A 144,179-nucleotide genomic window follows, 5' to 3' on the forward strand; every position below is an offset into this window, starting at 1 on the left:
CACGACCTTGGCATCACCTTAGGCGCCTTGCTTACGCTGGCAGGTGATTACCGTGGTTACGTTCTAAGGGCTTGTCTATAGTGTTAGCGAGTGTGGCTTCCCTAAACATTTCGCGGAATCCGTTGCGCAACAGTCGTCACGACCTTCGCATTGCTTATTGAGAAAAAAGCCGAAGGCACAATGCTTATGCGCGTCCCAGTAATCGCCTTAGGGGCCTTGCTTACACTGGCGGGTGATTACCGTCGTTACGTTCTAATGGCTTGTCTATAGTGTTAGCGAGTGTGGCTTCCCTACACATTTCGCGGAATCCGTTGCGCAACAGTCGTCACGACCTTCGCATTGCTTATTGAGAAAAAAGCCGAAGGCACAATGCTTATGCGCGTCCCAGTAATCGCCTTAGGGGCCTTGCTTACACTGGCGGGTGATTACCGTCGTTACGTTCTAAGGGCTTGTCTATAGTGTTAGCGAGTGTGGCTGCCCTAAACATTTCGTGGAATACGTTGCGCAACAGTCCTCACGACCTTCGCATTGCTTATTGAGAAAAATCCGAAGGCACGAAGCTTATGCGCGTCCCAGTAATCGCCTTAGGCGCCTTGCTTACGCTGGCAGGTGATTACCGTCGTTACGTTCTAAGGGCTTAACTATAGTGTTAGCGAGTGTGGCTGCACTAAACATTTCGTGGAATACGTTGCGCAACAGTCCTCACGATTTTCGCATTGCTTATTGAGAAAAAGCCGAAGGCACGAAGCTTATGCGCGTCCCAGTAATCGCCTTAGGCGCCTTGCTTACGCTGGCAGATGATTACCGTCGTTACGTTCTAAGGGCTTATCTATAGTGTTAGCGAGTGTGGCTGCACTAAACATTTCGTGGAATACGTTGCGCAACAGTCCTCACGATTTTTGCATTGCTTATTGAGAAAAAGCCGAAGGCACGAAGCTTATGCGCGTCCCAGTAATCGCCTTAGGCGCCTTGCTTACGCTGGCAGGTGATTACCGTCGTTACGTTCTAAGGGCTTGTCTATAGTGTTAGCGAGTGTGGCTGCACTAAACATTTCTTGGAATACGTTGCGCAACAATCCTCACGACCTTCGCATTGCTTATTGAGAAAAAAGACGAAGGCACGAAGCTTATGTGCGTCCCAGTAATCGCTTTAGGGGCCTTGCTTACGCTGGCGTGTGATTACCGTCGTTACGTTCTAATGGCTTGTCTATAGTGTTAGCGAGTGTGGCTGCCCTAAACATTTCGTGGAATCCGTTGCGCAACAGTCCTCACGACCTTCACAATGCTTATTGAGGAAAAAGCCGAAGGCACGAAGCTTATGCGCGTCCCAGTAATCGCCTTAGGGGCCTTGCTTACGCTGGCGGGTGGTTACCGTCGTTACGTGCTAAGGGCTTGTGTATAGTGTTAGCGAGTGTGGCTGCACTAAACATTTCGTGGAATATGTTGCGCAACAATCCTCACGACTTTCGCATCACCTTAGGCGCCTTGCTTACGCTGGCAGATGATTACCGTCGTTACGTTCTAAGGGCTTGTCTATAGTGGTAGCGAGTGTGGCTGCCCTAAACATTTCGTGGAATCCGTTGCGCAACAGTCGTCACTACCTTCGCATTGCTTACTGAGAAAAAAGCCGAAGGCACAATGCTTATGCGTATCCCAGTAATCGCCTTAGGGGCCTTGCTTACGCTGGCGGGTGATTACCGTCGTTACGTTCTAAGGGCTTGTCTATAGTGTTAGCGAGTGTAGCTGCCCTAAATATTTCGTGGAATACGTTGCGCAAGAGTTCTCACGACCTTCGCATGCTTATTGAGAAAAAACCGAAGACACGAAGCTTCTGTGTGTCGTAGTATTCGCCTTAGGGGCCTTTCTTACGCTGGCGGGTGATTACCGTCGTTACGTTCTAAGGGCTTGTCTATAGTGTTAGCGTGTGTGGCTGCCCTAAACATTTCGTGGAATCCGTTGCGCAACGGTCCTCACGACCTTCGCATTGCTTATTGAGAAAAAAGACGTAGGCACGAAGCTTATGTGCGTCCCAGTAATCGCTTTAGGCGCCTTGCTTACGCTGGCGGGTGATTACCGTCGTTACGTTCTAAGTGATTGTCTATAGTGTTAGCGAGTGTGGCTGCACTAAACATTTCATGGAATACGTTGCGCAACAATCCTCACGACCTTCGCATTGCTTATTGAGAAAAAAGACGAAGGCACGAAGCTTATGTGCGTCCCAGTAATCGCTTGAGGGGCCTTGCTTACGCTGGCGGGTGATTACCGTCGTTACGTTCTAAGGGCTTGTCTATAGTGTTAGCGTGTGTGGCTGCCCTAAACATTTCGTGGAATCCGTTGCGCAACAGTCCTCACGACCTTCGCATTGCTTATTGAGAAAAAACACGAAGGCACGAAGCTTATGTGCGTCCCAGTAATCGCTTTAGGGGCCTTGCTTACGCTGGCGGGTGATTACCGTCGTTACGTTCTAAGGGCTTGTCTATAGTGTTAGCGAGTGTGGCTGCCCTAAACATTTCGTGGAATACGTTGCGCAACAGTCCTCACGATTTTCGCATTGCTTATTGAGAAAAAGCCGAAGGCACGAAGCTTATGCGCGTCCCAGTAATCGCCTTAGGCGCCTTGCTTACGCTGGCAGATGATTACCGTCGTTACGTTCTAAGGGCTTGTCTATAGGGTTAGCGAGTGTGGCTGCACTAAACATTTCGTGGAATACGTTGCGCAACAGTCCTCACGATTTTCGCATTGCTTATTGAGAAAAAGCCGAAGGCACGAAGCTTATGCGCGTCCCAGTAATCGCCTTAGGCGCCTTGCTTACGCTGGCAGGTGATTACCGTCGTTACGTTCTAAGGGCTTGTCTATAGTGTTAGCGAGTGTGGCTGCACTAAACATTTCGTGGAATACGTTGCGCAACAATCCTCACGACCTTCGCATTGCTTATTGATTAAAAAGACGAAGGCACGAAGCTTATATGCGTCCCAGTAATCGCTTTAGGGGCCTTGCTTACGCTGGCGTGTGATTACCGTCGTTACGTTCTAATGGCTTGTCTATAGTGTTAGCGAGTGTGGCTGCCCTAAACATTTCGTGGAATCCGTTGCGCAACAGTCCTCACGACCTTCACAATGCTTATTGAGAAAAAAGCCCAAGGCACAATGCTTATGCGCGTCCCAGTAATCGCCTTAGGGGCCTTGCTTACGCTGGCTGGTAATTACCGTCGTTACGTTCTAAGGGCTTGTGTATAGTGTTAGCGAGTGTGGCTGCCCTAAACATTTCGTGGAATCCCGTTGCGTAACATAGCTCACGACCTTCGCATTGCTTATAGAGAAAAAACCGAAGGCACGAAGCTTATGTGTGTCCTAGTATTCGCCTTAGGGGCCTTGCTTACGCTGGCGGGTGATTACCGTCGTTACGTTCTAAGGGCTTGTCTATAGTGTTAGCGAGTGTGGCTGCTCTAAACATTTCGTGGAATCCGTTGCGCAACGGTCCTCACGACCTTCGCATTGCTTATTGAGAAAAATCCGAAGGCACGAAGCTTATGCGCGTCCCAGTAATCGCCTTAGGCGCCTTGCTTACGCTGGCAGGTGATTAGCGTCGTTACGTTCTAAGGGCTTGTCTATAGTGTTAGCGAGTGTGGCTGCACTAAACATTTCGTGGAATCCGTTGCGCAACGGTCCTCACGACCTTCGCATTGCTTATTGAGAAAAATCCGAAGGCACGAAGCTTATGCGCGTCCCAGTAATCGCCTTAGGCGCCTTGCTTACGCTGGCAGGTGATTACCGTCGTTACGTTCTAAGGGCTTGTCTATAGTGTTAGCGAGTGTGGCTGCACTGAACATTTTGTGGAATACGTTGCGCAACACTCCTCACGACCTTGGCATCACCTTAGGCGCCTTGCTTACGCTGGCAGGTGATTACCGTCGTTACGTTCTAAGGGCTTGTCTATAGTGTTAGCGAGTGTGGCTTCCCTAAACATTTCGCGGAATCCGTTGCGCAACAGTCGTCACGACCTTCGCATTGCTTATTGAGAAAAAAGCCGAAGGCACAATGCTTATGCGCGTCCCAGTAATCGCCTTATGGGCCTTGCTTACACTGGCGGGTGATTACCGTCGTTACGTTCTAAGGGCTTGTCTATAGTGTTAGCGAGTGTGGCTGCCCTAAATATTTCGTGGAATACGTTGCGCAACAGTCCTCACGACCTTCGCATTGCTTATTGAGAAAACTCCGAAGGCACGAAGCTTATGCGCGTCCCAGTAATCGCCTTAGGCGCCTTGCTTACGCTGGCAGGTGATTACCGTCGTTACGTTCTAAGGGCTTATCTATAGTGTGAGCGAGTGTGGCTGCACTGAAATGTAACATTTCGTGGAATACGTTGCGCAACAGTCCTCACGATTTTCGCATTGCTTATTGAGAAAAAGCCGAAGGCACGAAGCTTATGCGCGTCCCAGTAATCGCCTTAGGCGCCTTGCTTACGCTGGCAGGTGATTACCGTCGTTACGTTCTAAGGGCTTGTCTATAGTGTTAGCGAGTGTGGCTGCACTAAACATTTCGTGGAATACGTTGCGCAACAATCCTCACGACCTTCGCATTGCTTATTGAGAAAAAAGACGAAGGCACGAAGCTTATGTGCGTCCCAGTAATCGCTTTAGGGGCCTTGCTTACGCTGCCGGGTGATTACCGTCGTTACGTTCTAAAGGCTTGTCTAGAGTGTTAGCGAGTGTGGCTGTCCTAAACATTTCGTGGAATACGTTGCGCAACAGTCCTCACGATTTTCGCATTGCTTATTGAGAAAAAGCCGAAGGCACGAAGCTTATGCGCGTCCCAGTAATCGCCTTAGGCGCCTTGCTTACGCTGGCAGGTGATTACCATCGTTACGTTCTAAGGGCTTGTCTATAGTGTTAGCGAGTGTGGCTGCCCTAAACATTTCGTGGAATACGTTGCGGAACAGTCCTCACGATTTTCGCATTGCTTATTGAGAAAAAGCGGAAGGCACGAAGCTTATGCGCGTCCCAGTAATCGCCTTAGGCGCCTTGCTTAAGCTGGCAGGTGATTACCGTCGTTACGTTCTAAGGGCTTGTCTATAGTGTTAGCGAGTGTGGCTGCACTAAACATTTCGTGGAATACGTTGCGCAACAGTCCTCACGATTTTCGCATTGCTTATTGAGGAAAAGCCGAAGGCACGAAGATTATGCGCGTCCCAGTATTCGCCTTAGGCGCCTTGCTTACGCTGGCAGGTGATTACCGTCGTTACGTTCTAAGGGCTTGTCTATAGTGTTAGCGAGTGTGGCTGCACTAAACATTTCGTGGAATACGTTGCGCAACAGTCCTCACGATTTTCGCATTGCTTATTGAGAAAAAGCCGAAGGCACGAAGCTTATGCGCGTCCCAGTAATCGCCTTAGGCGCCTTGTTTACGCTGGCAGGTGATTACCGTCGTTAGGTTCTAAGGGCTTGTCTATAGTGTTAGCGAGTGTGGCTGCACTAAACATTTCGTGGAATACGTTGCGCAACAATCCTAACGACCTTCGCATTCCTTATTGAGAAAAAAGACGAAGGCACGAAGCTTATGTGCGTCCCAGTAATCGCCTTAGGGGCCTTGCTTACGCTGGCGGGTTATTACCGTCGTTACGTTAAAAGGGCTTGTCTATAGTGTTAGCGAGTGTGGCTGCACTAAACATTTCGTGGAATACGTTGCGCAGCAATCCTAACGACCTTCGCATTGCTTATTGAGAAAAAAAGACGAAGGCGCGAAGCTTATGTGCGTCCCAGAAATCGCCTTAGGGGCCTTGCTTACGCTGGCGGGTTATTACCGTCGTTACGTTTTAAGGGCTTATCTATAGTGTTAGCGAGTGTGGCTGCCCTTAACATTTCGTGGAATACGTTGCGCAACAGTTCTCACGACCTTCGCATTGCTTATTGAGAAAAAACCGAAGGCACGAAGCTTATGTGCGTCCCAGTAATCGCTTTAGGGGCCTTGCTTACGCTGGCGGGTGATTACCGTTGTTACGTTCTAAGGGCTTGTCTATGGTGTTAGCGAGTGTGGGTGCCCTAAACATTTCGTGGAATACGTTGCGCAACAGTTCTCACGACCTTCGCATTGCTTATTGAGAAAAAACCGAAGGCACGAAGCTTATGTGTGTCCTAGTATTCGCCTTAGGGGCCTTGCTTACGCTGGCGGGTGATTACCGTTGTTACGTTCTAAGGGCTTGTCTATAGTGTTAGCGAGTGTGGCTGCTCTAAACATTTCATGGAATCCGTTGCGCAACAGTCCTCACGACCTTCGCATTGCTTATTGAGAAAAAAGACGTAGGCACGAAGCTTATGTGCGTCCCAGTAATCGCCTTAGGTGGCTTGCTTTCGCTGGCGGGTGATTACCGTCGTTACGTTCTAAGGGCTTGTTATAGTGTTAGCGAGTGTTGCTGCACAAAACAATTCGTGGAATACGTTGCGCAACAATCATCACTACTTTCGCATTGCTTATTGAGAAAAAAGACGAAGGCACGAAACATGTGCGTCCCAGTAATCGCTTTAGGGGCCTTGCTTACACTGGCGGGTGATTACCGTCGTTACGTTTTAAGAGATTGTCTTTAGTGTTAGCGAGTGTGGCTGCACTAAACATTTCTTGGAATACGTTGCGCAACAATCCTCACGACCTTCGCATTGCTTATTGCGAAAAAATACGAGGGCACGAAGCTTATGTGCGTCACAGTAATCGCTTTAGGGGCCTTGCTTACGCTGGCGGGTGATTACCGTCGTTACGTTCTAAAGGATTTTCTCGAGTGTTAGCGAGTGTCTGCCCTGAACATTTCGTGGAATTTGTTGCGCAACAGTGCTCACGACCTTCGCATTGCTTATTGAGAAAAAAGCCGAAGGCACGATGCTTATGCGCGTCCCAGTAATCGCCTTAGGGGCCTTGCTTACGCTGCCGGGTGATTACCGTCGTTACGTTCTAAAGGCTTCTCTAGAGTGTTAGCGAGTGTGGCTGCCCTAAACATTTCGTGGAAGACGTTGCGCAACAGTTCTCACGACCTTCGCATTGCTTATTGAGAAAAAGCCGAAGGCACGAAGCTTATGCGCGTCCCAGTAATCGCCTTAGGCGCCTTGCTTACGCTGGCGGGTGGTTACCGTCGTTACGTGCTAAGGGCTTGTCTATAGTGTTAGCGAGTGTGGCTGCACTAAACATTTCGTGGAATACGTTGCGCAACAATCCTCACGACTTTCGCATCACCTTAGGCGCCTTGCTTACGCTGGCAGATGATTACCGTCGTTACGTTCTAAGGGCTTGTCTATAGTGGTAGCGAGTGTGGCTGCCCTAAACATTTCGTGGAATCCGTTGCGCAACAGTCCTCACGACCTTCGCATTGCTTATTGAGAAAAAACACGAAGGCACGAAGCTTACGTGCGTCCCAGTAATCGCTTTAGGGGCCTTGCTTACGCTGGCGGGTGATTACCGTCGTTACGTTCTAAGGGCTTGTCAATAGTGTTACCGAGTGTGGCTGCCCTAAACATTTCGTGGAATACGTTGCGCAACAGTCCTCACGATTTTCGCATTGCTTATTGAGAAAAAGCCGAAGGCACGAAGCTTATGCGCGTCCCAGTAATCGCCTTAGGGGCCTTGCTTACGCTGGCGGGTGATTACCGTCGTTACGTTCTAAGGGATTGTCTATAGTGTTAGCGAGTGTGGCTGCACTAAACATGTCGTGGAATACGTTGCGCAACAATCCTCACGACCTTCGCATTGCTTATTGCGAAAAAATACGACGGCACGAAGCTTATGTGCGTCCCAGTAATCGCTTTAGGGGCCTTGCTTACGCTGGCGGGTGATTACCGTCGTTACGTTCTAAGGGCTCGTGTATAGTGTTAGCGTGTGTGGCTGCCCTAAACATTTCGTGGAATCCCGTTGCGTAACAGGCCTCACGACCTTGGCATTGCTTATTGAGAAAAAGCCGAAGGCACGAAGCTTATGCGCGTCCCAGTAATCGCCTTAGGCGCCTTGCTTATGCTGGCAGGTGATTACCGTCGTTACGTTCTAAGGGCTTGTCTATAGTGTTAGCGAGTGTAACTGCCCTAAAAATTTCGTGGATTTTGTTGCGCAACAGTCCTCACGACCTTCGCATTGCTTATTGAGAAAAATCCGAAGGCACGAAGCTTATGCGCGTCCCAGTAATCGCCTTAGGCGCCTTGCTTATGCTGGCAGGTGATTACCGTCGTTAAGTTCTAAGGGCTTGTCTATAGTGTTAGCGAGTGTGGCTGCACTAAACATTTCGCGGAATACGTTGCGCAACAGTCCTCACGATTTTCGCATTGATTATTGAGAAAAAGCCGAAGGCACTAAGCTTATGCGCGTCCCAGTAATCGCCTTAGGCGCCTTGCTTACGCTGGCAGGTGATTAAGGTCGTTACGTTCTAAGGGCTTGTCTATAGTGTTAGCGAGTGTGGCTGCTCTAAACATTTCGTGGAATCCGTTGCGCAACAGTCCTCACGACCTTCGCATTGCTTATTCAGAAAAAAAGCCGAAGGCAGAAAGCTTATGCGCGTCCCAGGAATCGCCTTTGGGGGCTTGCTTTCGCTGGCGGGTGATTACCGTCGTTACGTTCTAAGGGCTTGTTATAGTGTTAGCGAGTGTGGCTGCACTAAACATTTCGTGGAATACGTTGCGCAACAATCCTCACTACTTTCGCATTGCTTATTGAGAAAAAAGACGAAGGCACGAAACTTATGTGCGTCCCAGTAATCGCTTTAGGGGCCTTGCTTGCGCTGGCGGGTGATTACCGTCGTTGCGTTCTAAGGGCTTGTCTATAGTGTTAGCGAGTGTCGCTGCTCTAAACATTTCGTGGAATCCGTTGCGCAACGGTCCTCACGACCTTCGCATTGCTTATTGAGAAAAAAGCCGAAGGCACGAAGCTTATGCGCGTCCCAGTAATTGCCTTAGGGGCCTTGCTTACGCTGGCGGGTGATTACCGTCGTTACGTTCTAAGGGATTGTCTATAGTGTTAGCGAGTGTGGCTGCACTAAACATTTCGTGGAATACGTTGCGCAACACTCCTCACGACCTTGGCATCACCTTAGGCGCCTTGCTTACGCTGGCAGGTGATTACCGTCGTTACGTTCTAAGGGCTTGTCTATAGTGTTAGCGAGTGTGGCTGCTCTAAACATTTCGTGGAATCCGTTGCGCAACAGTCCTCACGACCTTCGCATTGCTTATTCAGAAAAAAAGCCGAAGGCAGAAAGCTTATGCGCGTCCCAGGAATCGCCTTAGGGGGCTTGCTTTCGCTGGCGGGTGATTACCGTCGTTACGTTCTAAGGGCTTGTTATAGTGTTAGCGAGTGTGGCTGCACTAAACATTTCGTGGAATACGTTGCGCAACAATCCTCACGACCTTCGCATTGCTTATTGAGAAAAAAGACGAAGGCACGAAACTTATGTGCGTCCCAGTAATCGCTTTAGGGGCCTTACTTACGCTGGCGGGTGATTACCGTCGTTACGTTCTAATGGCTTATCTATAGTGTTAGCGAGTGTGGCTGCCCTAAACATTTCGTGGAATACGTTGCGCAACAGTCCTCACGATTTTCGCGCTGCTTATTGAGAAAAAGCCGAAGGCCCGAAGCTTATGCGCGTCCCAGTAATCGCCTTAGGCGCCTTGCTTACACTGGCGGATGATTACCGTCGTTACGTTCTAAGGGCTTGTCTATAGTGTTAGCGAGTGTGGCTGCACTAAAGATTTCGTGGAATACGTTGCGCAACAGTCCTCACGATTTTCCCATTGCTTATTGAGAAAAAGCCGAAGGCACGAAGCTTATGCGCGTCCCAGTAATCGCCTTAGGCGCCTTGCTTACGCTGGCAGGTGATTACCGTCGTTACGTTCTAAGGGCTTCTCTATAGTGTTAGCGAGTGTGGCTGCACTAAACATTTCGTGGAATACGTTGCGCAACAATCCTCACGACCTTCGCATTGCTTACTGAGGAAAAAGCCGAAGGCACGATGCTTATGCGCGTCCCAGTAATCGCCTTAGGGGCCATGCTTACGCTGGCGGGTGATTACGGTCGTTACGTTCTAAGGGCTTGTCTATAGTGTTAGCGAGTGTAGCTGCCCTAAATATTTCGTGGAATACGTTGCGCAACAGTTCTCACGACCTTCGCATTGCTTATAGAGAAAAAACCGAAGGCACGAAGCTTATGTGTGTCCTAGTATTCGCCTTAGGGGCCTTGCTTACGCTGGCGGGTGATTACCGTCGTTACGTTCTAAGGGCTTGTCTATAGTGTTAGCGAGTGTGGCTGCTCTAAACATTTCGTGGAATCCGTTGCGCAACGGTCCTAACGACCTTCGCATTGCTTATTGAGAAAAAAGCCGAAGGCACGAAGCTTATGCGCGTCCCAGTAATTGCCTTAGGGGCCTTGCTTACGCTGGCGGGTGATTACCGTCGTTACGTTCTAAGGGATTGTCTATAGTGTTAGCGAGTGTGGCTGCACTAAACATGTCGTGGAATACGTTGCGCAACAATCCTCACGACCTTCGCATTGCTTATTGCGAAAAAATACGACGGCACGAAGCTTATGTGCGTCCCAGTAATCGCTTTAGGGGCCTTGCTTACGCTGGCGGGTGATTACCGTCGTTACGTTCTAAGGTCTCGTCTATAGTGTTAGCGTGTGTGGCTGCCCTAAACATTTCGTGGAATCCGTTGCGCAACTGTCCTCACGACCTTCGCATTGCTTATTTAGAAAAAAGCCGAAGGCACGATGCTTATGCGTGTCCCAGTAATCGCCTTAGGGGCCTTGCTTACGCTGGCGGGTGATTACCGTCGTTGCCATCTAAAGGCTTGTCTAGAGTGTTATCGAGTGTGGCTGCCCTAAACATTTCGTGGAATCCCGTTGCGTAACAGACCTCACGACCTTGGCATTGCTTATTGAGGGAAAAGCCGAAGGCACGAAGCTTATGCGCGTCCCAGTAATCGCCTTAGGGGCCTTGCTTACGCTGGTGGGCGATTACCGTCGTTACGTTCTAAGGGCTTGTATATAGTGTTAGCGAGTGTGGCTGCCCTAAACATTTCGTGGAATACGTTGCGCAAGAGTTCTCACGACCTTCGCATTGCTTATTGAGAAAAAGCCGAAGGCACGAAGCTTATGCGCGTCCCAGTAATCGCCTTAGGCGCCTTGCTTATGCTGGCAGGTGATTACCGTCGTTACGTTCTAAGGGCTTGGCTATAGTGTTAGCGAGTGTGGCTGCCCTAAACATTTCGTGGATTTTGTTGCGCAACAGTCCTCACGACCTTCGCATTGCTTATTGAGAAAAATCCGAAGGCACGAAGCTTATGCGCGTCCCTGTAATCGCCTTAGGCGCCTTGCTTATGCTGGCAGGTGATTACCGTCGTTAAGTTCTAAGGGCTTGTCTATAGTGTTAGCGAGTGTGGCTGCACTAAACATTTCGCGGAATACGTTGCGCAACAGTCCTCACGATTTTCTCATTGCTTATTGAGAAAAAGCCGAAGGCACGAAGCTTATGCGCGTCCCAGTAATCGCCTTAGGCGCCTTCCTTATGCTGGCAGGTGATTACCGTCGTTACGTTCTAAGGGCTTGTCTATAGTGTTAGCGAGTGTGGCTGCACTAAACATTTCGCGGAATACGTTGCGCAACAATCCTCACGACCTTCGCATTGCTTATTGAGAAAAAAGACGAAGGCACGAAACTTATGTGCGTCCCAGTAATCGCTTTAGGGGCCTTACTTACGCTGGCGGGTGATTACCGTCGTTACGTTCTAATGGCTTGTCTATAGTGTTAGCGAGTGTGGCTGCCCTAAACATTTCGTGGAATACGTTGCGCAACAGTCCTCACGATTTTCGCATTGCTTATTGAGAAAAAGTCGAAGGCCCGAAGCTTATGCGCGTCCCAGTAATCGCCTTAGGCGCCTTGCTTACACTGGCAGATGATTACCGTCGTTACGTTCTAAGGGCTTGTCTATAGTGTTAGCGAGTGTGGCTGCACTAAACATTTCGTGGAATACGTTGCGCAACAGTCCTCACGATTTTCGCATTGCTTATTGAGAAAAAGCCGAAGGCACGAAGCTTATGCGCGTCCCAGTAATCGCCTTAGGCGCCTTGCTTACGCTGGCAGGTGATTACCGTCGTTACGTTCTAAGGGCTTGTCTATAGTGTTAGCGAGTGTGGCTGCACTAAACATTTCGTGGAATACGTTGCGCAACAATCCTCACGACCTTCGCATTGCTTATTGAAAAAAAGACGAAGGCACGAAGCTTATGTGCGTCCCAGTAATCGCTTTAGGGGCCTTGCTTACGCTGGCGCGTGATTACCGTCGTTACGTTCTAATGGCTTGTCTATAGTGTTAGCGAGTGTGGCTGCCCTAAACATTTCGTGGAATCCTTTGCGCAACAGTCCTCACGACCTTCACAATGCTTATTGAGAAAAAAGCCGAAGGCACAATGCTTATGCGCGTCCCAGTAATCGCCTTAGGGGCCTTGCTTACGCTGGCGGGTGATTACCGTCGTTACGTTCTAAGGGCTTGTCTATAGTGTTAGCGAGTGCGGCTGCCCTAAACATTTCGTGGAATCCCGTTGCGTAACAGACCTCACGACCTTGGCATTGCTTATTGAGGGAAAAGCCGAAGGCACGAAGCTTACGCGCGTCCCAGTAATCGCCTTAGGGGCCTTGCTTACGCTGGCAGGTGGTTACCGTCGTTACGTGCTAAGGGCTTGTCTATAGTGTTAGCGAGTGTGGCTGCCCTAAACATTTCGTGGAATCCGTTGCGCAACGGTCCTCACGACCTTCGCATTGGTTATTGAGAAAAAAGACGTAGGCACGAAGCTTATGTGCGTCCCAGTAATCGCTTTAGGGGCCTTGCTTACGCTGGCGGGTGATTACCGTCGTTACGTTCTAAGGGATTGTCTGTAGTGTTAGCGAGTGTGGCTGCACTAAACATTTCGTGGAATACGTTGCGCAACAGTCCTCACGACCTTCGCATTGCTTATTGAGAAAAATCCGAAGGCACGAAGCTTATATGCTTCCCAGTAATCGCCTTAGGCGCCTTGCTTACGCTGGCAGGTGATTACCGTAGTTACGTTCTAAGGGCTTGTCTATAGTGGTAGCGAGTGTGGCTGCCCTAAACATTTCGTGGAATCCGTTGCGCAACAGTCGTCACTACCTTCGCATTGCTTATTGAGAAAAAAGCCGAAGGCACAATGCTTATGCGCGTCCCAGTAATCGCCTTAGGGGCCTTGCTTACGCTGGCGGGTGATTACCGTCGTTACGTTCTAAGGGCTTGTCTATAGTGTTAGCGAGTGTAGCTGCCCTAAACATTTCGTGGAATACGTTGCGCAACAGTCCTCACGACCTTCGCAATGCTTATTGAGAAAAATCCGAAGGCACGAAGCTTATGCGCGTCCCAGTAATCGCCTTAGGCGCCTTGGTTACGCTGGCAGGTGATTACCGTCGTTACGTTCTAAGGGCTTGTCTATAGTGTTAGCGAGTGTGGCTGCACTAAACATTTCGTGGAATACGTTGCGCAACAGTCCTCACGATTTTCGCATTGCTTATTGAGAAAAAGCCGAAGGCACGAAGCTTATGCGCGTCCCAGTAATCGCCTTAGGCGCCTTGCTTACGCTGGCAGGTGATTACCGTCGTTACGTTTTAAGGGCTTGTCTATGTGTCAGCGAGTGTGGCTGCCCTAAACATTTCGTGGAATACGTTGCGCAACAGTCCTCACGATTTTCGCATTGCTTATTGAGAAAAAGCCGAAGGCACGAATCTTATGCGCGTCCCAGTAATCGCCTTAGGGGCCATGCTTACGCTGGCGGGTGATTACGGTCGTTACGTTCTAAGGGCTTGTCTATAGTGTTAGCGAGTGTAGCTGCCCTAAATATTTCGTGGAATACGTTGCGCAACAGTTCTCACGACCTTCGCATTGCTTATAGAGAAAAAACCGAAGGCACGAAGCTTATGTGTGTCCTAGTATTCGCCTTAGGGGCCTTGCTTACGCTGGCGGGTGATTACCGTCGTTACGTTCTAAGGGCTTGTCTATAGTGTTAGCGAGTGTGGATGCTCTAAACATTTCGTGGAATCCGTTGCGCAACGGTCCTAACGACCTTCGCATTGCTTATTGAGAAAAAAGCCGAAGGCACGAAGCTTATGCGCGTCCCAGTAATTGCCTTAGGGGCCTTGCTTACGCTGGCGGGTGATTACCGTCGTTACGTTCTAAGGGATTGTCTATAGTGTTAGCGAGTGTGGCTGCACTAAACATGTCGTGGAATACGTTGCGCAACAATCCTCACGACCTTCGCATTGCTTACTGCGAAAAAATACGACGGCACGAAGCTTATGTGCGTCCCAGTAATCGCTTTAGGGGCCTTGCTTACGCTGGCGGGTGATTACCGTCGTTACGTTCTAAGGTCTCGTCTATAGTGTTAGCGTGTGTGGCTGCCCTAAACATTTCGTGGAATCCGTTGCGCAACTGTCCTCACGACCTTCGCATTGCTTATTTAGAAAAAAGCCGAAGGCACGATGCTTATGCGTGTCCCAGTAATCGCCTTAGGGGCCTTGCTTACGCTGGCGGGTGATTACCGTCGTTACGTTCTAAGGGATTATCTATAGTGTTAGCGAGTGTGGCTGCACTAAACATTTCGTGGAATACGTTGCGCAACAATCCTCACGACCTTCGCATTGCTTATTGAGAAAAAAGACGAAGGCACGAAGCTTATGTGCGTCCCAGTAATCGCTTGAGGGGCCTTGCTTACGCTGGCGGGTGATTACCGTCGTTACGTTCTAAGGGCTTGTCTATAGTGTTAGCGTGTGTGGCTGCCCTAAACATTTCGTGGAATCCGTTGCGCAACAGTCCTCACGACCTTCGCATTGCTTATTGAGAAAAAAGCCGAAGGCACGATGCTTATGCGCGTCCCAGTAATCGCCTTAGGGGCCTTGCTTACGCTGGCGGGTGATTACCGTCGTTACGTTCTAAGGGCTTGTCTATAGTGTTAGCGAGTGCGGCTGCACTAAACATTTCGTGGAATACGTTGCGCAACAATCCTCACGACCTTCGCATTGCTTATTGAGAAAAAAGACGAAGGCACGAAGCTTATGTGCGTCCCAGTAATCGCTTTAGGGGCCTTGCTTACGCTGGCGCGTGATTACCGTCGTTACGTTCTAATGGCTTGTCTATAGTGTTAGCGAGTGTGGCTGCCCTAAACATTTCGTGGAATCCTTTGCGCAACAGTCCTCACGACCTTCACAATGCTTATTGAGAAAAAAGCCGAAGGCACAATGCTTATGCGCGTCCCAGTAACCGCCTTAGGGGCCTTGCTTACGCTGGCGGGTGATTACCGTCGTTACGTTCTAAGGGCTTGTCTATAGTGTTAGCGAGTGTGGCTGCACTAAACATTTCGTGCAATACGTTGCGCAACAATCCTCACGACCTTCGCATTGCTTATTGAGAAAAAAGACGAAGGCACGAAGCTTATGTGCGTCCCAGTAATCGCTTTAGGGGCCTTGCTTACGCTGGCGCGTGATTACCGTCGTTACGTTCTAATGGCTTGTTTATAGTGTTAGCGAGTGTGGCTGCCCTAAACATTTCGTGGAATCCTTTGCGCAACAGTCCTCACGACCTTCACAATGCTTATTGAGAAAAAAGCCGAAGGCACAATGCTTATGCGCGTCCCAGTAATCGCCTTAGGGGCCTTGCTTACGCTGGTGGGCGATTACCGTCGTTACGTTCTAAGGGCTTGTATATAGTGTTAGCGAGTGTGGCTGCCCTAAACATTTCGTGGAATACGTTGCGCAAGAGTTCTCACGACCTTCGCATTGCTTATTGAGAAAAAGCCGAAGGCACGAAGCTTATGCGCGTCCCAGTAATCGCCTTAGGCGCCTTGCTTATGCTGGCAGGTGATTACCGTCGTTACGTTCTAAGGGCTTGTCTATAGTGTTAGCGAGTGTGGCTGCCCTAAAAATTTCGTGGATTTTGTTGCGCAACAGTCCTCACGACCTTCGCATTGCTTATTGAGAAAAATCCGAAGGCACGAAGCTTATGCGCGTCCCAGTAATCGCCTTAGGCGCCTTGCTTATGCTGGCAGGTGATTACCGTCGTTAAGTTCTAAGGGCTTGTCTATAGTGTTAGCGAGTGTGGCTGCACTAAACATTTCGCGGAATACGTTGCGCAACAGTCCTCACGATTTTCTCATTGCTTATTGAGAAAAAGCCGAAGGCACGAAGCTTATGCGCGTCCCAGTAATCGCCTTAGGCGCCTTCCTTATGCTGGCAGGTGATTACCGTCGTTACGTTCTAAGGGCTTGTCTATAGTGTTAGCGAGTGTGGCTGCACTAAACATTTCGCGGAATACGTTGCGCAACAATCCTCACGACCTTCGCATTGCTTATTGAGAAAAAAGACGAAGGCACGAAACTTATGTGCGTCCCAGTAATCGCTTTAGGGGCCTTACTTACGCTGGCGGGTGATTACCGTCGTTACGTTCTAATGGCTTGTCTATAGTGTTAGCGAGTGTGGCTGCCCTAAACATTTCGTGGAATACGTTGCGCAACAGTCCTCACGATTTTCGCATTGCTTATTGAGAAAAAGTCGAAGGCCCGAAGCTTATGCGCGTCCCAGTAATCGCCTTAGGCGCCTTGCTTACACTGGCAGATGATTACCGTCGTTACGTTCTAAGGGCTTGTCTATAGTGTTAGCGAGTGTGGCTGCACTAAACATTTCGTGGAATACGTTGCGCAACAGTCCTCACGATTTTCGCATTGCTTATTGAGAAAAAGCCGAAGGCACGAAGCTTATGCGCGTCCCAGTAATCGCCTTAGGCGCCTTGCTTACGCTGGCAGGTGATTACCGTCGTTACGTTCTAAGGGCTTGTCTATAGTGTCAGCGAGTGTGGCTGCACTAAACATTTCGTGGAATACGTTGCGCAACAATCCTCACGACCTTCGCATTGCTTATTGAAAAAAAGACGAAGGCACGAAGCTTATGTGCGTCCCAGTAATCGCTTTAGGGGCCTTGCTTACGCTGGCGCGTGATTACCGTCGTTACGTTCTAATGGCTTGTCTATAGTGTTAGCGAGTGTGGCTGCCCTAAACATTTCGTGGAATCCTTTGCGCAACAGTCCTCACGACCTTCACAATGCTTATTGAGAAAAAAGCCGAAGGCACAATGCTTATGCGCGTCCCAGTAATCGCCTTAGGGGCCTTGCTTACGCTGGCGGGTGATTACCGTCGTTACGTTCTAAGGGCTTGTCTATAGTGTTAGCGAGTGCGGCTGCCCTAAACATTTCGTGGAATCCCGTTGCGTAACAGACCTCACGACCTTGGCATTGCTTATTGAGGGAAAAGCCGAAGGCACGAAGCTTACGCGCGTCCCAGTAATCGCCTTAGGGGCCTTGCTTACGCTGGCAGGTGGTTACCGTCGTTACGTGCTAAGGGCTTGTCTATAGTGTTAGCGAGTGTGGCTGCCCTAAACATTTCGTGGAATCCGTTGCGCAACGGTCCTCACGACCTTCGCATTGGTTATTGAGAAAAAAGACGTAGGCACGAAGCTTATGTGCGTCCCAGTCATCGCTTTAGGGGCCTTGCTTACGCTGGCGGGTGATTACCGTCGTTACGTTCTAAGGGATTGTCTGTAGTGTTAGCGAGTGTGGCTGCACTAAACATTTCGTGGAATACGTTGCGCAACAGTCCTCACGACCTTCGCATTGCTTATTGAGAAAAATCCGAAGGCACGAAGCTTATATGCTTCCCAGTAATCGCCTTAGGCGCCTTGCTTACGCTGGCAGGTGATTACCGTAGTTACGTTCTAAGGGCTTGTCTATAGTGGTAGCGAGTGTGGCTGCCCTAAACATTTCGTGGAATCCGTTGCGCAACAGTCGTCACTACCTTCGCATTGCTTATTGAGAAAAAAGCCGAAGGCACAATGCTTATGCGCGTCCCAGTAATCGCCTTAGGGGCCTTGCTTACGCTGGCGGGTGATTACCGTCGTTACGTTCTAAGGGCTTGTCTATAGTGTTAGCGAGTGTAGCTGCCCTAAACATTTCGTGGAATACGTTGCGCAACAGTCCTCACGACCTTCGCAATGCTTATTGAGAAAAATCCGAAGGCACGAAGCTTATGCGCGTCCCAGTAATCGCCTTAGGCGCCTTGGTTACGCTGGCAGGTGATTACCGTCGTTACGTTTTAAGGGCTTGTCTATAGTGTTAGCGAGTGTGGCTGCACTAAACATTTCGTGGAATACGTTGCGCAACAGTCCTCACGATTTTCGCATTGCTTATTGAGAAAAAGCCGAAGGCACGAAGCTTATGCGCGTCCCAGTAATCGCCTTAGGCGCCTTGCTTACGCTGGCAGGTGATTACCGTCGTTACGTTTTAAGGGCTTGTCTATAGTGTCAGCGAGTGTGGCTGCCCTAAACATTTCGTGGAATACGTTGCGCAACAGTCCTCACGATTTTCGCATTGCTTATTGAGAAAAAGCCGAAGGCACGAATCTTATGCGCGTCCCAGTAATCGCCTTAGGGGCCTTGCTTACGCTGGCGGGTGATTACCGTCGTTACGTTCTAAGGGCTTGTCTATAGTGTTAGCGAGTGTAGCTGCCCTAAATAGTTCGTGGAATACGTTGCGCAAGAGTTCTCACGACCTTCGCATTGCTTATTGAGAAAAAACCGAAGGCACGAAGCTTCTGTGTGTCGTAGTATTCGCCTTAGGGGCCTTTCTTACGCTGGCGGGTGATTACCGTCGTTACGTTCTAAGGGCTTGTCTATAGTGTTAGCGTGTGTGGCTGCCCTAAACATTTCGTGGAATCCGTTGCGCAACGGTCCTCACGACCTTCGCATTGCTTATTGAGAAAAAAGACGTAGGCACGAAGCTTATGTGCGTCCCAGTAATCGCTTTAGGGGCCTTGCTTACGCTGGCGGGTGATTACCGTCGTTACGTTCTAAGGGATTATCTATAGTGTTAGCGAGTGTGGCTGCACTAAACATTTCGTGGAATACGTTGCGCAACAATCCTCACGACCTTCGCATTGCTTATTGAGAAAAAAGACGAAGGCACGAAGCTTATGTGCGTCCCAGTAATCGCTTGAGGGGCCTTGCTTACGCTGGCGGGTGATTACCGTCGTTACGTTCTAAGGGCTTGTCTATAGTGTTAGCGTGTGTGGCTGCCCTAAACATTTCGTGGAATCCGTTGCGCAACAGTCCTCACGACCTTCGCATTGCTTATTGAGAAAAAAGCCGAAGGCACGATGCTTATGCGCGTCCCAGTAATCGCCTTAGGGGCCTTGCTTACGCTGGCGGGTGATTACCGTCGTTACGTTCTAAGGGCTTGTCTATAGTGTTAGCGAGTGCGGCTGCACTAAACATTTCGTGGAATACGTTGCGCAACAATCCTCACGACCTTCGCATTGCTTATTGAGAAAAAAAACGAAGGCACGAAGCTTATGTGCGTCCCAGTAATCGCTTTAGGGGCCTTGCTTACGCTGGCGCGTGATTACCGTCGTTACGTTCTAATGGCTTGTCTATAGTGTTAGCGAGTGTGGCTGCCCTAAACATTTCGTGGAATCCTTTGCGCAACAGTCCTCACGACCTTCACAATGCTTATTGAGAAAAAAGCCGAAGGCACAATGCTTATGCGCGTCCCAGTAACCGCCTTAGGGGCCTTGCTTACGCTGGCGGGTGATTACCGTCGTTACGTTCTAAGGGCTTGTCTATAGTGTTAGCGAGTGTGGCTGCACTAAACATTTCGTGCAATACGTTGCGCAACAATCCTCACGACCTTCGCATTGCTTATTGAGAAAAAAGACGAAGGCACGAAGCTTATGTGCGTCCCAGTAATCGCTTTAGGGGCCTTGCTTACGCTGGCGCGTGATTACCGTCGTTACGTTCTAATGGCTTGTCTATAGTGTTAGCGAGTGTGGCTGCCCTAAACATTTCGTGGAATCCTTTGCGCAACAGTCCTCACGACCTTCACAATGCTTATTGAGAAAAAAGCCGAAGGCACAATGCTTATGCGCGTCCCAGTAATCGCCTTAGGGGCCTTGCTTACGCTGGCGGGTGATTACCGTCGTTACGTTCTAAGGGCTTGTCTATAGTGTTAGCGAGTGTGGCTGCCCTAAACATTTCGTGGAATCCCGTTGCGTAACAGACCTCACGACCTTGGCATTGCTTAATGACGGAAAAGCCGAAGGCACGAAGCTTACGCGCGTCCCAGTAATCGCCTTAGGGGCCTTGCTTACGCTGGCGGGTGGTTACCGTCGTTACGTGCTAAGGGCTTGTCTATAGTGTTAGCGAGTGTGGCTGCCCTAAACATTTCGTGGAATCCGTTGCGCAACGGTCCTCACGACCTTCGCATTGCTTATTGAGAAAAAATACGTAGGCACAATGCTTATGCGCGTCCCAGTAATCGCCTTAGGGGCCTTGCTTACGCTGGCGGGTGATTACCATCGTTACGTTCTAAGGGCTTGTATACAGTGTTAGCGAGTGTAACTGCCCTAAATATTTCGTGGAATACGTTGCGCAAGAGTTCTCACGACCTTCGCATTGCTTATTGAGAAAAAACCGAAGGCACGAAGCTTCTGTGTGTCGTAGTATTCGCCTTAGGGGCCTTTCGTAGGCTGGCGGGTGATTACCGTCGTTACGTTCTAAGGGCTTGTCTATAGTGTTAGCGTGTGTGGCTGCCCTAAACATTTCGTGGAATCCGTTGCGCAACAGTCCTCACGACCTTCGCATTGCTTATTGAGAAAAAAGCCGAAGGCACGATGCTTATGCGCGTCCCAGTAATCGCCTTAGGGGCCTTGCTTACGCTGGCGGGTGATTACCGTCGTTACGTTCTAAGGGCTTGTCTATAGTGTTAGCGAGTGCGGCTGCACTAAACATTTCGTGGAATACGTTGCGCAACAATCCTCACGACCTTCGCATTGCTTATTGAGAAAAAAGACGAAGGCACGAAGCTTATGTGCGTCCCAGTAATCGCTTTAGGGGCCTTGCTTACGCTGGCGCGTGATTACCGTCGTTACGTTCTAATGGCTTGTCTATAGTGTTAGCGAGTGTGGCTGCCCTAAACATTTCGTGGAATCCTTTGCGCAACAGTCCTCACGACCTTCACAATGCTTATTGAGAAAAAAGCCGAAGGCACAATGCTTATGCGCGTCCCAGTAACCGCCTTAGGGGCCTTGCTTACGCTGGCGGGTGATTACCGTCGTTACGTTCTAAGGGCTTGTCTATAGTGTTAGCGAGTGTGGCTGCACTAAACATTTCGTGCAATACGTTGCGCAACAATCCTCACGACCTTCGCATTGCTTATTGAGAAAAAAGACGAAGGCACGAAGCTTATGTGCGTCCCAGTAATCGCTTTAGGGGCCTTGCTTACGCTGGCGCGTGATTACCGTCGTTACGTTCTAATGGCTTGTCTATAGTGTTAGCAAGTGTGGCTGCCCTAAACATTTCGTGGAATCCTTTGCGCAACAGTCCTCACGACCTTCACAATGCTTATTGAGAAAAAAGCCGAAGGCACAATGCTTATGCGCGTCCCAGTAATCGCCTTAGGGGCCTTGCTTACGCTGGCGGGTGATTACCGTCGTTACGTTCTAAGGGCTTGTCTATAGTGTTAGCGAGTGTGGCTGCCCTAAAAATTTCGTGGAATCCCGTTGCGTAACAGACCTCACGACCTTGGCATTGCTTAATGACGGAAAAGCCGAAGGCACGAAGCTTACGCGCGTCCCAGTAATCGCCTTAGGGGCCTTGCTTACACTGGCGGGTGGTTACCGTCGTTACGTGCTAAGGGCTTGTCTATAGTGTTAGCGAGTGTGGCTGCCCTAAACATTTCGTGGAATCCGTTGCGCAACGGTCCTCACGACCTTCGCATTGCTTATTGAGAAAAAAGACGTAGGCACAATGCTTATGCGCGTCCCAGTAATCGCCTTAGGGGCCTTGCTTACGCTGGCGGGTGATTACCGTCGTTACGTTCTAAGGGCTTGTCTACAGTGTTAGCGAGTGTAACTGCCCTAAATATTTCGTGGAATACGTTGCGCAAGAGTTCTCACGACCTTCGCATTGCTTATTGAGAAAAAACCGAAGGCACGAAGCTTCTGTGTGTCGTAGTATTCGCCTTAGGGGCCTTTCGTAGGCTGGCGGGTGATTACCGTCGTTACGTTCTAAGGGCTTGTCTATAGTGTTAGCGTGTGTGGCTGCCCTAAACATTTCGTGGAATCCGTTGCGCAACGGTCCTCACGACCTTCGCATTGCTTATTGAGAAAAAAGACGTAGGCACGAAGCTTATGTGCGTCCCAGTAATCGCTTTATTGGCCTTGCTTACGCTGGCGGGTGATTACCGTCGTTACGTTCTAAGGGATTGTCTATAGTGTTAGGGAGTGTGGCTGCACTAAACATTTCGTGGAATACGTTGCGCAACAGTCCTCACGACCTTCGCATTGCTTATTGAGAAAAATCCGAAGGCACGAAGCTTATATGCGTCCCAGTAATCGCCTTAGGCGCCTTGCTTACGCTGGCAGGTGATTACCGTCGTTACGTTCTAAGGGCTTGTCTATAGTGTTAGCGAGTGTGGCTGCCCTAAACATTTCGTGGAATACGTTGCGCAACAGTCCTCACGACCTTCGCATTGCTTATTGAGAAAAATCCGAAGGCACGAAGCTTATGCGCGTCCCAGTAATCGCCTAAGGCGCCTTGCTTACGCTGGCAGGTGATTACCGTCGTTACGTTCTAAGGGCTTGTCTGTAGTGTTAGCGAGTGTGGCTGCCCTAAACATTTCGTGGAATACGTTGCGCAACAGTCCTCACGACCTTCGCATTGCTTATTGAGAAAAAACACGAAGGCACGAAGCTTACGTGCGTCCCAGTAATCGCTTTAGGGGCCTTGCTTACGCTGGCGGGTGATTACGGTCGTTACGTTCTAAGGGCTTGTCAATAGTGTTAGCGAGTGTGGCTGCCCTAAACATTTCGTGGAATACGTTGCGCAACAGTCCTCACGATTTTCGCATTGCTTATTGAGAAAAAGCCGAAGGCACGAAGCTTATGCGCGTCCCAGTAATCGCCTTAGGGGCCTTGCTTACGCTGGCGGGTGATTACCGTCGTTACGTTCTAAGGGATTGTCTATAGTGTTAGCGAGTGTGGCTGCACTAAACATGTCGTGGAATACGTTGCGCAACAATCCTCACGACCTTCGCATTGCTTATTGCGAAAAAATACGACGGCACGAAGCTTATGTGCGTCCCAGTAATCGCTTTAGGGGCCTTGCTTACGCTGGCGGGTGATTACCGTCGTTACGTTCTAAGGGCTCGTCTATAGTGTTAGCGTGTGTGGCTGCCCTAAACATTTCGTGGAATCCCGTTGCGTAACAGACCTCACGACCTTGGCATTGCTTATTGAGGGAAAAGCCGAAGGCACGAAGCTTATGCGCGTCCCAGTAATCGCCTTAGGGGCCTTGCTTACGCTGGCGGGTGGTTACCGTCGTTACGTGCTAAGGGCTTGTCTATAGTGTTAGCGAGTGTGGCTGCACTAAACATTTCGTGGAATACGTTGCGCAACAATACTCACGACTTTCGCATCACCTTAGGCGCCTTGCTTACGCTGGCAGGTGATTACCGTCGTTACGTTCTAAGGGCTTGTCTATAGTGTTGGCGAGTGTGGCTGCCCTAAACATTTCGTGGAATCCGTTGCGCAACAGTCGTCACGACCTTCGCATTGCTTATTGAGAAAAAAGCCGAAGGCACAATGCTTATGCGCGTCCCAGTAATCGCCTTAGGGGCCTTGCTTACGCTGGTGGGCGATTACCGTCGGTACGTTCTAAGGGCTTGTATATAGTGTTAGCGAGTGTGGCTGCCCTAAACATTTCGTGGAATACGTTGCGCAAGAGTTCTCACGACCTTCGCATTGCTTATTGAGAAAAAGCCGAAGGCACGAAGCTTATGCGCGTCCCAGTAATCGCCTTAGGCGCCTTGCTTATGCTGGCAGGTGATTACCGTCGTTACGTTCTAAGGGCTTGTCTATAGTGTTAGCGAGTGTAACTGCCTTAAAAATTTCGTGGATTTTGTTGCGCAACAGTCCTCACGACCTTCGCATTGCTTATTGAGAAAAATCCGAAGGCACGAAGCTTATGCGCGTCCCAGTAATCGCCTTAGGCGCCTTGCTTATGCTGGCAGGTGATTACCGTCGTTAAGTTCTAAGGGCTTGTCTATAGTGTTAGCGAGTGTGGCTGCACTAAACATTTCGCGGAATACGTTGCGCAACAATCCTCACGATTTTCGCATTGCTTATTGAGAAAAAGCCGAAGGCACGAAGCTTATGCGCGTCCCAGTAATCGCCTTAGGCGCCTTGCTAACGCTGGCAGGTGATTACCGTCGTTACGTTCTAAGTGCTTGTCTATAGTGTTAGCGAGTGTGGCTGCCCTAAACATTTCGTGGAATACGTTGCGCAACAGTTCTCACGACCTTCGCATTGCTTATTGAGAAAAAACCGAAGGTACGAAGCTTATGTGTGTCACAGTATTCGCCTTAGGGGCCTTGCTTACGCTGGCGGGTGATTACCGTCGTTAGGTACTAAGGGCTTGTCTATAGTGTTAGCGAGTGTGGCTGCTCTAAACATTTCGTGGAATCCGTTGCGCAACAGTCCTCACGATCTTCGCATTGCTTATTCAGAAAAAAAGCCGAAGGCAGAAAGCTTATGCGCGTCCCAGGAATCGCCTTAGGGGGCTTGCTTTCGCTGGCGGGTGATTACCGTCGTTACGTTCTAAGGGCTTTTTATAGTGTTAGCGAGTGTGGCTGCACTAAACATTTCGTGGAATACGTTGCGCAACAATCCTCACTACTTTCGCATTGCTTATTGAGAAAAAAGACGAAGGCACGAAACTTATGTGCGTCCCAGTAATCGCTTTAGGGGCCTTGCTTACGCTGGCGGGTGATTACCGTCGTTACGTTCTAAGGGCTTGTCTATAGTGTTAGCGAGTGTGGCTGCTCTAAACATTTCGTGGAATCCGTTGCGCAACGGTCCTCACGACCTTCGCATTGCTTATTGAGAAAAAAGCCGAAGGCACGAAGCTTATGCGCGTCCCAGTAATTGCCTTAGGGGCCTTGCTTACGCTGGCGGGTGATTACCGTCGTTACGTTCTAAGGGATTGTCTATAGTGTTAGCGAGTGTGGCTGCACTAAACATTTCGTGGAATACGTTGCGCAACACTCCTCACGACCTTGGCATCACCTTAGGCGCCTTGCTTACGCTGGCAGGTGATTACCGTCGTTACGTTCTAAGGGCTTGTCTATAGTGTTAGCGAGTGTGGCTGCTCTAAACATTTCGTGGAATCCGTTGCGCAACAGTCCTCACGACCTTCGCATTGCTTATTCAGAAAAAAAGCCGAAGGCAGAAAGCTTATGCGCGTCCCAGGAATCGCCTTAGGGGGCTTGCTTTCGCTGGCGGGTGATTACCGTCGTTACGTTCTAAGGGCTTGTTATAGTGTTAGCGAGTGTGGCTGCACTAAAAATTTCGTGGAATACGTTGCGCAACAATCCTCACGACCTTCGCATTGCTTATTGAGAAAAAAGACGAAGGCACGAAGCTTATGTGCGTCCCAGTAATCGCTTGAGGGGCCTTGCTTACGCTGGCAGGTGATTACCGTCGTTACGTTCTAAGGGCTTGTCTATAGTGTTAGCGAGTGTGGCTGCCCTAAACATTTCGTGGAATACGTTGCGCAACAGTTCTCACGACCTTCGCATTGCTTATTGAGAAAAAACCGAAGGTACGAAGCTTATGTGTGTCCCAGTATTCGCCTTAGGGGCCTTGCTTACGCTGGCGGGTGATTACCGTCGTTAGGTACTAAGGGCTTGTCTATAGTGTTAGCGAGTGTGGCTGCACTAAACATTTCGTGGAATACGTTGCGCAACGGTCCTAACGACCTTCGCATTGCTTATTGAGAAAAAAGCCGAAGGCACGAAGCTTATGCGCGTCCCAGTAATTGCCTTAGGGGCCTTGCTTACGCTGGCGGGTGATTACCGTCGTTACGTTCTAAGGGATTGTCTATAGTGTTAGCGAGTGTGGCTGCACAAAACATGTCGTGGAATACGTTGCGCAACAATCCTCACGACCTTCGCATTGCTTATTGCGAAAAAATACGACGGCACGAAGCTTATGTGCGTCCCAGTAATCGCTTTAGGGGCCTTGCTTACGCTGGCGGGTGATTACCGTCTTTACGTTCTAAGGTCTCGTCTATAGTGTTAGCGTGTGTGGCTGCCCTAAACATTTCGTGGAATCCGTTGCGCAACAGTCCTCACGACCTTCGCATTGCTTATTTAGAAAAAAGCCGAAGGCACGATGCTTATGCGTGTCCCAGTAATCGCCTTAGGGGCCTTGCTTACGCTGGCGGGTGATTACCGTCGTTGCCATCTAAAGGCTTGTCTAGAGTGTTATCGAGTGTGGCTGCCCTAAACATTTCGTGGAATCCCGTTGCGTAACAGACCTCACGACCTTGGCATTGCTTATTGAGGGAAAAGCCGAAGGCACGAAGCTTATGCGCGTCCCAGTAATCGCCTTAGGGGCCTTGCTTACGCTGGCGGGTGGTTACCGTCGTTACGTGATAAGGGCTTGTCTATAGTGTTAGCGAGTGTGGCTGCACTAAATATTTCGTGGAATACGTTGCGCAACAATACTCACGACTTTCGCATCACCTTAGGCGCCTTGCTTACGCTGGCAGGTGATTACCGTCGTTACGTTCTAAGGGCTTGTCTATAGTGTTAGCGAGTGTGGCTGCCCTAAACATTTCGTGGAATCCGTTGCGCAACAGTCGTCACGACCTTCGCATTGCTTATTGAGAAAAAAGCCGAAGGCACAATGCTTATGCGCGTCCCAGTTACGTTCTAAGGGCTTTTTATAGTGTTAGCGAGTGTGGCTGCACTAAACATTTCGTGGAATACGTTGCGCAACGTATTCCACGAAATGTTTAGGGCAGCCACACTCGCTAGGGGCCTTGCTTACGCTGGTGGGCGATTACCGTCGTTACGTTCTAAGGGCTTGTATATAGTGTTAGCGAGTGTGGCTGCCCTAAACATTTCGTGGAATACGTTGCGCAAGAGTTCTCACGACCTTCGCATTGCTTATTGAGAAAAATCCGAAGGCACGAAGCTTATGCGCGTCCCAGTAATCGCCTTAGGCGCCTTGCTTATGCTGGCAGGTGATTACCGTCGTTACGTTCTAAGGGCTTGTCTATAGTGTTAGCGAGTGTGGCTGCCCTAAAAATTTCGTGGATTTTGTTGCGCAACAGTCCTCACGACCTTCGCATTGCTTATTGAGAAAAATCCGAAGGCACGAAGCTTATGCGCGTCCCAGTAATCGCCTTAGGCGCCTTGCTTATGCTGGCAGGTGATTACCGTCGTTAAGTTCTAAGGGCTTGTCTATAGTGTTAGCGAGTGTGGCTGCACTAAACATTTCGCGGAATACGTTGCGCAACAGTCCTCACGATTTTCTCATTGCTTATTGAGAAAAAGCCGAAGGCACGAAGCTTATGCGCGTCCCAGTAATCGCCATAGGCGCCTTCCTTATGCTGGCAGGTGATTACCGTCGTTACGTTCTAAGGGCTTGTCTATAGTGTTAGCGAGTGTGGCTGCACTAAACATTTCGTGGAATACGTTGCGCAACAGTCCTCACGATTTTTGCATTGCTTATTGAGAAAAAGCCGAAGGCACGAAGCTTATGCGCGTCCCAGTAATCGCCTTAGGCGCCTTGCTTACGCTGGCAGGTGATTACCGTCGTTACGTTCTAAGGGCTTGTCTATAGTGTTAGCGAGTGTGGCTGCACTAAACATTTCGTGGAATACGTTGCGCAACAGTCCTTACGATTTTCGCATTGCTTATTGAGAAAAAGCCGAAGGCACGAAGCTTATGCGCGTCCCAGTAATCGCCTTAGGCGCCTGGCTTACGCTGGCAGGTGATTACCGTCGTTACGTTCTAAGGGCTTGTCTATAGTGTTAGCGAGTGTGGCTGCCCTAAACATTTCGTGGAATACGTTGCACAACAGTTCTCACGACCTTCGCATTGCTTATTGAGAAAAAAGCCGAAGGCACGAAGCTTATGCGCGTCCCAGTAATTGCCTTAGGGGCCTTGCTTACGCTGGCGGGTGATTACCGTCGTTACGTTCTAATAGCTTGTCTATAGTGTTAGCGAGTGTGGCCGCCCTAAACATTTCGTGGAATACGTTGCGCAGCAGTCGTCACGACCTTCGCATTGCTTATTGAGAAAAAAGCCGAAGGCACAATGCTTATGCGCGTCCCAGTAATCGCCTTAGGGGCCTTGCTTACACTGGCAGGTGATTACCGTCGTTACGTTCTAAGGGCTTGTCTATAGTGTTAGCGAGTGTGGCTGCACTAAACATTTCGTGGAATACGTTGCGCAACAATCCTCACGACCTTCGCATTGCTTATTGAGAAAAAAGACGAAGGCACGAAACTTATGTGCGTCCCAGTAATCGCTTTAGGGGCCTTACTTACGCTGGTGGGTGATTACCGTCGTTACGTTCTAATGGCTTGTCTATAGTGTTAGCGAGTGTGGCTGCCCTAAACATTTCGTGGAATACGTTGCGCAACAGTCCTCACGATTTTCGCATTGCTTATTGAGAAAAAGTCGAAGGCCCGAAGCTTATGCGCGTCCCAGTAATCGCCTTAGGCGCCTTGCTTACACTGGCAGATGATTACAGTCGTTACGTTCTAAGGGCTTGTCTATAGTGTTAGCGAGTGTGGCTGCACTAAACATTTCGTGGAATACTTTGCGCAACAGTCCTCACGATTTTCGCATTGCTTATTGAGAAAAAGCCGAAGGCACGATGCTTATGCGCGTCCCAGTAATCGCCTTAGGCGCCTTGCTTACGCTGGCAGGTGATTACCGTCGTTACGTTCTAAGGGCTTGTCTATAGTGTTAGCGAGTGTGGCTGCACTAAACATTTCGTGGAATACGTTGCGCAACAATCCTCACGACCTTCGCATTGCTTATTGAAAAAAAGACGAAGGCACGAAGCTTATGTGCGTCCCAGTAATCGCTTTAGGGGCCTTGCTTACGCTGGCGCGTGATTACCGTCGTTACGTTCTAATGGCTTGTCTATAGTGTTAGCGAGTGTGGCTGCCCTAAACATTTCGTGGAATCCTTTGCGCAACAGTCCTCACGACCTTCACAATGCTTATTGAGAAAAAAGCCGAAGGCACAATGCTTATGCGCGTCCCAGTAATCGCCTTAGGGGCCTTGCTTACGCTGGCGGGTGATTACCGTCGTTACGTTCTAAGGGCTTGTCTATAGTGTTAGCGAGTGCGGCTGCCCTAAACATTTCGTGGAATCCCGTTGCGTAACAGACCTCACGACCTTGGCATTGCTTATTGAGGGAAAAGCCGAAGGCACGAAGCTTACGCGCGTCCCAGTAATCGCCTTAGGGGCCTTGCTTACGCTGGCGGGTGGTTACCGTCGTTACGTGCTAAGGGCTTGTCTATAGTGTTAGCGAGTGTGGCTGCCCTAAACATTTCGTGGAATCCGTTGCGCAACGGTCCTCACGACCTTCGCATTGGTTATTGAGAAAAAAGACGTAGGCACGAAGCTTATGTGCGTCCCAGTAATCGCTTTAGGGGCCTTGCTTACGCTGGCGGGTGATTACCGTCGTTAAGTTCTAAAGGATTGTCTATAGTGTTAGCGAGTGTGGCTGCACTAAACATTTCGTGGAATACGTTGCGCAACAGTCCTCACGACCTTCGCATTGCTTATTGAGAAAAATCCGAAGGCACGAAGCTTATATGCTTCCCAGTAATCGCCTTAGGCGCCTTGCTTACGCTGGCAGGTGATTACCGTAGTTACGTTCTAAGGGCTTGTCTATAGTGGTAGCGAGTGTGGCTGCCCTAAACATTTCGTGGAATCCGTTGCGCAACAGTCGTCACTACCTTCGCATTGCTTATTGAGAAAAAAGCCGAAGGCACAATGCTTATGCGCGTCCCAGTAATCGCCTTAGGGGCCTTGCTTACGCTGGCGGGTGATTACCGTCGTTACGTTCTAAGGGCTTGTTTATAGTGTTAGCGAGTGTAGCTGCCGTAAACATTTCGTGGAATACGTTGCGCAACAGTCCTCACGACGTTGGCATTGCTTATTGAGAAAAATCCGAAGGCACGAAGCTTATGCGCGTCCCAGTAATCGCCTTAGGCGCCTTGGTTACGCTGGCAGGTGATTACCGTCGTTACGTTCTAAGGGCTTGTCTATAGTGTTAGCGAGTGTGGCTGCACTAAACATTTCGTGGAATACGTTGCGCAACAGTCCTCACGATTTTCGCATTGCTTATTGAGAAAAAGCCGAAGGCACGAAGCTTATGCGCGTCGCAGTAATCGCCTTAGGCGCCTTGCTTACGCTGGCAGGTGATTACCGTCGTTACGTTTTAAGGGCTTGTCTATAGTGTCAGCGAGTGTGGCTGCCCTAAACATTTCGTGGAATACGTTGCGCAACAGTCCTCACGATTTTCGCATTGCTTATTGAGAAAAAGCCGAAGGCACGAAGCTTATGCGCGTCCCAGTAATAATCGCCTTAGGCGCCTTGCTTACGCTGGCAGGTGATTACCGTCGTTACGTTTTAAGGGCTTGTCTATAGTGTCAGCGAGTGTGGCTGCCCTAAACATTTCGTGGAATACGTTGCGCAACAGTCCTCACGATTTTCGCATTGCTTATTGAGAAAAAGCCGAAGGCACGAATCTTATGCGCGTCCCAGTAATCGCCTTAGGCGCCTTGCTTACGCTGGCAGGTGATTACCGTCGTTACGTTCTAAGGGCTTGTCTATAGTGTTAGCGAGTGTGGCTGCACTAAACATTTCGTGGAATACGTTGCGCAACAATCCTCACGACCTTCGCATTGCTTATTGAGAAAAAAGACGAAGGCACGAAGCTTATGTGCGTCCCAGTAATCGCTTTAGGGGCCTTACTTACGCTGGCGGGTGATTACCGTCGTTACGTTCTAATGGCTTGTCTATAGTGTTAGCGAGTGTGGCTGCCCTAAACATTTCGTGGAATACGTTGCGCAACAGTCCTTACGATTTTCGCATTGCTTATTGAGAAAAAGTCGAAGGCCCGAAGCTTATGCGCGTCCCTGTAATCGCCTTAGGCGCCTTGCTTACGCTGGCAGGTGATTACCGTCGTTACGTTCTAAGGGCTTGTCTATAGTGTTAGCGAGTGTGGCTGCACTAAACATTTCGTGGAATACGTTGCGCAACAGTCCTTACGATTTTCGCATTGCTTATTGAGAAAAAGCCGAAGGCACGAAGCTTATGCGTGTCCCAGTAATCGCCTTAGGCGCCTTGCTTACGCTGGCAGGTGATTACCGTCGTTACGTTCTAAGGGCTTGTCTATAGTGTTAGCGAGTGTGGCTGCCCTAAACATTTCGTGGAATACGTTGCGCAACAGTTCTCACGACCTTCGCATTGCTTATTGAGAAAAAAGCCGAAGGCACGAAGCTTATGCGCGTCCCAGTAATAATCGCCTTAGGGGCCTTGCTTACGCTGGCGGGTGATTACCGTCGTTACGTTCTAATAGCTTGTCTATAGTGTTAGCGAGTGTGGCCGCCCTAAACATTTCGTGGAATACGTTGCGCAACAGTCGTCACGACCTTCGCATTGCTTATTGAGAAAAAAGCCGAAGGCACAATGCTTATGCGCGTCCCAGTAATCGCCTTAGGGGCCTTGCTTACACTGGCAGGTGATTACCGTCGTTACGTTCTAAGGGCTTGTCTATAGTGTTAGCGAGTGTGGCTGCCCTAAACATTTCGTGGAATCCGTTGCGCAACGGTCCTCACGACCTTCGCATTGCTTATTGAGAAAAAAGACGTAGGCACGAAGCTTATGTGCGTCCCAGTAATCGCTTTAGGGGCCTTGCTTACGCTGGCGGGTGATTACCGTCGTTACGTTCTAAGGGATTTTCTATAGTTTTAGCGAGTGTGGCTGCACTAAACATTTCGTGGAATACGTTGCGCAATAGTCCTCACGACCTTCGCATTGCTTATTGAGAAAAATCCGAAGGCACGAAGCTTATATGCTTCCCAGTAATCGCCTTAGGCGCCTTGCTTACGCTGGCAGGTGATTACCGTCGTTACGTTCTAAGGGCTTGTCTATAGTGGTAGCGAGTGTGGCTGCCCTAAACATTTCGTGGAATCCGTTGCGCAACAGTCGTCACTACCTTCGCATTGCTTATTGAGAAAAAAGCCGAAGGCACAATGCTTATGCGCGTCCCAGTAATCGCCTTAGGGGCCTTGCTTACGCTGGCGGGTGGTTACCGTCGTTACGTGCTAAGGGCTTGTCTATAGTGTTAGCGAGTGTGGCTGCCCTAAACATTTCGTGGAATCCGTTGCGCAACGGTCCTCACGACCTTCGCATTGCTTATTGAGAAAAAAGACGTAGGCACGAAGCTTATGTGCGTCCCAGTAATCGCTTTAGGGGCCTTGCTTACGCTGGCGGGTGATTACCGTCGTTACGTTCTAAGGGATTGTCTATAGTTTTAGCGAGTGTGGCTGCACTAAACATTTCGTGGAATACGTTGCGCAATAGTCCTCACGACCTTCGCATTGCTTATTGAGAAAAATCCGAAGGCACGAAGCTTATATGCTTCCCAGTAATCGCCTTAGGCGCCTTGCTTACGCTGGCAGGTGATTACCGTCGTTACGTTCTAAGGGCTTGTCTATAGTGGTAGCGAGTGTGGCTGCCCTAAACATTTCGTGGAATCCGTTGCGCAACAGTCGTCACTACCTTCGCATTGCTTATTGAGAAAAAAGCCGAAGGCACAATGCTTATGCGCGTCCCAGTAATCGCCTTAGGGGCCTTGCTTACGCTGGCGGGTGATTACCGTCGTTACGTTCTAAGGGATTGTCTATAGTGTTAGCGAGTGTGGCTGCACTAAACATTTCGTGGAATACGTTGCGCAATAGTCCTCACGACCTTCGCATTGCTTATTGAGAAAAATCCGAAGGCACGAAGCTTATATGCTTCCCAGTAATCGCCTTAGGCGCCTTGCTTACGCTGGCAGGTGATTACCGTCGTTACGTTCTAAGGGCTTGTCTATAGTGGTAGCGAGTGTGGCTGCCCTAAACATTTCGTGGAATCCGTTGCGCAACAGTCGTCACTACCTTCGCATTGCTTATTGAGAAAAAAGCCGAAGGCACAATGCTTATGCGCGTCCCAGTAATCGCCTTAGGGGCCTTGCTTACGCTGGCGGGTGATTACCGTCGTTACGTTCTAAGGGATTGTCTATAGTGTTAGCGAGTGTGGCTGCACTAAACATTTCGTGGAATAGGTTGCGCAACAATCCTCACGGCCTTCGCATTGCTTATTGAGAAAAAACACGAAGGCACGAAGCTTATGTGCGTCCCAGTAATCGCTTTAGGGGCCTTGCTTACGCTGGCGCGTGATTACCGTCGTTGCGTTCTAATGGCTTGTCTATAGTGTTAGCGAGTGTGGCTGCCCTAAACATTTCGTGGAATCCTTTGCGCAACAGTCCTCACGACCTTCACAATGCTTATTGAGAAAAAAGCCGAAGGCACAATGCTTATGCGCGTCCCAGTAATCGCCTTAGGGGCCTTGCTTACGCTGGCGGGTGATTACCGTCGTTACGTTCTAAGGGCTTGTCTATAGTGTTAGCGAGTGCGGCTGCCCTAAACATTTCGTGGAATCCCGTTGCGTAACAGACCTCACGACCTTGGCATTGCTTATTGAGGGAAAAGCCGAAGGCACGAAGCTTACGCGCGTCCCAGTAATCGCCTTAGGGGCCTTGCTTACGCTGGCGGGTGGTTACCGTCGTTACGTGCTAAGGGCTTGTCTATAGTGTTAGCGAGTGTGGCTGCCCTAAACATTTCGTGGAATCCGTTGCGCAACGGTCCTCACGACCTTCGCATTGGTTATTGAGAAAAAACACGAAGGCACGAAGCTTATATGCTTCCCAGTAATCGCCTTAGGCGCCTTGCTTACGCTGGCAGGTGATTACCGTAGTTACGTTCTAAGGGCTTGTCTATAGTGGTAGCGAGTGTGGCTGCCCTAAACATTTCGTGGAATCCGTTGCGCAACAGTCGTCACTACCTTCGCATTGCTTATTGAGAAAAAAGCCGAAGGCAAAATGCTTATGCGCGTCCCAGTAATCGCCTTAGGGGCCTTGCTTACGCTGGCGGGTGATTACCGTCGTTACGTTCTAAGGGCTTGTTTATAGTGTTAGCGAGTGTAGCTGCCCTAAACATTTCGTGGAATACGTTGCGCAACAGTCCTCACGACGTTGGCATTGCTTATTGAGAAAAATCCGAAGGCACGAAGCTTATGCGCGTCCCAGTAATCGCCTTAGGCGCCTTGGTTACGCTGACAGGTGATTATCGTCGTTACGTTCTAAGGGCTTGTCTATAGTGTTAGCGAGTGTGGCTGCACTAAACATTTCGTGGAATACGTTGCGCAACAGTCCTCACGATTTTCGCATTGCTTATTGAGAAAAAGCCGAAGGCACGAAGCTTATGCGCGTCCCAGTAATCGCCTTAGGTGCCTTGCTTACGCTGGCAGGTGATTACCGTCGTTACGTTTTAAGGGCTTGTCTATAGTGTCAGCGAGTGTGGCTGCCCTAAACATTTCGTGGAATACGTTGCGCAACAGTCCTCACGATTTTCGCATTGCTTATTGAGAAAAAGCCGAAGGCACGAAGCTTATGCGCGTCCCAGTAATAATCGCCTTAGGCGCCTTGCTTACGCTGGCAGGTGATTACCGTCGTTACGTTTTAAGGGCTTGTCTATAGTGTCAGCGAGTGTGGCTGCCCTAAACATTTCGTGGAATACGTTGCGCAACAGTCCTCACGATTTTCGCATTGCTTATTGAGAAAAAGCCGAAGGCACGAATCTTATGCGCGTCCCAGTAATCGCCTTAGGCGCCTTGCTTACGCTGGCAGGTGATTACCGTCGTTACGTTCTAAGGGCTTGTCTATAGTGTTAGCGAGTGTGGCTGCACTAAACATTTCGTGGAATACGTTGCGCAACAATCCTCACGACCTTCGCATTGCTTATTGAGAAAAAAGACGAAGGCACGAAACTTATGTGCGTCCCAGTAATCGCTTTAGGGGCCTTACTTACGCTGGCGGGTGATTACCGTCGTTACGTTCTAATGGCTTGTCTATAGTGTTAGCGAGTGTGGCTGCCCTAAACATTTCGTGGAATACGTTGGGCAACAGTCCTCACGATTTCCGCATTGCTTATTGAGAAAAAGCCGAAGGCACGAAGCTTATGCGCGTCCCAGTAATCGCCTTAGGCGCCTTGCTTATGCTGGCAGATGATTACCGTCGCTACGTTCTAAGGGCTTGTCTATAGTGTTAGCGAGTGTGGCTGCCCTAAACATTTCGTGGAATCCGTTGCGCAACGGTCCTCACGACCTTCGCATTGCTTATTGAGAAAAAAGACGTAGGCACGAAGCTTATGTGCGTCCCAGTAATCGCTTTAGGGGCCTTGCTTACGCTGGCGGGTGATTACCGTCGTTACGTTCTAAGGGATTGTCTATAGTTTTAGCGAGTGTGGCTGCACTAAACATTTCGTGGAATACGTTGCGCAATAGTCCTCACGACCTTCGCATTGCTTATTGAGAAAAATCCGAAGGCACGAAGCTTATATGCTTCCCAGTAATCGCCTTAGGCGCCTTGCTTACGCTGGCAGGTGATTACCGTCGTTACGTTCTAAGGGCTTGTCTATAGTGGTAGCGAGTGTGGCTGCCCTAAACATTTCGTGGAATCCGTTGCGCAACAGTCGTCACTACCTTCGCATTGCTTATTGAGAAAAAAGCCGAAGGCACAATGCTTATGCGCGTCCCAGTAATCGCCTTAGGGGCCTTGCTTACGCTGGCGGGTGGTTACCGTCGTTACGTGCTAAGGGCTTGTCTATAGTGTTAGCGAGTGTGGCTGCCCTAAACATTTCGTGGAATCCGTTGCGCAACGGTCCTCACGACCTTCGCATTGCTTATTGAGAAAAAAGACGTAGGCACGAAGCTTATGTGCGTCCCAGTAATCGCTTTAGGTGCCTTGCTTACGCTGGCGGGTGATTACCGTCGTTACGTTCTAAGGGATTGTCTATAGTTTTAGCGGGTGTGGCTGCACTAAACATTTCGTGGAATACGTTGCGCAATAGTCCTCACGACCTTCGCATTGCTTATTGAGAAAAATCCGAAGGCACGAAGCTTATATGCTTCCCAGTAATCGCCTTAGGCGCCTTGCTTACGCTGGCAGGTGATTACCGTCGTTACGTTCTAAGGGCTTGTCTATAGTGGTAGCGAGTGTGGCTGCCCTATACATTTCGTGGAATCCGTTGCGCAACAGTCGTCACTACCTTCGCATTGCTTATTGAGAAAAAAGCCGAAGGCACAATGCTTATGCGCGTCCCAGTAATCGCCTTAGGGGCCTTGCTTACGCTGGCGGGTGATTACCGTCGTTACGTTCTAAGGGCTTGTCTACAGTGTTAGCGAGTGTAGCTGCCCTAAATATTTCGTGGAATACGTTGCGCAAGAGTTCTCACGACCTTCGCATTGCTTATTGAGAAAAAACCGAAGCCACGAAGCTTCTGTGTGTCGTAGTATTCGCCTTAGGGGCCTTTCGTAGGCTGGCGGGTGATTACCGTCGTTACGCTCTAAGGGCTTGTCTATAGTGTTAGCGTGTGTGGCTGCCCTAAACATTTCGTGGAATCCGTTGCGCAACAGTCGTCACTACCTTCGCATTGCTTATTGAGAAAAAAGCCGAAGGCACGATGCTTATGCGCGTCCCAGTAATCGCCTTAGGGGCCTTGCTTACGCTGGCGGGTGATTACCGTCGTTACGTTCTAAGGGCTTGTCTATAGTGTTAGCGAGTGTAGCTGCCCTAAATAGTTCGTGGAATACGTTGCGCAAGAGTTCTCACGACCTTCGCATTGCTTATTGAGAAAAACCGAAGGCACGAAGCTTCTGTGTGTCGTAGTATTCGCCTTAGGGGCCTTTCTTACGCTGGCGGGTGATTACCGTCGTTACGTTCTAAGGGCTTGTCTATAGTGTTAGCGTGTGTGGCTGCCCTAAACATTTCGTGGAATCCGTTGCGCAACGGTCCTCACGACCTTGGCATTGCTTAATGACGGAAAAGCCGAAGGCACGAAGCTTACGCGCGTCCCAGTAATCGCCTTAGGGGCCTTGCTTACGCTGGCGGGTGGTTACCGTCGTTACGTGCTAAGGGCTTGTCTATAGTGTTAGCGAGTGTGGCTGCCCTAAACATTTCGTGGAATCCGTTGCGCAACGGTCCTCACGACCTTCGCATTGCTTATTGAGAAAAAAGACGTAGGCACGAAGCTTATGTGCGTCCCAGTAATCGCTTTAGGGGCCTTGCTTACGCTGGCGGGTGATTACCGTCGTTACGTTCTAAGGGATTGTCTATAGTTTTAGCGAGTGTGGCTGCACTAAACATTTCGTGGAATACGTTGCGCAATAGTCCTCACGACCTTCGCATTGCTTATTGAGAAAAATCCGAAGGCACGAAGCTTATATGCTTCCCAGTAATCGCCTTAGGCGCCTTGCTTACGCTGGCAGGTGATTACCGTCGTTACGTTCTAAGGGCTTGTCTATAGTGGTAGCGAGTGTGGCTGCCCTAAACATTTCGTGGAATCCGTTGCGCAACAGTCGTCACTACCTTCGCATTGCTTATTGAGAAAAAAGCCGAAGGCACAATGCTTATGCGCGTCCCAGTAATCGCCTTAGCGGCCTTGCTTACGCTGGCGGGTGGTTACCGTCGTTACGTGCTAAGGGCTTGTCTATAGTGTTAGCGAGTGTGGCTGCCCTAAACATTTCGTGGAATCCGTTGCGCAACGGTCCTCACGACCTTCGCATTGCTTATTGAGAAAAAAGACGTAGGCACGAAGCTTATGTGCGTCCCAGTAATCGCTTTAGGTGCCTTGCTTACGCTGGCGGGTGATTACCGTCGTTACGTTCTAAGGGATTGTCTATAGTTTTAGCGAGTGTGGCTGCACTAAACATTTCGTGGAATACGTTGCGCAATAGTCCTCACGACCTTCGCATTGCTTATTGAGAAAAATCCGAAGGCACGAAGCTTATATGCTTCCCAGTAATCGCCTTAGGCGCCTTGCTTACGCTGGCAGGTGATTACCGTCGTTACGTTCTAAGGGCTTGTCTATAGTGGTAGCGAGTGTGGCTGCCCTATACATTTCGTGGAATCCGTTGCGCAACAGTCGTCACTACCTTCGCATTGCTTATTGAGAAAAAAGCCGAAGGCACAATGCTTATGCGCGTCCCAGTAATCGCCTTAGGGGCCTTGCTTACGCTGGCGGGTGATTACCGTCGTTACGTTCTAAGGGCTTGTCTACAGTGTTAGCGAGTGTAGCTGCCCTAAATATTTCGTGGAATACGTTGCGCAAGAGTTCTCACGACCTTCGCTTTGCTTATTGAGAAAAAACCGAAGCCACGAAGCTTCTGTGTGTCGTAGGTTTCGCCTTAGGGGCCTTTCGTAGGCTGGCGGGTGATTACCGTCGTTACGCTCTAAGGGCTTGTCTATAGTGTTAGCGTGTGTGGCTGCCCTAAACATTTCGTGGAATCCGTTGCGCAACGGTCCTCACGACCTTCGCATTGCTTATTGAGAAAAAAGACGTAGGCACGAAGCTTATGTGCGTCCCAGTAATCGCTTTAGGGGCCTTGCTTATGCTGGCGGGTGATTACCGTCGTTACGTTCTAAGGGATTGTCTATAGTGTCAGGGAGTGTGGCTGCACTAAACATTTCGTGGAATACGTTGCGCAACAGTCCTCACGACCTTCGCATTGCTTATTGAGAAAAATCCGAAGGCACGAAGCTTATATGCGTCCCAGTAATCGCCTTAGGCGCCTTGCTTACGCTGGCAGGTGATTACCGTCGTTACGTTCTAAGGGCTTGTCTATAGTGTTAGCGAGTGTGGCTGCCCTAAACATTTCGTGGAATCCCGTTGCGTAACAGACCTCACGACCTTGGCATTGCTTAATGACGGAAAAGCCGAAGGCACGAAGCTTACGCGCGTCCCAGTAATCGCCTTAGGGGCCTTGCTTACGCTGGCGGGTGGTTACCGTCGTTACGTGCTAAGGGCTTGTCTATAGTGTTAGCGAGTGTGGCTGCCCTAAACATTTCGTGGAATCCGTTGCGCAACGGTCCTCACGACCTTCGCATTGCTTATTGAGAAAAAAGACGTAGGCACGAAGCTTATGTGCGTCCCAGTAATCGCTTTAGGGGCCTTGCTTACGCTGGCGGGTGATTACCGTCGTTACGTTCTAAGGGATTGTCTATAGTTTTAGCGAGTGTGGCTGCACTAAACATTTCGTGGAATACGTTGCGCAATAGTCCTCACGACCTTCGCATTGCTTATTGAGAAAAATCCGAAGGCACGAAGCTTATATGCTTCCCAGTAATCGCCTTAGGCGCCTTGCTTACGCTGGCAGGTGATTACCGTCGTTACGTTCTAAGGGCTTGTCTATAGTGGTAGCGAGTGTGGCTGCCCTAAACATTTCGTGGAATCCGTTGCGCAACAGTCGTCACTACCTTCGCATTGCTTATTGAGAAAAAAGCCGAAGGCACAATGCTTATGCGCGTCCCAGTAATCGCCTTAGGGGCCTTGCTTACGCTGGCGGGTGGTTACCGTCGTTACGTGCTAAGGGCTTGTCTATAGTGTTAGCGAGTGTGGCTGCCCTAAACATTTCGTGGAATCCGTTGCGCAACGGTCCTCACGACCTTCGCATTGCTTATTGAGAAAAAAGACGTAGGCACGAAGCTTATGTGCGTCCCAGTAATCGCTTTAGGGGCCTTGCTTACGCTGGCGGGTGATTACCGTCGTTACGTTCTAAGGGATTGTCTATAGTTTTAGCGAATGTGGCTGCACTAAACATTTCGTGGAATACGTTGCGCAATAGTCCTCACGACCTTCGCATTGCTTATTGAGAAAAATCCGAAGGCACGAAGCTTATATGCTTCCCTGTAATCGCCTTAGGCGCCTTGCTTACGCTGGCAGGTGATTACCGTCGTTACGTTCTAAGGGCTTGTCTATAGTGGTAGCGAGTGTGGCTGCCCTAAACATTTCGTGGAATCCGTTGCGCAACAGTCGTCACTACCTTCGCATTGCTTATTGAGAAAAAAGCCGAAGGCACAATGCTTATGCGCGTCCCAGTAATCGCCTTAGGGGCCTTGCTTACGCTGGCGGGTGATTACCGTCGTTACGTTCTAAGGGCTTGTCTACAGTGTTAACGAGTGTAGCTGCCCTAAATATTTCGTGGAATACGTTGCGCAAGAGTTCTCACGACCTTCGCATTGCTTATTGAGAAAAAACCGAAGACACGAAGCTTCTGTGTGTCGTAGTATTCGCCTTAGGGGCCTTTCGTAGGCTGGCGGGTGATTACCGTCGTTACGTTCTAAGGGCTTGTCTATAGTGTTAGCGTGTGTGGCTGCCCTAAACATTTCGTGGAATCCGTTGCGCAACGGTCCTCACGACCTTCGCATTGCTTATTGAGAAAAAAGACGTAGGCACGAAGCTTATGTGCGTCCCAGTAATCGCTTTAGGGGCCTTGCTTACGCTGGCGGGTGATTACCGTCGTTACGTTCTAAGGGATTGTCTATAGTGTTAGGGAGTGTGGCTGCACTAAACATTTCGTGGAATACGTTGCGCAACAGTCCTCACGACCTTCGCATTGCTTATTGAGAAAAATCCGAAGGCACGAAGCTTATATGCATCCCAGTAATCGCCTTAGGCGCCTTGCTTACGCTGGCAGGTGATTACCGTCGTTACGTTCTAAGGGCTTGTCTATAGTGGTAGCGAGTGTGGCTGCCCTATACATTTCGTGGAATCCGTTGCGCAACAGTCGTCACTACCTTCGCATTGCTTATTGAGAAAAAAGCCGAAGGCACAATGCTTATGCGCGTCCCAGTAATCGCCTTAGGGGCCTTGCTTACGCTGGCGGGTGATTACCGTCGTTACGTTCTAAGGGCTTGTCTACAGTGTTAGCGAGTGTAGCTGCCCTAAATATTTCGTGGAATACGTTGCGCAAGAGTTCTCACGACCTTCGCTTTGCTTATTGAGAAAAAAGACGTAGGCACGAAGCTTATGTGCGTCCCAGTAATCGCTTTAGGGGCCTTGCTTACGCTGGCGGGTGATTACCGTCGTTACGTTCTAAGGGATTGTCTATAGTGTTAGGGAGTGTGGCTGCACTAAACATTTCGTGGAATACGTTGCGCAACAGTCCTCACGACCTTCGCATTGCTTATTGAGAAAAATCCGAAGGCACAATGCTTATGCGCGTCCCAGTAATCGCCTTAGGGGCCTTGCTTACGCTGGCGGGTGATTACCGTCGTTACGTTCTAAGGGCTTGTTTATAGTGTTAGCGAGTGTAGCTGCCGTAAACATTTCGTGGAATACGTTGCGCAACAGTCCTCACGACGTTGGCATTGCTTATTGAGAAAAATCCGAAGGCACGAAGCTTATGCGCGTCCCAGTAATCGCCTTAGGCGCCTTGGTTACGCTGGCAGGTGATTACCGTCGTTACGTTCTAAGGGCTTGTCTATAGTGTTAGCGAGTGTGGCTGCACTAAACATTTCGTGGAATACGTTGCGCAACAGTCCTCACGATTTTCGCATTGCTTATTGAGAAAAAGCCGAAGGCACGAAGCTTATGCGCGTCGCAATAATCGCCTTAGGCGCCTTGCTTACGCTGGCAGGTGATTACCGTCGTTACGTTTTAAGGGCTTGTCTATAGTGTCAGCGAGTGTGGCTGCCCTAAACATTTCGTGGAATACGTTGCGCAACAGTCCTCACGATTTTCGCATTGCTTATTGAGAAAAAGCCGAAGGCACGAAGCTTATGCGCGTCCCAGTAATAATCGCCTTAGGCGCCTTGCTTACGCTGGCAGGTGATTACCGTCGTTACGTTTTAAGGGCTTGTCTATAGTGTCAGCGAGTGTGGCTGCCCTAAACATTTCGTGGAATACGTTGCGCAACAGTCCTCACGATTTTCGCATTGCTTATTGAGAAAAAGCCGAAGGCACGAATCTTATGCGCGTCCCAGTAATCGCCTTAGGCGCCTTGCTTACGCTGGCAGGTGATTACCGTCGTTACGTTCTAAGGGCTTGTCTATAGTGTTAGCGAGTGTGGCTGCACTAAACATTTCGTGGAATACGTTGCGCAACAATCCTCACGACCTTCGCATTGCTTATTGAGAAAAAAGACGAAGGCACGAAGCTTATGTGCGTCCCAGTAATCGCTTTAGGGGCCTTACTTACGCTGGCGGGTGATTACCGTCGTTACGTTCTAATGGCTTGTCTATAGTGTTAGCGAGTGTGGCTGCCCTAAACATTTCGTGGAATACGTTGCGCAACAGTCCTTACGATTTTCGCATTGCTTATTGAGAAAAAGTCGAAGGCCCGAAGCTTATGCGCGTCCCAGTAATCGCCTTAGGCGCCTTGCTTACGCTGGCAGGTGATTACCGTCGTTACGTTCTAAGGGCTTGTCTATAGTGTTAGCGAGTGTGGCTGCACTAAACATTTCGTGGAATACGTTGCGCAACAGTCCTTACGATTTTCGCATTGCTTATTGAGAAAAAGCCGAAGGCACGAAGCTTATGCGTGTCCCAGTAATCGCCTTAGGCGCCTTGCTTACGCTGGCAGGTGATTACCGTCGTTACGTTCTAAGGGCTTGTCTATAGTGTTAGCGAGTGTGGCTGCCCTAAACATTTCGTGGAATACGTTGCGCAACAGTTCTCACGACCTTCGCATTGCTTATTGAGAAAAAAGCCGAAGGCACGAAGCTTATGCGCGTCCCAGTAATAATCGCCTTAGGGGCCTTGCTTACGCTGGCGGGTGATTACCGTCGTTACGTTCTAATAGCTTGTCTATAGTGTTAGCGAGTGTGGCCGCCCTAAACATTTCGTGGAATACGTTGCGCAACAGTCGTCACGACCTTCGCATTGCTTATTGAGAAAAAAGCCGAAGGCACAATGCTTATGCGCGTCCCAGTAATCGCCTTAGGGGCCTTGCTTACACTGGCAGGTGATTACCGTCGTTACGTTCTAAGGGCTTGTCTATAGTGTTAGCGAGTGTGGCTGCCCTAAACATTTCGTGGAATCCGTTGCGCAACGGTCCTCACGACCTTCGCATTGCTTATTGAGAAAAAAGACGTAGGCACGAAGCTTATGTGCGTCCCAGTAATCGCTTTAGGGGCCTTGCTTACGCTGGCGGGTGATTACCGTCGTTACGTTCTAAGGGATTTTCTATAGTTTTAGCGAGTGTGGCTGCACTAAACATTTCGTGGAATACGTTGCGCAATAGTCCTCACGACCTTCGCATTGCTTATTGAGAAAAATCCGAAGGCACGAAGCTTATATGCTTCCCAGTAATCGCCTTAGGCGCCTTGCTTACGCTGGCAGGTGATTACCGTCGTTACGTTCTAAGGGCTTGTCTATAGTGGTAGCGAGTGTGGCTGCCCTAAACATTTCGTGGAATCCGTTGCGCAACAGTCGTCACTACCTTCGCATTGCTTATTGAGAAAAAAGCCGAAGGCACAATGCTTATGCGCGTCCCAGTAATCGCCTTAGGGGCCTTGCTTACGCTGGCGGGTGGTTACCGTCGTTACGTGCTAAGGGCTTGTCTATAGTGTTAGCGAGTGTGGCTGCCCTAAACATTTCGTGGAATCCGTTGCGCAACGGTCCTCACGACCTTCGCATTGCTTATTGAGAAAAAAGACGTAGGCACGAAGCTTATGTGCGTCCCAGTAATCGCTTTAGGGGCCTTGCTTACGCTGGCGGGTGATTACCGTCGTTACGTTCTAAGGGATTGTCTATAGTTTTAGCGAGTGTGGCTGCACTAAACATTTCGTGGAATACGTTGCGCAATAGTCCTCACGACCTTCGCATTGCTTATTGAGAAAAATCCGAAGGCACGAAGCTTATATGCTTCCCAGTAATCGCCGTAGGCGCCTTGCTTACGCTGGCAGGTGATTACCGTCGTTACGTTCTAAGGGCTTGTCTATAGTGGTAGCGAGTGTGGCTGCCCTAAACATTTCGTGGAATCCGTTGCGCAACAGTCGTCACTACCTTCGCATTGCTTATTGAGAAAAAAGCCGAAGGCACAATGCTTATGCGCGTCCCAGTAATCGCCTTAGGGGCCTTGCTTACGCTGGCGGGTGATTACCGTCGTTACGTTCTAAGGGATTGTCTATAGTGTTAGCGAGTGTGGCTGCACTAAACATTTCGTGGAATACGTTGCGCAATAGTCCTCACGACCTTCGCATTGCTTATTGAGAAAAATCCGAAGGCACGAAGCTTATATGCTTCCCAGTAATCGCCTTAGGCGCCTTGCTTACGCTGGCAGGTGATTACCGTCGTTACGTTCTAAGGGCTTGTCTATAGTGGTAGCGAGTGTGGCTGCCCTAAACATTTCGTGGAATCCGTTGCGCAACAGTCGTCACTACCTTCGCATTGCTTATTGAGAAAAAAGCCGAAGGCACAATGCTTATGCGCGTCCCAGTAATCGCCTTAGGGGCCTTGCTTACGCTGGCGGGTGATTACCGTCGTTACGTTCTAAGGGATTGTCTATAGTGTTAGCGAGTGTGGCTGCACTAAACATTTCGTGGAATAGGTTGCGCAACAATCCTCACGGCCTTCGCATTGCTTATTGAGAAAAAACACGAAGGCACGAAGCTTATGTGCGTCCCAGTAATCGCTTTAGGGGCCTTGCTTACGCTGGCGCGTGATTACCGTCGTTGCGTTCTAATGGCTTGTCTATAGTGTTAGCGAGTGTGGCTGCCCTAAACATTTCGTGGAATCCTTTGCGCAACAGTCCTCACGACCTTCACAATGCTTATTGAGAAAAAAGCCGAAGGCACAATGCTTATGCGCGTCCCAGTAATCGCCTTAGGGGCCTTGCTTACGCTGGCGGGTGATTACCGTCGTTACGTTCTAAGGGCTTGTCTATAGTGTTAGCGAGTGCGGCTGCCCTAAACATTTCGTGGAATCCCGTTGCGTAACAGACCTCACGACCTTGGCATTGCTTATTGAGGGAAAAGCCGAAGGCACGAAGCTTACGCGCGTCCCAGTAATCGCCTTAGGGGCCTTGCTTACGCTGGCGGGTGGTTACCGTCGTTACGTGCTAAGGGCTTGTCTATAGTGTTAGCGAGTGTGGCTGCCCTAAACATTTCGTGGAATCCGTTGCGCAACGGTCCTCACGACCTTCGCATTGGTTATTGAGAAAAAAGACGTAGGCACGAAGCTTATGTGCGTCCCAGTAATCGCTTTAGGGGCCTTGCTTACGCTGGCGGGTGATTACCGTCGTTAAGTTCTAAGGGATTGTCTATAGTGTTAGCGAGTGTGGCTGCACTAAACATTTCGTGGAATACGTTGCGCAACAGTCCTCACGACCTTCGCATTGCTTATTGAGAAAAATCCGAAGGCACGAAGCTTATATGCTTCCCAGTAATCGCCTTAGGCGCCTTGCTTACGCTGGCAGGTGATTACCGTAGTTACGTTCTAAGGGCTTGTCTATAGTGGTAGCGAGTGTGGCTGCCCTAAACATTTCGTGGAATCCGTTGCGCAACAGTCGTCACTACCTTCGCATTGCTTATTGAGAAAAAAGCCGAAGGCAAAATGCTTATGCGCGTCCCAGTAATCGCCTTAGGGGCCTTGCTTACGCTGGCGGGTGATTACCGTCGTTACGTTCTAAGGGCTTGTTTATAGTGTTAGCGAGTGTAGCTGCCCTAAACATTTCGTGGAATACGTTGCGCAACAGTCCTCACGACGTTGGCATTGCTTATTGAGAAAAATCCGAAGGCACGAAGCTTATGCGCGTCCCAGTAATCGCCTTAGGCGCCTTGGTTACGCTGACAGGTGATTATCGTCGTTACGTTCTAAGGGCTTGTCTATAGTGTTAGCGAGTGTGGCTGCACTAAACATTTCGTGGAATACGTTGCGCAACAGTCCTCACGATTTTCGCATTGCTTATTGAGAAAAAGCCGAAGGCACGAAGCTTATGCGCGTCCCAGTAATCGCCTTAGGTGCCTTGCTTACGCTGGCAGGTGATTACCGTCGTTACGTTTTAAGGGCTTGTCTATAGTGTCAGCGAGTGTGGCTGCCCTAAACATTTCGTGGAATACGTTGCGCAACAGTCCTCACGATTTTCGCATTGCTTATTGAGAAAAAGCCGAAGGCACGAAGCTTATGCGCGTCCCAGTAATAATCGCCTTAGGCGCCTTGCTTACGCTGGCAGGTGATTACCGTCGTTACGTTTTAAGGGCTTGTCTATAGTGTCAGCGAGTGTGGCTGCCCTAAACATTTCGTGGAATACGTTGCGCAACAGTCCTCACGATTTTCGCATTGCTTATTGAGAAAAAGCCGAAGGCACGAATCTTATGCGCGTCCCAGTAATCGCCTTAGGCGCCTTGCTTACGCTGGCAGGTGATTACCGTCGTTACGTTCTAAGGGCTTGTCTATAGTGTTAGCGAGTGTGGCTGCACTAAACATTTCGTGGAATACGTTGCGCAACAATCCTCACGACCTTCGCATTGCTTATTGAGAAAAAATACGAAGGCACGAAACTTATGTGCGTCCCAGTAATCGCTTTAGGGGCCTTACTTACGCTGGCGGGTGATTACCGTCGTTACGTTCTAATGGCTTGTCTATAGTGTTAGCGAGTGTGGCTGCCCTAAACATTTCGTGGAATACGTTGCGCAACAGTCCTCACGATTTCCGCATTGCTTATTGAGAAAAAGCCGAAGGCACGAAGCTTATGCGCGTCCCAGTAATCGCCTTAGGCGCCTTGCTTATGCTGGCAGATGATTACCGTCGCTACGTTCTAAGGGCTTGTCTATAGTGTTAGCGAGTGTGGCTGCCCTAAACATTTCGTGGAATCCGTTGCGCAACGGTCCTCACGACCTTCGCATTGCTTATTGAGAAAAAAGACGTAGGCACGAAGCTTATGTGCGTCCCAGTAATCGCTTTAGGGGCCTTGCTTACGCTGGCGGGTGATTACCGTCGTTACGTTCTAAGGGATTGTCTATAGTTTTAGCGAGTGTGGCTGCACTAAACATTTCGTGGAATACGTTGCGCAATAGTCCTCACGACCTTCGCATTGCTTATTGAGAAAAATCCGAAGGCACGAAGCTTATATGCTTCCCAGTAATCGCCTTAGGCGCCTTGCTTACGCTGGCAGGTGATTACCGTCGTTACGTTCTAAGGGCTTGTCTATAGTGGTAGCGAGTGTGGCTGCCCTAAACATTTCGTGGAATCCGTTGCGCAACAGTCGTCACTACCTTCGCATTGCTTATTGAGAAAAAAGCCGAAGGCACAATGCTTATGCGCGTCCCAGTAATCGCCTTAGGGGCCTTGCTTACGCTGGCGGGTGGTTACCGTCGTTACGTGCTAAGGGCTTGTCTATAGTGTTAGCGAGTGTGGCTGCCCTAAACATTTCGTGGAATCCGTTGCGCAACGGTCCTCACGACCTTCGCATTGCTTATTGAGAAAAAAGACGTAGGCACGAAGCTTATGTGCGTCCCAGTAATCGCTTTAGGTGCCTTGCTTACGCTGGCGGGTGATTACCGTCGTTACGTTCTAAGGGATTGTCTATAGTTTTAGCGAGTGTGGCTGCACTAAACATTTCGTGGAATACGTTGCGCAATAGTCCTCACGACCTTCGCATTGCTTATTGAGAAAAATCCGAAGGCACGAAGCTTATATGCTTCCCAGTAATCGCCTTAGGCGCCTTGCTTACGCTGGCAGGTGATTACCGTCGTTACGTTCTAAGGGCTTGTCTATAGTGGTAGCGAGTGTGGCTGCCCTATACATTTCGTGGAATCCGTTGCGCAACAGTCGTCACTACCTTCGCATTGCTTATTGAGAAAAAAGCCGAAGGCACAATGCTTATGCGCGTCCCAGTAATCGCCTTAGGGGCCTTGCTTACGCTGGCGGGTGATTACCGTCGTTACGTTCTAAGGGCTTGTCTACAGTGTTAGCGAGTGTAGCTGCCCTAAATATTTCGTGGAATACGTTGCGCAAGAGTTCTCACGACCTTCGCATTGCTTATTGAGAAAAAACCGAAGCCACGAAGCTTCTGTGTGTCGTAGTATTCGCCTTAGGGGCCTTTCGTAGGCTGGCGGGTGATTACCGTCGTTACGCTCTAAGGGCTTGTCTATAGTGTTAGCGTGTGTGGCTGCCCTAAACATTTCGTGGAATCCGTTGCGCAACAGTCGTCACTACCTTCGCATTGCTTATTGAGAAAAAAGCCGAAGGCACGATGCTTATGCGCGTCCCAGTAATCGCCTTAGGGGCCTTGCTTACGCTGGCGGGTGATTACCGTCGTTACGTTCTAAGGGCTTGTCTATAGTGTTAGCGAGTGTAGCTGCCCTAAATAGTTCGTGGAATACGTTGCGCAAGAGTTCTCACGACCTTCGCATTGCTTATTGAGAAAAACCGAAGGCACGAAGCTTCTGTGTGTCGTAGTATTCGCCTTAGGGGCCTTTCTTACGCTGGCGGGTGATTACCGTCGTTACGTTCTAAGGGCTTGTCTATAGTGTTAGCGTGTGTGGCTGCCCTAAACATTTCGTGGAATCCGTTGCGCAACGGTCCTCACGACCTTGGCATTGCTTAATGACGGAAAAGCCGAAGGCACGAAGCTTACGCGCGTCCCAGTAATCGCCTTAGGGGCCTTGCTTACGCTGGCGGGTGGTTACCGTCGTTACGTGCTAAGGGCTTGTCTATAGTGTTAGCGAGTGTGGCTGCCCTAAACATTTCGTGGAATCCGTTGCGCAACGGTCCTCACGACCTTCGCATTGCTTATTGAGAAAAAAGACGTAGGCACGAAGCTTATGTGCGTCCCAGTAATCGCTTTAGGGGCCTTGCTTACGCTGGCGGGTGATTACCGTCGTTACGTTCTAAGGGATTGTCTATAGTTTTAGCGAGTGTGGCTGCACTAAACATTTCGTGGAATACGTTGCGCAATAGTCCTCACGACCTTCGCATTGCTTATTGAGAAAAATCCGAAGGCACGAAGCTTATATGCTTCCCAGTAATCGCCTTAGGCGCCTTGCTTACGCTGGCAGGTGATTACCGTCGTTACGTTCTAAGGGCTTGTCTATAGTGGTAGCGAGTGTGGCTGCCCTAAACATTTCGTGGAATCCGTTGCGCAACAGTCGTCACTACCTTCGCATTGCTTATTGAGAAAAAAGCCGAAGGCACAATGCTTATGCGCGTCCCAGTAATCGCCTTAGCGGCCTTGCTTACGCTGGCGGGTGGTTACCGTCGTTACGTGCTAAGGGCTTGTCTATAGTGTTAGCGAGTGTGGCTGCCCTAAACATTTCGTGGAATCCGTTGCGCAACGGTCCTCACGACCTTCGCATTGCTTATTGAGAAAAAAGACGTAGGCACGAAGCTTATGTGCGTCCCAGTAATCGCTTTAGGTGCCTTGCTTACGCTGGCGGGTGATTACCGTCGTTACGTTCTAAGGGATTGTCTATAGTTTTAGCGAGTGTGGCTGCACTAAACATTTCGTGGAATACGTTGCGCAATAGTCCTCACGACCTTCGCATTGCTTATTGAGAAAAATCCGAAGGCACGAAGCTTATATGCTTCCCAGTAATCGCCTTAGGCGCCTTGCTTACGCTGGCAGGTGATTACCGTCGTTACGTTCTAAGGGCTTGTCTATAGTGGTAGCGAGTGTGGCTGCCCTATACATTTCGTGGAATCCGTTGCGCAACAGTCGTCACTACCTTCGCATTGCTTATTGAGAAAAAAGCCGAAGGCACAATGCTTATGCGCGTCCCAGTAATCGCCTTAGGGGCCTTGCTTACGCTGGCGGGTGATTACCGTCGTTACGTTCTAAGGGCTTGTCTACAGTGTTAGCGAGTGTAGCTGCCCTAAATATTTCGTGGAATACGTTGCGCAAGAGTTCTCACGACCTTCGCTTTGCTTATTGAGAAAAAACCGAAGCCACGAAGCTTCTGTGTGTCGTAGGTTTCGCCTTAGGGGCCTTTCGTAGGCTGGCGGGTGATTACCGTCGTTACGCTCTAAGGGCTTGTCTATAGTGTTAGCGTGTGTGGCTGCCCTAAACATTTCGTGGAATCCGTTGCGCAACGGTCCTCACGACCTTCGCATTGCTTATTGAGAAAAAAGACGTAGGCACGAAGCTTATGCGCGTCCCAGTAATCGCTTTAGGGGCCTTGCTTATGCTGGCGGGTGATTACCGTCGTTACGTTCTAAGGGATTGTCTATAGTGTCAGGGAGTGTGGCTGCACTAAACATTTCGTGGAATACGTTGCGCAACAGTCCTCACGACCTTCGCATTGCTTATTGAGAAAAATCCGAAGGCACGAAGCTTATATGCGTCCCAGTAATCGCCTTAGGCGCCTTGCTTACGCTGGCAGGTGATTACCGTCGTTACGTTCTAAGGGCTTGTCTATAGTGTTAGCGAGTGTGGCTGCCCTAAACATTTCGTGGAATCCCGTTGCGTAACAGACCTCACGACCTTGGCATTGCTTAATGACGGAAAAGCCGAAGGCACGAAGCTTACGCGCGTCCCAGTAATCGCCTTAGGGGCCTTGCTTACGCTGGCGGGTGGTTACCGTCGTTACGTGCTAAGGGCTTGTCTATAGTGTTAGCGAGTGTGGCTGCCCTAAACATTTCGTGGAATCCGTTGCGCAACGGTCCTCACGACCTTCGCATTGCTTATTGAGAAAAAAGACGTAGGCACGAAGCTTATGTGCGTCCCAGTAATCGCTTTAGGGGCCTTGCTTACGCTGGCGGGTGATTACCGTCGTTACGTTCTAAGGGATTGTCTATAGTTTTAGCGAGTGTGGCTGCACTAAACATTTCGTGGAATACGTTGCGCAATAGTCCTCACGACCTTCGCATTGCTTATTGAGAAAAATCCGAAGGCACGAAGCTTATATGCTTCCCAGTAATCGCCTTAGGCGCCTTGCTTACGCTGGCAGGTGATTACCGTCGTTACGTTCTAAGGGCTTGTCTATAGTGGTAGCGAGTGTGGCTGCCCTAAACATTTCGTGGAATCCGTTGCGCAACAGTCGTCACTACCTTCGCATTGCTTATTGAGAAAAAAGCCGAAGGCACAATGCTTATGCGCGTCCCAGTAATCGCCTTAGGGGCCTTGCTTACGCTGGCGGGTGGTTACCGTCGTTACGTGCTAAGCGCTTGTCTATAGTGTTAGCGAGTGTGGCTGCCCTAAACATTTCGTGGAATCCGTTGCGCAACGGTCCTCACGACCTTCGCATTGCTTATTGAGAAAAAAGACGTAGGCACGAAGCTTATGTGCGTCCCAGTAATCGCTTTAGGGGCCTTGCTTACGCTGGCGGGTGATTACCGTCGTTACGTTCTAAGGGATTGTCTATAGTTTTAGCGAATGTGGCTGCACTAAACATTTCGTGGAATACGTTGCGCAATAGTCCTCACGACCTTCGCATTGCTTATTGAGAAAAATCCGAAGGCACGAAGCTTATATGCTTCCCAGTAATCGCCTTAGGCGCCTTGCTTACGCTGGCAGGTGATTACCGTCGTTACGTTCTAAGGGCTTGTCTATAGTGGTAGCGAGTGTGGCTGCCCTAAACATTTCGTGGAATCCGTTGCGCAACAGTCGCCACTACCTTCGCATTGCTTATTGAGAAAAAAGCCGAAGGCACAATGCTTATGCGCGTCCCAGTAATCGCCTTAGGGGCCTTGCTTACGCTGGCGGGTGATTACCGTCGTTACGTTCTAAGGGCTTGTCTACAGTGTTAACGAGTGTAGCTGCCCTAAATATTTCGTGGAATACGTTGCGCAAGAGTTCTCACGACCTTCGCATTGCTTATTGAGAAAAAACCGAAGACACGAAGCTTCTGTGTGTCGTAGTATTCGCCTTAGGGGCCTTTCGTAGGCTGGCGGGTGATTACCGTCGTTACGTTCTAAGGGCTTGTCTATAGTGTTAGCGTGTGTGGCTGCCCTAAACATTTCGTGGAATCCGTTGCGCAACGGTCCTCACGACCTTCGCATTGCTTATTGAGAAAAAAGACGTAGGCACGAAGCTTATGTGCGTCCCAGTAATCGCTTTAGGGGCCTTGCTTACGCTGGCGGGTGATTACAGTCGTTACGTTCTAAGGGATTGTCTATAGTGTTAGGGAGTGTGGCTGCACTAAACATTTCGTGGAATACGTTGCGCAACAGTCCTCACGACCTTCGCATTGCTTATTGAGAAAAATCCGAAGGCACGAAGCTTATATGCATCTCAGTAATCGCCTTAGGCGCCTTGCTTACGCTGGCAGGTGATTACCGTCGTTACGTTCTAAGGGCTTGTCTATAGTGGTAGCGAGTGTGGCTGCCCTATACATTTCGTGGAATCCGTTGCGCAACAGTCGTCACTACCTTCGCATTGCTTATTGAGAAAAAAGCCGAAGGCACAATGCTTATGCGCGTCCCAGTAATCGCCTTAGGGGCCTTGCTTACGCTGGCGGGTGATTACCGTCGTTACGTTCTAAGGGCTTGTCTACAGTGTTAGCGAGTGTAGCTGCCCTAAATATTTCGTGGAATACGTTGCGCAAGAGTTCTCACGACCTTCGCTTTGCTTATTGAGAAAAAAGACGTAGGCACGAAGCTTATGTGCGTCCCAGTAATCGCTTTAGGGGCCTTGCTTACGCTGGCGGGTGATTACCGTCGTTACGTTCTAAGGGATTGTCTATAGTGTTAGGGAGTGTGGCTGCACTAAACATTTCGTGGAATACGTTGCGCAACAGTCCTCACGACCTTCGCATTGCTTATTGAGAAAAATCCGAAGGCACGAAGCTTATATGCATCCCAGTAATCGCCTTAGGCGCCTTGCTTACGCTGGCAGGTGATTACCGTCGTTACGTTCTAAGGGCTTGTCTATAGTGTTAGCGAGTGTGGCTGCCCTAAACATTTCGTGGAATACGTTGCGCAACAGTCCTCACGACCTTCGCATTGCTTATTGAGAAAAATCCGAAGGCACGAAGCTTATGCGCGTCCCAGTAATCGCCTAAGGCGCCTTGCTTACGCTGGCAGGTGATTACCGTCGTTACGTTCTAAGGGCTTGTCTGTAGTGTTAGCGAGTGTGGCTGCCCTAAACATTTCGTGGAATACGTTGCGCAACAGTCCTCACGATTTTCGCATTGCTTATTGAGAAAAAGCCGAAGGCACGAAGCTTATGCGCGTCCCAGTAATCGCCTTAGGCGCCTTGCTTACGCTGGCAGATGATTACCGTCGCTACGTTCTAAGGGCTTGTCTGTAGTGTTAGCGAGTGTGGCTGCCCTAAACATTTCGTGGAATACGTTGCGCAACAGTCCTCACGATTTTCGCATTGCTTATTGAGAAAAAGCCGAAGGCACGAAGCTTATGCGCGTCCCAGTAATCGCCTTAGGCGCTTTGCTTACGCTGGCGTGTGATTACCGTCGTTACGTTCTAATGGCTTGTCTATAGTGTTAGCGAGTGTGGCTGCCCTAAACATTTCGTGGAAACCGTTGCGCAACAGTCCTCACGACCTTCACAATGCTTATTGAGAAAAAAGCCGAAGGCACAATGCTTATGCGCGTCCCAGTAATCGCCTTAGGGGCCTTGCTTACGCTGGCGGGTAATTACCGTCGTTACGTTCTAAGGGCTTGTCTATACTGGTAGCGAGTGTGGCTGCCCTAAACATTTCGTGGAATCCGTTGCGCAACAGTCCTCACGACCTTCGCATTGCTTATTGAGAAAAATCCGAAGGCACGAAGCTTATGCGCGTCCGAGTAATCGCCTAAGGTGCCTTGCTTATGCTGGCAGGTGATTACCGTCGTTACGTTCTAAGGGCTTGTCTGTAGTGTTAGCGAGTGTGGCTGCCCTAAACATTTCGTGGAATACGTTGCGCAACAGTCCTCACGATTTTCGCATTGCTTATTGAGAAAAAGCCGAAGGCACGAAGCTTATGCGCGTCCCAGTAATCGCCTTAGGCGCCTTGCTTACGCTGGCAGATGATTACCGTCGCTACGTTCTAAGGGCTTGTCTGTAGTGTTAGCGAGTGTGGCTGCCCTAAACATTTCGTGGAATACGTTGCGCAACAGTCCTCACGATTTTCGCATTGCTTATTGAGAAAAAGCCGAAGGCACGAAGCTTATGCGCGTCCCAGTAATCGCCTTAGGCGCTTTGCTTACGCTGGCGTGTGATTACCGTCGTTACGTTCTAATGGCTTGTCTATAGTGGTAGCGAGTGTGGCTGCCCTAAACATTTCGTGGAATCCGTTGCGCAACAGTCGTCACTACCTTCGCATTGCTTATTGAGAAAAAAGCCGAAGGCAAAATGCTTATGCGCGTCCCAGTAATCGCCTTAGGGGCCTTGCTTACGCTGGCGGGTGATTACCGTCGTTACGTTCTAAGGGCTTGTTTATAGTGTTAGCGAGTGTAGCTGCCCTAAACATTTCGTGGAATACGTTGCGCAACAGTCCTCACGACGTTGGCATTGCTTATTGAGAAAAATCCGAAGGCACGAAGCTTATGCGCGTCCCAGTAATCGCCTTAGGCGCCTTGGTTACGCTGACAGGTGATTATCGTCGTTACGTTCTAAGGGCTTGTCTATAGTGTTAGCGAGTGTGGCTGCACTAAACATTTCGTGGAATACGTTGCGCAACAGTCCTCACGATTTTCGCATTGCTTATTGAGAAAAAGCCGAAGGCACGAAGCTTATGCGCGTCCCAGTAATCGCCTTAGGTGCCTTGCTTACGCTGGCAGGTGATTACCGTCGTTACGTTTTAAGGGCTTGTCTATAGTGTCAGCGAGTGTGGCTGCCCTAAACATTTCGTGGAATACGTTGCGCAACAGTCCTCACGATTTTCGCATTGCTTATTGAGAAAAAGCCGAAGGCACGAAGCTTATGCGCGTCCCAGTAATAATCGCCTTAGGCGCCTTGCTTACGCTGGCAGGTGATTACCGTCGTTACGTTTTAAGGGCTTGTCTATAGTGTCAGCGAGTGTGGCTGCCCTAAACATTTCGTGGAATACGTTGCGCAACAGTCCTCACGATTTTCGCATTGCTTATTGAGAAAAAGCCGAAGGCACGAATCTTATGCGCGTCCCAGTAATCGCCTTAGGCGCCTTGCTTACGCTGGCAGGTGATTACCGTCGTTACGTTCTAAGGGCTTGTCTATAGTGTTAGCGAGTGTGGCTGCACTAAACATTTCGTGGAATACGTTGCGCAACAATCCTCACGACCTTCGCATTGCTTATTGAGAAAAAATACGAAGGCACGAAACTTATGTGCGTCCCAGTAATCGCTTTAGGGGCCTTACTTACGCTGGCGGGTGATTACCGTCGTTACGTTCTAATGGCTTGTCTATAGTGTTAGCGAGTGTGGCTGCCCTAAACATTTCGTGGAATACGTTGCGCAACAGTCCTCACGATTTCCGCATTGCTTATTGAGAAAAAGCCGAAGGCACGAAGCTTATGCGCGTCCCAGTAATCGCCTTAGGCGCCTTGCTTATGCTGGCAGATGATTACCGTCGCTACGTTCTAAGGGCTTGTCTATAGTGTTAGCGAGTGTGGCTGCCCTAAACATTTCGTGGAATCCGTTGCGCAACGGTCCTCACGACCTTCGCATTGCTTATTGAGAAAAAAGACGTAGGCACGAAGCTTATGTGCGTCCCAGTAATCGCTTTAGGGGCCTTGCTTACGCTGGCGGGTGATTACCGTCGTTACGTTCTAAGGGATTGTCTATAGTTTTAGCGAGTGTGGCTGCACTAAACATTTCGTGGAATACGTTGCGCAATAGTCCTCACGACCTTCGCATTGCTTATTGAGAAAAATCCGAAGGCACGAAGCTTATATGCTTCCCAGTAATCGCCTTAGGCGCCTTGCTTACGCTGGCAGGTGATTACCGTCGTTACGTTCTAAGGGCTTGTCTATAGTGGTAGCGAGTGTGGCTGCCCTAAACATTTCGTGGAATCCGTTGCGCAACAGTCGTCACTACCTTCGCATTGCTTATTGAGAAAAAAGCCGAAGGCACAATGCTTATGCGCGTCCCAGTAATCGCCTTAGGGGCCTTGCTTACGCTGGCGGGTGGTTACCGTCGTTACGTGCTAAGGGCTTGTCTATAGTGTTAGCGAGTGTGGCTGCCCTAAACATTTCGTGGAATCCGTTGCGCAACGGTCCTCACGACCTTCGCATTGCTTATTGAGAAAAAAGACGTAGGCACGAAGCTTATGTGCGTCCCAGTAATCGCTTTAGGTGCCTTGCTTACGCTGGCGGGTGATTACCGTCGTTACGTTCTAAGGGATTGTCTATAGTTTTAGCGAGTGTGGCTGCACTAAACATTTCGTGGAATACGTTGCGCAATAGTCCTCACGACCTTCGCATTGCTTATTGAGAAAAATCCGAAGGCACGAAGCTTATATGCTTCCCAGTAATCGCCTTAGGCGCCTTGCTTACGCTGGCAGGTGATTACCGTCGTTACGTTCTAAGGGCTTGTCTATAGTGGTAGCGAGTGTGGCTGCCCTATACATTTCGTGGAATCCGTTGCGCAACAGTCGTCACTACCTTCGCATTGCTTATTGAGAAAAAAGCCGAAGGCACAATGCTTATGCGCGTCCCAGTAATCGCCTTAGGGGCCTTGCTTACGCTGGCGGGTGATTACCGTCGTTACGTTCTAAGGGCTTGTCTACAGTGTTAGCGAGTGTAGCTGCCCTAAATATTTCGTGGAATACGTTGCGCAAGAGTTCTCACGACCTTCGCATTGCTTATTGAGAAAAAACCGAAGCCACGAAGCTTCTGTGTGTCGTAGTATTCGCCTTAGGGGCCTTTCGTAGGCTGGCGGGTGATTACCGTCGTTACGCTCTAAGGGCTTGTCTATAGTGTTAGCGTGTGTGGCTGCCCTAAACATTTCGTGGAATCCGTTGCGCAACAGTCGTCACTACCTTCGCATTGCTTATTGAGAAAAAAGCCGAAGGCACGATGCTTATGCGCGTCCCAGTAATCGCCTTAGGGGCCTTGCTTACGCTGGCGGGTGATTACCGTCGTTACGTTCTAAGGGCTTGTCTATAGTGTTAGCGAGTGTAGCTGCCCTAAATAGTTCGTGGAATACGTTGCGCAAGAGTTCTCACGACCTTCGCATTGCTTATTGAGAAAAACCGAAGGCACGAAGCTTCTGTGTGTCGTAGTATTCGCCTTAGGGGCCTTTCTTACGCTGGCGGGTGATTACCGTCGTTACGTTCTAAGGGCTTGTCTATAGTGTTAGCGTGTGTGGCTGCCCTAAACATTTCGTGGAATCCGTTGCGCAACGGTCCTCACGACCTTGGCATTGCTTAATGACGGAAAAGCCGAAGGCACGAAGCTTACGCGCGTCCCAGTAATCGCCTTAGGGGCCTTGCTTACGCTGGCGGGTGGTTACCGTCGTTACGTGCTAAGGGCTTGTCTATAGTGTTAGCGAGTGTGGCTGCCCTAAACATTTCGTGGAATCCGTTGCGCAACGGTCCTCACGACCTTCGCATTGCTTATTGAGAAAAAAGACGTAGGCACGAAGCTTATGTGCGTCCCAGTAATCGCTTTAGGGGCCTTGCTTACGCTGGCGGGTGATTACCGTCGTTACGTTCTAAGGGATTGTCTATAGTTTTAGCGAGTGTGGCTGCACTAAACATTTCGTGGAATACGTTGCGCAATAGTCCTCACGACCTTCGCATTGCTTATTGAGAAAAATCCGAAGGCACGAAGCTTATATGCTTCCCAGTAATCGCCTTAGGCGCCTTGCTTACGCTGGCAGGTGATTACCGTCGTTACGTTCTAAGGGCTTGTCTATAGTGGTAGCGAGTGTGGCTGCCCTAAACATTTCGTGGAATCCGTTGCGCAACAGTCGTCACTACCTTCGCATTGCTTATTGAGAAAAAAGCCGAAGGCACAATGCTTATGCGCGTCCCAGTAATCGCCTTAGCGGCCTTGCTTACGCTGGCGGGTGGTTACCGTCGTTACGTGCTAAGGGCTTGTCTATAGTGTTAGCGAGTGTGGCTGCCCTAAACATTTCGTGGAATCCGTTGCGCAACGGTCCTCACGACCTTCGCATTGCTTATTGAGAAAAAAGACGTAGGCACGAAGCTTATGTGCGTCCCAGTAATCGCTTTAGGTGCCTTGCTTACGCTGGCGGGTGATTACCGTCGTTACGTTCTAAGGGATTGTCTATAGTTTTAGCGAGTGTGGCTGCACTAAACATTTCGTGGAATACGTTGCGCAATAGTCCTCACGACCTTCGCATTGCTTATTGAGAAAAATCCGAAGGCACGAAGCTTATATGCTTCCCAGTAATCGCCTTAGGCGCCTTGCTTACGCTGGCAGGTGATTACCGTCGTTACGTTCTAAGGGCTTGTCTATAGTGGTAGCGAGTGTGGCTGCCCTATACATTTCGTGGAATCCGTTGCGCAACAGTCGTCACTACCTTCGCATTGCTTATTGAGAAAAAAGCCGAAGGCACAATGCTTATGCGCGTCCCAGTAATCGCCTTAGGGGCCTTGCTTACGCTGGCGGGTGATTACCGTCGTTACGTTCTAAGGGCTTGTCTACAGTGTTAGCGAGTGTAGCTGCCCTAAATATTTCGTGGAATACGTTGCGCAAGAGTTCTCACGACCTTCGCTTTGCTTATTGAGAAAAAACCGAAGCCACGAAGCTTCTGTGTGTCGTAGGTTTCGCCTTAGGGGCCTTTCGTAGGCTGGCGGGTGATTACCGTCGTTACGCTCTAAGGGCTTGTCTATAGTGTTAGCGTGTGTGGCTGCCCTAAACATTTCGTGGAATCCGTTGCGCAACGGTCCTCACGACCTTCGCATTGCTTATTGAGAAAAAAGACGTAGGCACGAAGCTTATGCGCGTCCCAGTAATCGCTTTAGGGGCCTTGCTTATGCTGGCGGGTGATTACCGTCGTTACGTTCTAAGGGATTGTCTATAGTGTCAGGGAGTGTGGCTGCACTAAACATTTCGTGGAATACGTTGCGCAACAGTCCTCACGACCTTCGCATTGCTTATTGAGAAAAATCCGAAGGCACGAAGCTTATATGCGTCCCAGTAATCGCCTTAGGCGCCTTGCTTACGCTGGCAGGTGATTACCGTCGTTACGTTCTAAGGGCTTGTCTATAGTGTTAGCGAGTGTGGCTGCCCTAAACATTTCGTGGAATCCCGTTGCGTAACAGACCTCACGACCTTGGCATTGCTTAATGACGGAAAAGCCGAAGGCACGAAGCTTACGCGCGTCCCAGTAATCGCCTTAGGGGCCTTGCTTACGCTGGCGGGTGGTTACCGTCGTTACGTGCTAAGGGCTTGTCTATAGTGTTAGCGAGTGTGGCTGCCCTAAACATTTCGTGGAATCCGTTGCGCAACGGTCCTCACGACCTTCGCATTGCTTATTGAGAAAAAAGACGTAGGCACGAAGCTTATGTGCGTCCCAGTAATCGCTTTAGGGGCCTTGCTTACGCTGGCGGGTGATTACCGTCGTTACGTTCTAAGGGATTGTCTATAGTTTTAGCGAGTGTGGCTGCACTAAACATTTCGTGGAATACGTTGCGCAATAGTCCTCACGACCTTCGCATTGCTTATTGAGAAAAATCCGAAGGCACGAAGCTTATATGCTTCCCAGTAATCGCCTTAGGCGCCTTGCTTACGCTGGCAGGTGATTACCGTCGTTACGTTCTAAGGGCTTGTCTATAGTGGTAGCGAGTGTGGCTGCCCTAAACATTTCGTGGAATCCGTTGCGCAACAGTCGTCACTACCTTCGCATTGCTTATTGAGAAAAAAGCCGAAGGCACAATGCTTATGCGCGTCCCAGTAATCGCCTTAGGGGCCTTGCTTACGCTGGCGGGTGGTTACCGTCGTTACGTGCTAAGCGCTTGTCTATAGTGTTAGCGAGTGTGGCTGCCCTAAACATTTCGTGGAATCCGTTGCGCAACGGTCCTCACGACCTTCGCATTGCTTATTGAGAAAAAAGACGTAGGCACGAAGCTTATGTGCGTCCCAGTAATCGCTTTAGGGGCCTTGCTTACGCTGGCGGGTGATTACCGTCGTTACGTTCTAAGGGATTGTCTATAGTTTTAGCGAATGTGGCTGCACTAAACATTTCGTGGAATACGTTGCGCAATAGTCCTCACGACCTTCGCATTGCTTATTGAGAAAAATCCGAAGGCACGAAGCTTATATGCTTCCCAGTAATCGCCTTAGGCGCCTTGCTTACGCTGGCAGGTGATTACCGTCGTTACGTTCTAAGGGCTTGTCTATAGTGGTAGCGAGTGTGGCTGCCCTAAACATTTCGTGGAATCCGTTGCGCAACAGTCGCCACTACCTTCGCATTGCTTATTGAGAAAAAAGCCGAAGGCACAATGCTTATGCGCGTCCCAGTAATCGCCTTAGGGGCCTTGCTTACGCTGGCGGGTGATTACCGTCGTTACGTTCTAAGGGCTTGTCTACAGTGTTAACGAGTGTAGCTGCCCTAAATATTTCGTGGAATACGTTGCGCAAGAGTTCTCACGACCTTCGCATTGCTTATTGAGAAAAAACCGAAGACACGAAGCTTCTGTGTGTCGTAGTATTCGCCTTAGGGGCCTTTCGTAGGCTGGCGGGTGATTACCGTCGTTACGTTCTAAGGGCTTGTCTATAGTGTTAGCGTGTGTGGCTGCCCTAAACATTTCGTGGAATCCGTTGCGCAACGGTCCTCACGACCTTCGCATTGCTTATTGAGAAAAAAGACGTAGGCACGAAGCTTATGTGCGTCCCAGTAATCGCTTTAGGGGCCTTGCTTACGCTGGCGGGTGATTACAGTCGTTACGTTCTAAGGGATTGTCTATAGTGTTAGGGAGTGTGGCTGCACTAAACATTTCGTGGAATACGTTGCGCAACAGTCCTCACGACCTTCGCATTGCTTATTGAGAAAAATCCGAAGGCACGAAGCTTATATGCATCTCAGTAATCGCCTTAGGCGCCTTGCTTACGCTGGCAGGTGATTACCGTCGTTACGTTCTAAGGGCTTGTCTATAGTGGTAGCGAGTGTGGCTGCCCTATACATTTCGTGGAATCCGTTGCGCAACAGTCGTCACTACCTTCGCATTGCTTATTGAGAAAAAAGCCGAAGGCACAATGCTTATGCGCGTCCCAGTAATCGCCTTAGGGGCCTTGCTTACGCTGGCGGGTGATTACCGTCGTTACGTTCTAAGGGCTTGTCTACAGTGTTAGCGAGTGTAGCTGCCCTAAATATTTCGTGGAATACGTTGCGCAAGAGTTCTCACGACCTTCGCTTTGCTTATTGAGAAAAAAGACGTAGGCACGAAGCTTATGTGCGTCCCAGTAATCGCTTTAGGGGCCTTGCTTACGCTGGCGGGTGATTACCGTCGTTACGTTCTAAGGGATTGTCTATAGTGTTAGGGAGTGTGGCTGCACTAAACATTTCGTGGAATACGTTGCGCAACAGTCCTCACGACCTTCGCATTGCTTATTGAGAAAAATCCGAAGGCACGAAGCTTATATGCATCCCAGTAATCGCCTTAGGCGCCTTGCTTACGCTGGCAGGTGATTACCGTCGTTACGTTCTAAGGGCTTGTCTATAGTGTTAGCGAGTGTGGCTGCCCTAAACATTTCGTGGAATACGTTGCGCAACAGTCCTCACGACCTTCGCATTGCTTATTGAGAAAAATCCGAAGGCACGAAGCTTATGCGCGTCCCAGTAATCGCCTAAGGCGCCTTGCTTACGCTGGCAGGTGATTACCGTCGTTACGTTCTAAGGGCTTGTCTGTAGTGTTAGCGAGTGTGGCTGCCCTAAACATTTCGTGGAATACGTTGCGCAACAGTCCTCACGATTTTCGCATTGCTTATTGAGAAAAAGCCGAAGGCACGAAGCTTATGCGCGTCCCAGTAATCGCCTTAGGCGCCTTGCTTACGCTGGCAGATGATTACCGTCGCTACGTTCTAAGGGCTTGTCTGTAGTGTTAGCGAGTGTGGCTGCCCTAAACATTTCGTGGAATACGTTGCGCAACAGTCCTCACGATTTTCGCATTGCTTATTGAGAAAAAGCCGAAGGCACGAAGCTTATGCGCGTCCCAGTAATCGCCTTAGGCGCTTTGCTTACGCTGGCGTGTGATTACCGTCGTTACGTTCTAATGGCTTGTCTATAGTGTTAGCGAGTGTGGCTGCCCTAAACATTTCGTGGAAACCGTTGCGCAACAGTCCTCACGACCTTCACAATGCTTATTGAGAAAAAAGCCGAAGGCACAATGCTTATGCGCGTCCCAGTAATCGCCTTAGGGGCCTTGCTTACGCTGGCGGGTAATTACCGTCGTTACGTTCTAAGGGCTTGTCTATACTGGTAGCGAGTGTGGCTGCCCTAAACATTTCGTGGAATCCGTTGCGCAACAGTCCTCACGACCTTCGCATTGCTTATTGAGAAAAATCCGAAGGCACGAAGCTTATGCGCGTCCGAGTAATCGCCTAAGGTGCCTTGCTTATGCTGGCAGGTGATTACCGTCGTTACGTTCTAAGGGCTTGTCTGTAGTGTTAGCGAGTGTGGCTGCCCTAAACATTTCGTGGAATACGTTGCGCAACAGTCCTCACGATTTTCGCATTGCTTATTGAGAAAAAGCCGAAGGCACGAAGCTTATGCGCGTCCCAGTAATCGCCTTAGGCGCCTTGCTTACGCTGGCAGATGATTACCGTCGCTACGTTCTAAGGGCTTGTCTGTAGTGTTAGCGAGTGTGGCTGCCCTAAACATTTCGTGGAATACGTTGCGCAACAGTCCTCACGATTTTCGCATTGCTTATTGAGAAAAAGCCGAAGGCACGAAGCTTATGCGCGTCCCAGTAATCGCCTTAGGCGCTTTGCTTACGCTGGCGTGTGATTACCGTCGTTACGTTCTAATGGCTTGTCTATAGTGTTAGCGAGTGTGGCTGCCCTAAACATTTCGTGGAAACCGTTGCGCAACAGTCCTCACGACCTTCACAATGCTTATTGAGAAAAAAGCCGAAGGCACAATGCTTATGCGCGTCCCAGTAATCGCCTTAGGGGCCTTGCTTACGCTGGCGGGTAATTACCGTCGTTACGTTCTAAGGGCTTGTCTATACTGGTAGCGAGTGTGGCTGCCCTAAACATTTCGTGGAATCCGTTGCGCAACAGTCGTCACTACCTTCGCATTGCTTATTGAGAAAAAAGCCGAAGGCACAATGCTTATGCGCGTCCCAGTAATCGCCTTAGGGGCCTTGCTTACGCTGGCGGGTGATTACCGTCGTTACGTTCTAAGGGCTTGTCTATAGTGTTAGCGAGTGTAGCTGCCCTAAATAGTTCGTGGAATACGTTGCGCAAGAGTTCTCACGACCTTCGCATTGCTTATTGAGAAAAAACCGAAGGCACGAAGCTTCTGTGTGTCGTAGTATTCGCCTTAGGGGCCTTTCTTACGCTGGCGGGTGATTACCGTCGTTACGTTCTAAGGGCTTGTCTATAGTGTTAGCGTGTGTGGCTGCCCGAAACATTTCGTGGAATCCGTTGCGCAACAGTCCTCACGACCTTCGCATTGCTTATTGAGAAAAAAGCCGAAGGCACGATGCTTATGCGCGTCCCAGTAATCGCCTTAGGGGCCTTGCTTACGCTGGCGGGTGATTACTGTCGTTACGTTCTAAGAGATTGTCTATAGTGTTAGCGAGTGTGGCTGCACTAAACATTTCGTGGAATAGGTTGCCCAACAATCCTCACGACCTTCGCATTGCTTATTGAGAAAAAACACGAAGGCACGAAGCTTATGTGCGTCCCAGTAATCGCTTTAGGGGCCTTGCTTACGCTGGCGGGTGATTACCGTCGTTACGTTCTAAGGGCTTGTCTATAGTGATAGCGTGTGTGGCTGCCCTAAACATTTCGTGGAATCCGTTGCGCAACAGTCCTCACGACCTTCGCATTGCTTATTGAGAAAAAAGACGAAGGCACGAAGCTTATGTGCGTCCCAGTAATCGCTTGAGGGGCCTTGCTTACGCTGGCGTGTGATTACCGTCGTTACGTTCTAAGGGCTTGTCTATAGTGTTAGCGTGTGTGGCTGCCCTAAACATTTCGTGGAATCCGTTGCGCAACAGTCCTCACGACCTTCGCATTGCTTATTGAGAAAAAAGACGAAGGCACGAAGCTTATGTGCGTCGCAGTAATCGCTTTAGGGGCCGTGCTTACGCTGGCGGGTGATTACCGTCGTTACGTTCTAAGGGCTTGTCTAAAGTGTTAGCGAGTGTGGCTGCCCTAAATATTTCGTGGAATCCGTTGCGCAACAGTCCTCACGACCTTCGCATTGTTATTGAGAAAAAACCGAAGGCACGAAGCTTATGTGTGTCCTAGTATTCGCCTTAGGGGCCTTGCTTACGCTGGCGGGTGATTACCGTCGTTACATTCTATGGGCTTGTCTATAGTGTTAGCGTGTGTGGCTGCCCTAAACATTTCGTGGAATCCGTTGCGCAACGGTCCTCACGACCTTCGCATTGCTTATTGAGAAAAAAGCCGAAGGCACGAAGCTTAAGCACGTGCCAGTAATTGCCTTAGGGGCCTTGCTTACGCTGGCGGGTGATTACCGTCGTTACGTTCTAAGGGCTTGTCTATAGTGTTAGCGAGTGTGGCTGCCCTAAAAATTTCGTGGATTACGTTGCGCAACAGTCCTCACGACCTTCACATTCCTTATTGAGAAAAATCCGAAGGCACGAAGCTTATGCGCGTCCCAGTAATCGCCTTAGGCGCCTTGCTTACGCTGGCAGGTGATTACCGTCGTTAAGTTCTAAGTGCTTGTCTATAGTGTTAGCGAGTGTGGCTGCATTAAACATTTCGTGGAATACGTTGCGCAACAGTCCTCACGATTTTCGCATTGCTTATTGAGAAAAAGCCGAAGGCACGAAGCTTATGCGCGTCCCAGTAATCGCCTTAGGCGCCTTGCTTATGCTGGCAGGTGATTACCGTCGTTACGTTCTAAGGGCTTGTCTATAGTGTTAGCGTGTGTGGCTGCCCTAAACATTTCGTGGAATCTGTTGCGCAACGGTCCTCACGACCTTCGCATTGCTTTTTGAGAAAAAAGCCGAAGGCACGAAGCTTAAGCGCGTCCCAGTAATTGCCTTAGGGGCCTTGCTTACGCTGGCGGGTGATTACCGTCGTTACGTTCTAAGGGATTGTCTATAGTGTTAGCGAGTGTGGCTGCACTAAACATTTAGTGGAATACGTTGCGCAACAGTCCTCACGACCTTCGCATTGTTATTGAGAAAAAACCGAAGGCACGAAGCTTATGTGTGTCCTAGTATTCGCCTTAGGGGCCTTGCTTACGCTGGCGGGTGATTACCGTCGTTACATTCTATGGGCTTGTCTATAGTGTTAGCGTGTGTGGCTGCCCTAAACATTTCGTGGAATCCGTTGCGCAACGGTCCTCACGACCTTCGCATTGCTTTTTGAGAAAAAATCCGAAGGCACGAAGCTTAAGCGCGTCCCAGTAATTGCCTTAGGGGCCTTGCTTACGCTGGCGGGTGATTACCGTCGTTACGTTCTAAGGGCTTGTCTATAGTGTTAGCGTGTGTGGCTGCCCTAAACATTTCGTGGAATCCGTTGCGCAACGGTCCTCACGACCTTCGCATTGCTTTTTGAGAAAAAAGCCGAAGGCACGAAGCTTAAGCGCGTCCCAGTAATTGCCTTAGGGGCCTTGCTTATGCTGGTGGGTGATTACCGTCGTTACGTTCTAAGGGATTGTCTATAGTGTTAGCGAGTGTGGCTGCACTAAACATTTCGTGGAATAGGTTGCGCAACAATCCTCACGACCTTCGCATTGCTTATTGAGAAAAAACACGAAGGCACGAAGCTTATGTGCGTCCCAGTAATCGCCTTAGGGGCCTTGCTTACGCTGGCGGGTGATTACCGTCGTTACGTTCTAAGGGCTTGTCTATAGTGATAGCGTGTGTGGCTGCCCTAAAAATTTCGTGGAATCCGTTGCGCAACAGTCCTCACGACCTTCGCATTGTTATTGAGAAAAAACCGAAGGCACGAAGCTTATGTGTGTCCTAGTATTCGCCTTAGGGGCCTTGCTTACGCTGGCGGGTGATTACCGTCGTTACATTCTATGGGCTTGTCTATAGTGTTAGCGTGTGTGGCTGCCCTAAACATTTCGTGGAATCCGTTGCGCAACGGTCCTCACGACCTTCGCATTGCTTTTTGAGAAAAAATCCGAAGGCACGAAGCTTAAGCGCGTCCCAGTAATTGCCTTAGGGGCCTTGCTTACGCTGGCGGGTGATTACCGTCGTTACGTTCTAAGGGCTTGTCTATAGTGTTAGCGTGTGTGGCTGCCCTAAACATTTCGTGGAATCCGTTGCGCAACGGTCCTCACGACCTTCGCATTGCTTTTTGAGAAAAAAGCCGAAGGCACGAAGCTTAAGCGCGTCCCAGTAATTGCCTTAGGGGCCTTGCTTACGCTGGCGGGTGATTACCGTCGTTACGTTCTAAGGGATTGTCTATAGTGTTAGCGAGTGTGGCTGCACTAAACATTTAGTGGAATACGTTGCGCAACAATCCTCACGACCTTCGCATTGCTTATTGAGAAAAAAGACGAAGGCACGAAGCTTATGTGCGTCCCAGTAATCGCTTTAGGGGCCTTGCTTACGCTGGCGGGTGATTACCGTCGTTACGTTCTAAGGGCTTGTCTAGAGTGTTAACGAGTGTGGCTGCTCTAAACATTTCGTGGAATCCGTTGCGCAACGGTCCTCACGACCTTCGCATTGCTTATTGAGAAAAAAGCCGAAGGCACGAAGCTTAAGCACGTCCCAGTAATTGCCTTAGGGGCCTTGCTTACGCTGGCGGGTGATTACCGTCGTTACGTTCTAAAGGCTTGTCTATAGTGTTAGCGAGTGTGGCTGCACTAAACATTTCGTGGAATACGTTGCGCAACAGTCCTCACGATTTTCGCATTGCTTATTGAGAAAAAGCCGAAGGCACGAAGCTTATGCGCGTCCCAGTAATCGCCTTAGGCGCCTTGCTTACGCTGGCAGGTGATTCCGTCGTTACGTTCTAAGGGCTTGTCTATAGTGTTAGCGAGTGTGGCTGCACTAAACATTTCGTGGAATACGTTGCGCAACAGTGCTCACGATTTTCGCATTGCTTATTGAGAAAAAGCCGAAGGCACGAAGCTTATGCGCGTCCCAGTAATCGCCTTAGGCGCCTTGCTTACGCTGGCAGGTGATTACCGTCGTTACGTTCTAAGGGCTTGTCTATAGTGTTAGTAAGTGTGGCTGCCCTAAACATTTCGTGGAATACGTTGCGCAACAGTCCTCACGACCTTCGCATTGCTTATTGAGAAAAAAGCCGAAGGCACGATGCTTATGCGCGTCCCAGTAATCGCCTTAGGGGCCTTGCTTACGCTGGCGGGTGATTACCGCCGTTGCGATCTAAAGGCTTGTCTAGAGTGTTATCGAGTGTGGCTGCCCTAAACATTTCGTGGAATCCCGTTGCGTAACAGACCTCACGACCTTGGCATTGCTTATTGAGGGAAAAGCCGAAGGCACGAAGCTTATGCGCGTCCCAGTAATCGCCTTAGGGGCCTTGCTTACGCTGGCGGGTGGTTACCGTCGTTACGTGCTAAGGGCTTGTCTATAGTGTTAGCGAGTGTGGCTGCACTAAACATTTCGTGGAATACGTTGCGCAACAATACTCACGACTTTCGCATCACCTTAGGCGCCTTGCTTACGCTGGCGGGTGATTACCGTCGTTACGTTCTAAGGGCTTGTCTATAGTGTTAGCGTGTGTGGCTGCCCTAAACATTTCGTGGAATCCGTTGCGCAACAGTCCTCACGACCTTGGCATTGCTTATTGAGAACAAAGCCGAAGGCACGATGCTTATGCGCGTCCCAGTAATCGCCTTAGGGGCCTTGCTTACGCTGGCGGGTGATTACCGTCGTTACGTTCTAAGGGATTGTCTATAGTGTTAGCGAGTGTGGCTGCACTAAACATTTCGTGGAATAGGTTGCGCAACAATCCTCACGGCCTTCGCATTGCTTATTGAGAAAAAACACGAAGGCACGAAGCTTATGTGCGTCCCAGTAATCGCTTTAGGGGCCTTGCTTACGCTGGCGGGTGATTACCGTCGTTACGTTCTAAGGGCTCGTCTATAGTGTTAGCGTGTGTGGCTGCCCTAAACATTTCGTGGAATCCGTTGCGCAACAGTCCTCACGACCTTCGCATTGCTTATTGAGAAAAAACCGAAGGCACGAAGCTTCTGTGTGTCGTAGTATTCGCCTTAGGGGCCTTTCGTAGGCTGGCGGGTGATTACCGTCGTTACGTTCTAAGGGCTTGTCTATAGTGTTAGCGTGTGTGGCTGCCCTAAACATTTCGTGGAATCTGTTGCGCAACGGTCCTCACGACCTTCGCATTGCTTATTGAGAAAAAAGACGTAGGCACGAAGCTTATGTGCGTCCCAGTAATCGCTTTAGGGGCCTTGCTTACGCTGGCGGGTGATTACCGTCGTTACGTTCTAAGGGCTTGTCTATAGTGTTAGTGTGTGTGGCTGCCCTAAACATTTCGTGGAATCCGTTGCGCAACGGTCCTCACGACCTTCGCATTGCTTTTTGATAAAAAAGCCGAAGGCACGAAGCTTAAGCGCGTCCCAGTAATTGCCTTAGGGGCCTTGCTTACGCTGGCGGGTGATTACCGTCGTTACGTTCTAAGGGATTGTCTATAGTGTTAACGAGTGTGGCTGCACTAAACATTTCGTAGAATACGTTGCGCAACAATCCTCACGACCTTCGCATTGCTTATTGAGAAAAAACCGAAGGCACGAAGCTTATGTGTGTCCTAGTATTCGGCTCAGGGGCCTTGCTTACGCTGGCGGGTGATTACCGTCGTTACGTTCTAAGGGCTTGTCTAAAGTGTTAACGAGTGTGGCTGCTCTAAACATTTCGTGGAATCCGTTGCGCAACGGTCCTCACGACCTTCGCATTGCTTATTGAGAAAAAAGCCGAAGGCACAAAGCTTAAGCACGTCCCAGTAATTGCCTTAGGGGCCTTGCTTACGCTGGCGGGTGATTACCGTCGTTACGTTCTAAGGGATTGTCTATAGTGTTAGCGAGTGTGGCTGCACTTAACATTTCGTGGAATACGTTGCGCAACAATCCTCACGACCTTCGCACTGCTTATTGAGAAAAAAGACGAAGGCACGAAGCTTATGTGCGTCCCAGTAATCGCTTTAGGGGCCTTGCTTACGCTGGCGGGTGATTATCGTCGTTACGTTCTAAGGGCTTGTCTATAGTGTTAGCGTGTGTGGCTGCCCTAAACATTTCGTGGAATCCGTTGCGCAACAGTCCTCACGACCTTCGCATTGCTTATTGAGAAAAAAGCCGAAGGCACGATGTTTATGCGCGTCCCAGTAATCGCCTTAGGGGCCTTGCTTATGCTGGTGGGTGATTACCGTCGTTACGTTCTAAGGGATTGTCTATAGTGTTAGCGAGTGTGGCTGCACTAAACATTTCGTGGAATAGGTTGCGCAACAATCCTCACGACCTTCGCATTGCTTATTGAGAAAAAACACGAAGGCACGAAGCTTATGTGCGTCCCAGTAATCGCTTTAGGGGCCTTGCTTACGCTGGCGGGTGATTACCGTCGTTACGTTCTAAGGGCTTGTCTATAGTGATAGCGTGTGTGGCTGCCCTAAAAATTTCGTGGAATCCGTTGCGCAACAGTCCTCACGACCTTCGCATTGTTATTGAGAAAAAACCGAAGGCACGAAGCTTATGTGTGTCCTAGTATTCGCCTTAGGGGCCTTGCTTACGCTGGCGGGTGATTACCGTCGTTACATTCTAAGGGCTTGTCTATAGTGTTAGCGTGTGTGGCTGCCCTAAACATTTCGTGGAATCCGTTGCGCAACGGTCCTCACGACCTTCGCATTGCTTTTTGAGAAAAAAGCCGCAGGCACGAAGCTTAAGCGCGTCCCAGTAATTGCCTTAGGGGCCTTGCTTACGCTGGCGGGTGATTACCGTCGTTACGTTCTAAGGGATTGTCTATAGTGTTAGCGAGTGTGGCTGCACTAAACATTTCGTTGAATACGTTGCGCAACAATCCTCACGACCTTCGCATTGCTTATTGAGAAAAAAGACGAAGGCACGAAGCTTATGTGCGTCCCAGTAATCGCTTTAGGGGCCGTGCTTACGCTGCGGGTGATTACCGTCGTTACGTTCTAAGGGCTTGTCTAAAGTGTTAGCGAGTGTAGCTGCCCTAAATATTTCGTGGATTACGTTGCGCAACAGTCCTCACGACCTTCGCATTGCTTATTGAGAAAAATCCGAAGGCACGAAGCTTATGCGCGTCCCAGTAATCGCCTTAGGCGCCTTGCTTACGCTGGCACGTGATTACCGTCGTTAAGTTCTAAGTGCTTGTCTACAGTGTTAGCGAGTGTGGCTGCATTAAACATTTCGTGGAATACGTTGCGCAACAGTCCTCACGATTTTCGCATTGCTTATTGAGAAAAAGCCGAAGGCACGAAGCTTATGCGCGTCCCAGTAATCGCCTTAGGCGCCTTGCTTATGCTGGCAGGTGATTACCGTCGTTACGTTCTAAGGGCTTGTCTATAGTGTTAGCGTGTGTGGCTGCCCTAAACATTTCGTGGAATCCGTTGCGCAACGGTCCTCACGACCTTCGCATTGCTTTTTGAGAAAAAAGCCGAAGGCACGAAGCTTAAGCGCGTCCCAGTAATTGCCTTAGGGGCCTTGCTTACGCTGGCGGGTGATTACCGTCGTTACGTTCTAAGGGATTGTCTATAGTGTTAGCGAGTGTGGCTGCACTAAACATTTAGTGGAATACGTTGCGCAACAATCCTCACGACCTTCGCATTGCTTATTGAGAAAAAAGACGAAGGCACGAAGCTTATGTGCGTCCCAGTAATCGCTTTAGGGGCCGTGCTTACGCTGGCGGGTGATTACCGTGTTACGTTCTAAGGGCTTGTCTAAAGTGTTAGCGAGTGTAGCTGCCCTAAATATTTCGAGGAATACGTTGCGCAACAGTTCTCACGACCTTCGCATTGCTTATTGAGAAAAAACCGAAGGCACGAAGCTTATGTGTGTCCTAGTATTCGCCTTAGGGGCCTTGCTTACGCTGGCGGGTGATTACCGTCGTTACGTTCTAAGGGCTTGTCTAGAGTGTTAACGAGTGTGGCTGCTCTAAACATTTCGTGGAATCCGTTGCGCAACGGTCCTCACGACCTTCGCATTGCTTATTGAGAAAAAAGCCGAAGGCACGAAGCTTAAGCACGTCCCAGTAATTGCCTTAGGGGCCTTGCTTACGCTGGCGGGTGATTACCGTCGTTACGTTCTAAGGGCTTGTCTATAGTGTTAGCGAGTGTGGCTGCACTAAACATTTCGTGGAATACGTTGCGCAACAGTCCTCACGATTTTCGCATTGCTTATTGAGAAAAAGCCGAAGGCACGAAGCTTATGCGCGTCCCAGTAATCGCCTTAGGCGCCTTGCTTACGCTGGCAGGTGATTCCGTCGTTACGTTCTAAGGGCTTGTCTATAGTGTTAGCGAGTGTGGCTGCACTAAACATTTCGTGGAATACGTTGCGCAACAGTCCTCACGATTTTCGCATTGCTTATTGAGAAAAAGCCGAAGGCACGAAGCTTATGCGCGTCCCAGTAATCGCCGTAGGGGCCTTGCTTACGCTGGCGGGTGATTACCGTCGCTACGTTCTAAGGGCTTGTCTATAGTGTTAGCGAGTGTGGCTGCCCTAAACATTTCGTGGAATGCGTTGCGCAACAGTTCTCACGACCTTCGAATTGCTTATTGAGAAAAAACCGAAGGCACGAAGCTTATGCGCGTTTCAGTAATCGCCTTAGGCGCCTTGCTTACGCTGGCAAGTGATTATCGTCGTTACGTTCTAAGGGCTTGTCTATAGTGTTAGCGAGTGTGGCTGCCCTAAAAATTTCGTGGATTACGTTGTGCAACAGTCCTCACGACCTTCGCATTGCTTATTGAGAAAAATCCGAAGGCACGAAGCTTATGCGCGTCCCAGTAATCGCCTTAGGCGCCTTGCTTACGCTGGCAGGTGATTACCGTCGTTACGTTCTGAGGGCTTGTCTATAGTGTTAGCGAGTGTGGCTGCACTAAGCATTTCGTGGAATACGTTGCGCAACAGTCCTCACGATTTTCGCATTGCTTATTGAGAAAAAGCCGAAGGCACGAAGCTTATGCGCGTCCCAGTAATCGCCTTAGGCGCCTTGCTTACGCTGGCAGGTGATTACCGTCGTTACGTTCTAAGGGCTTGTCTATAGTGTTAGTGAGTGTGGCTGCCCTAAACATTTCGTGGAATACGTTGCGCAACAGTTCTCACGACCTTCGCATTGCTTATTGAGAAAAAACCGAAGGCACGAAGCTTATGTGTGTCCCAGTATTCGCCGTAGGGGCCTTGCTTACGCTGGCGGGTGATTACCGTCGTTACGTTCTAAGGGCTTGTCCATAGTGTTAGCGAGTGTGGCTGCACTAAACATTTCGTGGAATATGTTGCGCAACAGTCCTCACGATTTTCGCATTGCTTATTGAGAAAAAGCCGAAGGCACGAAGCTTATGCGCGTCCCAGTAATCGCCATAGGCGCCTTGCTTATGCTGGCAGGTGATTACCGTCGTTACGTTCTAAGGGCTTGTCTATAGTGTTAGCGAGTGTGGCTGCACTAAACATTTCGTGGAATACGTTGCGCAACAGTCCTCACGATTTTCGCATTGCTTATTGAGAAAAAGCCGAAGGCACGAAGCTTATGCGCGTCCCAGTAATCGCCTTAGGCGCCTTGCTTACGCTGGCAGGTGATTACCGTCGTTACGTTCTAAGGGCTTGTCTATAGTGTTAGCGAGTGTGGCTGCACTAAACATTTCGTGGAATACGTTGCGCAACAGTCCTCACGATTTTCGCATTGCTTATTGAGAAAAAGCCGAAGGCAGGAAGCTTATGCGCGTCCCAGTAATCGCCTTAGGCGCCTTGCTTACGCTGGCAGGTGATTACCGTCGTTACGTTCTAAGGGCTTGTCTATAGTGTTAGTGAGTGTGGCTTCCCTAAACATTTCGTGGAATACGTTGCGCAACAGTTCTCACGACCTTCGCATTGCTTATTGAGAAAAAACCGAAGGCACGAAGCTTATGTGTGTCCCAGTATTCGCCTTAGGGGGCTTGGTTTCGCTGGTGGGTGATTACCGTCGTTAGGTACAAAGGGCTTCTCTATAGTGTTAGCGAGTGTGGCTGCTCTAAACATTTCGTGGAATCCGTTGCGCAACAGTCCTCACGACCTTCGCATTGATATTGAGAAAAAAAGCCGAAGGCAGGAAGCTTATGCGCGTCCCAGTAATCGCCTTAGGGGGCTTGCTTTCGCTGGTGGGTGATTACCGTCGTTACGCTCTAAGGGCTTGTTATAGTGTTAGCGAGTGTGGCTGCACTAAACATTTCGTGGAATACGTTGCGCACCAATCCTCACTACTTTCGCATTGCTTATTGAGAAAAAAGACGAAGGCACGAAACTTATGTGCGTCCCAGTAATCGCTTTAGGGGCCTTGCTTACGCTGGCGGGTGATTCCCGTCGTTACGTTCTAAGGGCTTGTCTATAGTGTTAGCGAGTGTGGCTGCCCTAAACATTTCGTGGAATCCGTTGCGCAACAGTCCTCACGACCTTCGCATTGCTTATTGAGGAAAAAGCCGAAGGCACGATGCTTATGCGCGTCCCAGTAATCGCCTTAGGGGCCATGCTTACGCTTGCGGGTGATTACCGTCGTTACGGTCTAAGGGCTTGTCTATAGTGTTAGCGAGTGTAGCTGCCCTAAATATTTCGTGGAATACGTAGCGCAACAGTTCTCACGACCTTCGCATTGCTTATAGAGAAAAAACCGAAGGCACGAAGCTTATGTGCGTCCCAGTAATCGCTTTAGGGGCCTTGCTTACGCTGGCGGGTGATTACCGTCGTTACGTTCCAAGGGCTTGTCTATAGTGTTAGCGTGTGTGGCTGCCCTAAACATTTCGTGGAATCCGTTGCGCAACAGTCCTCACGACCTTCGCATTGCTTATTGAGAAAAAAGCCGAAGGCACGATGCTTATGCGCGTCCCAGTAATCGCCTTAGGGGCCTTGCTTACGCTGGCGGGTGATTACCGTCGTTACGTTCTAAGGGATTGTCTATAGTGTTAGCGAGTGTGGCTGCACTAAACATTTCGTGGAATATGTTGCGCAACAGTCCTCACGATTTTCGCATTGCTTATTGAGAAAAAGCCGAAGGCAGGAAGCTTATGCGCGTCCCAGTAATCGCCTTAGGCGCCTTGCTTACGCTGGCAGGTGATTACCGTCGTTACGTTCTAAGGGCTTGTCTATAGTGTTAGTGAGTGTGGCTTCCCTAAACATTTCGTGGAATACGTTGCGCAACAGTTCTCACGACCTTCGCATTGCTTATTGAGAAAAAACCGAAGGCACGAAGCTTATGTGTGTCCCAGTATTCGCCTTAGGGGGCTTGCTTTCGCTGGTGGGTGATTACCGTCGTTAGGTACAAAGGGCTTCTCTATAGTGTTAGCGAGTGTGGCTGCTCTAAACATTTCGTGGAATCCGTTGCGCGACAGTCCTCACGACCTTCGCATTGATATTGAGAAAAAAAGCCGAAGGCAGGAAGCTTATGCGCGTCCCAGTAATCGCCATAGGGGGCTTGCTTTCGCTGGTGGGTGATTACCGTCGTTACGCTCTAAGGGCTTGTTATAGTGTTAGCGAGTGTGGCTGCACTAAACATTTCGTGGAATACGTTGCGCACCAATCCTCACTACTTTCGCATTGCTTATTGAGAAAAAAGACGAAGGCACGAAACTTATGTGCGTCCCAGTAATCGCTTTAGGGGCCTTGCTTACGCTGGCGGGTGATTCCCGTCGTTACGTTCTAAGGGCTTGTCTATAGTGTTAGCGAGTGTGGCTGCCCTAAACATTTCGTGGAATCCGTTGCGCAACAGTCCTCACGACCTTCGCATTGCTTAGTGAGGAAAAAGCCGAAGGCACGATGCTTATGCGCGTCCCAGTAATCGCCTTAGGGGCCATGCTTACGCTTGCGGGTGATTACCGTCGTTACGGTCTAAGGGCTTGTCTATAGTGTTAGCGAGTGTAGCTGCCCTAAATATTTCGTGGAATACGTAGCGCAACAGTTCTCACGACCTTCGCATTGCTTATAGAGAAAAAACCGAAGGCACGAAGCTTATGTGCGTCCCAGTAATCGCTTTAGGGGCCTTGCTTACGCTGGCGGGTGATTACCGTCGTTACGTTCTAAGGGCTTGTCTATAGTGTTAGCGTGTGTGGCTGCCCTAAACATTTCGTGGAATCCGTTGCGCAACAGTCCTCACGACCTTCGCATTGCTTATTGAGAAAAAAGCCGAAGGCACGATGCTTATGCGCGTCCCAGTAATCGCCTTAGGGGCCTTGCTTACGCTGGCGGGTGATTACCGTCGTTACGTTCTAAGGGATTGTCTATAGTGTTAGCGAGTGTGGCTGCACTAAACATTTCGTGGAATATGTTGCGCAACAGTCCTCACGATTTTCGCACTGCTTATTGAGAAAAAGCCGAAGGCACGAAGCTTATGCGCGTCCCAGTAATCGCCTTAGGCGCCTTGCTTATGCTGGCAGGTGATTACCGTCGTTACGTTCTAAGGGCTTGTCTATAGTGTTAGCGAGTGTGGCTGCACTAAACATTTCGTGGAATACGTTGCGCAACAGTCCTCACGATTTTCGCATTGCTTATTGAGAAAAAGCCGAAGGCACGAAGCTTATGCGCGTCCCAGTAATCGCCTTAGGCGCCTTGCTTACGCTGGCAGGTGATTACCGTCGTTACGTTCTAAGGGCTTGTCTATAGTGTTAGCGAGTGTGGCTGCACTAAACATTTCGTGGAATACGTTGCGCAACAGTCCTCACGATTTTCGCATTGCTTATTGAGAAAAAGCCGAAGGCAGGAAGCTTATGCGCGTCCCAGTAATCGCCTTAGGCGCCTTGCTTACGCTGGCAGGTGATTACCGTCGTTACGTTCTAAGGGCTTGTCTATAGTGTTAGTGAGTGTGGCTTCCCTAAACATTTCGTGGAATACGTTGCGCAACAGTTCTCACGGCCTTCGCATTGCTTATTGAGAAAAAACCGAAGGCACGAAGCTTATGTGTGTCGCAGTATTCGCCTTAGGGGCGTTGCTTACGCTGGCGGGTGATTACCGTCGTTAGGTACTAAGGGCTTCTCTATAGTGTTAGCGAGTGTGGCTGCTGTAAACATTTCGTGGAATCCGTTGCGCAACAGTCCTCACGACCTTCGCATTGATATTGAGAAAAAAAGCCGTAGGCAGGAAGCTTATGCGCGTCCCAGTAATCGCCTTAGGGGGCTTGCTTTCGCTGGCGGGTGATTACCGTCGTTACGCTCTAAGGGCTTGTTATGGTGTTAGCGAGTGTGGCTGCACTAAACATTTCGTGGAATACGTTGCGCACCAATCCTTACTACTTTCGCATTGCTTATTGAGGAAAAAGCCGAAGGCACGATGCTTATGAGCGTCCCAGTAATCGCCTTAGGGGCCATGCTTACGCTTGCGGGTGATTACCGTCGTTACGGTCTAAGGGCTTGTCTATAGTGTTAGCGAGTGTAGCTGCCCTAAATATTTCGTGGAATACGTTGCGCAACAGTTCTCACGACCTTCGCATTGCTTATAGAGAAAAAACCGAAGGCACGAAGCTTTTGTGCGTCCCAGTAATCGCTTTAGGGGCCTTGCTTACGCTGGCGGGTGATTACCGTCGTTACGTTCTAAGGGCTTGTCTATAGTGTTAGCGTGTGTGGCTGCCCTAAACATTTCGTGGAATCCGTTGCGCAACAGTCCTCACGACCTTCGCATTGCTTATTGAGAACAAAGCCGAAGGCACGATGCTTATGCGCGTCCCAGTAATCGCCTTAGGGGCCTTGCTTACGCTGGCGGGTGATTACCGTCGTTACGTTCTAAGGGATTGTCTATAGTGTTAGCGAGTGTGGCTGCACTAAACATTTCGTGGAATAGGTTGCGCAACAATCCTCACGGCCTTCGCATTGCTTATTGAGAAAAAACACGAAGGCACGAAGCTTATGTGCGTCCCAGTAATCGCTTTAGGGGCCTTGCTTACGCTGGCGGGTGATTACCGTCCTTACGTTCTAAGGGCTCGTCTATAGTGTTAGCGTGTGTGGCTGCCCTAAACATTTCGTGGAATCCGTTGCGCAACAGTCCTCACGACCTTCGCATTGCTTATTGAGAAAAAAGCCGAAGGCACGATGCTTATGCGCGTCCCAGTAATCGCCTTAGGGGCCTTGCTTACGCTGGCGGGTGATTACCGTCGTTGCGATCTAAAGGCTTGTCTAGAGTGTTATCGAGTGTGGCTGCCCTAAACATTTCGTGGAATCCCGTTGCGTAACAGACCTCACGACCTTGGCATTGCTTATTGAGGGAAAAGCCGAAGGCACGAAGCTTATGCGCGTCCCAGTAATCGCCTTAGGGGCCTTGCTTACGCTGGCGGGTGGTTACCGTCGTTACGTGCTAAGGGCTTGTCTATAGTGTTAGCGAGTGTGGCTGCACTAAACATTTCGTGGAATACGTTGCGCAACAATACTCACGACTTTCGCATCACCTTAGGCGCCTTGCTTACGCTGGCGGGTGATTACCGTCGTTACGTTCTAAGGGCTTGTCTATAGTGTTAGCCTGTGTGGCTGCCCTAAACATTTCGTGGAATCCGTTGCGCAACAGTCCTCACGACCTTCGCATTGCTTATTGAGAACAAAGCCGAAGGCACGATGCTTATGCGCGTCCCAGTAATCGCCTTAGGGGCCTTGCTTACGCTGGCGGGTGATTACCGTCGTTACGTTCTAAGGGATTGTCTATAGTGTTAGCGAGTGTGGCTGCACTAAACATTTCGTGGAATAGGTTGCGCAACAATCCTCACGGCCTTCGCATTGCTTATTGAGAAAAAACACGAAGGCACGAAGCTTATGTGCGTCCCAGTAATCGCTTTAGGGGCCTTGCTTACGCTGGCGGGTGATTACCGTCGTTACGTTCTAAGGGCTCGTCTATAGTGTTAGCGTGTGTGGCTGCCCTAAACATTTCGTGGAATCCGTTGCGCAACAGTCCTCACGACCTTCGCATCACCTTAGGCGCCTTGCTTACGCTGGCAGGTGATTACCGTCGTTACGTTCTAAGGGCTTGTCTATAGTGTTAGCGAGTGTGGCTGCCCTAAACATTTCGTGGAATCCGTTGCGCAACAGTCGTCACGACCTTCGCATTGCTTATTGAGAAAAAAGCCGAAGGCACAATGCTTATGCGCGTCCCAGTAATCGCCTTAGGGGCCTTGCTTACGCTGGTGGGCGATTACCGTCGTTACGTTCTAAGGGCTTGTATATAGTGTTAGCGAGTGTGGCTGCCCTAAACATTTCGTAGAATACGTTGCGCAACAGTCCTCACGATTTTCGGATTGCTTGTTGAGAAAAAGCGGAAGGCACGAAGCTTATGCGCGTCCCAGTAATCGCCTTAGGCGCCTTGTTTACGCTGCCGGGTGATTACCGTCGTTACGTTCTAAAGGCTTCTCTAGAGTGTTAGCGAGTGTGGCTGCCCTAAACATTTCGTGGAATACGTTGCGCAACAGTCCTCACGATTTTCGCATTGCTTATTGAGAAAAAGCCGAAGGCACGAAGCTTATGCGCGTCCCAGTAATCGCCTTAGGCGCCTTGCTTACGCTGGCAGGTGATTACCGTCGTTACGTTCTAAGGGCTTGTCTATAGTGTTAGCGAGTGTGGCTGCCCTAAAAATTTCGTGGATTACGTTGCGCAACAGTCCTCACGACCTTCGCATTGCTTATTGAGAAATATCCGAAGGCACGAAGCTTATGCGTGTCCCAGTAATCGCCTTAGGCGCCTTGCTTACGCTGGCAGGTGATTACTGTCGTTAAGTTCTAAGGGCTTGTCCATAGTGTTAGCGAGTGTGGCTGCACTAAACATTTCGTGGAATATGTTGCGCAACAGTCCTCACGATTTTCGCATTGCTTATTGAGAAAAAGCCGAAGGCACGAAGCTTATGCGCGTCCCAGTAATCGCCTTAGGCGCCTTGCTTATGCTGGCAGGTGATTACCGTCGTTACGTTCTAAGGGCTTGTCTATAGTGTTAGCGAGTGTGGCTGCACTAAACATTTCGTGGAATACGTTGCGCAACAGTCCTCACGACCTTCGCATTGCTTATTGAGAACAAAGCCGAAGGCACGATGCTTATGCGCGTCCCAGTAATCGCCTTAGGGGCCTTGCTTACGCTGGCGGGTGATTACCGTAGTTACGTTCTAAGGGATTGTCTATAGTGTTAGCGAGTGTGGCTGCACTAAACATTTCGTGGAATAGGTTGCGCAACAATCCTCACGGCCTTCGCATTGCTTATTGAGAAAAAACACGAAGGCACGAAGCTTATGTGCGTCCCAGTAATCGCTTTAGGGGCCTTGCTTACGCTGGCGGGTGATTACCGTCGTTACGTTCTAAGGGCTCGTCTATAGTGTTAGCGTGTGTGGCTGCCCTAAACATTTCGTGGAATCCGTTGCGCAACAGTCCTCACGACCTTCGCATTGCTTATTGAGAAAAAAGCCGAAGGCACGATGCTTATGCGCGTCCCAGTAATCGCCTTAGGGGCCTTGCTTACGCTGGCGGGTGATTACCGTCGTTGCGATCTAAAGGCTTGTCTAGAGTGTTATCGAGTGTGGCTGCCCTAAACATTTCGTGGAATCCCGTTGCGTAACAGACCTCACGACCTTGGCATTGCTTATTGAGGGAAAAGCCGAAGGCACGAAGCTTATGCGCGTCCCAGTAATCGCCTTAGGGGCCTTGCTTACGCTGGCGGGTGGTTACCGTCGTTACGTGCTAAGGGCTTGTCTATAGTGTTAGCGAGTGTGGCTGCACTAAACATTTCGTGGAATACGTTGCGCAACAATACTCACGACTTTCGCATCACCTTAGGCGCCTTGCTTACGCTGGCGGGTGATTACCGTCGTTACGTTCTAAGGGCTTGTCTATAGTGTTAGCGTGTGTGGCTGGCCTAAACATTTCGTGGAATCCGTTGCGCAACAGTCCTCACGACCTTCGCATTGCTTATTGAGAACAAAGCCGAAGGCACGATGCTTATGCGCGTCCCAGTAATCGCCTTAGGGGCCTTGCTTACGCTGGCGGGTGATTACCGTCGTTACGTTCTAAGGGATTGTCTATAGTGTTAGCGAGTGTGGCTGCACTAAACATTTCGTGGAATAGGTTGCGCAACAATCCTCACGGCCTTCGCATTGCTTATTGAGAAAAAACACGAAGGCACGAAGCTTATGTGCGTCCCAGTAATCGCTTTAGGGGCCTTGCTTACGCTGGCGGGTGATTACCGTCGTTACGTTCTAAGGGCTCGTCTATAGTGTTAGCGTGTGTGGCTGCCCTAAACATTTCGTGGAATCCGTTGCGCAACAGTCCTCACGACCTTCGCATCACCTTAGGCGCCTTGCTTACGCTGGCAGGTGATTACCGTCTTTACGTTCTAAGGGCTTGTCTACAGTGTTAGCGAGTGTGGCTGCCCTAAACATTTCGTGGAATCCGTTGCGCAACAGTCGTCACGACCTTCGCATTGCTTATTGAGAAAAAAGCAGAAGGCACAATGCTTATGCGCGTCCCAGTAATCGCCTTAGGGGCCTTGCTTACGCTGGTGGGCGATTACCGTCGTTACGTTCTAAGGGCTTGTATATAGTGTTAGCGAGTGTGGCTGCCCTAAACATTTCGTAGAATACGTTGCGCAACAGTCCTCACGATTTTCGGATTGCTTGTTGAGAAAAAGCGGAAGGCACGAAGCTTATGCGCGTCCCAGTAATCGCCTTAGGCGCCTTGTTTACGCTGCCGGGTGATTACCGTCGTTACGTTCTAAAGGCTTCTCTAGAGTGTTAGCGAGTGTGGCTGCCCTAAACATTTCGTGGAATACGTTGCGCAACAGTCCTCACGATTTTCGCATTGCTTATTGAGAAAAAGCCGAAGGCACGAAGCTTATGCGCGTCCCAGTAATCGCCTTAGGCGCCTTGCTTACGCTGGCAGGTGATTACCGTCGTTACGTTCTAAGGGCTTGTCTATAGTGTTAGCGAGTGTGGCTGCCCTAAAAATTTCGTGGATTACGTTGCGCAACAGTCCTCACGACCTTCGCATTGCTTATTGAGAAAAATCCGAAGGCACGAAGCTTATGCGTGTCCCAGTAATCGCCTTAGGCGCCTTGCTTACGCTGGCAGGTGATTACTGTCGTTAAGTTCTAAGGGCTTGTCCATAGTGTTAGCGAGTGTGGCTGCACTAAACATTTCGTGGAATATGTTGCGCAACAGTCCTCACGATTTTCGCATTGCTTATTGAGAAAAAGCCGAAGGCACGAAGCTTATGCGCGTCCCAGTAATCGCCTTAGGCGCCTTGCTTATGCTGGCAGGTGATTACCGTCGTTACGTTCTAAGGGCTTGTCTATAGTGTTAGCGAGTGTGGCTGCACTAAACATTTCGTGGAATACGTTGCGCAACAGTCCTCACGATTTTCGCATTGCTTATTGAGAAAAAGCCGAAGGCACGAAGCTTATGCGCGTCCCAGTAATCGCCTTAGGCGCCTTGCTTACGCTGGCAGGTGATTACCGTCGTTACGTTCTAAGGGCTTGTCTATAGTGTTAGCGAGTGTGGCTGCACTAAACATTTCGTGGAATACGTTGCGCAACAGTCCTCACGATTTTCGCATTGCTTATTGAGAAAAAGCCGAAGGCAGGAAGCTTATGCGCGTCCCAGTAATCGCCTTAGGCGCCTTGCTTTCGCTGGTGGGTGATTACCGTCGTTACGCTCTAAGGGCTTGTTATAGTGTTAGCGAATGTGGCTGCACTAAACATTTCGTGGAATACGTTGCGCACCAATCCTCACTACTTTCGCATTGCTTATTGAGAAAAAAGACGAAGGCACGAAACTTATGTGCGTCCCAGTAATCGCTTAGGGGCCTTGCTTACGCTTGCGGGTGATTACCGTCGTTACGGTCTAAGGGCTTGTCTATAGTGTTAGCGAGTGTAGCTGCCCTAAATATTTCGTGGAATACGTAGCGCAACAGTTCTCACGACCTTCGCATTGCTTATAGAGAAAAAACCGAAGGCACGAAGCTTATGTGCGTCCCAGTAATCGCTTTAGGGGCCTTGCTTACGCTGGCGGGTGATTACCGTCGTTACGGTCTAAGGGCTTGTCTATAGTGTTAGCGAGTGTAGCTGCCCTAAATATTTCGTGGAATACGTAGCGCAACAGTTCTCACGACCTTCGCATTGCTTATAGAGAAAAAACCGAAGGCACGAAACTTATGTGCGTCCCAGTAATCGCTTTAGGGGCCTTGCTTACGCTTGCGGGTGATTACGGTCGTTACGGTCTAAGGGCTTGTCTATAGTGTTAGCGAGTGTAGCTGCCCTAAATATTTCGTGGAATACGTAGCGCAACAGTTCTCACGACCTTCGCATTGCTTATAGAGAAAAAACCGAAGGCACGAAGCTTATGTGCGTCCCAGTAATCGCTTTAGGGGCCTTGCTTACGCTGGCGGGTGATTACCGTCATTACGTTCTAAGGGCTTGTCTATAGTGTTAGCGTGTGTGGCTGCCCTAAACATTTCGTGGAATCCGTTGCGCAACAGTCCTCACGACCTTCGCATTGCTTATTGAGAAAAAAGCCGAAGGCACGATGCTTATGCGCGTCCCAGTAATCGCCTTAGGGGCCTTGCTTACGCTGGCGGGTGATTACCGTCGTTACGTTCTAAGGGATTGTCTATAGTGTTAGCGAGTGTGGCTGCACTAAACATTTCGTGGAATATGTTGCGCAACAGTCCTCACGATTTTCGCATTGCTTATTGAGAAAAAGCCGAAGGCACGATGCTTATGCGCGTCCCAGTAATCGCCTTAGGGGCCTTGCTTACGCTGGCGGGTGATTACCGTCGTTACGTTCTAAGGGATTGTCTATAGTGTTAGCGAGTGTGGCTGCACTAAACATTTCGTGGAATATGTTGCGAAACAGTCCTCACGATTTTCGCACTGCTTATTGAGAAAAAGCCGAAGGCACGAAGCTTATGCGCGTCCCAGTAATCGCCTTAGGCGCCTTGCTTATGCTGGCAGGTGATTACCGTCGTTACGTTCTAAGGGCTTGTCTATAGTGTTAGCGAGTGTGGCTGCACTAAACATTTCGTGGAATACGTTGCGCAACAGTCCTCACGATTTTCGCATTGCTTATTGAGAAAAAGCCGAAGGCACGAAGCTTATGCGCGTCCCAGTAATCGCCTTAGGCGCCTTGCTTACGCTGGCAGGTGATTACCGTCGTTACGTTCTAAGGGCTTGTCTATAGTGTTAGCGAGTGTGGCTGCACTAAACATTTCGTGGAATACGTTGCGCAACAGTCCTCACGATTTTCGCATTGCTTATTGAGAAAAAGCCGAAGGCAGGAAGCTTATGCGCGTCCTAGTAATCGCCTTAGGCGCCTTGCTTACGCTGGCAGGTGATTACCGTCGTTACGTTCTAAGGGCTTGTCTATAGTGTTAGTGAGTGTGGCTTCCCTAAACATTTCGTGGAATACGTTGCGCAACAGTTCTCACGGCCTTCGCATTGCTTATTGAGAAAAAACCGAAGGCACGAAGCTTATGTGTGTCGCAGTATTCGCCTTAGGGGCGTTGCTTACGCTGGCGGGTGATTACCGTCGTTAGGTACTAAGGGCTTCTCTATAGTGTTAGCGAGTGTGGCTGCTGTAAACATTTCGTGGAATCCGTTGCGCAACAGTCCTCACGACCTTCGCATTGATATTGAGAAAAAAAGCCGTAGGCAGGAAGCTTATGCGCGTCCCAGTAATCGCCTTAGGGGGCTTGCTTTCGCTGGCGGGTGATTACCGTCGTTACGCTCTAAGGGCTTGTTATGGTGTTAGCGAGTGTGGCTGCACTAAACATTTCGTGGAATACGTTGCGCACCAATCCTTACTACTTTCGCATTGCTTATTGAGGAAAAAGCCGAAGGCACGATGCTTATGAGCGTCCCAGTAATCGCCTTAGGGGCCATGCTTACGCTTGCGGGTGATTACCGTCGTTACGGTCTAAGGGCTTGTCTATAGTGTTAGCGAGTGTAGCTGCCCTAAATATTTCGTGGAATACGTTGCGCAACAGTTCTCACGACCTTCGCATTGCTTATAGAGAAAAAACCGAAGGCACGAAGCTTTTGTGCGTCCCAGTAATCGCTTTAGGGGCCTTGCTTACGCTGGCGGGTGATTACCGTCGTTACGTTCTAAGGGCTTGTCTATAGTGTTAGCGTGTGTGGCTGCCCTAAACATTTCGTGGAATCCGTTGCGCAACAGTCCTCACGACCTTCGCATTGCTTATTGAGAACAAAGCCGAAGGCACGATGCTTATGCGCGTCCCAGTAATCGCCTTAGGGGCCTTGCTTACGCTGGCGGGTGATTACCGTCGTTACGTTCTAAGGGATTGTCTATAGTGTTAGCGAGTGTGGCTGCACTAAACATTTCGTGGAATAGGTTGCGCAACAATCCTCACGGCCTTCGCATTGCTTATTGAGAAAAAACACGAAGGCACGAAGCTTATGTGCGTCCCAGTAATCGCTTTAGGGGCCTTGCTTACGCTGGCGGGTGATTACCGTCCTTACGTTCTAAGGGCTCGTCTATAGTGTTAGCGTGTGTGGCTGCCCTAAACATTTCGTGGAATCCGTTGCGCAACAGTCCTCACGACCTTCGCATTGCTTATTGAGAAAAAAGCCGAAGGCACGATGCTTATGCGCGTCCCAGTAATCGCCTTAGGGGCCTTGCTTACGCTGGCGGGTGATTACCGTCGTTGCGATCTAAAGGCTTGTCTAGAGTGTTATCGAGTGTGGCTGCCCTAAACATTTCGTGGAATCCCGTTGCGTAACAGACCTCACGACCTTGGCATTGCTTATTGAGGGAAAAGCCGAAGGCACGAAGCTTATGCGCGTCCCAGTAATCGCCTTAGGGGCCTTGCTTACGCTGGCGGGTGGTTACCGTCGTTACGTGCTAAGGGCTTGTCTATAGTGTTAGCGAGTGTGGCTGCACTAAACATTTCGTGGAATACGTTGCGCAACAATACTCACGACTTTCGCATCACCTTAGGCGCCTTGCTTACGCTGGCGGGTGATTACCGTCGTTACGTTCTAAGGGCTTGTCTATAGTGTTAGCCTGTGTGGCTGCCCTAAACATTTCGTGGAATCCGTTGCGCAACAGTCCTCACGACCTTCGCATTGCTTATTGAGAACAAAGCCGAAGGCACGATGCTTATGCGCGTCCCAGTAATCGCCTTAGGGGCCTTGCTTACGCTGGCGGGTGATTACCGTCGTTACGTTCTAAGGGATTGTCTATAGTGTTAGCGAGTGTGGCTGCACTAAACATTTCGTGGAATAGGTTGCGCAACAATCCTCACGGCCTTCGCATTGCTTATTGAGAAAAAACACGAAGGCACGAAGCTTATGTGCGTCCCAGTAATCGCTTTAGGGGCCTTGCTTACGCTGGCGGGTGATTACCGTCGTTACGTTCTAAGGGCTCGTCTATAGTGTTAGCGTGTGTGGCTGCCCTAAACATTTCGTGGAATCCGTTGCGCAACAGTCCTCACGACCTTCGCATCACCTTAGGCGCCTTGCTTACGCTGGCAGGTGATTACCGTCGTTACGTTCTAAGGGCTTGTCTATAGTGTTAGCGAGTGTGGCTGCCCTAAACATTTCGTGGAATCCGTTGCGCAACAGTCGTCACGACCTTCGCATTGCTTATTGAGAAAAAAGCCGAAGGCACAATGCTTATGCGCGTCCCAGTAATCGCCTTAGGGGCCTTGCTTACGCTGGTGGGCGATTACCGTCGTTACGTTCTAAGGGCTTGTATATAGTGTTAGCGAGTGTGGCTGCCCTAAACATTTCGTAGAATACGTTGCGCAACAGTCCTCACGATTTTCGGATTGCTTGTTGAGAAAAAGCGGAAGGCACGAAGCTTATGCGCGTCCCAGTAATCGCCTTAGGCGCCTTGTTTACGCTGCCGGGTGATTACCGTCGTTACGTTCTAAAGGCTTCTCTAGAGTGTTAGCGAGTGTGGCTGCCCTAAACATTTCGTGGAATACGTTGCGCAACAGTCCTCACGATTTTCGCATTGCTTATTGAGAAAAAGCCGAAGGCACGAAGCTTATGCGCGTCCCAGTAATCGCCTTAGGCGCCTTGCTTACGCTGGCAGGTGATTACCGTCGTTACGTTCTAAGGGCTTGTCTATAGTGTTAGCGAGTGTGGCTGCCCTAAAAATTTCGTGGATTACGTTGCGCAACAGTCCTCACGACCTTCGCATTGCTTATTGAGAAATATCCGAAGGCACGAAGCTTATGCGTGTCCCAGTAATCGCCTTAGGCGCCTTGCTTACGCTGGCAGGTGATTACTGTCGTTAAGTTCTAAGGGCTTGTCCATAGTGTTAGCGAGTGTGGCTGCACTAAACATTTCGTGGAATATGTTGCGCAACAGTCCTCACGATTTTCGCATTGCTTATTGAGAAAAAGCCGAAGGCACGAAGCTTATGCGCGTCCCAGTAATCGCCTTAGGCGCCTTGCTTATGCTGGCAGGTGATTACCGTCGTTACGTTCTAAGGGCTTGTCTATAGTGTTAGCGAGTGTGGCTGCACTAAACATTTCGTGGAATACGTTGCGCAACAGTCCTCACGACCTTCGCATTGCTTATTGAGAACAAAGCCGAAGGCACGATGCTTATGCGCGTCCCAGTAATCGCCTTAGGGGCCTTGCTTACGCTGGCGGGTGATTACCGTCGTTACGTTCTAAGGGATTGTCTATAGTGTTAGCGAGTGTGGCTGCACTAAACATTTCGTGGAATAGGTTGCGCAACAATCCTCACGGCCTTCGCATTGCTTATTGAGAAAAAACACGAAGGCACGAAGCTTATGTGCGTCCCAGTAATCGCTTTAGGGGCCTTGCTTACGCTGGCGGGTGATTACCGTCGTTACGTTCTAAGGGCTCGTCTATAGTGTTAGCGTGTGTGGCTGCCCTAAACATTTCGTGGAATCCGTTGCGCAACAGTCCTCACGACCTTCGCATTGCTTATTGAGAAAAAAGCCGAAGGCACGATGCTTATGCGCGTCCCAGTAATCGCCTTAGGGGCCTTGCTTACGCTGGCGGGTGATTACCGTCGTTGCGATCTAAAGGCTTGTCTAGAGTGTTATCGAGTGTGGCTGCCCTAAACATTTCGTGGAATCCCGTTGCGTAACAGACCTCACGACCTTGGCATTGCTTATTGAGGGAAAAGCCGAAGGCACGAAGCTTATGCGCGTCCCAGTAATCGCCTTAGGGGCCTTGCTTACGCTGGCGGGTGGTTACCGTCGTTACGTGCTAAGGGCTTGTCTATAGTGTTAGCGAGTGTGGCTGCACTAAACATTTCGTGGAATACGTTGCGCAACAATACTCACGACTTTCGCATCACCTTAGGCGCCTTGCTTACGCTGGCGGGTGATTACCGTCGTTACGTTCTAAGGGCTTGTCTATAGTGTTAGCGTGTGTGGCTGGCCTAAACATTTCGTGGAATCCGTTGCGCAACAGTCCTCACGACCTTCGCATTGCTTATTGAGAACAAAGCCGAAGGCACGATGCTTATGCGCGTCCCAGTAATCGCCTTAGGGGCCTTGCTTACGCTGGCGGGTGATTACCGTCGTTACGTTCTAAGGGATTGTCTATAGTGTTAGCGAGTGTGGCTGCACTAAACATTTCGTGGAATAGGTTGCGCAACAATCCTCACGGCCTTCGCATTGCTTATTGAGAAAAAACACGAAGGCACGAAGCTTATGTGCGTCCCAGTAATCGCTTTAGGGGCCTTGCTTACGCTGGCGGGTGATTACCGTCGTTACGTTCTAAGGGCTCGTCTATAGTGTTAGCGTGTGTGGCTGCCCTAAACATTTCGTGGAATCCGTTGCGCAACAGTCCTCACGACCTTCGCATCACCTTAGGCGCCTTGCTTACGCTGGCAGGTGATTACCGTCTTTACGTTCTAAGGGCTTGTCTACAGTGTTAGCGAGTGTGGCTGCCCTAAACATTTCGTGGAATCCGTTGCGCAACAGTCGTCACGACCTTCGCATTGCTTATTGAGAAAAAAGCAGAAGGCACAATGCTTATGCGCGTCCCAGTAATCGCCTTAGGGGCCTTGCTTACGCTGGTGGGCGATTACCGTCGTTACGTTCTAAGGGCTTGTATATAGTGTTAGCGAGTGTGGCTGCCCTAAACATTTCGTAGAATACGTTGCGCAACAGTCCTCACGATTTTCGGATTGCTTGTTGAGAAAAAGCGGAAGGCACGAAGCTTATGCGCGTCCCAGTAATCGCCTTAGGCGCCTTGTTTACGCTGCCGGGTGATTACCGTCGTTACGTTCTAAAGGCTTCTCTAGAGTGTTAGCGAGTGTGGCTGCCCTAAACATTTCGTGGAATACGTTGCGCAACAGTCCTCACGATTTTCGCATTGCTTATTGAGAAAAAGCCGAAGGCACGAAGCTTATGCGCGTCCCAGTAATCGCCTTAGGCGCCTTGCTTACGCTGGCAGGTGATTACCGTCGTTACGTTCTAAGGGCTTGTCTATAGTGTTAGCGAGTGTGGCTGCCCTAAAAATTTCGTGGATTACGTTGCGCAACAGTCCTCACGACCTTCGCATTGCTTATTGAGAAAAATCCGAAGGCACGAAGCTTATGCGTGTCCCAGTAATCGCCTTAGGCGCCTTGCTTACGCTGGCAGGTGATTACTGTCGTTAAGTTCTAAGGGCTTGTCCATAGTGTTAGCGAGTGTGGCTGCACTAAACATTTCGTGGAATATGTTGCGCAACAGTCCTCACGATTTTCGCATTGCTTATTGAGAAAAAGCCGAAGGCACGAAGCTTATGCGCGTCCCAGTAATCGCCTTAGGCGCCTTGCTTATGCTGGCAGGTGATTACCGTCGTTACGTTCTAAGGGCTTGTCTATAGTGTTAGCGAGTGTGGCTGCACTAAACATTTCGTGGAATACGTTGCGCAACAGTCCTCACGATTTTCGCATTGCTTATTGAGAAAAAGCCGAAGGCACGAAGCTTATGCGCGTCCCAGTAATCGCCTTAGGCGCCTTGCTTACGCTGGCAGGTGATTACCGTCGTTACGTTCTAAGGGCTTGTCTATAGTGTTAGCGAGTGTGGCTGCACTAAACATTTCGTGGAATACGTTGCGCAACAGTCCTCACGATTTTCGCATTGCTTATTGAGAAAAAGCCGAAGGCAGGAAGCTTATGCGCGTCCCAGTAATCGCCTTAGACGCCTTGCTTTCGCTGGTGGGTGATTACCGTCGTTACGCTCTAAGGGCTTGTTATAGTGTTAGCGAATGTGGCTGCACTAAACATTTCGTGGAATACGTTGCGCACCAATCCTCACTACTTTCGCATTGCTTATTGAGAAAAAAGACGAAGGCACGAAACTTATGTGCGTCCCAGTAATCGCTTTAGGGGCCTTGCTTACGCTTGCGGGTGATTACCGTCGTTACGGTCTAAGGGCTTGTCTATAGTGTTAGCGAGTGTAGCTGCCCTAAATATTTCGTGGAATACGTAGCGCAACAGTTCTCACGACCTTCGCATTGCTTATAGAGAAAAAACCGAAGGCACGAAGCTTATGTGCGTCCCAGTAATCGCTTTAGGGGCCTTGCTTACGCTGGCGGGTGATTACCGTCGTTACGGTCTAAGGGCTTGTCTATAGTGTTAGCGAGTGTAGCTGCCCTAAATATTTCGTGGAATACGTAGCGCAACAGTTCTCACGACCTTCGCATTGCTTATAGAGAAAAAACCGAAGGCACGAAACTTATGTGCGTCCCAGTAATCGCTTTAGGGGCCTTGCTTACGCTTGCGGGTGATTACGGTCGTTACGGTCTAAGGGCTTGTCTATAGTGTTAGCGAGTGTAGCTGCCCTAAATATTTCGTGGAATACGTAGCGCAACAGTTCTCACGACCTTCGCATTGCTTATAGAGAAAAAACCGAAGGCACGAAGCTTATGTGCGTCCCAGTAATCGCTTTAGGGGCCTTGCTTACGCTGGCGGGTGATTACCGTCATTACGTTCTAAGGGCTTGTCTATAGTGTTAGCGTGTGTGGCTGCCCTAAACATTTCGTGGAATCCGTTGCGCAACAGTCCTCACGACCTTCGCATTGCTTATTGAGAAAAAAGCCGAAGGCACGATGCTTATGCGCGTCCCAGTAATCGCCTTAGGGGCCTTGCTTACGCTGGCGGGTGATTACCGTCGTTACGTTCTAAGGGATTGTCTATAGTGTTAGCGAGTGTGGCTGCACTAAACATTTCGTGGAATATGTTGCGCAACAGTCCTCACGATTTTCGCATTGCTTATTGAGAAAAAGCCGAAGGCACGAAGCTTATGCGCGTCCCAGTAATCGCCTTAGGCGCCTTGCTTATGCTGGCAGGTGATTACCGTCGTTACGTTCTAAGGGCTTGTCTATAGTGTTAGCGAGTGTGGCTGCACTAAACATTTCGTGGAATACGTTGCGCAACAGTCCTCACGATTTTCGCATTGCTTATTGAGAAAAAGCCGAAGGCACGAAGCTTATGCGCGTCCCAGTAATCGCCTTAGGCGCCTTGTTTACGCTGGCAGGTGATTACCGTCGTTACGTTCTAAGGGCTTGTCTATAGTGTTAGCGAGTGTGGCTGCACTAAACATTTCGTGGAATACGTTGCGCAACAGTCCTCACGATTTTCGCATTGCTTATTGAGAAAAAGCCGAAGGCAGGAAGCTTATGCGCGTCCCAGTAATCGCCTTAGGCGCCTTGCTTACTCTGGCAGGTGATTACCGTCGTTACGTTCTAAGGGCTTGTCTATAGTGTTAGTGAGTGTGGCTTCCCTAAACATTTCGTGGAATACGTTGCGCAACAGTTCTCACGACCTTCGCATTGCTTATTGAGAAAAAACCGAAGGCACGAAGCTTATGTGTGTCCCAGTATTCGCCTTAGGGGCCTTGCTTACGCTGGCGGGTGATTACCGTCGTTAGGTACTAAGGGCTTCTCTATAGTGTTAGCGAGTGTGGCTGCTCTAAACATTTCGTGGAATCCGTTGCGCAACAGTCCTCACGACCTTCGCATTGATATTGAGAAAAAAAGCCGAAGGCAGGAAGCTTATGCGCGTCGCAGTAATCGCCTTAGGGGGCTTGCTTTCGCTGGCGGGTGATTACCGTCGTTACGCTCTAAGGGCTTGTTATAGTGTTAGCGAGTGTGGCTGCACTAAACATTTCGTGGAATACGTTGCGCACCAATCCTCACTACTTTCGCATTGCTTATTGAGAAAAAAGACGAAGGCACGAAACTTATGTGCGTCCCAGTAATCGCTTTAGGGGCCTTGCTTACGCTGGCGGGTGATTCCCGTCGTTACGTTCTAAGGGCTTGTCTATAGTGTTAGCGAGTGTGGCTGCCCTAAACATTTCGTGGAATACGTTGCGCAACAGTCCTCACGACCTTCGCATTGCTTATTGAGGAAAAAGCCGAAGGCACGATGCTTATGCGCGTCCCAGTAATCGCCTTAGGGGCCATGCTTACGCTTGCGGGTGATTACCGTCGTTACGGTCTAAGGGCTTGTCTATAGTGTTAGCGAGTGTAGCTGCCCTAAATATTTCGTGGAATACGTTGCGCAACAGTTCTCACGACCTTCGCATTGCTTATAGAGAAAAAACCGAAGGCACGAAGCTTATGTGCGTCCCAGTAATCGCTTTAGGGGCCTTGCTTACGCTGGCGGGTGATTACCGTCGTTACGTTCTAAGGGCTTGTCTATAGTGTTAGCGTGTGTGGCTGCCCTAAACATTTCGTGGAATCCGTTGCACAACAGTCCTCACGACCTTCGCATTGCTTATTGAGAACAAAGCCGAAGGCACGATGCTTATGCGCGTCCCAGTAATCGCCTTAGGGGCCTTGCTTACGCTGGCGGGTGATTACCGTCGTTACGTTCTAAGGGATTGTCTATAGTGTTAGCGAGTGTGGCTGCACTAAACATTTCGTGGAATAGGTTGCGCAACAATCCTCACGGCCTTCGCATTGCTTATTGAGAAAAAACACGAAGGCACGAAGCTTATGTGCGTCCCAGTAATCACTTTAGGGGCCTTGCTTACGCTGGCGGGTGATTAGCGTCGTTACGTTCTAAGGGCTCGTCTATAGTGTTAGCGTGTGTGGCTGCCCTAAACATTTCGTGGAATCCGTTGCGCAACAGTCCTCCCGACCTTCGCATTGCTTATTGAGAAAAAAGCCGAAGGCACGATGCTTATGCGCGTCCCAGTAATCGCCTTAGGGGCCTTGCTTACGCTGGCGGGTGATTACCGTCGTTGCGATCTAAAGGCTTGTCTAGAGTGTTATCGAGTGTGGCTGCCCTAAACATTTCGTGGAATCCGTTGCGCAACAGTCGTCACGACCTTCGCATTGCTTATTGAGAAAAAAGCCGAAGGCACAATGCTTATGCGCGTCCCAGTAATCGCCTTAGGGGCCTTGCTTACGCTGGTGGGCGATTACCGTCGTTACATTCTAAGGGCTTGTATATAGTGTTAGCGAGTGTGGCTGCCCTAAACATTTCGTAGAATACGTTGCGCAAGAGTTCTCACGACCTTCGCATTGCTTATTGAGAAAAAGCCGAAGGCACGAAGCTTATGCGCGTCCCAGTAATCGCCTTAGGCGCCTTGGTTATGCTGGCAGGTGATTACCGTCGTTACGTTCTAAGGGCTTGTCTATAGTGTTAGCGAGTGTGGCTGCCTTAAAAATTTCGTGGATTTCGTTGCGCAACAGTCCTCACGACCTTCGCATTGCTTATTGAGAAAAATCCGAAGGCACGAAGCTTATGCGCGTCCCAGTAATCGCCTTAGGCGCCTTGCTTATGCTGGCAGGTGATTACCGTCGTTAAGTTCTAAGGGCTTGTCTATAGTGTTAGCGAGTGTGGCTGCACTAAACATTTCGTGGAATACGTTCCGCAACAGTCCTCACGATTTTCGCATTGCTTATTGAGAAAAAGCCGCCGTCGTTGAAGGAGGTCAGACTAGTTTAGGCAGAGTTTTAGAGTGACGACTGTATTGTGTGAATGTCGTTTTTGCCATGGCTGATTTTCTTGAACAGCGTGCGCCGGTGAAATTCTGATTTTTGCTCGGAAAAAGTAGAATGGAAGCTCTTGAAATATTAAGAAAGACGTACAAGGACGATGGTATGGGGACAACTCAAGTGTTCCTGAATCAAATCCTGAATCAAAGCAACAATCATGCCAATGGAAAACTTCAAATTCACCTCGCCTCAAGAAAGCTCGTCAGGAGAAACCAAACCTGAAAACAATGCTGATTTATTTTTTTGACGTGAGAGGAGTCGTCCATTGAGAATTAGTTCCGCAAGATCAGACAGTTAGCCAGGCTTTCTACTTGGATGTTTTGAAAATATTGGGCAACAGTGTGCGGTGGAAGCGGCCAGGTTTGTGGCGGTCGGGTGACTGGTTTTAAGCATGAAATGCTTTTAGCCCCCGTTGTCGGCAGTGTGGTGACGTCACGCCGAGACCGAGAGCCATCATCCGGGCACTGAAATCCACTCATCCGGGCATTGAAATCCAGTCATCCGGGCACTGAAATCCAGTCATCCGGGCACTGAAATCCAGTCATCCGGGTACTGAAATCCAGTCATCCGGGTACTGAAATCCAGTCATCCGGGCACTGAATTCCAGTCATCCGGGCACTGAAATCCACTCATCCGGGCACTGAATTCCAGTCATCCGGGCTCTGAAACGAGAACATCCGGGCACCGTACGAGACTTAACGAGATTTAACGAGACTCTCTAAGCCCTCCTACGCGACCGGCATGCAAGCGCCGGTTGGTCTCCAAACGAAACAAAAAATAACTGCTGCCAGTGCCTTCTCAATGTTTATCAAGATATCAGTGGAGCTGTGCGTTTGATAATGCACGGACTTATAATTTCCGATTTCTAATAACGCATGCAAAAAGCACATAAATGCCACGATACACTTCGTTGCCATACGTGATCTCTTAGGGGCTTCGCGCATCGAAGCAAAGCCGCGCAGGCGCACAGGGGCCCGGGGGAGAAGCGCTGCGTTCAAAGGGCAAGGCATCGCGCCGAACGGGTGGTGGCGTTCCTCCCTTCCATTACGGTGCGGTTCGGGTGTCCACCGAGATGGCAGAGAATTACTGCGCCATTTCCTTTCCTCAAAAAACCTTGCGTTCAAATGGCAAGGCATCGCGCTGAACGGGTGGTGGCGTTCCTCCCTTCCTGTACGGTGCGGTTCGGGTGTCCACCGAGATGACATTACGCCCATAAACATTTCATGCTTACTCTACTCTCGGTTACGGGAGAGGCAGAGAATTTTTTTCCATCATGGCAATGCCCCTGCTCACACAGCCCGTTCTCTACGACAATTTTGGACCAAAAATGGCATGACCCCTATTCCTCAACCCTCATACTCTCCCGACGTTGCCCCGTGCTACTTTCATTGTTTCCTAGAATGAAAAAATAGGTGAATGGAAAGCGTTTCGCTGATGTTGCTGAGGTGAAGAAAAAAACGACGGAGGCGCTGTCAAGCATCACAAAAGATGAATTTAAACAATGTTTTGAAAAATTGAAAGAAATATTCGACAAGCGTATCATTGCAAGTGGAGAATACTTTGAAGGAGTTTGAAGGTCTGTGCTTAAAATGTGAACAAATAAGTTCAAACAGAAATAAGTCCGGTTTCTTTTGGGTACCCCCTCGTACGTATTGCCAGACCACCGAGATTGGGACGCGGCCTTGCCTTATGTGACGTTTGCATATAACTCTTCCTTTGATAACAGAAAAGGCTATTCTCCTTTCTACCTTTTGTTTGGTAGGCATCCCACCTTGCCTTTGGACACACTCATGCCGCCTTCTTAAGTCCCCACTACTGCTTACGCTCGGGACGCCATCGCCCAGGTGACGCTGGTGCGCCAAATAGCACGTTGTAGGCTCCAAGCCTGTCAAGTTTCCCAGACGTCCGCCTACGACCGCCGTCACCAGGCAGTCGAATGTACCCCAGGATCACTCGTCCTTCTCTGGACGCCGTCTCGCAGGGTCGGTCTCTCCGAGAAGCTTTTCTGACTACCGTTTACCTTACCGTGTCGTGCGCCGTGTCACCGACGTGAACTATGAAATTGCTCTCCTTGCGACCTCGCCATCGTCCTCTCGCGCCACCACCGACATCGTCCACGTCCGTCGCCTTAAACCTTATCGCGACGCTCATACGTCGCCGCCCTAACGCCGAGACAGCGTTTCAGCAGCGGGGGGTCCTGAAGCGGGTAGACGACGACGACAATGAGCGATGGCACGAGTGGGAGGAATAGAAGACAACAACGAAGTTCGGACGGGGTTCCCGGTGGCGTGTTCGCCAAATGCAGCCGGTACAGCCAGCGATGACAGCGCCGCCCACCGGCAGGTAGCAGCCACATTAAGTCTGGTTATAAATCTTCGCTACGGACTGCCATGTCACCCTTGTTGGTGATATACCTGGCGTGCTCCCCTGGGCACCTGACGGCTTCCCACGTGCCTGTCTACACCGTCCAATCACCATCGGCCCTTGGTCTACGTCAGCTCTTCCTCGGACTATAAATCGGACCGCACCAGCGTACCGCTTCAGTGGGCAGGACGGCAGCAGCCTTTACAAGATGCCTAATCGTTGCATGTTCTTCGTGCAGATCCTCGCGGCTGTTGCTGTTTCGCTTTTTTGCGACTTCGACTCAAGAGCGCCTGCGCAACCATCAAGCTTGCGGCACGTGGATGGGACCATCAGCTTCGCTACGGACTGCCATGTCACCCTTGTTGGTGATATACCTGGCGTGCTCCCCTGGGCACCTGACGGCTTCCCACGTGCCTGTCTACACCGTCCAATCACCATCGGCCCTTGGTCTACGTCAGCTCTTCCTCGGACTATAAATCGGACCGCACCAGCGTACCGCTTCAGTGGGCAGGACGGCAGCAGCCTTTACAAGATGCCTAATCGTTGCATGTTCTTCGTGCAGATCCTCGCGGCTGTTGCTGTTTCGCTTTTTTGCGACTTCGACTCAAGAGCGCCTGCGCAACCATCAAGCTTGCGGCACGTGGATGGGACCATCAGCTTCGCTACGGACTGCCATGTCACCCTTGTTGGTGATATACCTGGCGTGCTCCCCTGGGCACCTGACGGCTTCCCACGTGCCTGTCTACACCGTCCAATCACCATCGGGCCTTGGTCTACGTCAGCTCTTCCTCGGACTATAAATCGGACCGCACCGGCGTAACGCTTCAGTGGGCAGGACGGCAGCAGCCTTTACAAGATGCCTAATCGTTGCATGTTGTTCGTGCAGATCCTCGCGGCTGTTGCTGTTTCGCTTTTTTGCGACTTCGACTCAAGAGCGCCTGCGCAACCATCAAGCTTGCGGCACGTGGATGGGACCATCAGCTTCGCTACGGACTGCCATGTCACCCTTGTTGGTGATATACCTGGCGTGCTCCCCTGGGCACCTGACGGCTTCCCACGTGCCTGTCTACACCGTCCAATCACCATCGGCCCTTGGTCTACGTCAGCTCTTCCTCGGACTATAAATCGGACCGCACCGGCGTACCGCTTCAGTGGGCAGGACGGCAGCAGCCTTTACAAGATGCCTAATCGTTGCATGTTCTTCGTGCAGGTATGTTACCTAAAGAACGCTCACTGCGTTCGATCTGATGATCGTTGTTTGCTGCTCTTTTCCTGCCCACACAGTTTTTTACCTTCTGTTCAAATGCTGTATTTTGCTTTTCTTGCCTTCTACAAAGCGGGGACGTTGAACAAAACCCAGGCCCCCTAAACGATCAGTCTCAGCTAACTCGTCTAAACATCTTAGTGGGAAGCGGGCAACGCGTTCCAATACTGTCTTGTCCTCCACTCCGGGGGTCGCAGACGTGCTTTCTCAGCTCTCGCAACTGATTGCTGGTCAGAAACGAATCGCTAGTGACATTGCAGATAATAAGAAAATTTTTTCCGCTCGTCTTGATGTCCTCGAAGCTCGTGTTTCATCACTGGAATCATCTGCAACTCCTACAGCCTCTGAGTCATCGAGCGCTAACCTCCGTTCGGACATTACCTCATTAAAAAAAACAATATCCAACTTGGTTGTAAAGAATGAAGACTTAGAAAACCGGTCAAGACGGAACAATCTTGTTGTGCACGGTCTACAAGAGAGTCCTGATGAAGATGGCGCCAGTTTATTGTCCAAAATCTGCAAAATATTTACTGAAAATCTTCGCATAGAATGTCCGCGCATTGAGCGTTGTCATCGCATCGGCAGACCCAGTGATGGACGTACACGACCTGTCATTCTAAGGATCCTTGACTTCAGTGAGAAGATTGTTGTCATGAAAAACCTATCGAAACTCAAAGGGGAAGATTTTTATATCACTGAGCATTTCTCTGCGAGCGTCCGTGCCCTTCGTAAGAAAATATGGAATGCATCTTCCTCGCTTCGTGACGGTGGTTCAAAAGTGAAGCTTCGGTACAATCAAGCTTTCATTGATGGTGTCAGGTACACATGGGATGAAGCTTCGAGTAGCTTGAAACGGGACCCCCATCACGATGCGACCGAATCTTCTGAGCTTCATTCATTACCCTGTCATGAAGCTACCGAATCTATTGAGCTTCCTCTGTTACCCCGTTGACGTTCACATAGCTCGCCACCAAGTCTCGTTGTCTTAAATCTTAATGCTAGAAGCATCTCAAACAAACTCCCTGATCTTCTCGCGCTTGTGTCCTCCCATGACCCTCACATTATTGGCATCACTGAAACCTGGCTACACCCTGACATATATGACTCTGAATTTACCCCACCTGGTTACCTTGCTATCCGTGCTGACAGGCATGAGGGCAAAGTAGGTGGTGTAGCTTTACTTCTGCGTTCTTATCTTAGATTTTCTATACTTCCTGCTCCTTGCAACACCGAGTCAATTTGGTGCAAGCTTTATTTAGAAAAACAGACTGTTATTATTGGCGTTTTTTACCGACCCCCCGGAACCTCTGCTGATGTTTTGCACTCTGTTGGTCAGTTCATACATAGCCTTTCAGTATCAAACATCATCTTCATGGGTGATTTCAACGTGCCTGGTATTCACTGGCCATCGATGTGTTATTCTGGCCGTGACGCTTCTTTAGCAAAAGAATTGATGGATCTATTACTCTCTCTTGGACTCACTCAAATAGTTACGCTTCCCACCAGGCTGAATTCATTGCTAGACTTAATCTTTCTAAGCCCCAACCTAATAGACACCGGGTTTCAGTGTACGGTTGTCGATGGTATTTCTGACCATGAAACAGTTCTCCTTACCCTGTCCCGCTTCTCTAGTAGCCCACAGTACTCCTTCACGTCATTTCCGGATTTCCATGACGCAGACGACAACTCCGTAATCGACAAACTAGCCGAGTGCTTCGACGCCTTCTGCGCGCTCAGCCGTGACGGCGACGTTAATGACCTTGTTGAATATTTCGAAAAAATTGTTAGACTGTGCATTAAACAGTTTGTTCCCGTCAAAACAAAGAAAAGAAATCCTACTCTTCCTTGGATTAATCGCGATGTTTTACAGATGTCACGTCGTGTGGCCCGGCTGAGACGCATGGCACGTAACAATAACCCTGATGTTGTTGCTCGATTTCAAGCTGCGAAAAATGAACTTCGAATTAAAATGCACTCTGCTAAAGATTTCTATTTCCGCGTTGAGCTCCAAGGGCTGCTAAGAGATAACCCTCGTAAATTTTGGCGCTCTGTTCTACCCTCAAACACTTCCTCCACCTCATTTGTTATTAATGAAGAAATTGTGAATGACCCTGTTCAAATATCTGATGCATTTAATGCCTACTTTCATTCCGTCTTTGCACGTGATAATAACATGATTCCACCTTTCAGTCTTCCTAATCATGATCATTCTATTTCAGATATCATGGTTAGCACTCCGGGGATTTTAAATCTTATCTTGTGCCTTGACACAAAAAAATGCGCTGGACCGGACTGTATCCCAAACACCTTCCTAGCACGTTATTCCCTCTGGTCATCTCGATATCTCTCAATTATATTTCAAAAATCTCTTTCTACTGGCATTGTTCCTTCCTCATGGAAACTCGCCAATGTACTCCCTCTCTATAAATCCGGCAACAAACAACTGCTTTCTAACTATAGGCCGATCTCTTTAACTGCACATTCATGTAAGATCCTAGAGCACATTATTTATAAACACATTATGGAATTTCTTGAAGCAAATAATCTTCTGTCCAGAGCTCAACACGGGTTTCGTAGGGGGTTTAGTACAGTGACTCAGTTAACCGAATTTGCATATGACATTCTTCTCAGCATAGACGCCGGTAACCAAATCGATGCTATATTCATCGATTTCTCAAAAGCTTTCGACACGGTCCTTCACTCTAAATTGTTATGCAAACTAAAAGTAATTCTCAATAACTCTCAACTCGCTGATTGGATTGCCGATTTCCTCTCACACCGCTCCCAGTCTAATCAAAGCGGAAAGCTGGGCTAGTTGGTTTGACATAGTTAATTAAAAGACTAGCGCATAAAACTAGGACAAAGACAGAGAAGGAGACAGGACGAGCGCTAAACATCAACTAAAGGTTTACTACACCAAACATGTACTTAAAACACTTCAGTGGCACATGCGCACACTGCGTTACAAAAAACTAATCAAGAAGTGGCAAACTGTTTCGCAGATACATGGTTTCTTTCCTGGTCAGGGCAAGTGACGTCGTGCTTACACACTTGTCACCTTCCCTCATAATGTGATAAGCCTCACAAATCTCGCGACCTAACCTTGTGCCTCCCCTACCAAGCACACACGTGGCATCAAACGCCGGCACGCACCCGCACCGCTTACAATGCGTAGCCAAATGGCTGCCCCCCGCCAATGAATCCACCAGCGTGCGATGCTCTCGTAGCCGTTCATTTAGGCAGCGTCCAGACTGTCCCACGTAGCATCTACCGCATGAGAGGGGTATGCGGTATACAATGCCAGCAGTGCACGGAACGAACTTGCACACGTGTTTTATGGTGCATACCGGTTTCCTCTTCTCATTGACGGCTTTGCACATGCGCACCAGCTTTTCGGGGGCGGTGAACATGACGTCCACACCGCACTTCCCTCCAACTTTCCTCAGCCGCTCCCAGTCTGTTCGCTTCAATCCCGTCGATTCTTCCTTAGCCGATGTTACCTCAGGTGTTACCTCAGGTGGCCCTTTGCTATTTTTGCTCTATATTAATGATTTACCTGACAGTATAACCTCCAAGATCCGTCTATACGCCGATGATTGCGTACTGTACCGCACTATCAACTCTGTTAATGATCACCTCCTTCTGAATGAGTCTTTTGGTATGTTGCGTGACTGGTGCAATACGTGGCAGATGAACATCAATTTCAGCAAAACAGTTGTCATGTCTTTCACCAACCGCCTATCACCTTCTAATTACGACTATGCATCACTGCAAAGGGTTCATGAATATAAATATCTTGGCGTCGTTTTTTCTCCCAATATGCAATGGTCAAAACACATCGGTTACATCACAGCTAAAGCTCTTAAAAAGGTAGGTTACTTGCGGCGCACAGTACGGGATGTTCCTAAAGAAGCAAAATTGCTCATGTACAAAACTCTAATTCGCCCTATTCTTGAATACGCTTCTAATGTCTGGAATCCATACAAGCAATGTGAAATCGATCAAACAGAATCTGTGCAACGTAAAGCTGTAAGATTTATTTTTCGCCGCTACGACTTCCGCTAGACTCATCTGCCGCTAGACTCATCTGCGATGTCTTCCCTAAACATAAGCCCGCTTGCATCCCGCCGAAAAACTGAGTCCTTAAAACTTCTTCACTCCATAGTCCATTCTGCTAATTGCCTTTCAGAGGGTAAGCATATCTCGTTTTCAAAACCATCTGCAGCCAGGAGCCATCACGATCTTAATATCCAACCTTTGTTTGCCCGCACTAACGTTTTCAAATACAGTTTTTTTCCGCGCACTGTGGAAAGTTGGAATTCTTTGGACGGCAACATTCGTGCACTATCAATCTCTGATTTTGCGTCGGCAATTGAGTCGTAGCATTGTATGTTTTTTTTCTAGCGTTTATATTTGTAATGCTTGTAATGTACTCTTGTATGCGTGGAATTGTTCCACATTTTTGTACCCACTCCTGCTATAGCCCCTAGAATGGGGCTGCAGTATTTTCAAATAAATAAAAAGCAATATAGTCTCAGCGAGTGCGGCTGCCCTAACCATTTCGGGGAATCCGTTTTGCAACATTCATCACGCCCTTCGCATCGTTTACTGAGAAAAAAGCCCAAAGTATGAAGCTTTAGTGCATCGCTGTAATCGCTCAAGGCTTCTTGTGTATAAAGGCGAGAGATTATTTTTGTTGCGATTTAAGGTCTTGTATGTGGGCTCAGCAGGCGCGGCTACATTTAATACGTTAAAACAGATGCTTGGGCAAGTTGGTAACTCATTTTCACCGGAACAGCGCGCACTAAGACACGGACAAGAAGGGAGACACGACACACACGAGCGCTGTGTGTGTCGTGTCTCCCTTCTTGTCCGTGTCTTAGTGCGCGCTGTTCCGGTGAAAATACATTTAATATTTCGTGGAATTCGTTCCGCAACGGACATCATCCATTCGCATTGTTCACAAGCCAAAAACATTTAAGCAAAAATCTTAACTGCGTCGCAATAATCGCCCTAGACGTCTTGGTTACGCAGGTGGAAGATTACCGTCGTTGTGATTTAGGAGCTTGTCTGTAGTCTCAGCGAGTGCGGCTACCCTAAACATTTCGTGGAATCCGCTTTGCAACGGTCGATCATCACGCACTTCTATGGACACCCAAACCGCGCAGTAGAGAAAGGGGTAAACAGTGGAATGAAAGGAATGGTTTACGAGGGTTTAACGTCCCATAGCTACTCAGGCTATGAGGGACGTCGTTGAGAAGGGCTCCGGAAAATTCGACCACCTAGGGTTCTTTACTGTGCACTCACATCGCACAGCCTCTATAATTTAGCCGCCATTAAGAACTGAAGTCGCCCGCCTCGTCAGTTGTGCGTATGCGCAGAGCCTGTGGTTGAAATGGACAGCTCGGATGATGCTAGGGCATCATCGTTTGAACGAAGGCAAGAGGAGGCAGCGTATAGAGGAGCCCCAGGAAGAGCGCGCTAAGCGCCTCAATAAGCGACGTAAGGACGGCGGGGCTAGACGGGCCCTGTTAGCCGACGGCAGTATATCTACGGCGACAGATGACGATGAATCAAGTTCTGCGTATAAGAAAGAAGCTAGATTCTTTCTACTCTACCACGTTTAACAAGAGCTAAACCACAGCCAATATTTTTAGACGCTAGTGAATAATGTACTTTCTTCAACTCGAACCAAAAGATCCAGAGAGAAAGACACACCAGGAGCGTATTTGCGCAGCTAAATCTTTAATGGAAAGACACATGATATAAACCCATCTCGTGAAAGTAAATCAAAAGAAACACACATGAAAACATCAAGAAAACAAAAAAGCGCTCGTGTTGTGTCTTTCTCCAACCTTGGTCCTTGTTTTCAGTGCTAACTACGTCACGTCATGTTTAGTGTTATTCGTTGAGCGGCGTGTGTGAAAGAGATATTAGAATGCATTTTGTTGAATGAGGTGATAAACTGGATGTGTTCGTCCTCGGTTTGTGTCCAAATTATGAATATGCCATCCAGAAAGCGTTTAGAAAAAGCTGGTTTGCTTGGATAAGAGGAGAGAAAGTCTGATTCCGTTTTGTTCATATATATGTTGGCGCAGTTTGGCGCCATTTTTGCGCCCATAGCTGTACCACTAGTTTGAAGATAATATGAGTTGCTGAATTCAAAATGAACCAAGTTTACAAGTGCCTCTATGCCACTTGGACAAGGGGTGTCCGGAACTTTGTATTATTTATGTGCTGTGACCTTAGCCTGAGTTCTGTCATAATCTGGAATAATAAAATGATATCACGTTCACAGTAAATAGAAAAGCGTCTTGGAGGAAAGTGACATTAGATAATTCTTCCAGCAAATGATTAGTGGCGCGTATGTAAGATGGATATTTTGGAGATGTATGTTTGATGACAGACCGATGTAATTTGAGATGGGTTCTGTGAATGTGCCAATACCATGAGGCATTTCTCGGCGCAAGCGCCTTTCTTACTGGCAGTGGTAATTCATCCTCATCCGCTAGTTTTTGCTGTGATGTTCTTCTGCTGAGGGGTTGGGTCTGATTAGAGTTTCTTCTAAAATTTTGGGTTGTTGAGCTGGCCGTTGACTTTCTCATTGTAGCCATCTTTGTCTAAAATAACTATGCCTCTACCTTTGGCTGTGGACTTAATGACAATGTCTGTTTGTTAGCTAAGTGAGCCTAACGGATTACAGATTTTTTGCGTGGTTAGGTCGCCCAGATTTTTGTGCCCCGAAGACCTCAAGAATCTATTTTTTCACCGCTTTTATATATAGGTGTGGATATTAATCTCTATCAGTTTTTGGTGGCCACTGTTCTGGAGGCTGGGGGTGCCGAACATTATTAGTATTTGGTTTGTCGAAAAATTATTCCCGCAATCTGCGATTTCGGGAAAAGTTATCGAGATCCTTGGGACTCATTATTCTTGCCATTACTTCTTCAGTAATGCGACAAAAAGGACTTTTCATCGAGGGTAAGCTGGGAAAGAAACCCTCGATGAAAAGTGACAGGTGGAAGGTGATAGGTTACTTATACTTTCTTCGGATGTTCGGTCTATTGTGGTTGGATGTTGGTCTACCCTTTCATTGTCGTTATCGGCTATGGATATGTGACATGCCGGCCGTAATGGCACTGTGAGCTGTATATTCTCCTCAACAAGGATGTTATCCGGAAGAATTTTTAAAGTTTCTTCGTCTAAATTTGATGAGTTCAGCTCAACTTGAAGACCTTCTGCGCAAGTACTGCTGTCGCACGAGGGATGTCTTCTATATCGACCATGGGCTCCAATGGATTCCGACCGGCTGGGTTCTTGCTGCGGACGGCCTTCATCCGAGTTTCGAGGGCGTCGCCCTAACTGCGGGCCATCTGCAGCACATAATCCTACAGGACTCGGCACGGAGCCCGGCACGGTGGCTGGACCACGCTTCGTGCGAACCATCGAGCAATATGACGCCAAGATGTCCGACTCCGGACCTCCCCCCTCCACCGCCGCCAGCAGCGGAGCGCCGCTACGACCTGCGTAGCAGGTCATTCTCGGACGTTGCCCGCCAGGGGCTTCAAACTGACGCCATTGTGTGCTTCCAGGTGAACTTTCCAGCTCTGAACCTTCTAGAACATTTTTAAAGGGTCGCAAAATTGTTGAAAAAAGAATAAGATATCAGCACCACGTCAGTACTTTAACTTCTTACAAGAGAGATAATGTTGTACCAAAGGGTTTAAGGATATATGTGAAACCAGCCGTGTCAGAACTGTCACCGAGCCACGTGGCAAAATGGAGGGAGATATTGAATGACGCATCTATTAGGCTTTTGAATGTCGTGATAGAACATGATGAATCTTGCCTTGATCGCTTGCGGCAACAAGAAAAAGAATTTTTTGAATGTAATTCTCTGAGAGAGAACGAGATGCGCACTTTGGAAGACTTCAAAGCCAAAAAAGTAGCCTATTATTTGCCAAAAAACAAAACAAACTCAGCCGCGACGGTATTGCTGCTCCTAACGAGAGTCTAGAAATGATAAACATAGCCGAAGATCCTGCTAACAGTGAACATGGCTCTGATAGTAAACAAACATGTAAGGGTGTCTCTATAGTTAATCTCTCGGATTCAGACCTATCCAACGAAGAGCGGAGCATCCTATCGAAAGGCCTGAGCTTTTGCCCTGCCAGCGGAAACTTAAATGAGCTCCAGTTTTACAAAGACTTGGACAATTTTGCCCGTCGCCTTCGGCTCCTTGAGTACTATGACAATAAGTCTCAGAACAAACACGGTGGGCCATCTGTTCCTTCAACTATGCACTGGACTCCACCTCCACAGCGCGACAAATGTCTCGATCTTTACATAAAGGCCGTGCACAGTGATATACTGTCCGAATATAAAAGGCGCTCATATTGCCGAAAAAATCTTTCACACAAAGAACAAATTGCCTTGAAGTCCCTCGCCACCCGGTCCGACATAGTAATAAAGCCCGCAGACAAAGGTGGTGCAATTGTCGTAATGAATACCAGAGACTACAAGAATGAGGCAGAGCGACAGCTAAGCAACTAATCTTTTTACAAACGTGTAGCTTCCGACCCAACTTCACATTTCAAACACCTGGTCCAAACCACTCTAGAAGACCTCGTAAAAGAGAACAAAATAACTGATAAAGTTGCCAGGTCTTTACTTCCGTTGTCTCCCATCCCCGGTAGATTCTACCTTTTGCCAAAAATACATAAGGAAAATAATCCAGGACGACCAATTATTTCCGGAATAGGAACCACGTCAGAAAAAATTTCCAGTTTTGTCGACAGCTTAATCAGAGACATACCACCAACTTTTCCTTCGTTTGTGAAAGACACAACTCATTTTCTTTCTGACATAATTGATCTGTTCATTCCAGAAAACAGCATACTCGTTACCCTCGATGTCGTGTCCCTATACACCAACATCCCCCGCTCGGATGGGATCAGGGCAGTCGCTAATGCTTACAGAGGTTCCAAAGTGGAAAGACCAGTGGATGGCACGACCCTTGAAACACTTCTGCATCTGGTGCTGGAAATGAATAACTTTGAAATTGATGGCGACCACTATGTGCAAATAAGTGGCACATCAATGGACACAAGAGTAGGTCCTAATTATGCCAATATATTTATGGGCATTCTGGAAACTGAATACCTGGAGAGCTGTCTCTTCAGACCCCTTTTTTATAGGAGGTTTATAGATGACATATTTCTTATATGGTGCCATGGTGAAGAAGAGCTACTCAAATTCATTGCTAACTTTAATAACGCTCACAGAAGCATCTCTTTTTCCCACACCTACTCGACATCTACGATCAGCTTTCTGGACATCAAACTTCAGATCTCGCAAAACAAGCTTGTCACCTCCGTGTTCAGGGAGCCAACGGACAGGCACCAGTACTTGCACTTTGAAAGTAGCCACGTAAAACATTGCAAGAAAGGAATACCACATAGCCAGGCTCTGAGATTTTAGCGCATCTGCTCGCGTGAAGAGGACTTCGCTTCTAACTGTGAGATACTCCGCAAGGATTTAGTCCGACAGCGCTACCCGAGGTCTATCATCGACGATGCCTTGGAAAAAGCTGCAGCACAAGACCGCCGTACAATGCTAAATAGCACAAGACTGCGCAGACGAACTACCCAACTAATCTGATATTAACCTACTCTCCATCAGCACCGAATGTTAATCCTATTCTCAGAAAGCATCACAACATTCTCCTTCAGAGCGACAAAATGAAGCGCTTGCTTCCCGAAGCCCCCCGTGTCGTATATCGGAGGGCAAGAAATATCAAAGATGCCGTAACCTCCTCGAAACTAGACAACGGCCAAGTCTCAGGGTGCACACCTTGCAATAAACCGCGCTGCAAACTCTGTCCAATGATAAATAAGGTCACAGAAGCTCACAGCACAGCGTCGTCTTTCTCATTCAAAATTCGAGGAGATTTCAACTGTGACACCAGCAACGTAGTCTACATTCTCGAGTGCGGTATGTGCCATGCTCAGTATATTGGGCAAACTGAAACTCCTTTCCGATTGAGAATAAATAACCTTAGAGCACATATACGATCACTGCCAGATCTGCCTCTTTCAAAACACGTAACGACAAAAGGCCATCCATTTGGAAGGTTCAAGGCCACGAGACTGCAATCTGGCTTCCAGACACATTACGACAGGGAAGCGTGTGAATCATATCTAATATTTAAATTTAACACCTTGTCTGCTGGTATTAATGAAAGCCCTGGCAAACTCTCCTGCCTTTCTGGCTAAATCTTCCTGCAATGTTTTGTTTGTTTTTTCTTTTCCTTGTGAACTATTTTGCATCCAAAATATTGTGTCTTAAATCCATTATGATGACAGTTGCGTAACGTTTTGTTCTGTATCTAACACTTTCATTTCTGGTCGAGGTACTGACATTATTCTTGTTGTGGTTAAGCACGAATTTTGTGACGCTCGTCTCTCATGTGTGTTCATCGCATTATTATCGTTTGGTTGTCGCTGATCACTGCGTTTGGGTAAACTTTGTTTCTTAGGACATTTTTTCTACTCTTGAACTGTATTTTTGTGCGCCTCTATTATTTCGCGTGGCATTTGTATTTATTCTAATATTGTTGTGTTAAGTCTAAGCGGTGTTCCCTGGGATGAAATTTGTATTTTTGGTACACTTTCTAACACTCTGCCGCTGTCTTTAACTTCAGTTTTCATTTCATTTCATTTCATTTATTTTACCCTCAGGGCTTTCGCATTACACAGGGGGCTTATATATATATATATATATATAGTTTTGGGCTTATATACATTTCCCCACATATCTCCTCCTGAAAAAGGCTACAACAGTGACACAATTTTGTGTGTATTCTGTGTATTCTCTGCATTCATGTCACCTCTGCGTGTGTGTGTGTGTTATTTTTTGTTTCTTTTGGCCATCGCAGTGCCATTTTCTGTATTTATTTATTCATTTCTTCCTTTTTTCACTCCTGCAAACGAGGAACCTTTCCATGTGGTCGCCATATGCGAACCACACGGGGCTCACGTGCCACCGTGTGGAGACACTTAAGCGCAGCCGCAACCTGTGCGTGCTCGTGCTATCTTCTAAAGTCGCGCGGGGCCACACAGACGCGGCTAGAAGCCATACTGACGCACACAATTGGCCTTCTTTTGTTAATCACGTTTTTTCCCTCTTCCGAACTATTCGCGTGCCCGCCCAGGCCCGCCTCCCTCTTTCACCTCTTTCAAGCGGCGCCTTTGCTGGACCATCTTGACGTTTGGGTTTCCTTTCTCGGCTGTGTTCCTCTTTTCCCTTTGATTTTTTTCATTTATTTAATTTTTTATCTTTCTTTATTTGCTGATATTTTTTCTTTTTCAAGCCCTCTGTGTGCCGTGTTCACTGCTATAAGAAGATGCGTCCGTGCACTGTATGATCATTCTTGAAAAAGACCAGTCCCTGGTCGAAACGTTGAATAAATCTGTTAAGTTTTTCAATGTGACTTCCCCAACTTATTATATATATATATATATATTCCTGCGTCTTCCGGTTCTCGCCTTTCTTTATAATCTTGTGGCTGTAACGTCACAGCCGAGGCGTTCTAGCCGGCCATCAGGAAGCGTCACGGAGGCCGCTAGTCAGGGTCAACCGAGCCAAAAGCACCGCAACTTCTCCTTCCTTCCTTCCTTCCTTCCTTTTTTCGTAGGTCTTGGAGAGGTGGGAAAAGACACGCTTGTTATGTTATACATGAACGATGCCAACAGCCGCCGATACCAAGTAGCATAGGGAATGTTTTTAAACTACTTAATTTCTTTATTTCTAATTTACGCTACTGTGTTATCAATTGTATGAAAGACGTAAAATAATTACATCTTTATATTGCATGATTAAAGCATGAATTTATTATAATGAATACAAAGGGGTGGAAGTGCTGCGCCAATTGCGCCATGCTGTGCCATTTTGATCTTCTGCCCCAAGCTGCGCCCAAACGGCAATTTACTCCCATTGCAAGTATACAGAGCGAAATTTAGCCAAGTGTTATTGTCGCCTGGGCAACACTGGGCGCTCGCGAGAGAAAGCGGCGGCGGCAGTCCCATGTAAACCCTCTCCACTTTTTTTTGCTAACCGTGGATGGCAGCCATCTCGTTACTTCGCTCATGGTTCCCTGCATGATACAGACGACCTAGACCAAGTTTGACGGTTTAACGTTAATTATAGAGTACTAACCTGGCAACTTCGCCCAGCATGGCCTAAACCCCCCCACGACAATTTGAAAGTAGCGTCTTTCTGTGAACTATGCCGCCGCGCCGCGCACCCTCGCCGATCCTTCTCTCTCCCCTCTCCCAACGGCGCTTTTCTCAACGGTGATTGGCTCCGCGGGCGGTCTCCGGGAAAAGCGCGCGGAAAGTTCGCTCTGTTTGTGTTTTCATTTTTCGTCGGCGCCATTTTTTAGCCAGCCGCCGCTGCTACGACCTAAAGCCCCTCGATAATTTGAAAGTAGCGACGCTCTCCGCCACTCCGGCGTTTTCCTCCTCGAATATCCTCGCCCGCCGGCTGCGCGCGCTGCGCACGGCACGCTTTTTTGGCCATCGCTCGCTCGCCGTCCGGGCAGCGTATTTCCATTTCAGCGTACGTAGCCGCATCGGCCGCTAGTTGCGCTGCTTGTCTGCAACGTCACATCCGGCGTTGTCATGACAACATGGGAACGCCGCTGCTCGCGTGCTCGCAGTCGATCGGGCCACTCGGCGCCTTCGCTACCTTTCTGCACAGAGCCAGTTTGCCCTGCAATCTCGTTTTGGCAAAAAATAACGTCTGTTCTGAAGCCCTCCACTTCGGCGTGCCTCCAGAAGCGGAGAAATGGGACAAGCGAGGGAGATGCCGTTTCACAGGCGAGGAGCGATGTGGCTCGTCTACTATTCTGCGGTTGTTGCTAAAGGTTGGTTGGAACTTCATACTTTGTATCGCGGTTAACTTCTGATCCGATGCAAGGAGGAGAGCAGTGCATTTGCCCTAAATAAAACTGGCAGGGGTAACGACAGATTACCGCTCTTGCTAGAAGCAACACGTTTCTGTTTAGTGAGCTATTCATGTGTTAAGAAATAATACAATGGATTATGGATAAGGTGGCTTTAGCAGTACTTATCACAGGAGGGTGTGTACGATCGTAGCTGTGGAAGTCTGAACATAGCTACCGGCCTCCCCCCCTAAAAAAAAACTACCATTGAGTCATTCATCAATTCATTCATTTGGACCCAATACATTTTTCCCAGCTGGCTAGAAAAAGAAAGTGTTTGTAGGGAGAGGAGAATGTAAGCAATTTAGCCTAGACATGTCTGCATGCGGAAAAAATTAATTTTGTACATTAGCTGCAAATAAACACTCGCTGGTTATTGCATGTGCAGATATATAAATGGCAGGTGGTTTACATTTGTGCACAAGGTGATTTGATGATACTGCTCTTAACCATCTGGAGATATTCATACTCAGTGGTAGCCCACAGCATATTTTGTTATATGATATGCTAATTCCATTAATTTATTTAAAATTGCAGTCGTTTAAGTAGATGTCACCTATAGGCAAGTAAGACGTCTTGTATATACACAACTGTGGCTTTAATTTTAGTGTTTTAGTCGGGTTGGTGGCTAGCTTGTGACAGGGGTTCGGGTCGATGACACATGCACCTTCAACTGCACGCTTCCTGAGGCTACATTTTCCCTTAAGGTGCGGTTGAGGTGTCCGCCGAGATGTCGAGAGTAGAGAGCTACTGCGCCCTTTCCTTTTCTAAAGAAGCTTTCCTTTACTCAAAACACATGCTTTCACATTGCTCCACGTAAGCAGACTTAGGTGCTTACCTGCCAGAAAACAGCACAACTGACTGGCCCAGTTTGTGTACATTATGTGTGGACTCACAAAATGAGTGCATTGGTTACGAGGTGGTAAGCACCAACCATTCATGGTACTAACATTGTCCATGTGCTAACAGATGCTGCTTGTTTAAATTGCTGCAGAAAAGTGCGGCTTAGATAAATGTTTTGCCTTTCTTTGGAGTGATTCTATGCGAGGAGCAAGTTGGGTCCACAGACAAATTATTTCATTGATAGACAGGTGACCTGTGAGCCTTGAGTAGCTCTGTTAAAAGAATGAAATGTGCTGCAGGTTACTCTCAAGGTGTCCTCTATCTCCTCTGCCTGTGGCTTGTTTCTCTGCAATGTCTGCTCTCACAGTACTACATTGCCTCAGTTACAAATGCTATGGATACCGAGTAACTGCACTCAGCTTATTTTTTTTTACTTGCAGGAAATGACACTTCAGATTGCGGCAACACAAGTACAGGGTTGAGAAGAGGTGATTTCAAGACTTATCATTTCATGAACCTTAGATTCTTCATCATGGGAAGTAGCGGGGCCAGTTGGTTCATTTTTCAACTTAAAACAGTGCGCAGGGGCAGGACACAGTCAAGAAACACACAGACACAGCACTGACTGACAACTGAGGAATTTACTGCTTTGCTTGCAATAAATACAGAAAGTATCGTCTAAAATACAAAGAAAGCCTTGAAATCGTCATTTTGTCACTTCTGTCGTCATTGCTTGTCCAGATAACCCATTTCTTTTTTCGTCAACGTTAGTGATGGTGTGCTTACGCAGGTGGAACGATTCTTCTGAATGATGAACGCTTCGTATATCTCTCGCATGAGCTTTCGGGGGTATCTTCTCAGAATCTTGCAGCGTCGAAAGTGTGGAATGCATTCGCAGTCCGACACGTGTCCCGCTAGCTTGCTGCCATATCCTTTTTCGATGTTGCCGACGTGTTCCATGAGACGTATGTTGACGCAGCGTCCTGACTGCCCAACATATGACGCCCCGCATGACAAGGGGATCTTATAAACTACATCACTGTCGCATTCGGTGAATTTGTCTTTGTGCTTCGTTTTACAACGTGCTGTTTTTTCAGCGCCTTGGTTGACCATTTTGCACAACTTGGATAATTTGCTGGGCGCATTGAAAACTAAGTCCACTCCAGCTCGCGCCACCACTTTCTTTAGTGCGTGGCTGACACCGTGGACATATGGCATGACGGCTACCTTCCGCTCTACTTTTTGAGGCTTCTTGGGGTTCGGTCGCCGGAACTCTTTCAGTAACTTGAAGCCAAGGCTACAGATGTTATGCAGATGCTACAGATGTTTTGACCGCGGTGTTATGCACCGCGGTCAAAAAAAGGCCTGCTACCATATTCATCGGCGCACTCGAAACTGGTAAAAAGAGCTGTGGCCACAGGCGCATTGAGGAGTGCCTTGAATAGATCCTGCATTCACGGTCAGCAGCAAAGCGTCCAGACACAGCTGACACGGTTACGTGAAGCTGGTTTCCCGGACGACCTCATCTGTAGCCTTGGCTTCAAGTTACTGAAAGAGTTCCGGCGACCGAACCCCAAGAAGCCTCAAAAAGTAGAGCGGAAGGTAGCCGTCATGCCATATGTCCACGGTGTCAGCCACGCACTAAAGAAAGTGGTGGCGCGAGCTGGAGTGGACTTAGTTTTCAATGCGCCCAGCAAATTATCCAAGTTGTGCAAAATGGTCAACCAAGGCGCTGAAAAAACAGCACGTTGTAAAACGAAGCACAAAGACAAATTCACCGAATGCGACAGTGATGTAGTTTATAAGATCCCCTTGTCATGCGGGGCGTCATATGTTGGGCAGTCAGGACGCTGCGTCAACATACGTCTCATGGAACACGTCGGCAACATCGAAAAAGGATATGGCAGCAAGCTAGCGGGACACGTGTCGGACTGCGAATGCATTCCACACTTTCGACGCTGCAAGATTCTGAGAAGATACCCCCGAAAGCTCATGCGAGAGATATACGAAGCGTTCATCATTCAGAAGAATCGTTCCACCTGCGTAAGCACACCATCACTAACGTTGACGAAAAAAGAAATGGGTTATCTGGACAAGCAATGACGACAGAAGTGACAAAATGACGATTTCAAGGCTTTCTTTGTATTTTAGACGATACTTTCTGTATTTATTGCAAGCAAAGCAGTAAATTCCTCAGTTGTCAGTCAGTGCTGTGTCTGTGTGTTTCTTGACTGTGTCCTGTCCCTGCGCACTGTTTTAACTTAGATTCTTGCAAAGCCTTTCAAACCATTTCTATTCATTTTGGGCCATTGTTGCTGAGTATAAGTACAGCCATATGCAATAAATATTACTGCTGCCGGGTCATTTTTTTGTTTTGCTAATTTTCTTGATCCACTTCAGTCGTTTGTGGCACTTTGGCAGCAACACTTATTGCAACCAAAGATTGCCTGTTTTGGCTATTTTTACTTTTGTATTAGAATGTTTGATAGTCTCCTTTCTAAGGAATTCCATTTTTATGTGTGTGAAAAACTGATATGGCCACAGTGAACTTTACCTAGTGTATTTCCTGGACATGTTTTTCGATAAACCCCGAATAAACCCCCACCTAGGTGTTGACACTTAGGCTACCCTAGTCATGCACAGCCTTACACATGCCAAGCTGTACTTGTCATAAAGTGCATGCAACAATAGCATAAATAATTGAGATTAGAGGAATGTTGTCATTGAGCATTTTGAGGCACAACCCCAATAGTTATCCGATTCTAGCTCCTGTGGAGGGGCCGCATGTATCCAGTGCCAGACCTGGCAGAGAGCATTCATAGGTGGCCAGGCATGACCACTACATTTTGGATCTGTTGGGCTGCTGTAGAGCTGCTACTCGGACTCAGCATATAGCAAGGCTTTTGGTGCTTTGGAATGTTTGCTTATCTTTATTTACAGTTATTTGCAGGCCATTCTTGTTTGGTGATGTGCTAATATAGATGTCATTTGTTTTGTATGATAGCTCAAATGTACATGCCATGATGACATTCACTTGCAGTAGTGGTAAAAAATGTGGTAGTGTACCAAATCCATACCAATACATACATACCAAAGAATGTCAATACAAACACTTAAACATCAGGCATGTAACAGTTAATCACTTTACACCACTGTGCACAAGAAAACCAGCACAGGGCAAATAGAATTTTTATAGTAACTTAGTGACTCCTCCTCTAGAAAAAAAATTTAAACTCAAATGTATTTCAGTATAGAAAGTAGAGATGTGGTATGAAGGTAGGCATACCGCACATCAAAACAGAATGAAAGGAAGGGCGTGTGTATTCTCCTCAGTATGACCTGCACAAGGCAGAGCCAATGATAATTATGTAAAGTGCGAAACTAACTCCGGTGAGCCTCCAGTGAAAAAGGTTTCAGCATCTTGGGAAGAGACCACAGCTGAGGACTTGTGAGGTGCTTGAAGGGAGGAGCATTTATCGGAAAAGTAGATGGCTACTAGAAAAGAAGAGAGTGAGCTGGGAGTTCTTGTAGTGAGGAGGTTTCCTTTTCCTTGTAGCTCACCATTCTGGTCACCACTTTCTGTTGTCATTTCATCTTTTGTGCATACAGTGTCTGAAGGCATCTGCTTCAGGTAGGGAAAGTAAATGTCTCCAGGTCAAGTACTTTTCTGGAGTTGGTGGCACATCTTCCACAATGTCTTCGTTCAGGTGTTATCAGTCTTATTATAGGTTTTAATCGTTTTGTGAAACATCTTGATTGTCAGTGCTACAAGTCATTATTAGAATATCTCTCCATCAAGCTCCTTCTGGAATAAATTTCTAGCAAATATGGTTCTGACGCCAGCGCTGTTATAACCTGTTTTCTCCTCTGGCAGCACATTCTCCCAGCTTTTCAAGCATTAGCCACTATTTTTTTATTCTTATTTGCATTTGACTTCCAGTGCTTCGTTACATTTGATGAAAGTTGGATTGTCCCTGCTACTAGAGAAAAAAGCTTCCCTACCTGTTCTGGACATGACAATCAAGGCAGCTGCTGATGGTGTGTGCACTGATGGCTGTAATGAGTTTCTTCATTCAATTCAGTCATCTCCAGCTACAAAAGTGGTGCTTAACACGTCTTAAAAGCTCTCTGCATTGCTTTGTATTTGCAGTGCTGAAGTATTTCAGCATCAGTTAGTCGGCAAAGGTATCAACAGCCTACCTGAGTAAGGCACTGCATTCTTTTTGCATCACACCCATGGCTTCTTACATTTTTGATGACACTGACTAATGCTTCGGTACCATTCAGTGCATGATAATTGTCGGCTATAGCAGTTCAGTTGTGGACATTTACAGTAAACTTGTTTCACTGAATTTCACAATTTTGAAAGAGCTTCACTGCCATGTATTGCAATTTTATACTGATCAGAAGGGGTTGTTGCAAACATAATTACATGAAAAGCTGATTTCTGACCTGGGGAGTTTGACTCTTGGCCCTGTTTCACTCTGACTGAAACATCTGTATTTTCCACAATCCTTTGCATCACTTTAAAGAGCCTTTGACTACCCTCTGGTCAAAAATGTGTTACGCCGAGGTAATGTGTTGTCATCCCTGGAACACACAGGCGCAGATAAATTTTCGAAAACAGGTATAATAGTGAAATGACACCTGCCATGATCATATAATTTCTTCGTGTTTCTCTCATTTCATGCCGTCTTTGAGGTTTTCCTTCCTTCCACGTGGCTGACTAGCCTCAGCAGACGAAGTTTCCCTTCTCCTATTTTAGCTCAAGGCAGATTTAGTCACACGCCTGTATCGTAGCCTCTCCTTGACAAGTACTCTTGTCTTGATCTTTGCTACTATGAGAATTTTGGTCTTCCGTGTGCTTTGTTTTCTTTGCAGCCCGAAGTTGTAGGTTGTTGCATCGTTCATTCTTGGGAGTCAGAAGTTTACGATTGACCTCACATTGAAACGGGCTCTGCCGTGTGTGCCTAATTCAGAAAACGCCGGTAATCATTCAGCGTGTAGGGCAGCACAGAATGGTTCACCGTGCTTTGTGGTAAATATAAATATCAGCGCTCTCTAAAATGTTTAAGTGTGAAGACTATACGAATGATGGAGCACACAGAACACGTTAAAGCATTCATGGACTATGGACAATAAACCAAAAATTTCGTTTTTGTGTGCAGATATCTGCATGGAGACGATGTGATGCCAGAGGAAGTATGTCATTGTGGTCTATGTTGCCACATTGGTTGCACCTGTCGTTCACCTGCCAGCCAGGATAATTGAGGCCATAAGTAGTAGCATGCTGTGTTGCTAGAAGCTGTGAACCATCATAGGCTTACCATTAGAGCTTTGCAGGTCATACTGAGTGTTAATGTACAAATTCATGCAGCATCAACATGTGACATAATCAACCATAAACCAAACAAAGTGCACAAAATCTAAGTTGTAACCAAACTTAGATTTGAAAACATATCTTCAAACCATTAAAAACAGCAGGCACGAACAAACGTTCAGGAATGGCATTATCTAAGTTGTAACCAGACTCAAATTTCAAAACATCTTCAAGCCTTAAAAACAGCAGGCACGCACAAGCATTCAGGAACGGCATTATCACATGAGAAGCTGTATTACCATGAGCACCCATTATCCTTCGCTGAGAGGTAGAGGCAATGCTTTCATTCCTGGTAGAATGAAAGTTGTAAGTCAGCGCTTGTCTCTTGTCCCGGTGTTTTGTGCTGTTCCGTCACAAATTCCTGGTAGGAATGAAATAACAGCTGAGTAAATGTGTAACATTGATTTCTTTCCATCTGCCTTGCATTGTCATTCTCTGCTTAAGGAAGTCAATGCACCAACAACTGGGTGGTGGTGTTTAAATGTTCCAAACTCTTTTTACTGCACTTCTTAATGCTCGAGTGCTCGACTTGGCAGAATTTCTCTCATATACTCATACAATCAAACCTCATCATTACAGGGGAATCAGAATTTCTTCATTGTAACTATTACGTTGCTATAACCATTTCTACCCTAAAAAAGCAGTTTGGCATGTCAGTAAGGTGTACTCTAGACAGAATTAACTGATGGCAATAAGCAGCCTATCATGCGACTAAATGATCCTGGCGTGATTGTTATGGTCACTAATTACACAAGTCGCAAAAGAAACGAAACAAAAAGATCAAACATTTATCATTATGTTTCACACGCACACAAAAATTGGCTCAATCACAATTCGCCTCGAAGTAATCTTTCATTATCCTCTGGAGGGTCTTCAGGGGCATTTGTATCCAAGCCAACCCCCGTTTGAGGCTGCAGATTTTGTTGTTCTGTGATCACTGTTTATCACATTGGCAAGCAGATGAAACAAAGCTATAGGCTAGGTTAGTGCGCTCACTTTACGCAGTTTCTCACTTGTGAAAAAACCAAGTGCACAAATGCAAAATACAGTCTTAATGTATGCTGTTTGTGCACACATTTTTAGTGATTCAACAAGTGTTGATTTGAGCGCTGTACAACTGCATCCAGTGGTCAGCATCTGCGGCATGTTGCAAGTTGGAGCGGAACACTTTCACATCAGGTATAGAGGACTCGAGGTCTTCTACACAATCTAAGGTAGCCGCCTCCGCCATTGTTTTCCACGAGGAGAGCTACAATTCAGCACTGTGAAGTGCTGTGTCGTCAACCACCGCAGGCAGCAAGTCCGTGAACTGCCAGCACGGACATATAGCATTGGAGACAAGACCAAGCTCAGAAGAGCGCAGGAAATAAAATCGCGTGAAGTAGTGTTTCGGTGTCGTTTATGAGATTCGTACGTGAGTTTGCTTTGTATACTTCTTCGCTTTGTTTTCTTTTTCATGTTGAAACATACCAAGTGTTTCAGCGGACACTTTCGAAAATTTTTATAAATATGCTTTTTGGAGTAAAAATTTTGCGGCACAGTGTTAGCAGTGTTGGCAGACACGAAAAAAGTGGTGTTTTGTCTGAAGTCGTGAGCTGGTTAACTAATTTTTAATAATTACCTCTGTAACTAGTAGAGTTAGGCACCTAGTTGCAATTAGAGATTTGTAGCTGGTCGTCAGTAATAGCTATATCAGTTTTTAGAGTTCCGAAATCGAGGTTACCCTCGCTGTCGTGACTTGGCAAAATCTGGCTGCATCGTGCGAAAATACCACGGGCTTTAGAAAGCATGGAGGTAAAGCAACTGCTACAGTGCATGTAACTAGTCGAAAAAGCCAAATTTTGTTGAGCCACAGTGCCAAGAGTAATCGCGTTTTCTGATTTCTAAAAACTGATGTGGCTGTTACTAAAGACCAGCTATAAATCTCTAACTGCAATTAGGCGCCTAGGTGAGCTAGTTAAGAAAATTCGTTAACTAGCTTACTACTCACGACGATTCACCAGTTTTCTGGTGTTCGCCAACACTGGTAATACTGTGCCGTAAAAGCCATATTTCCCCCAAAAAGTCCATCTATAAAATTTTTTGAAAGTGTTCGCTGAAACTCCCGGTATATTTATAAATGCAACAGCAGCACACGGCTGTTTTGATTTCGGATCGTGTTTAAATGCTTTTAAACTTTTTGGATTTAAAAAAAAGAAACGAGCGAGGTCATGTTTTGGTTTCGTTTATGAAGTTTGTAACGTAAGTTTGCTTTGTATACGCCTGAATTTAGATTTTACGTATGTACGTTCGCGTTACGTACGCTCTCTCGAATTTAGCGCGCGTGCTCTTACGCTAGGAAAATAGCTTTGTCAAGATGGCGGCGCCCAAGTCACCCGCTTCGGTGAGAATTCGTCAGTGTTATTGGGTTTTTAGGCATATTCTTTGCCTTTAAATAACACACGTGATATTCGCTTTGCCTCCTCGCGCCAAAAGCAGAACGAATGAGGGATAAACTTCCTCTATTTTCGATTTTAACTCTAACAAGACTCCGCCGACTGTGGATCGGCTTGATTTGGATGTTCAAGCTAAGGCAGTCATAGTCAAATGTAGCCGTTTCGGTGGTTGGCAGAAAGGTGCGAAATAACTCCATATGATGTTATTAAAAACATTGCTCGGTTAAGTTACCTAAAAAAATAGGCCCTGGCTGGACTGAATTAGCCATGGTACTAGCTTTGCTTTGCTAAGTGCGAATCACAGCGCATAAAATATTTTCACATTTCAACACCAGACGGCGTTACTGCGGCCTGCGCTAATGTTGCAGGAAGTTTTAAAATTCGTCATAGATTCGAAAGCGTGCGACTTCTTTCGGCGGTTTTTGCTTTCGGCTGCTTTAGCGTTTCGAGTCCTGCAGTCCGCATCGCTTCGGTTTCTCGAATTGACAGTCGTGCCTGCATTCAGTTACAGCGAACCTTTTGACGAGCAGATGCAAGAGGAGCCTGTGCCAACGAATGGCCGGATTGCGGTGAACTTGTGCAGCGAGTTTTCTAGCCGGTGATGTTGACGATAAGATATGCAAGGTAATGATTTTGGTTACTTGAAAAGAACAGCTAATCTCCTCTCTGCAGACCAGGTACAAGAAGCCCCCGTGAAGCTGTAATTGTAATACGCCTGTTCGTGCGAAAGGAAGTCTTTGAGGGGCTCGGGAGACCTGCATTGCCGTATATTTGTATGCATTTTTTTTATTTGCACACAGCTCAGAAACATGCTGACAAGCAGTATTAACAGGCCTGCAGTCTGGACTTGGCAGGTTACTGGGGCCAGCCCGACACTGCTAGAAAAACCAGCCTAAAGTCCGAGCGCACATTGCCGACTTTATTTACACTGTGAAGCAGTCAATGAGGACGCTGGTGTCATTTGCTAGTTGAGGTGAGCAGAAGTAGCAGGTTACCGATCATTTTCCGCTGTGAAGCCGGACTTTCCGATGCCGAACAGCCATACTAATGTTACAGTAAAATGTGGCATTCAAAGCAGAGAAAGGCCCAACCGAGTAAGGTGTTCGCGCAAAGCTGTGTGCGTCTTGGCCATCACTGTGGCTGCGTTCAGCTAGAGCATTGGCGTTGAATGACATCAGTGATTGTACTGAGGCTGTTCAAGAAGCTCATTTTCTGCGTTGTTTAAATGTGGCAAGTGAACACTACAATGGCTCCTCTGTCTCGATGCCATTGTGAATGACAGGCCTCTCGCATTAAAAATAAAGGATTGAAAATTTTCACTTTCCATGTCATGCTCTCAGCAATTCCGTCAAAGTGCTCAAAGAGGTTAATTCAAATTGAGGCAGGTGTAACCATTCAGTAACCATTTTCAGTGCGAGATGGTTTACTACCTTATTTGGCGAAAAGTTTTCTTGTGCTCAGTGCTGAACCAATGCTATATGAAAGCATTTGTTCCTAACCTGGTCGTCATAAAAATTCCGACTCATGTCTTGAGTGATTTATTCGTGGATGGCCTTGATACACACATCACATCAAATTTTTCTTACTGTATTTGTGCTTTGGACTTGTGTAAGGCATCAGTAAACATGAATCACTGCACGAAATTTGCCTACGCTCAGTAAATAATTTGTAATTGAATTTCCCTTGCCACACAGTTTCTGTATTGGTTTCAGGTTGCCGAACAATGGTTGCAACGTCACAAGTGAGTATAAGATCACGTAAGGCCCACAAAAACTGCTCCTTCTCCAGTTGCTGTCATTCTGGCTTCTTAAGCAGCTTAGCATAAGTTTACAGGAATTAACTTATACAAAGCAGTGATTATATTGCAGTTTTTGTATACGTCATTTGATTTCATACACACCTATGGCGACAGAACCTTCGTTCGGCAGCCTGGAATGGAAGCCGCAGGACAAAAGAAAATCCATTGCAAATTATTTATTCAGTGCTGGCAATTTCCATCCTATTACCCATGCTTACTAATGTCATATGCACAGTTCCACTCTTTGCTATTTTGTTCCAACTATTTGTAAGGGAGTTTATTACAATCCGAGAAAATTTCAGTTTAGTCGGTCGGTTAGTTATTGAGAAAGGTTCAAAAATTTTGAAAAGGGTGATTTTTAGAAAAATGCAATTTTATGTTTACACATATACTACAGCAGTTGAGGATGCACCAGCAGAGTACATGCACTTGTTGACTTTATTGGCATCTCCTCCGAAGCCTTCGTGTTTATTCTCTCCGACGTTTCTTGCTCTCGGAGGAACTTCAGAACTCAGCAACCAGCTCCTTGGCAGCAGCAAGGCAACACGCTGCTTGACAAGCCAGTTGAGACGCACTTCACGGAGTACAGTTGATTGGATGCTATGTGTATTTAAAACTGCACTTTCTGCTGTATCATCGCCATAGATATATTACATCACTGCAAGTTGCAGTTTTCAACCTGTCAGTCCTAAGAAATGTTGTTTGTTGTTTTAGGACAGTGGTATAAAATCAGCTGATTCCGTTATTTGGTGGTTTTGAGTGTCCTGCCGTGGAATCACTTTCTTAGATGACCTGGCAGTGATAAAGCCACACACACAGCTGGCCTAGCTACTTGTAGAACAGCAGTTGGCAGGCTGTTTCTGTGGTAGTAGGCCTCCGGATTGCCTTCGCTGAGGGCTCGGTTGTAACCACACTGTTTTTGAGAAACCAGCACTTCGACAATCTGGCTTGTTGCTGTGAAACTTCCTCCTTCTCATCTACTATGTAGGCACTGTCACCATGATGAAGCTCAGTACTTTGAAAAAGAAGGTTCAAAAGTGATCACAACAAAAACCTGTGACGACTAGGCTTGAGTGCGCTACAAAAGCATTCCTTATGACAAAACTTTCGATTAAAACTGATTAAAAATAAACAGAACTTGAACATTTTTGTTATAAAAAAAATACATGCCCACAAAAAAGATGATGGAAAACAACATGTAACCAAAATGCCTTTTTGAATACCACAAGGTGCAGTTTTCAGCAGGGTGTCGGACTGGAATTTTTTCGGGTTCGGTTCAGGTTCGGGTTCAGTTGTGGGTTCGGCTCCAGAGCGACATTTTGTTCCGGTTCGGACCGTATTGAACCAGTTCTAAACCCGCCGCGGTAGCTCAATGGTAAGGCGCCCGTCTACCGAGCCGGAGTACCCGGGTTCGAACCCGACCGCGGCGGCCGCGTTTCAATGGAGGCGAAACGCAAGAGGCGCCCGTGTGCTGTGCGATGTCACTGCATGTTAAAGATCCCCAGGTGGTCGAAATTATTCCGGAGGCCTCCACTACGGCACCTCTTTCTCCCTTTCTTCTTTCACTCCCACCTTCCTCCTTTCCCTTACGGCGCGGTCCAGGCGTCCGCCGATATATGTGAGACAGATACTGCGCCATTTCCTTTTTTCAAAAAACCAATTTATTTAATTTATTTGAACCGGTTCTAACGAGTTCAGGATTTAAAAAAATTTTAGAACGTAGAGAAGATTTAATATATCAAGCTTGTTATGCTGTTTACTTTTTTTCTGGCACATCGATATATAAAGTAACAAATGCAAAAATTTGTTTAATGCGAGATGTTCTCATTTTACAAACTTTATTTACTGTCTGCGGTAAAAAGACAAATTTACGGCAAGAGCCGTGGAATGAAATTAACTCTAAATTAACGTAAATCGGCTATGTGTACGTTATAATATGTCTGATGAGGTAAAAGGCGAAAAGGCGGTGGACTTTACCTACAAAACCCTCCAGCTTGAGCAGTTTCGGAGACCTCGTCGCATGAATACTTGGTCTTCCTGAAAGTCGAGTCAGTCGGGAATTTTTCGTATACGCAGTGCACTTATGCGGGCGCCGACATGATCGCTGCATGTGGTCTCTACGTTCCTGCGTGCTGTTGAGAAACGAAGCTGTCATGTTCTGTCGCCTATATACAGACACCTTTCCATCGCCCCGAAACTGACATGCCAGTCACCCCCCCCCCCTTTCCTACGAGAATATGAGAGAGCATCTCCACTGCGCATCCCCCACCCAACAAGAGCCTCGGGGCAGCACTGGCTCTCCATAACATCCACAGCTTACCAAACATATTTTATTTAAATCACCTTTTCGATGTGACTCACGTTATATATCTTGAGCCTTTATAGCTCAGTGTCTTCAAAAACGTGGCTCGGAATTCACTTAAGGAGCCGACGTCACTTTTTCGTGCAGTTTCGCCATGGGTGAGAGCGCAGCTGACAATGTGCCTGAAACGCCTGCACGTCTAACCAAGCGTAGCCAAGGGTAATGGAGCTTTCACTCAAACTAGATTTAGAACAGTCGGAGCACTGCTAATTTTTTTCAACGTGCGACAGCGCACGCACGGTTTTGCATTTTGCCTCCATCGAAATGTGGCCCTCGAGGCAAGGATCAAACCTGCAACCTTGGGTCGGCAGCCGAGCTCCACAGCCACTGAGGCCTTTTTTTTTTGTTCATTTCACCACTGACCCATTGCGAAGGGTTTTATTTAATACCTGCCGTCGCAGACAACGAACGCTTACAAAGGTAAAAGTAGCACTACCCACTGCGGTGGCTCAGTGTTTAGGGTGCTCGGCTATTTTTTCGGTGCGCCCGGGTTTGAATCTGGCGGTGTTTCGATGGAGGTGAAACGCGAGAGGCGCCTGCGTACTCTGCAATGTCAGTTCAAGGTGTAATGAACAAAAAGGTCTAATAGTTTATTGTTGAAAAGATTGTGGTTCCATAGGCACACAATATTCTAGGCTTTAGATAAGAGTTTAAACAGAACGGTGACTCGAAGCACTCTTCTAAGCTTCTGAGAACTTGGTAGAAAAGGAGGAGAGTTGACATTATGAGTCGCCATGCTTACCTGCTGAAATTATTTGCATTGAAAATTTTCGTATTTGATCCTGCATTCATGGGTTCCGCATCCATGGGTGTATATGAGCTCGAGCCGTGTAGGAGGTGTGTAAAGAGAGATCTGCCTTTCCAGCAGTGGCAGTGTGAAATTCGATCAAAGGATCTGACAAAACTGCACCTATGAATTTGGCCTGCACTCATGTCAACGGTGAACTAGTAAGGTGAACAGCAACGAACGGTTGCCATTTGCGCGACAGCATAATCCTGTGCTTCGGTAGTAAATCGACACCGCCATGATGCCTTATGCTGCCTCGAGGGCCCTCACAGCAGTGAACATTTACTTCCCTCAACTGTCAGCATGAAAATAGCTAAGCACATGTGACAAACTTCACTGTCGCTTGAAGTTTGCCGCCACTCACAACCACTCACCCATGTCCTATCACCACTCGTCTCTCTCACACTCACATCCTTTCACTCGCACTCATGACCACCCACACTCACATCCATTCACTCGCACTCGCAACCACTCACTCACACTCATGACCACCTACACTCCCATCCACTCACTCGCACTCACACATGTAAGTGTGAAGCGATATGAGTGCACTCATGAGTGAGCGTGCCGACCTATGCTGTTAGGAGCCATATTCTTGTAGACATCAGTGCTGGGCAGTCCCACAGCAAGTGATGAGTGTTGGCTTCAATGTCTTTGCATTCACATATTGGACACCCAAGTCAAGGAAGGAGATCTCGAAACAGGCCATTTCCGAGTCACAGCTGTAGTGAGGGCAGCCCCGACCCAGATCCTCCGAAGCACAACCTCCTCTGCGGAGGAGGATTACCGCACAGGATGAGACCACGTTTTTGGCACAAGAGGTGTTCCTTTCTTGACAAAAAAAATGGTAGTGTCGTCCATATTAATAGCCGAGGCATTGATGACCCTGGGATCAACAGGTGGGCTTTGAGAACTGAGCAGGTCCATCGGACCCACTCAGTATGTACTGGCTGCGAGATGCGTGCCGCTAGGCAGTGGATGTCCTCACTAGCTCACTTGTTCCCTACAGCTCACTAGCTTACTGAGCACCAGCACCAAGAGGGAGCATGAAGATCGAAGTTTCTGGTTTTGCTTTTTTTGCTGGCAGTAACGCTAGTACTGTGGTCAGAAAGTTCTGCCATTCGGCGCTCTGCACATCTTTTTTCTTTCCGTTGGTGTGGCTGTTACCATGGCTTCTGCGAAGTCATAGTCTTTTGAGGTGTCGACTAGGCCAGTGGCAGCATTGCTGTGTATGCTGATTGTAAAGCAATAAATCAGCCATCAGGAATAGCTGAATTTCTTCATTGTACAGGTAGATTTGTTGTAGCGGTGTTCACTGTGGAGATTTTCAGAGTACATATGAAGACAGGAATTCAGCCCGGACGTCAGAAATCCTTCATTAGAAAAGTCATTCTGTGTATGCATTTGTTGTAAAGGTGTTCAAATGTATTTACAGATGCCAAGTGCTGAGTTATTTCTTGCGATCATTACTAAATTCCTTGCATTACTCTCAAATTTTTGGGTTTCTTGCTTCTTCTGTCTGCTGCATTCACTTCATTTTTTTTTTATAAAGTGCAATTGCTTTGGTATATTGCTGCCAGTATATTCCAATTAACACTGTTTGATATCTTGTACGGGTGCATAGGCGCACATTGAAGCACTTGTTTGAGCTGTTTGTCTGCGCCCCTAGCATCTTGTTTATATAAAGTGTAGCAGTGAAGTTAGGCAGCTGCTGCTGAGAATATGCAATAACCGCCTAAGGAGACGCGTCGCCCACTTGGAAAATTTCGAGGTGATCACAACCAGACATGTCAACCTTGACCCCTTTTTGGCAGTGACCCAGAAGTCTGTCTTGCAAAAGATTTGATTTCATATTAGGTTCTTGCACTTTATTGCTGATGATGTTCAGTGCTATCACATTTATTGGATGGTGTGCAGAAATGCAAAATTTGGAATCACTTAAAGGAAAAGCACTTTACTAAACTGCACTAACAAGTCATGCCTACCATGCATCTACCATAGCAATGGTGGTGTCAGAGCATGAAGTATTTTGTTCCTAATTTGGTAATAAATATGCTTGTAGAAATAAGTTTGGGTAAAAGAATTGATAAGAACCTAAAGGACCCATTCCTTGGTGGAACTGTTTTGTGGCTCTGCCTCAGACAACTAATACCAGATGTAATAGCATTGATGACAGCACTGATATGAGCCGTGCCTGCAGCAGATAAAATTCATGCCATCCAGTAGAACTCAGAAAGATGGAGAAAGTTGCTTGTGCTTAAAATGGAGACCATGGTGGTTATGTATGCCAGTGTGAAACACTGACGGAAGTGTTGTCCTCTGGTGACTGCAGCTCACCACAGCAGAACACCAACCTCTCACAAGGCTTTCTTTACCTGCATGTAAAAGCCGTTGGTGGACATGGCATAGAATTGCAATTCAGTATTCCTTGTATCTTTTCTAGTCATCAAGATCTATGTCTTAACAGAGGCATCCCGTAAAGTATCACTAGCTTTAATTACAAAGTTGCAGTTGTAGGGATAGAGCTTAAAAAAAAAAGAATGAATCTAATAGGCATGTAGATGAAGGCAAGGAAGATGGCTACGGAATTGCAGCTTAGCTACTGGTTTGTTGCTTTTACAACCTTGCATTTGCAGGCTAAAAAACACTCCACTAGAAACGCTGTAAATGTTCTCAATAGATTTTACTGGTAGTTTTTGTAATGAAAGTATGTTTAAACAGAATACAATTGAGCCCACTTATAACAGCCACAGTTATAACAAATGCTCGCTTATTACCAACAAAGTTAGAACTAACGTCAAAAAAATGTATTAGGGCTATGGCATTGCATGTCATATAAAACGAACAACCGTGGCCGCACCACTTGGTTTTATAACAAACAAGGAGGTGCCCCTTAAAATTCACCCTCAGATTTGAAAACTGCACTTCTAGCCAGCATGGCAATCAAAGATCATCTCCCAGCTGCACTGATGCCCCCTTCCCCCTTGCAAAAACACACACAAAAAAAAATACACTTTCAATCGGCAGTTAACCACCGGCAAAGTGTGCCCCGACACGACACACTAGAAGGGCAGTTGATTATGCTAGCTGGGAAAAGTGTAGAGTATAACAAGAAATGTTGTAAGCACGAAATAGGGGCAGTGTTGAAAATAAATTATTGCACATGGCCGGTGATCAACTAATGAGAGCAATCTGAGAAGTTTGAATACCAGTCACAAGGTACGCCTTGATGGCTTACTCCGTCATGCTGCAATTGTGCTGTCCGCTCAGTCGAATCTCTTGACTGCAGCAGTGCTTCCATATGCAGATAGTGCATAGACCACAGGCAGTCTGCGTCACTCTGGGGTCTAGTGGGCAGTGTACAGCAATTAACAGAGGCTGAAATCTGACATGAGCTGATGGCTTTTAGGTAAAATGCAAGTTCCTGCCTGGTTTTAGGTCTAAGTGGCTGCACTTTCACGCAAACATTGCATCAAAATCCTAGTAGCTGTGGGGTGGTGTAATTTGGGGGCCGATACATTGCTGGAGCGAGCAGTTAAAGGTACACTGGACATTCTGCTTGGACATACCTTGTAGTAGCTTCGTTGCTAGGCCCTTATGTCTTAGTCAAGGTTTGAAGGCGAAGTTCCATACCCTCCGCCACTGGCTGTGAACACCTCAAACACTTATCGCATCCCTAAAGCGGTTTGTCCACAGCCAGAAGGGCCTCGGCCAGAAGCATATGACCAAGCTTAGAAAATTGGCTTGATAGGATCTGCTCTGAGGGAACAAACATGCACAGTGCACTTTTAAAGAAATGAAACGCTACTTTTATCTGACATTGTCTTTTGACTGTAATAAAGCAAGTCCACTTAGTGCAGATTTCAGATACAATGAACGCAATCTGTGTGACTGTCAGGTTCGTTATAAGTAGGCTCAACTGTATTCAAAGCCTCAGTTGGCTGCTAGCTCTTTAGAGTGTACAGGTTATCAGCGAACACGCATCACGACAGGAGATTCGCCTCAGCCTGGTTCACATTTCACAGTTCACAGCCAGCTCACATTTCAGTTTCACGGGCCGCCTGTTGGCTATGGTTACCGAGATCATTTGAGACTTAAGACTACAAGAAGCTTAGGAAAGTGATGTGCTGCCTCTTCATTTGTTGTCTTGCCAATTTTTGGGGCAGGCAGGCAAAAGAGTTGGAACAAAAGCTCGCAAAGTAGCGTTTGATCTAGTTTTTAGCATTATCTCAACTCCTGCAGCTGCTGAAACAGCATGATATAACCAATTGAGCTATAGTTTTATTTCAAAGTGTGAACAAGTGGGCCGAAATTTGCGGTCCCTACTCATTTAAAAATTCCCACATGCTGCTGAACTGCTTTAAGTGCAAAGAAAAACAGTTGGTGACAGGTTTTCTGCAGACATTTGTGAGCCTGCCGAGTGCTCTTTTGTCTTCCAAACTTGTAGAAATGCTTTCTGTAGAACAGGCTAAAAGTCTTGAAAGGGCATATTTAGACCTACCATCCCATTCCTTCTTTGATGGCAGTACTGTACTTGGTGCTAAAGTAATCGTGTGTTTCATTTGTGAATGACAATCCCATTGTTCGTGTAATAAAAGGGACCAAATGTCACCTTCTCAAAATGCAAAAGTATTGACGCCAAGACAGTGCAGATATTTATTTACTGATTAGTACCTCACAGGCCCCGAAGAGCATTGGGTGAGGGGGGCAAACCGAAAAAAAGGCATATAGAGATGGAAAAAACCGTAATATCGGACAAGAACGCGGTAAGCATGTAAGCATGCTTTATGGTTCTAGAGCGGATTTGCATCGTCACCAAAATATTATCCCCAGAGGGTATTAAACGTGCACTAAGGCTAACATGGTGAAGTCTTATTCACAGGTATGGATAAATGTTGACTGTGGCTCACTGTTTGTACTGTTCATTTTCTTTTCCAGACGTACTTGTATTTCAAGGAGTAATTTCATCACTACTTGATGTGTCTGTAATAGTAACGTCCAGAATAAACACCTTTTCAAAGATACAGTACTGCTGGAAGATCTCTTTTATTGTTTTGTTTTTGGATAAGTTGTGTCAGCGCACATATTGCTCTTGCACGTCATGCATGTCTTAGATTTTCTCAGTCTTTCTTGACCCTTGGAGAACTACAAAAGCTTCCTTGAGGTGCCGAGGAATGCCATGCATCTTAGTTTATACCCTTTGTGCTGTACACGTATGCATACAAAATGAAGATGCGAGAGAGAGCCTGTTAGAAGAATACTCAAATTCATTGAATGATGACTGGCCATATAGTGAGAACCTATAAAGCAGTTATTGCGACTAGTCCGAAAGTGAGGTGAGTAAAGCAAAGCTCCAGGTTCATGCATGCTTGGATATAGACACTTCAGGTAACCCAGTAAGAACTCGGTGGTTCTATAGAACACAGTTTGATAATCCGTGAAAGTATGTATGCACATACAAGCAGTGGCTGGCTTGCTGTGCATCTGTAAAAATTGGCAGTTCTTCTGATGTCCCACCAGACAATAGCGTCTTTGAAAATTGAAATATAAATTGCACTTCCTGTGCTCCCACCTAACTCAACTTTCTTCTGTACAGGGTTATCCACTGCCAACTTGAACACAGGAGCACGCTCTCTGGTTACACTTCAGCTCTGTAAAGTGCCACACGGGAGAGAAGTCTACGTTATTGTATGTATGTGCAAAGTTTAGCAATTGTGGCAGCTCCCTGCACCTGTTCAACAGCTCGCATTTGTCCATAATATGCTAGACACATGTTCAAGTTGGAAGGTAACAGCCCTCTTAGTGCATGTCCCAAGGCACGCCCCTGAGTAATAATGCCTGCTAACAAATGGCATATTCAAATTGTGTGACAATCTTCCTTTTCCAGATGCTCGTGTCTGATGTTGACTCCTGACCATTTACATGCTTATTCCACTCATCTTAAGAATAAGCCAACTATACTGATTGGTTTGGGCTGAGACAGTTATTGTTTTACAAGCCTTACAGTACTGACTCGTCCAAAGATAGCTGAATCCTCCATTGCTTTTTTGGCCACATCTCCAGGCGTTACGCATGCTTAAAGCACCATATGCACGAGTAAAGGCAAAGGCTGTTGAGTAATAGAATGCCACAGGAGAACAGATAAAGCTGACCAACCAGAATTTCAGTAAAGCAGAAAGCCTGTTGAACCAAATGAACGTGCACTTGAACAGTGCCACCACAAATGGAAAGTTCGATGAGCCCAAGACAAGCACAACTATGTTCAGTAAACAACAGCATCCACAGCGATTGCTTTAGATAAGCAATGTAATGAACTCCAAGGAATTAGCAAGGTTAAGGAGGGGATTAAGGAACAACTTCCCAGTTTCGCGATGGTTGAGGTGAAGTAAAAGACCACTCGACCTTTATCAATATGTGCGGTTACTTTTAGACATATCTAAGTGTTTGGATGGATAAGTCTTCTTGCTCCATTACACTGTAGCGCAGCAAAAGGCGAGGACACAAGAGACGAGCTCGTAGTGTTCGTCTCTTGTGTCCTCGTCTTTTGCTACGCTACAGTGTATTGGAACTATGTACCAACAAGCCCAAAAAGCCACGCTACTGAAGTCTTCTTGCTCTATCCCAGCACCGCACTCTTTGGTGGCACGAAGCATGCAAACTCCGATCCTTGGCAGTCGTGCGGTCCTCGTCGTTGAACGTGTTATTAATGCACTTACTTTGCTCCCGCTGTCGCCTTGTAAACGAAAAGGAACGCGTCGCAGAGGCAGTCGTGCCAGCCAGAGAGCACGAAGTGGCCTGAGCGGCTGACAGACGCGAACGGCGTTGAACACTTGCTGTACTCCCGCTATCTCCTTTTAAACGATAAGGAACGCGTTACTGAGGCACTCGTGCCAGCCAGACAGAAAAACACGAAGGAACGCGTCACAGAGGCAGTCGTGCAAGCCAGAGAGCACGAAGTAGCCGAAGTGGCCTGAGCGGCTGACAGACGACGCGAACGGCCATTCCCAAGCACATTCTTCCTCCATGCCCAAGCAAAGCGCGAACAGTGGCGTCTCAATGTTGTCATGACAACGCCGGATGTGACGTTACAGACAAGCAGCCCCTTACGACAATGGCAGATATGGGCCAGATATATTTTATATATGGCTGTATATACTCATATATGGGATCATATACAGTTAAATAGGTCCATATATGGTCGTATATACGGCCAGATATGACCATGGGAAACCTGATATGCCGCTATATACTGCTATATATGGGCGTATAAGACCACAAATACGGGCAGATACGGCCATAAGGTACCTTATATAGTGCCATATACTGTTATATATAGTCGTATTTGCGTCCTTATATAGATGCTCTTTCTTTATATGGGGACTCTCAAATCCTTATATGGAAACAATCTCGCAGATATGGAACATATCCTACCTCATATATGGGATGCTTGTGCCATATACTTCCGAACTTAAATAATGAACTTTGTGTCAAACATGATATTGTTGGTTAATTAAGATGGTGAAACACACCGCACAACAAGGTACTAAGCTTTGTATGATTGAGGCTTCAATCAAGTTAGACTGCTATTACATAACGGTGTTTAATTAAGGTGAATTAAAGTACAGTGCTATAAATCACCTTCAACTTTTCTATGATTTAAATGCACTTATACATGCATATACGCGCTTTCTATCTTGGGTGGACTTCGAACCTGCCTGACGAACTGAACCTTCCTGACTGGGTCTAAATAAGTGGATTACAATCCAGGGAGTTGGTTGCGATCGAAATCATAGTTTTTAGGAACATAGATAGATTATAGAGTCCCGAACGTACAACAAGCGCTTGGGGATCGAACTCAGCCCCTTCGCAAACGTGATGAATACTCAAACCATCAAGCCGGTGGTGCGGTGTACGTTCCTTCTTTGGGCGCTGTTCCCCAAAACTATGTCGTTATGAAGGACTGGGAAACCTGCATTAATTGTTTGCGGTAATGCCGGACAACAAAAGTTTGCAAAACCGCTGCAGCATACAGCCATTTCTTGTCCAGGAGCGTAAATAACACATCGCTCCTTGCGGCGCAGGGATGAAGATTAAAACGCTCTAGTATAATTATCAGAGAAAAAATACAAAATGTTTGTAAATTCATCTATCTAGAATTGCCAGCAAAACGTTTACAATGCAGACGAGAAAAACTCCGCAGCTACACGCAAATCTTTTACCTATCGCCTTTTCCGCGCCACCGAGTCTCCGTGGTGTACTGACCAAGCTCGCCATTCTACTCCGACTGTTGTGCCAAGCTGAACAGTTTGTAAAAAATCTTCTGCAAATAGTTCTTGATACTATGCGCGTTGGTCTGTTTCTTTTCGCCTCAACTTTTTCTTCCCTTGATAATCCAACCTACCCTGCCGGCCGATATTCAGATGCCAGTTCTGAGACCGACCGTCACGGGAACGCAAGACATCCCTTATTTGCGTAATAAATGAGTCGCCGCTGTGTCCACTGTCAGCCACCACTCACGGCAAAATGTTCCTTGCCCTACTGAGCGAGAGATGGCGTTGCTGAGGCGGTGAAAAAGCAGACCTTCGAGACCCGCCCAGAACAGCAGAAAAGCGACACATTGCCGCCTTCGGCGGTGCTCAGAAGGTAGCTGGAGGGTGGGTAGTCCAGGTCCGTGTCACTTTCCCCCTTTCTTTCGCTCCGAAAGGCACGCCGAGGGTACCGAGGGAACCAGAGCTTTGCAGAGGGGCGTTGCAAGCGCGAGTGAAAAGCACCATAGCACCGTCTCCCGCGACTCCCCACAATTGACCGGACAGACCTGTCACCACTCCCATTGAGAAGTTGCGCTTAACGCCCTTTCTCTTGAAAAAAAACCAGTTCCGCACATACTTTGCACGTGTTGGACTACCTGGAAATCTGTTTGCGCTGACGCTTGCTTTTTCCTTCGTGCTAGAACGCTGACGAGATTAAGATGATTAGGAAAATGTACAAGGGCGATAGAAAATAATGTGAACAGCATGTTGCCTACCCACTGCGAAATTGGAATTCATGTCTGTAGCGTACTTGCGTTCGAATTAGGCGCCGCGCTGTTCGCATTTCTTTCTATCGCGACAGTACCCTCTCAGGTGCAGGTTCCAAGAAAGAGTGGTCAGCGATTTTTTTTTTCTGCGCCGAACCTGAAAAAAAAAGAGAACTGACAGTGCATCAGGTCCACTTCGTGGAGCAGATTGTTGACGAAACCGCCGTCACCGTTGCGGCGAAATGTGTGTCGCAAGTAATTGGCAAGTTCATTTAAGACGTGTAATTCGAGCCTAATACCTTTTTTTTATGGCCGGGACATTTTCGCAAAATACTTAATTTTTTTGGGTAGCTGAGCAGTTCGATGTACGCAACTTTTTTGGCCAAATAGTTGGAATTTCTTTACGTTTTTCGCTGAATAATAACGAGTATGTGTTTATTTGGACGTAAAATGAAAATATTCGAGGCTGAAAAGAAAAACGAAAATACGCGTGAAATGCGCTTACCAGCTGCTCGCTTACGGCTAACAGAAAAAATGCTATAGTTTGGTCAATCACTACCAGTGGTAGGTACATTTAATTTAATGCCGATTGCAGCGCACGTGCATACCCAAAACAATTTATTTGCAGAGCCATCTCTTATATTCAAATGGTCACTCATGTGCAAGCTAATATCTTTACTACTTTTACTTTGAGACATTTTTTACATCTAGCAAAATAACTTCGGAAATTGAGCCGGGCGTCACACAAAGGAACAATGAGGCGATCACTGACCTTGCCTCACACGCGTCTGCCTAACGCAGCTGTTGATGTCAGCCTCCAAAATATTTGTTTGCATTACCTTACCGGCGGAGGGCTTTAATGGCAAAAAAAAAATAGTTTCGTTAGCGCGAGCTCTACTACTAAACACTGCATGCTTAGTGAATTACAATGAAAATTCGTCAGAAATAATATACACGCGCAACATACCAAACCAATTTAGCAAGAGAAAACCGCCTACTTCAGCTTGCGCAAAGAAGTTATCCAGGCTTGCCGTCTCTCGTTCTCAATCATTTCACAGACAACAATTCCGGGGAAAACCTATTCTTGAATGGGAAAAAGTGCATGAACGTATTTTTTTTGTACACTCGAAGATTTCATCAGACATGGCAGTTGCGCGAAACACACACACACAAGACAGGTTACGGGACGAGCGCAAACTTACAACTGATTTTATTCAAAATGCAAAGCACATATTTAAAGGAAGCAAATAGAATGCACTAGAATGGAAAATAGAATGGAAGATTTCACTACACCAACTTCCCGTCGACATGCTTGCATTGTTTTTTTTTGTCTTGCTATTAATGTTTTTGTTATCGCTCGATGCGAGCGATGGAAAAGTTCTGCAAGATTTTGCTACACATCGATAAGATTCACCATTACCACCAAAATTTCCTTGGCAGCAGCTTACAAATTTTGGATATTGAATTTTTTTTTCCAGGAATGTGGGATATATGTCCAGGAAATCTATAGAGTTGCACGGGCTGCTCTTGGCCGTTGATGTTGTGAGAACTATTCTGGCAGCACCCGACACAACAATACGTTTCTCCACTCTCTCAACGTCGCGGCATTCCAGTCATGACTCACAACGAGCGGCAAACCCTCTTTTGTGCACCCACGAGCAGGAAGGCACGTGTTCACAATGAAAGAAAGAGTGTCAGCAGCGCGAGCAGCACGCGGGTACCAGTAGAGGCGTTGCTGACTCCATGCGCTCCGCCGGCGACTTGCCCACACAGAATTTCGGAAATGACCAGCAGGCATGAAAAAAGTGCAATATAATCGCTGTTTTACGTTCGTTACAAGTCCGGATAGCGAAGCTGGCTGACTGGCTTTAGCATTGTAGTGAATTAAAACGAGGACGCAGGGATTATATCGCAGTTTTTCGTGCCTCACTCATTGACGTCCCACTCATAGTTAAGTTATTGAAATTTAAAGAGCAAGAGAAAAAATCGATAACAAATTATTTCGCAGTTGTAGGAACACCACGTGGTACTCCATGTATAATAATGCCTCATGCATGCAAAGAAGAAAACACGCATCCAAAAGTTAGGTGTCCATACTCCTTTAAGTGCCCTTACAGTTGAAGAACAGGTGTCTAATTGACTCACATAATGAAATCAGCCGCATACCTAACATGGTCGGCTGGAATTGCGAAAAAAGCTATCGTTACTATACACAGGCAATGGTAGTGCTATATACTGGATGTCTTCAGGATGAACACTGCTTTGCTTTATGTAGATGTATTACGCTCAGAGAAGCATGGGTGTAAGGAAACAAAAAGTCTAAGCATTTCTTGCTGAGTATGTTACAGGACTTTTAAGGCGGAAGCCTTTAATGTCTCATCGTTGTAAGCAGCAGTTGTCGACAGAAAATGTCACGCTTTTCAATTGGTGAAAAAGGTCGTGACGTCACAGTGCGCGAATTTCAAACCGGGCCAATTGTACTTTGGCTAGTAACCATGCAACCAATTGAAGGGATCGTATAGTGATGCTCCAAGTAAATTTGACTGAGTTTAGTTAATGCTTACTTGACCAGTTAGTCCAATTAACCTTTCTAGTCAGACCAGATAAATAAATAAAACCGAGTAGGAAATTGGCCGAGCTTGGGAATCGAACCCCGGTCTCCGGAGTGCGAACCGAGCACGCTACCACCCCGCCATGCCAGCTCGATGGTTTGGAATGAACAAAGGCGCGTCTAGTGAATACGGTGTCTTCGTTCACTCCCATCTTCCTCCCTTCCCGTTAAGGCGAGGTTTAGGTGTCCACCGAGATATACATTTCCAGAGACAGATACATTTCCTTTCCTCAAAAACCAATTTACCGACGAGCAAGGCGTATTTGTCCGCGTTTCAGATTGGTCAAAATTGTCGTGACGTCACCACGCGCAAAATTTGGTTTGGTTTGGTTTATGGGGTTTAACGTCCCAAAGCGACTAAGGCTATGAGAGACGCCGTAGTGAAGGGCTCCGGAAATTGCGACCACCTGGGGATCTTTAACGTGCACTGACATCGCACAGTACACGGGCCTCTAGAATTTCTCCTCCAAAGAAATTCTAGCCGCCGCGGCCGGGATCGAACCCGCGTCTTTTGGGTCAGCAGCCGAGCACCATAGCCGCTTAGCCACCGCGGCGGCGCGCAAAATTTAACGGGTGTCCACGAAATATGTGAGACAGTTACTGCGCAACTTCCTTTCCTCAAATACAATTTTCGACTAGTGTCTACTGAGATATGCGAGACAGTTAATGCGTAATTTCCTTTCCTCAAATACAATTTTCATTTTCTTCACTACGGCCCCTCTTTCTTCTTTAACTCACACTTCCTCCCTTCCTCTACAGTGCGGCTCAGGTGTTCACCGAGACTACACAGAATTACTGCGCCATTTCCTTTCCTCAAAAAGCGTTGCGTTCAAAGGGCAACGCATAGCGCCGATCGGGTGGTGGCGTTCCATGGCAGCGCTACAACACGCTCTCGGGTTCCACTCCTGAAGGCGATGCTTAAGCGTCATTAATTGGCAGTTAATTAATGCACCAACAAAATGTGAATTGAACAATCGCGTAGCAGAATGCAGCACTCAGGCTTTCGCCTTTCACCACTTTAGCCGCTAAAGTTCCTCGTAATTTTTGTGTTAGGTATTTCCTCAGGGCTTAGGGGACAGCAATTAGGGACAGCAAAGGAATTTTGCCGTGGTGTATCGCATTGTGATGGTAAACTTCAGGAAGGGTTTAGCGATGTGAAATGCAATAAATTACTTTACAAAATGTAATGCACTTTCTAGTTTTCTTTCTATTGATCCAGAAAAAGGTTTTACACGGCGGGAATTCACCAATATCAATATAAAAATTTTAAACCGCTCTATGCAACGTGATAAAAATCAATACAGAAAAACTTATAAGCGAAACATCGTGAAAAACTACGTAAGCACGCACAGAAAAACGACATCGTACCCACAACGCGCACGCACGCATGTAAAAAAAACTGCCCTAACCCGCTGAACCACACAGATGTATAAAAAACCGTAGTCTGAAACTACAGATGCCCGCTCCAAGAACGCCCCAAAAAACCACTGCCTATTACTCATCGCATTCCTTCTCTTTACCCAAAGAAACAAAGCAACTCCTAGGACCCCTACCAGTGATGGCTCATTGAAAACACCCCAGACTATGTAAATCCGTTCCCAGTTTGCACTCATGAATTTAGTTCCAAAATAGACTCTGTTCCAGTGGACCCTCATGTGCATGCGCAAGCATGCATGATCTCCATAGAAAGGGATGAAATTTTATCTTCGATATATAAACACAGCAGTAGGTCGAGCCACCCATAATTAGCGAAGTTTGTTTTCGCTTTCGGAGGGAATATCTTGGCGCTCTCCTAGCTGACTGCAAACTGAACGATAGAGCGACGTCCACCTCCCCCCCTCCCCCCTCCCTGTTACCCAGATAACGTCACTCGTGCTCGCCAAGCACCCTGCACCCGCCAGGCACCGCCACCGTCGAGGCTGCGTTCAGCTCCCCCGCGCGGCCAGTTCCTCGTCCCTGTCAGGAAGGCTCGCCCCGCGCCTGCGAAGGGATGGCGTCTGCTAGCGGCTGCCGCTGTTCGTAGAGGCGGGATTTTGACCTATTCATTCTTGAGGCTGAAAAATTCTTTCGAGGAGCGAACGTCAGGAAAAGAACGAAGCTTTTTGAAGCAGGCCATGAACACAATGTGAAAGAGGTGGTGTCCTGCGACGGGAGGGAAGTAGCAGCTCGGTGCATTGCGCAGACAAGCATCACTGCGCCACCGAAAACGATCAAATTAACGCTAACAAATATTTCTATATAATGCCTGTCAGCGCTGCACTCTCACTGAGTTTTTTTTTTATGTAGCTATCTTCCAGTAGATAGCTTGTTGCCGCGAGCTGCAGTTGCAAGGCAGGCAAATGTAAACCCGCTGCTGCCGTTGCTATGTTTTTGGAGCGGTGTGAAACGCTCTCCAAAACGAGCCGCCCGCTAGCCTGGGGTGTTCCTGCATTTAAAAAGGCTTACCCTAAACTTTCAAATACGGCCAGGCGGCATAACATTGAAGGTAATTAGGAAACTCCAGTTTTTGAGCGAACGATGCAAACCTGAATTCATAACATTCTCTTTTGCCGCATCTTCGGTGTGGACACTGAAAGTCATGCGGATAACGTCAAACTGTTTGATTTGGATTCTGCAAAAAAGGAGTATCCCAGCTAATTCATGCAGTATTCTTGCCGAAAGCTTGTGCTCAAGAAGCGGAATTTCATTTCAAGCTTCGTTTAATTTCAAGTGTCCTGAATATTCGCCATTTAGATATATGTTTATTGTAGAAAATTATCACCCAGTCATTCAGATGTGGAACAAAGATTTATCAGGAACACGTTGCCATTGCTCCTTAAAACGTGCCTTTAACTGTCGAAAAAGACGCTGGACGACAAGGCGCAGTGGAAGCGAGCAAGGATTCCGCGCATAGTTATGCGCGGATTCTTTACGGCGCAAAATTTGGGCTTCTTCAGGTGTGACTGCGGGCGAGTTTCGGCGTGGCTTTTTAAGCTTACATATTGTTGACAGCAAAGTCAGTGACCAGAAATCGTGGGTGAAAGAAGAGGGAAGGGTTCCCAGAGAGCCATTGGCATTCCTCCGAGTCTGCTGAATTTGCCATGACTCAAAAACCTGTCTAGGAGGTAATGCACGAGTCAAGCAAGCGTATTCCGCACGGGTTTGACCGTTTTTTAACCAGAAACCGCACGCGCGTGTTGCCCGTCGCGAAGGGTGGGCCGTCTCCCAATGTCGCGCTGGAAATCCATAAAATCTTGTCCGAGCCGAATTTATATATGTATTATTGCATCCTACAACACAGCAATGTGTCCTGCTGCTGTTATGTGCCATTTTGTGCTCGAGAAGGAGGCGTACAACTGCTTCGCGACAGCGCGCGCAACACATCGGGAGCTGTCGGGCTGCCCCCGCCTTCCTGACAGGGACGCGCGCGCCGCCGCCAGTGGCGCGCGCGTCGCGGTTGAGTTAGATGCGCAGGGTGCCTATACCTAACTTCGACACCACAGCTGTCGTTCGGCTATTAAAACCCTATTCGAAACACCATGTGAAAAAAAAAATGCAATGTAAATTATTTACTGGTCACATGTTAACAGTTAAGCCCACTTTGTTCCGTCTACAGCAAGGCAAGCGAACAGCGCATGGGAACAAAACATTAAGGATAGTTGCCGGGCCAGTTGGTACATGATCACACCGTAAAACAGCGCGCTTACACGGGACGAAGAAAGAAGACACGCACACACACAGCGCTGAACTTACAACTGCATGGTTTATTGCATTGCTCGCAATAAATACCGGAAAGGAAAACAAAAAACAACCAAAGGAAATGCCTTCTGCCTTACTCGTCCGCGCATACGAAGCTTGTCAAACGAGCAATAGCTTTGGGCGCCTTGAACAATGCCCTCAAAAGATCGTGCCATCACCGACAGCAAGCTAGCATGGAATCTCAGCTGAAACGTCTACGCGAAGCGGGTTTCCCGGATGCCCTCATTTCAGGGATCGGCTTCAAGCTCCTGAAGGATCTCCGCCTATCTAGCCTCCCGATGAGGCCACGCAAAGAAAGAGAGAAGATGGCTGTTATGCCGTATCTGCACGGGATCAGCCACTCGTTGAAGAAGATAGTAGGGCGTGCTGGAGTGAACTTGGTCCTAACCGCACCCAGAAAGCTCAATATGCTTTGCAGAATGGTGAATGAATATGCCCCAAAACCAGCGCGGTGCAGTAAGAAAAATGAAAAAATGTTCACCACCTGTGACACGGAGATAATCTACGAGATACCGCTGTCATGCGGCGCATCTTATGTGGGCCAAAGTGGACGCTGCATAAACGACCGTCTACGAGAGCACGCCATTAACATCCGCACGGGATACGGCAGCACGCTGGCAAAACACGTATCTGCCTGTCATTGCATACCTAACCTTGGACGAAGCCAGATTTTGAGGCGGTACAATCATCAGCACAAACGTGAACTATATGAAGCATTCATCATAGACAGGAAAGGCGCGTCATGCGTTAGCACTCCATCGATGGCACTGACAAGAAAAGAGATTAAATATCTTGAATAACCTTTGACGACATGATGCGACAGGAGGATATCTCCTCGCCTTCCTTTGGTTGTTTTTTGTTTTCCTTTCCGGTACTTATTGCGAACAATGCAATAAACCATGCAGTTGTAAGTTCAGCGCTGTGTGTGTGCGTGTCTTCTTTCTTCGTCCCGTGTAAGCGCGCTGTTTTACGGTGGGAACAAAACAAAATATTTTGCCTGTCTACTTTCAGCTGTCGTGCAGAACTAGCCTGATTCTTGTGTCTGGGTGAAGGGTCTACCGAAGTATATATTTTTAAACTGGCTGAAAGTGAATACCTCTCTGCAATGTAGAAAAAGAAGGCGATATGCGTGTTCGCGTTTCATTCCGGCTGGATTGTAAAGCCGATCCTACTTATAATGAACCTGACGCTCACGCTCATTATGTTTGCTTCTTAGTATGATGACTCCCCATATTACCGCAAAAAATACTAAATCAGAGAAAGATAGCTTTTGTCTCTTGAATTGAAGTCCATTGTGCACGCAACCAGAACATATCACGGCGCTTTCCGAGCTCTCCAGCGCCGTCATGAGCTGCTTCGATGAGACCCTTGCTTTCGACGAATAAGCGCTAGTCCGCATTGTTCGCGTATGTGGTCTCGGCTTTTGGGATGTGTGAATACACAAGTTTTGGCGAATGCAAATTGTCACAAGTGAAGTTTTGGAAACTGTAACCCTTAGCGGAGGATTGCTGATATCGCAGGACGAATAGAACGAGCGGGAAGTGCCGGTGTCACCCGGCATGCCGGGCATTGCTTTAGGGAGCCGTCAACAGTCGACCACTGGCGCCGCTCGTGGATAACAAATGAGATCCTTTTCGTTGATGCGATCAATCGTCGAACATGCTTCTGGATAAAGCAGTTCAGCACCGAGTATTTGTGGTATGGAAGAAAGCGGATCTGCCACGACCGAGAAGCGCCAGTTCTCCGGCTATCAAGTGTTTCGTCGCAATCATCCGGTCTTCTTGCAGTGATCATGCTGTGTAAACAAGTATAGTTACAATCCGCGCATCAGAAAGAGAATATTCAACATAGCTTGCGTTTTATGCCATACAAACGATCACAGGCAACGGTGGTACTGCAGTGCAGTCGAAATTTGTGTATTCCCGCTGAAATTTCACGCACACGCTGTAAATGCTGAATGACGAGTCATTAACTTGAAGCACTAAATTAGCGACAACGCAAGCAGTGTGCTAAACAAAGAGGAGAAGAAACAAGTCAGCAGCAGATGTCGAAATCAAGAGGGCCGAAGCAGTTGCGGGACGCGGCTCTGAGGCAAGATAACGGCCACCGCCAATGACAGGGGGGGTCTCCGTTCGCATTTCGTAAGCATTTGAAACCGTCGAATGTCGGCCGGACGCCGAAGAGCCTCTGAGTGCTCAACTTTCCGCTAAGATATCTTTTTCCCATTTTCCGCAAAGCTTTGTCGACGCGAGTGGCGATCGGTTCGACGGGATTTTGAAGCAGCCGTGTAGCACGCATTGGGCATGGCAAGGAAAATACTAGCGAAAACGTCAAGGGGAGCGATTAGAGTATTACAGAACAAACTGGTGTCATCCATATCTTAGCACTAACAAAATGCGGAAAAATGAGCTTAGGGTGGCCAAGTAACGAGCCGAACAAAGGTCGGCGTTTAGAGTGGCAGAGTGGACTCCAAGGGCAGCGAGTCACAGTCAAAGCTTATGGAATGTCTGATGAGCAGATGTGACAAAAAACAAGGGTAGCCTGACCTTGCCCGAATGAATTCAACAACAGCAAATCGGTGGTCGATGGGAGGGTTCTTTGTCTTGTAAAATTGATCACGGATGACGATGATGACAATCCCCGTCTTCAACTTTGGAGTGAAAAGCGACCCTCAGATCAGGCGATTCGGTTCTTATAGCCGTTGCAGCCTTCTGCTTCTCCTTAAAGAACTACAACATGTTGTTGTGTGCTGCAATGGAGTACAGCGCACACAAATCCCCCCCCCCCCCCTAAAAAAAAAATTCCGACCCAATCCGTGCAATTATACATGCAAAACAGTATATACCAGCGATCTAATTTTTCCAATGAAGTATGCTAACTGCTGTTCCCTGGTAGAAGGCATTTGTTGCTGATTTTTGTGTGTTCATGACGACGAGCACTAGATGAAGCTGAAAAGTGTTTTGTTTCATTCTAGGCAAGAGAAATCGAAGAAACATCACGAGATGCACCTGGTCATCACACCAGGGAAAAGTTTCGCGCCCTTGGTCACTCTAGTCAGGTCGTAATCACGTCGATTTAACCGTACATTGAATATACCTCAGAACGCCGTCGTTTTTTGAAAAATTCAGGCAAAGATAACGCCCTAACACAATGACTGCCTGTGTTTTCACAAAAACAAGCACTTAAGCCTCAACAAGTAATTAGAATTTTAAGAGGTTTGTTAGGAAATTAACGGTGATAATTCCACCACACTATACGGCCGCTTGGCCGAATAACTTGCATACAGAAACCGCTGTGGTGTACCGCTAATCATTTCTTAATATAAATTGTGAAACCGCACCTTCACAACATCATTTATGTGTGCAAAAAACTCATGAAACCTATTTGTCCAAAACGGAAATTGCCGTTTGACTAGCTACATATTTGATAGAGAAGGCGCGCCGTTACCTTTGATAACCAGCTGAAACATTCCCGTAATCCACCCTGTCCTAAAGCAACAAACATGTAAAATGACGTGATTATGTGCCACAACGGGCAGCTAGTATAGGCATTCAAGAAGAGAAGACCGCTCACGCATGGGGTGCCGAATCTGCGGAACAAGCAGATGCTAAACCTGCGAGCGAATGCAAACGTCAAGCTGCGCATCGTATCAATCTCTAGGAAAGGCGATTGGGACCTTTGTGATGTATCTGACGTGATGTATGGTCGAATTCATTGCGCAGTCTCCAGCACAAGGAGCAGAGAGCTAGCGATTTTCGAAATTCGCTTTAACAATCACTTCGAATATAACAGGTCTCAATCAAGCCTCTCTCTCTTTCAGTAGATAGGACGAAATATTTATTCGGTTCAGTTTACATAATACGTCCTACAGAGTGATCCGAAAACACGACGCAGCAGGGGTATCGTTAGTTATATTTATTTTGATAAAGATACACGCGAAGCGCCTGCGCGCCCAGCACGCACCGCGACGGGCGTCGAAAAGTGGCATGAATCTCCATGCTCCTGGTGCTGGCTCGCTCTCCCTCGGGAGCCGACTGAAAAAAATGTCAAGCCGTGAACAAGAGATGGTTGGGGAGCTGCAAGGATTCCAAGAAAATTTAGGGGAGGAGAGCTTCAAGCCATGAAGAAAAAGAGTCCCCGACAGCCCCCGCGGTCCTCCCATTGTTGTAAACCGGACCCCGCTTCTGACGCGCGCGCGAGCGCCCGTGCGCAGGTGCCGATATCTGACATGCACAGATATGCACAGATATCTGCTAAGGAAGGCATTGGTGCCGCCACCCTTGACTGTCGTCTGTTGCACAGAGCTAGAAGCCGGACTCTGCAGTGTGCTACGCACTTTCGTGCCGGGCGAGCAATTTCCGGTTATACCCGTTGTTGCATCCACTTGTTTTCCCTTTGAAATCATGGTACAGCGCCACACTTGTGCGTTTTGAGGAAGAAGACACTTTTGACGTCGTTAAAATGACCTGCGCCAAGCATGCATGGGATGATGAACCATCGGAAGGATCCAGGGTGCAAGTGAGCGGGAAATACCAAGGTTTCTGTGAACCTGCAATCATCAATATTTCAGGTAAGCGTGAACAACCATTTACTGTTTTTCCCGTATTGCTTTGTTGGCTACCTTTGTCAGTGCCGTCGGCAGTTTTCGATGATAGGGCTATAAATTAAGCTAAATGGTATCATAATGCATGATTTATTTCTATGTGCAGTCGGAGAGTAATCTCTCATTTTTCAGTAGCGAAATTTTTACCGCCACCGAGTTGCGTTCCTGCCAGCGGTAGTTCAAGTGCATGATATGAATTGTGTAACGCAAAAAACATAGACTAACCTCGCTAAGCACATTGCGGGGCTAGTTAGGGATGTTTTTTCTAAGTAACGAGACGTAGACAACAACCTGTCATGGATTCTGTCATATGCACGTATCAGGAACTGAACCCTTTTCATTGTCGTAAGTAATAGTGCTAATTCTATTTTAACACGGGATCAGCATTGCTGCGTTCTGCGTATCCAATTAGGCTACAATGGCCCCATTACATTTGCCACAAGGCTTGCGCTCTACAGCTAAGCAGGAGCAGTGGAATGAAGAGCTGGTACGCGTTTTATTTCGGGTGGTTAGTGCGAACGAACGTGTTTCAGAAACAATTGGCGTATACCTGTTTCCGCTCGCGGTTGTGCCAGGAAACTTTAATGGTAAAGCCCGAAAAAAAAAAGCATGAGGCTAAGCTTTTAAAGGGGCATCGCGATGATTTGCTCTGTACCAGTTAATATTATTAAATAGATTCATCGCCGCCGCGGTGGCTCAGTGGCTATGGTGCTCGGCTGCTGGCCCGAAAGACGCGGGTTCGATCCCGGCCACGGCGGTTGAATTTCTTTGGAGGAGAAATTCGAGGCCCGTGTACTGTACGATGTCAGTGCACGTTAAAGAACCCCAGGTGGTCGAAATTTCCGGAGCCCTCCACTACGGCGTCTCTCATAGCCTTAGTCGCTTTGGGACGTTAAACCCCATAAACCAACCT

The sequence above is a fragment of the Amblyomma mixtum genome, chromosome 1 (assembly GCF_055824585.1).
Source record: "Amblyomma mixtum isolate Tamu chromosome 1, ASM5582458v1, whole genome shotgun sequence".
Classification (NCBI taxonomy): Eukaryota; Metazoa; Arthropoda; class Arachnida; order Ixodida; family Ixodidae; genus Amblyomma; species Amblyomma mixtum.